Source organism: Paroedura picta, chromosome 8 (genome assembly GCF_049243985.1).
Source record: "Paroedura picta isolate Pp20150507F chromosome 8, Ppicta_v3.0, whole genome shotgun sequence".
Lineage (NCBI taxonomy): Eukaryota > Metazoa > Chordata > Lepidosauria > Squamata > Gekkonidae > Paroedura > Paroedura picta.
Window position 1 is genome coordinate 51250366 of NC_135376.1, and position 144179 is coordinate 51394544.

Genomic DNA, 144179 nt, shown 5'->3' on the forward strand with positions numbered 1-144179 from the left:
TTAAGGCATTAGTTGATGGTCCAGGGTCACTTAGGAACTAATTCACAACATCTTAGATCTTTTGTACAATACAAACCACCTTTAAAAAAATACTTTTAGTATTTACTGATTTTGATGGATTTTATAATATTCAATTTCCAATGTTAGCAGACTTAGTGCTGCGAGGTAAGATACACATTTTGAAAATAATTAACAAAATATTCAACAAACCTCCATGACTACTATGTCCCTGAAGTTTTCAGTGCAAAAATCCCCATTTTGGTTTGCCTAATGGAAATCAGAGCTGTGATGTTTTGTTTTCTGCAATTTTCTTTCCTAACACTGAATTGTGCCCTTAAATATACACATTTCCCAATATTTGTGTATTAATATATCAGCATAAGACCAGGTGGATGAGAGGTTCTGCTCCCCAATGTGTTAGGACTAGGAGACGCGTGCTGGTAATTGGGGATTCCCTACTGAGAGGAGTAGAAGCCAAAGTATGTCAACAGGACTTGTTATCTCAAGAGGTATGCTGTCTACCTGGCATGAAAATCAAGGATGTCCCAAAAAAAGTTGGAAAGACTTGTAAAGCCCAAGGAGACATATCCCTTCCTACTCATTCATGTGGGAACAAATGATATTTCCCACTGCAGTGCGGAGCATATGAAGTGTGAATGCATGGCATGGGGGGGGGGCGTGTATTTTCATTAGTTCTTCCTGTTAATGGCTGAAGCTTAGGAAGGGAAAGACAAATAATGCAGATAAATGACTGGCTACATCATTGGTGTCATCAGTAATGTTTTTGGGTTTTACTACTGTGAGGAGGCTCTTCTATTAGAAGATGGTTTGCACCTCACAAAGGTGGGGGGAAATGTCCTTGTGAAGAAGCTTGCAGACCTGGCCAGGAAGGCTTTAAACTAAGTCCAATGGGGGAGCGAGACATACACTCAAAGCCTAGTTCAATGAATATAACTATAGATGGAAACACTGCAGGTTTAAAGGGCATGTGACATATGCAGGAACTATTACCTTACAGGAAAGTTCAAAAACTAAAAGCCTGGGGTAATCATATTAAGGATTACGATGTCTCTACACTAATGTAAGAAGAACTAGAAGTTCTAATAAGGGAAATGGACTATGATCTAATACCCATTACAGAAACTTGGTGGGATAATTCTGACAACTGGAATAATAGAATTGAAGGGTACAACTTATTTAAAGGGACAAATAGAGAAGGTGGAAGAGTTGACTGCAGAGGAAAGGATGCAGAGTAATGGGTTTAAACTACAAGTCAACAATATAGGCTAGATATCAGGAAAACAAATTTTCACTGTCAGAGTAGTTCAGCAGTGGAATAGGCTGCCTAAGGAGGTGGTGAGCTCCCCCTCACTGGCAATCTTCAAGCAAAGGTTGGATACACGCTTTTCTTGGATGTTTTAGGATGCTTTGGGCTGATCCTGCGTTGAGCAGAGGGTTGGACTAGATGGCCTGTATGGCCCCTTCCAACTCTATGATTCTATGATTCTATGAGTAGCACTTTGTTGTTGTTAGATGTGACGTCGTGTCCAGCCCATTGCGACCACATGGACAATGATCCTCCAGGCCTTCCTGTCCTCTACCATTCCCCGGAGTCCATTTAAGTTTGCACCTACTGCTTCAGTGACTCCATCCAGCCACCTCATTCTCTGTCGTCCCCTTCTTCTTTTGCCCTCAATTGCTCCCAGCATTAGGCTCTTCTCCAGGGAGTCCTTCCTTCTCATGAAGTGGCCAAAGTATTTGAGTCAGGCCGCCGGCCAAGGGAGCCCCCGCCAGCCGCCTGTGGGGAAAGGCTAGTGCCCATTGTATTTCCGCATACAATGGGCTTTGCCTCTAGTTGAATAATAAAAAGACTCATTTAGGAAATGGAGAGAGGACCTTTATACCAAGGAGGAATTTAAACAAATAACCAATGCTTGTAGGTTGTTTCCTATATTGTTTCCTATATTAGTATAGGACTATGACTTTGTTCCTAGGCATATATTTGGTTCTATCCACTACATTATTCTCATTCTGATTTTGCCATCTAATTAATCAGTAACCAAAGAAGCTGGCAGCAATAATAAATGCTACCAGTCACAGGACAAATAGTACGGTACAGTATACATGATGTATTCTATGCATGATATAATGTCTTTAATCATCAAGTGCAGGCTTTCTGCTGAGGCCATAATTTACAATCTGAATTAATGAAGGATGACCATGGTTTCAGATATTAAGACAGCAGATGCTGTGAATGTATTACAAATGTTATCTATACCTCCTGTGAAAGTATTACAAGTGTATCTCTATCATCTCTTTGATTGCTCTAATAATTCAGTAGCATTCCTTGCTTATTTGTGGCCGAATTAATGACACTGCTTTTCTGAAGCTATAGCTTTGGCTATGTTGTGTTACACAGATATCCTTAACTTCAGTGTCTTTAACATGAAAGAAATACCACTATGCTGATTTATTTATTGCCTTGCAGGGGGATATTGACCGCCTAATGAGGACACTGACAACCATAATTTGGCATAAAATATTTGGCCACAGCCTTTATTCAACATTGAGCGTGACAAGCATGGGAAGAGAAACTTGCCCTCTTGTGGTCCATGACCACAAGGCAGCCCATCACAGCCTGCCCCTCAACAGGTTGCATTGGCTATCCAGCCCAGAATCCTGGACATAATGGCAGGCTGAAAAAGGGGGGGAGGCAACATGGAGTGACCCCTCCGGGCGTCAGCCTCTGTTGGGTTCTCCTGCCTCCCGGAAATGCAAGCCTTCAACCAGGCTCTGCATCCACACAGCCCCTTAAGGGACCCCCCAAATCTAGGGGAGGCCAGCGCGCAAGCTTGGCCGCCCCAAAATTGATCCTTCCCATGCTACACTTCCGCCACTGAGCCTGAATAGGGATATACCACCAAAATGAGCCCACAAAAACCTGATCCTGTCCTGCCCCAATTGTAGAACTGCAGCCAGGATCCACCACACCCCCAAATGATGGGCCCGAAGGTTGCAGAGTAAAATCACCCCCCTGCATAATTGTTGGAACCTGCACAGGGTGTGTGTGTGTCAGGGGGGTAGAAGCCTCATCTTCCTCATGTATACACCCCTTCCTCTATCAAGGTGGAGGATCCCACTGCCATGCATCTTAATGCCCCCAGAATCCCATAAATCGCAGAGGAACCTGCTGCTGCTGCATCATTAAATGTGCCTGTCCCATTCCATGCTCCAAAGGCCCTGGAACCAAAAGCTGCCACCAGCGCTGCACAGTTCATGGGCAGTTGGGGCTTCACTGCCACAGCCTGCCCTAACCCATCACTTTTCCCCCACTGGCATCCTTTTTGGCGCCATGGTCGCTTGTTTCCCCCCCCCTCTCTCTCCTGCCAAAATGGCCTGTGAGAGGCTTAGTTTTTTTTTTAACAAACAATGCCCTCGCAGCGTGTCTAGCATCCCTTTTCCCTCAAAAAGGAAAATAAAATAAAATTGCTGGGCTTTCCTGACGTCGTGAGGTGGTTGTGCCAGAAAAAACGTCTCCTCCCACCGAGCGACGTGTCTTTGGGCGCCCTGATGGGGAAAAGAGGCCGAGCAATGTCAGGCCATCCGTTTAACTGATGCCTAGCTCAGCCACGCCCCCTGTTGCCATGCCAACACACACCCTGCCCAGAGAATGCCAGAGCTGGGAGTTCTCTCCCACCAGCCAGGTCCCTGTCGGCATTCCTCCCCCACAGCGGCAATGGCCCCCTTTAGATGAGTCTTGGGGGCTTTTTATTGTATGGTGTGTGTCATGTAGCCAGGAGATCCAAGGATTGTCTGGCAGCCAGGAGGTGGTTTGCCATATCCTGCCTCTGCGTCATGACTCCTAGTGGAAGATCTACCACCCAAATCCTTTGAGGACAGCTCTGCTTAGCTTACGAGATATGACGGGACTGTGCTTGCCTACACTATCCAGGTCAGGACCCCAGTATGCAGAATGTAATTTTAAAGGTGTGCTTAAGACTTTATTCTAAGAATTTGCAAGACTCCATTGACTTAACCTGAACTGAATTTAACTGCTACAGAAAAACAATACCAGTCTGGCATGATCCACTCTATATGCCTTTTTATTTTATAGAATTATTCTCTTCAGATAAAACCCAAAGTATGAAGTCTCCATGTTTAGAGGCAGTGTACCCTTGATTACCTGATAATGGGGAATAAGCAATAAGAAAATGTCTACCTCAGTCTGTGGCACATTATTGTCTACTGTGAGTTCTGTGGGTTGATTTGTGTTATAGCACCATGACACCAGGAATGTTGCCTAACTGTAGAAATAGTATAATAGCGCAATAGCACCAATTCCTTTTTTTTTTTCTTTAATGGTGATTGTGGTAAACTGTGACAGCAGTAGATCAGGTCAACAATGAACAAGCATAACATATTGGGAGAGTAGAAGGTATTTCTCTCCAATGAAGTTTTTTTTCCAGTTACCACTATCATCACTACCACCATACACACAGTTGTAGTTTTCACACTGCACGTCAAATATCACAGACTTTGTGCTAAGCTGAACATCAAGAGGAAACCACACTTCTTGTGTGCCTTGTAAGGTAGTGTTACTAAAAATACAGATCTGTAAACAAAACCATTGTGGCCATGCTGTTCCTGCAGACTGCTAGAGGGCACTAATGTTCTCCAGCAAAATCAAATCCATATATTCAATGTGTAACATTCAAACCTAGTTCTTAAGGATATAGTTGAGTCACCTCTGTTTCACTTTAATCAGAGATCTTTGACTTTCTCCTATTTTGTTGCTAGGAAACCAGCAAATGGTAATAGGGCAGAAAGAGAATAAGCTATAAAGTTAAAGATTGGCAGTAGTTCTTACTTATTATATAAGCCATTTTCAAATTGCTTTTGTATTCCATTTTAGTAACTGGTTGCATATGGATTTCTTGGTCATCTCAGACAGACTTGTTTTAGTAACCAGCTGCTAGCAAAATTTGACTGTTCATACAAACCTGCATGTGTCAAGTTAGCAAAGTGTGGTCGAGCGACTTTTTGAGGGAAACTGCTGTTTCCCATTTTCTACCTTTATTGTGCTTCTGAATCACTGTGGTGTGCTGTTTAAAATGTCAACAGTGCTTCTTACAATGCTAATTTTGCTCTGCCCTTTTTTGGAATGTTCTAAGTAAAACACTACAGTGCTAAACTAATACAGCACCTCAATGCTACAGTGGTCCTATTGAGACACCTTGACTCCATTGATTCCATGGAATAAAGGCATCTCAATGATGCCACTATAGTGTGCTATATTGATTTAGTGCTTAGAATGTGAAAAAAGTGAAAGAAGAGGGGGGAAGTGGCACAGTTTGAAATGACATTAGTGCTTCAGAGATTATTCATTAATGGAAGGAAATCACTGTGTGAAACCCCTATCCCTGTATTGCTTTACTCAGAATTGGGCCAACAATGAATAACATCTGGGTTAGAATGAGAAAATCTTCTGTAATCTATAGTTAAAAGCTGATTTGGTCACAGAGTTCTTATAATATAGACAATTTAAATAAGAACAATTTGACCCTAATTGAAATATCTGGAGACTGCTTTTTAAAAGGGGCTTGTTATTAGAAAGACTTTCAGATCTGAGTATTTTGAATGGTGAGCAAAATTTTAGACACTGCACATAAGTCACACTCACTAGTAGTTATGCCTATTCTATGCAGGATAAAATTTCATTTTTTAAGGTTTAAAATAGCCCATTGCCCAATGTTGACCAAGGAAGGCGTATGTCTGGATGAGACCAAGGCTAAGCGCATGTTTCCTTCATCTTACAATTCTTAAACCTGAGTACAATTACTGGAGCAAGCCAATGGGCAGGACTGTGAATCTTTGGCTAGAAGTGGGCTAGTTCTACTTTACAAACCCAGCACTTTAACTATTCCCATATCCAGCTTGGTGGATAAGTAGACAGCTTGGTTAGGAGCATGGATTTCTAATCTGGCAAGCCAAGTTTGATTTCATGCTCCCCCACATGCAGCCAGATGGGTGACCTTGGGCTCACCAAAGCAATGATAAAGTTGTTCTGACAGAGCAGTAAAATCAGGGCTCTCTCAGCCTCACCTACCTCACAGGGTGTCTCTTGTGGGGAGAGGAAAGGGAAGGAGATTGTTAGCCACTTTGAGACTCCTTCAGATAGAGAATAGTGGCATATAAGAACCAATTCTTCTTCTTTTTCCATAGATATTTCTTTGCTAGCCTGAAAAAGTAGATGCCATTGACTAATCTATTTGTTAGATTTTTCCTTTTAAGAGAGGCAATTTATAAACCTATTTCCATATGTTAATACATATCTCTACTTCTTATCAAATCAATATCTTTTTGCCATCTTTAACCCTCCCCCCACTCTAGAGAAGCGGGAGGAATAAAGGAGTAAGGCCAAGTGGGGAGGAGTTAGGGCGGGCCCTGTCCGGGATAAAAACTCGGAGGGCCCAATCAGGAGCCGCTTCGCGGCTCCTGATTGGGCCCTCCGAGTGTCACTCGAGGGCCAAGCAGCCAATGGGGAGCCGCGCAAAGCGCGGCTCCCCATTGGCTGGTTGGCCCAGCCTCGCCTGGGCCCGCCGGGGAGTTGCCGCTCAGAGGAAGAAGCCTTCCCCAGCGGTAAGTCCTCCAGCCGGCTTCCCCTCGCCCAGGGAGCCTTCTGCCGGGCCCTAGGGCAGGCCCACCAGAAGGCCACAAAGCCCACTCCACAAAGCCCACTCACGAGCCTGCTCCTAGGCCTGGCAGTAGACTGCGGAGCCCACCGCACCCGTCCCGAGCCTTCTGTCAGGCCCTGGAGCAGCCAAGACTGCTCCTAGGCCTGGCAGTAGGCCGCGGAGCCCACCGCCCCCGTCCCGAGCCTTCTGCCAGGCCCTGGAGCAGCCGAGCCTGCTCCTAGGCCTGGCAGTAGGCCGTGGAGCCCACTGCCCCCGTCCCGAGCCTTCTGCCAGGCCCTGGAGCAGCCGAGACTGCTCCTCGGCCCGGCAGTAGGCCTCAAAGCCTGCCGCCGCCTTCCTGAACCTTCTGCCGGCCCCTGGAGCAGCCAAGTCCCAAGGCGACCTACCTTCCTCTGTTCCTCCCTTCCTCCCAGCATTCCCTTTGCCCTTTCCTTCCTCCCAGCATTCCCTTTGCCCTTTCCTTCCCTTCCTCCCAGCATTCACTTTGTTTTTCCCTTTCTCCCTTCCTCCCTCTCTTCCATCTGCCTCTTTCTGGCTACCTGTTTCTCTCCCTCTTCTTCTGTCTCTATCTTCCTCCCTTTCTTTCTGTCTTTCTCTCTCTCTTTCTCCTTTTCCTCCTTCCTTTGCCCCATCCCTCCACCCACCCATCATGCTAGGGCCCGCTGTATTTTGCCCACAGCGGGCTTAATATCTAGTCTTATAATAAAACTATTATCAAGTTTAAATAATGTGTCCAATAAAATTGTGAGCAGATTTTCTATAAAGGTGCATTTTACATATAGTTATCATTTTCTCAAGTTTTGACATGTCATAATATATAGCACATAACCTTTGACTTGCAGATATTCAACAACCATAATATTTGAATTACTGCGATCTTTAATGCTGGTTTATATAACCTGGTATATTATAAGTCTCGAATGTTAGAGCCAGTTTGGTGTAGTGGTTAGGAGTGCGGACTTCTATTCTGGCATGCTGGGTTCAGTTCTGCACTCCCCCACATGCAGCCAGCTGGGTGACCTTGGGCTCACCACAGGACTGATAAAACTGTTCTGACCAAGCAGCAATATCAGGGCTCTGTCAGCCTCACCCACCTCACAGGGTGTGTGTTGTGGGGAGAGGAAAGGGAAGGCAACTGTAAACCACTTTGAGACTCCTTCAGGTAGAGAAAAATGGCATATAAGAACCAACTCTTCTTCTTCTTCTTCTTCTTCTTCTTCTTCTTCTTCTTCTTCTTAGTTGCAGTCAATTTCCACTTGCTTAAATGAGAGAAACCTAAACTATGATTATTTATGACTATGACAGTTCCAATTATTATAGAAGATAAATGGGAAATTTCAGATGATAACATACTTCTTATTTTGGTCTCTTGTGCTGAAGCAGGCTGCAGAAACAAGGTAAGGTGGCAAAGATCCCTTTATTGCGGTCTGCTCTATTCATAATTGTTTGAAGTTTAATTTATACATTAAAGCACATATGGCATTAAAATGTCCAGAAACTTTGAATGACTTTGGGATAAATGCTATAAAGTTCAGAAGCTTCTTTTAGCCAGTCAGAGGGCTCAGGCCAGAGAAAACAGAATTTAACGCTGCACCTACTAAGTTAATAACCAGCTAAAGATTCAGCATTCTGCTATTCATGAAGAACCCCATTTCATTTCACTTCCCCTTTCCAGCTGAATGTGCCAAAACACATTATGAGCATCAAGCCTGCTGTGTCTAAGTTGTGCATATGTGGTCTTTTTGTACAAGACTGGAAAAAGAAGGGTAAGGAAAACATGGGTATTAGAGAGGTGGAGGACAAAATTATCCCAATATATAGACACACATTTTTTTAAGTATTCTTACCAGCATTGCACTGAACAACAACAAAAGCTGTTCAAAATAATATTGGCATTTGTGGCAAAAAAGAGTTGAAGCAAAACTCTTTGAAAGCACACCAGAAAAGGTGCTCTGGATCTCCTCTGAATACTTGTGGTGCTGTCTTCCTGCCCACTTTCTCATCACTTTGATCTTTCACCCCTTCACAAATAAAAAAGTAATCCCACACAATCACTTACAAATAATCTGTCACTCTCACCATACTGGCTAAATCTAATAAAGAGGCAGAGAGATGCTAGGAAATGAAGGAAGGAATGGTTTCATTTTACTGTTGTGGAGTAAAAAATTCCCAGAAGAAATATGCTGCTGTCATTCTTCCGGAGAACAGCATTTCTTTGGCTCTTCAACCTTGGACCATCTTGGCTGTATTATGGCAGGGCAGAACCTGCATGGTTAACAGTTGCAACTATTTCCATTTGGCTGTTGCTTGTTTCAGGAATGGAGTGAGTGCCAGAAATTAATTCTGCCCATAGCTGCAGCTGCTGCTATTATCCAGTCCAGCTCAGAGGACTAATACCTTGACACCATGCTATTACTGGTACTGTTTTTCTGATGCAGACGGAAATGCTTTAACAAGTCCCTTCTGTCACCATAAAATATCTGCGAATTTCACAATATATCATCAGCCAGCCTTGTTCTGAAGTCCCTGTGAATGATTTTGTAGCTGCTGTTCAGTTAGTGTTCTCATCACTTTGCAGCTGACTGGCTTATTTTATTCAGTGGACCAGTTAAATGACTCCCTTTGATAATGTCCATTAAGGCTGGCCACCTGCTTTTTCCCCCTGCTCAAGTATTTAGACCCAAAACTGCATCACTGGCAGAAATTCAATGGGTGCTTCTTTTCCCAGCACAGAAGCATAGAACAGGAAAGCTGTTTTTCTTAAGGACACAAAGCTTATATTGGGGGGCAAAAAATACTTTTGCAAGCTTATACCCCTTTTATTGGTCTATAAGGTTTTGGATCTGTGTTACTGCAAACCAGCAAAGCTATCCTCTGTAACAATCTTATTTAATGTCCAGTACATTGTGTGGAAACAGCACACAACTCTTAACTGTTCTAATAAATTACAAATGCAGGAAGCAGTAATAAAAATCTTAGCTGAAGTAAGTGAAGACTGACAAGTCAATGTGTGCTACTTTGAGTAGTAAAGTTCTCCCTTGAAATTCTCTCCCCACCCAATTATTAACATTTAAAAGATAAAAGATCCCAAGAACTGAAGATATAGCAAAAAGGGAAAACACAGTATAATAATACAGAAAGATATCAGTTATATTTAGTATTTGTTCAACCACCTTGATTTCTATTTGGTCACTGCTTGCTTATTCTTATGTTTGTAAACAACTATTATAAGTTTATGATAAATTTCTTTACTCTCATTCCACAAATCCACAAGTTATCAACTCATTGAGCCTCTTGTGGCGCAGAGTGGTAAGGCAGCAGACATGCAGTCTGAAAGCTCTGCCCATGAGGCTGGAAGTTAAATCCCAGCAGCCGGCTCAAGGTTGACTCAGCCTTCCATCCTTCCGCGGTCAGTAAAATGAGTACCCAGCTTGCTGGGGGGTAAACGGTAATGACTGGGGAAGGCACTGGCAAACTACCTCGTATTGAGTCTGCCATGAAAACGCTAGAGGGCGTCACCCCAAGGGTCAGATATGACCCAGTGCTTGCACAGGGGATACCTTTACCTTTACCTTTTATCAACACATTATTTTTGCTTTTCTGCAAGAAGTCCATAAAGGCTTTCCAATTTGCAATAGAAGAGGTTACATTCTTTTCCCAAGGCAAAGATGTAAGCTTGACCATTTCTGCAAATTCCAGCATTTTCATTGTCCAGTCCTGCACTGTAGGTATCTTTGAAGTTTTCCAGTTTTGTGCATTGTCATTATCATCATTATCATTAATATATATAAAAACAAAGTTCCAGTTATTTTCAATTTGTTTGTCTATCAAGCCCAACAGAAACACCTCTGGCCTCATCCGTATCTGAATCTTCAGATTCTTCTGCATTAAAGAATGAATTTGTATCTATTTGGAAGGACTTTTTTACAAGTCCACCACATACGGTTAAAAAATTTCCTTTGTGTCACTCACACTTCCAAAATTTATTTCAATTATCTTTACACCGCTCCAGCGGAGCAGTATAAATAAAAGGCTAAGGGCTAAAGGGGAGGAGAGGGGGTGGGCACTGTCCATGATAAAAACTTGGAGGAGCGAATCAGGAGCTGCTTTGCGGCTCCTGATTCGCTCATCCAAGTGGCACTCCAGGCCAAGTGACCAATACGCGCAGCTCCCCATTGGCTACTTGGCCCATCCTCAGAACAGCACTCCGCCGAGGTGCTCGTCCTCCCAGGCACCTGTCCTCGCCTCTGCAGTCCCAACAGTGAGTCCTCTCCACCGCTGCCTATCTAGGGACTTCGGCCAGGAATGGGGGTGGCTGCCAGGGAGGAGGGTTGCGCCGTGGTGCCGCGCCGCGGGAAAGCAGCACTTATCCAGCAAATCACTCTCCATTTATTCTATAGCTCTCCTGCATGTCCTCTGATCTGTGCTAGGAAATGTTTTGAAAGCTTTGTGGAATGGTTTAAGGTTCCACAGGTCTCTGATCTCACCAGGTAGACTGTGCACCAGGCCAGGATCAGGACCAAAAAGGCCCTGGTCCTGGTTGATGCCAGTTTTATGTCTTTAGGTCTGGGGGCCCTAAGCAGATTTAATGTTAGATGTTAATGTTCTCAGGGGCACATAGTAGGAAACACAGGCCCATAGACATTTTCGTTCCAGACTGCTTAGAGCTTCAAAGATGATAACCAGAACATTGAACCTGACCTGGTCTCCAATCTTGAGCCAATGCAGCTGGTATGGCACTGATTGTATATGTGCCCTCCACTGGGTCCCAATTAGGACCTGTGCTGCTGCATTATGGATCAGTTGAAATCTATAGAGCAGTTTAAAGGGCAGCCATGCATAGAGCAAGTTACACTAAATCTAGCCAGGAGGTGGCCATTGCATCAATCACTGCGGCTATGTCAACTTACACCCAGTAAGGTGCTAGTTGTCATACCTGGTTGATTGTAAAATTCCTAGCAAGCAACATTTGTGATCTGGGTCTCCTTGGATAGAGAGGCATCCAGAATCACACCCAGAATATGATTCACATTTGGCTCTTGTTTCCTGACTGGTAAATATTTGTTCCAGGGACTGCTACAATCAGTTTAATCTTGTATCAATGCATTGTTCAAATTGGTTAAATTTTTGAAAATATTCTGCAGTAATAGTACATTCCGCTACGGTGGTGGGACTCCGCCTCTTAGAAGTTGCCATGATTTAATCAATGTCTTTCTCAGTCAATAGATGTTGCTATAATACCACAAATGAAGAAGTAATGTCTATTTTTATCCAGTAGATGGCAATTTCTTTTAATAAGATCAAAAATAACCAAACTAGTTCAAACATAAGAAAATAAATAGATTCCATAGCTGACACAATTTAACTAGCAAATTCAGTCATTATGATGGTAACAACTCCCCTGGCAACAAATCCAGGAAAGGTCTCATATAGGGGAAAACACATGGTAAGAAGGGAGACCCAAGTATTTCTCGACTGGCCTTTCTTTAATCATGATGAGAGAGAAAAAGAGAAGACAAGAGAATCTTTTTTCCCACCATAAGAAACAATGGCTCAGATGGGAGCACTCTCTTTGGGTGCCAGTAAAATAGGCACCCCTGGTCCAATATTTTTTTAAACTTGGGGATTCTTTGGAGGAGCAACTCTTGCAGCTACACGGCAAACTTGGTGCCTCTAATTCAAACCCCTGCTCCCCTAGACCACAGAATAAATGAAAAGGCAAAATTTTCAATTTACTTTAATGGCACCTTTATTTATTATATTTCTATACCGCCCTCCCCGGAGGCTCAGGGCGGTTTACATCAAACATATAAATAATACATGGAACAGTCTTCATTAATATAACCTTAAGTTATAATGGTGTCAGATCAATTTGGATTCAGCCTAATCTGAACCACTGAATGATAATTTGGGTGATTCAGATTTGGCCCAAATTGATTTGGGCTGAATCCAGAAAGTAAAAAATGCCTACCTACAACAGAGTGATTTCATGTTAGACAGGTGATGTTTTCATTATATTCCAGATGTATTCAGCATTCCAAGGCTGATTCTGCACTTACTTTGTTTATTCCATTGTGGATCCTTCTGAATTCAGATTGATTTGAACTCAGGTCTTCCTCTATCCCCCCCACTGAAACAGAAAAGTGTTCTGCACATGATTAGGGATGGGGGGGGGAACCAAGCACAGCAGGAGCCTCTTTCTTTCTTTTCTTGAAGGAGGGGGGAGTGGATCGGAGACAGCAGAGGAGGGGGAATAAATCCAAGAGTCAAATCTCTGCCAAGAGAAGTTAGGGCTTCTGGAGCTTCTTCTGAGAGAAGTTAGGGCTTCCCCTTTATGGGAAGCCTTGCAACCTGGGAATGAGGAAGCCTTTGAAGGGAATTCCTGGCCAATCAGGGCTTTTCTACAGTGTTGGCTTGGCAGCAAGTTATTTAAGGAAAAGCAGACAGCTGCACACTTATTCATGCTGATTTTTCAAATATCGAGGGTTATATCCACTTCAGGATATCTCGGGGGAAAGGTAAGGTCACTCCAGATCAATCATGCTTGTTGCAGAGGGAAAATTTAAATCTCTCAAAATCAAAATGGAAATCACATTAACTGTAGATGGCAAGAATTTAATCGACCTGGGATTGGAATAAAAGCTCATTGCAGATTCAGCCCCACATAGGTCTTATGTTTGTCCATCCACCAATTTTCTCCTATTATATTGAATTCAAATATAAGATCAAGCCAAACTAAAAAAAATAGAATAAAAATGAGCAATATTTTATTTTTCATTTACAAAACCTAGAAGACATCTTTTTATTAAAATAATATTCAAGGCAGTATAATTAACCATATACTACATAATATAATGCAATAAAGACACACATTAAAATCACACCCCAGAAATAAAAAAAATGTCTTCTGGAACTTCTGAGATTTAAAGCGATGCTACTTGGTTCATTGTTCTCAAATTTTGTAATTCCAATCCTATCTGATTGTTCATTGCATAGTTTATGCTATATGGTTGCATTATTTTTTTAAAAAATTCTTAATCCATCTTGAGTCGTCGTGAGATAAGCAGGCTATACATGAAGTATGTAACTTAAAATATTCATAATAATAAGTGGGAATCCACAAGGACTTCCAGGAGGCATCTCATTTCCCCCTCCGTATTTCATTTTTCTCTCTCCAGAAAGCCCCATAGAGTTTCCCCATTTCTTGCTTCCTTATCTCCTTCTAGGCTTGCGTACAGGTAGGACCTGGAGATATCCTAGAACAACCATGGGGCTCCAATTATAGAGATCAGTTCTCCCCCCCCCCTTTTTTTTTGATGGTTCCAACTCCAGGTTGAAAAACTCCTGGATATTTGGAGGTGGAACATTGGGATGATGAGATTTGTGGAGGTAAACAATCTCAGCAGGGTATAATACTTTTGAGCCCACCCTCCAGAGCAGCCAAGGGAACTGACCTGTGTCATCTGGAGAGCAGTTGTAATTCTGAGTGATCTCCAGCATCACCTGGAGGCTTGCAATCCCATGGAGAAAACTATCCCCTGTACAGAAACAATATTTCTGTTTTCTCTCCAGCAGGTAGCCCCCATATAACTTTGCTATTAGAATATATGAATTGGAGGAGAGTGGGTGGAAGCACTAGTCTGTTGTCGCCAAAATAACAGAATCTTGTGGTACCCACATCCTGGCAAACTGAGCCATTTGACCTCACTTTCTAACAGTTCCACACACCCACACATACAATCTGCTATTTATATTTTAGGTATATATCTCTCTAAGGAAGGAATGTAACTCTTTGCATCTGACAAAATGGGCTATGGGGTTCCATTCCTTGTGTTATAATAAATGTGTAAGTCTTCAAGGTGCCACAAGAATTATTTGTTGTAGGATATGGATTTTCTGTGTAAACCCTGATAAGATATCACTCCTACCTTATTATTCAATCACTGCCATATACTAAACTAGCATGACCTGAAGAGAGATAAGAGATGCTGCCAGCAACTTCATAGAATTTGTTATGGCAGAGAGCAGAGGAAGTAAACCTTGGGAAAACCTCAGAGCGTGTAAGGATATATCTTGTCTATGATGAATTCAGCAAGACATTTTACCTTGACTTTGCTTTAAAGGTCATGAGCTGTACAGTGGATTTTGACTGTGGGACATCCATTCCAATAAACCAGGATCAATATGTAGATAAATTAAAAAATCACCCTCATAAGTTATTGGTGTCTACTGCCTACCATCTGCACATTGTATCTATGATCACTACGCTCTTTTCCCTTGGAAAATGTAATGTAAATGTTTAGTGTCAGGGTAACAAAAAAAATTAAAAATTAAACCTACTACTGACTAGGGATGGGCAATTCACATTGGACACGCTAAAAACTACCCAAATCAATGCTGATTAATGTATTTTAACTAATTTAACCCTAAACTGACTCAGAGGAGTAGCTGGTCTCTTATTTTCAGATCCTGATCCCAAAACTCAAATGCTCATATTCAAAAGACCAAATTTCTCCATCAAAAACCTAGTTTAATAATTGACCAAGTTTTCAGGGGGGAGGGGTTGTGAAATTTTGCTTCGACTGTCAGTCCAAACCCTTATTTGATTTCAGAGGAATATTATCAAACCACATCTGAATAAGTGCTCTCCTCTGTAGAGAAATTGAACCCACTAGAAAAACAGATTACCTCCAGCTTGCAACCACCAAAATTATTTAGCACATTTTAACTATACATGCTGTTAATCTTCCTGTTTTCTCTTCTAAAACTCTGAAAAAGATTATGATTTTCATGTTTAAATAATTAGCAACTGTTAATATTTGTTCTTTTTTAGGCTAGAACTCAGGAAGCCGAGGCTGCAAAGAAATGGGAGGCATAGAAATCTAAATAAATAAATAATTGTTTATAATTCAGCATAAATTCTCTCTTGATATGCTTATGAAACTCTGCATGCCATCAAAGGGGGGGGGGCAATTATCAGACTGCTGAGGAGTATTTTGAAGGCTTAATCTTTTAAGAACTCCAGACTTTAATATTAATCAAAGAAGTTAGAAACTGTAGCCTTGATTCCAAAGCACATTTGGAAACAAAAGCAAGTGTGGAAGCTGCTTAATCAAGTGAGAGGAGGGAATCCTCAAAAGTGCTTTAGAAAAGAGTGGTGTGAAACCATCCTTCATCACATATCTGTGGGTCCCATAATCAAATCTCAGAGGCATTGGACTTTAAATGGTCACATGGACCTTTTCAAAGTTTTACGCTATAAATAAAGAACATTTATCGGTTATCAACTGAATCAGAAAATATCATCTGTCAGCTGTCTGTTAAAAAGCACTATTTTCTGGAGGAAGAGACCTCCACTAACCCATTCTTATACATTGTTCGTGTTTTTCAGGCCTGCTCATGAAGTAGCAAGGTGTGAACTGTGTGGTTCCATCATATTCTAGTACATTGGCTGAATAGAAAGCATTTAACTATTGTTTGTTAACATATTTGTTATTTTTATTTTGGTTATTATGGCATAAGGTTGTGACAATAATAAACCTACTTACAATCAAAAGCACGAATGGAGGACCTCCTTACCTTCAGATTCTTGACAGAGAATCTCCCTTGACAGCCATTCTACAGAAATACCGTGTAGTGCCAGTTGCCAGGCAAGTTGCACAGTGCCGAGTTGTGTGATCTCAGTTGAATGGCGCTAGCTTCTGCCACCTCACCCAACCGCTAGGCCCAACCGCGTGGAGGGGAATGTGTTAGGACTTTAAGGGGACACCTCCTTTTTCTTTGAATTCCCTTCCATCCATTATTTCCTCTTTTCTTCCTCCTGTCAGCTACCATATCTTTACAAATTCCTTGCACAAGTGAACATCGCTGTGGGCAATGGGTCAGCACTTGGGTTCCCCCTGATATCGGATGATAGCTAGTGCTATGGGATTCAGAATTGTCACTGCCATAGGGATTTATTTTGTTTTTAAACGGGTATTTTAATGGGATAGTATTGTATGTTTTTATTGGGGTTTTATTGTGACTCACTGTGAGGCAGCTTGCTGGAAGCAGAGGGACAGAAATTGAAAAATAAATAAATGAATAAATAAATAACATTTTCATACTTTTAAAAACTAAGAAGAGTTCATACATTCACATAAAAGGTGTTGATGGAAGTAAAAGGTAAAGGTATCCCCTGTGCAAGCACCAAGTCATGTCTGACCCTTGGGGTGACGCCCTCTAGTGTTTTCATGGCAGACTCAATACGGGGTGTTTTGCCAGTGCCTTCCCCAGTCATTACCGTTTACCCCCCAGCAAGCTGATGGAAGCAGAGAGGATTCAACTGCTTCCCCTGAAGAGTCAGGAACTGCAAACAGGCCAGGATATTGATTTAATTGTGCACTTTAAAAAGCATATCCTCCATTTTCATAATTTATGATCAGATGAATTAAATTAAAACACAATGTGTGTATACACACAGTTTCACATATCTATAAGACACAAAATCATGAAACAATGACTGTCAAATGGAAAAAAGCCCAGCAAACTTACCCAACTGAATTACTTTAGCATACAGCCCTGCAAAACTGCTCCATTGTACATGTCTTGTACTATCATAAAGAGAAGGCCTTGACTCCTCAGGCAATCTGTTTCACAGAACGGGAAATATTTACACTCTCCAAGTTGTCAAGCAAGCCTGGGAGGTAGAGAGCACTACTGGCTGGGTTTGTTAGAGATCTCTTACAGGTATCTTTGTGAACTGTTGGTCTTTGAGATATATGAATTTCAGGTACCTTGAATTACTCTGTAGTCTGCTATTTCACTACAAATACCACACTCCATGATTCAGTGGCTGTTTCATTTATGTGATTAAAGAAGTTCCACAATGTCTTTCCAGAGCTGGTGGCAGATTAATTAGCTTTTTTCACTTTTGCCTCCTGCATTTTCTGGGTTTAACAGCCAAGTACTTTTGTGAAATGATCTGAGTAGAACATGCTTGGGGTTATGTTGTGCTTCACTAAGTATGAGTTTGGCCAATACCTGGATTGAAATGTGTTGAGTTCCTTAGATGAAAGGAGAGATACACATGTTTTAATCAGAGAAATATATCTTGATCTCCTAAATAATGATAGGCTTGAGTGGAATCATAAAATTGGAAGGAGCCATACAGGCCATCTAGCCCAAACCCCTGCTCAGTGCACCATCAGCCTAAAGCACCCTTGATAAATATCTGTCCAACCACTGTTTAAAGACCACCAGTTGAGGAGAACTCACCCCCTCCTTAGGCAGCCAATTTCACTGCTGAACCACTCTAACTGAATTTTTTGAAGTAGAAACACATCTACTGGCGCACTTCCTATAACAGAAATGATAATGGACATGACATCCATTGTCCCGCCCCAGGGAGCATGCCAGTAGATGGTGGCTGTCAAGGCCCAGCACTGAGCCCCACTTGTTGTGCCACTATCTTCCATGGCCAGTTCTGCCATCAGAAGTGCAGGGATAGATTTATAAGATGGGCAGCGGAGGCAGTGGCAGTGGTGGCCCAGCAAATGGGGCTCAGTGCCAAGCCTCATCAGCTGCCACCACCCACATTCCATGGTTGGCCCTGCCCTCAGGATGGTGGAGCTGACTGCAGGAAATGGGTGGCAGAGGCAGCGCAATGGCTGGTCCTTAGTGCTGGACTCATCTGCCCCCTCATTCAAGTCAGTTGGTTTGTAGTTTCCAGGATCTTCACTCTTCCCTTTTTTGAAGATTGGGATAACATTTAGAAGAAGAAGAAGAGTTGGTTATTATATGCCGCTTTTCTCTACCCGAAAAAGGCTCAAAGCGGCTTACAGTCGCTTTCCCTTTCCTCTCCCCACAACAGCCACCCTGTGAGGTGGGTGAGGCTGAGAGCCCTAATATGACTGCTCAGTCAGAACAGTTTTATCAGTGCTATGGCGAGCCCAAGGTCACCCAGCTGGCTGCATGTGGGGGAGTACAGAATCGAACCTGGCATGCCAGATTAGAAGTCTGCACTCCTAACCACTACACCAAACTGGCTCTCCTCCAATCTTCTGGCACATCTCCAGTCATCTAAGAGGTCCTGAAGATGATGGGTAAAGGTTCAACAAACTCCCCAGAAAGTTCTTTGAAAACTCTAAGGACCATCTGTCCCATGGGATTTGAACTCAACCAGTGCTGCCAGGTGCCTCTCAGTCACCTCCCTGTTCATGTCAACTAGACACCATACCTTGTCTACTACCATTCCATATTCTTCAAGGAAAAAACAGAGGCAAATACTAGGCCTTTCTGCTTTCTCACTTCTTCTGTCAGAATCTCCCCATCAGTGGGCCTATTGCCTCATTTACCTTAGGTTTGTGCCTTACATTATTAAAGAAGCTTTTCTTGTTATACTGGACTTCCCTGACCAGCCTCAGCTCACTCCCAGCTTTGGCTTCTCTGATAGCTGACCTACTGTGCTTAGTAACCTTAAGATATTATTTTTCAGAGGATTGTCCTTCCCTCCATTTCTTGAACATTTTATTTTTCTTCCTTAGCATCTCCTGAAGTTCTATGTTCATCCAAATAGGCTTCTTGGATCATCTACCATGTTTCCATCTTGCTGGAATAATCGTGACTTGAGCATGCAGTAGCTCTTTTTTAAGAAGAGTCTGCCTGCCACTTGGTCCTTTCTCTTCCAGCATTCATGTCCATGGGATGACTCTAATCATATCTCTGAGTTTATTGAAGTCTGCCCTATTAAAGTCTAACACCATTTGACATATGAAATGTCTGCCAGGCAGGTCACAAAGTTGCATGACTAGAAGCTTAGCAGAGTTTGTTTGCCAGCACACATTAGGGATATCTTAGTTACCCATAAATCCACCAAGAATAAAAGATATTTAACTCCTCGACAGAATTAAAGCAACTTTCCTCTTTAAACAGAAAACAGAGTATTCTGTATGTTGATTTGAGCTTCTTTGGTCTTATGCTGAAACTAGTTGTGTCCTAGAATTCTTTCTTTTCTTAGCTACAGTTAAGTACAGTACATATATAGGTACATTTTTAAAAAACACACATTTTAACATTTGCTTCCACCCCTTTATGAAGGAAATGACATTGAAGTATAAGTAGTGATGCTATAAACAATGGAATGGTGGGAAAATTGAACAATTTATCGTAGTAGCATAAATTTTTTGTTCCCACAATATGGTTAGGAAACCAATTTTCTCTGTAGCAGGCCACAAGAGGTAAACAAATTCCCAGTGCAAAAAGTCTTTCAGATTGAAATTGCAACAAATGAGAGATACTTATTCATGACCATGGGACATCAAGGCAAAAAATTAATTTTGAAACTTTGTCTGCTCCTTCCCCGCCCAACTAGACATTTGATTTCAAAATAAATTATGAACAGATATCTCTAGCCAAACTGAAGAGCTTGTACAACTTCATACAGGTAATTATTTATAGTGATTGGATGTGGAATTGATGCAGCAAGGGACAGTGTAACTTCAGTGTTCTCTTCCTGCCCTTTATACCCAAGCGACATCAGTAAAACCAAGTGCCATCCTAAGCATAATTCCAGCCATCTAAACCCATTGACTTCAATGGAAACAGAATAGTGTAACTCTGCTTAGGATGCCTCTGTAAATAGTTAAATTTCCAAAGGAGAGGAAAAATCTACTCCTTCATAGCAGAACATCTTATGAGACTTGTATCATATTATGGTCAAGGTGGAATTGTAATGAACCTGTCTCCTTTACATAAGTTGCAGAATCCACATCTCTTCTGCCAGGAGTTCAGGAAAAGATATGAAACTATTTTCATGTTCACTCTTTTCCAAAATTATAATACTAGGATTTAGTGTTTATTTGCCATTCAGTCCATCACAAAAATGTAGATTCACTAAGTTTTATACTAGGGAGTTCTTTATTCGAAGTAAATCTGCAGCTGGATGCCCTAGGTTAAGGTGACCAGATTTTAACATTAGTAAAACAGGACACCATTGACCAGGGGGGATTCTTGATTAAAAATTTGGTCTATATGGAACAACAAACATTTTCATAGAACACATAGAACACAAAAATAGTATTGTAATATATATATATTTACTTGCAACATAAGTACAATTTGCCATATGCCCCCAGATGTCCCTCCAAAAGTGGGACAATCTGTCACCTTACCCTAGGTGCAAAGTGGTCCCCTGAGGAACACGCAATGGTCTTCTAACTGCCAAAATCAGGAAGGGAAAGGCATAAACAAGAAGTGGTAGACAAGGGAAACAAGGACTGTAGCCAGTCCACCTTAGGGCTTGGGACAATTTTTGTCCACAGGTTCACCAGGCTCTCTTCAACATAGGTAAAGGTAGAGGTATCCCCTGTACAAGCACTGAGTCATGTCTTACCCTTGGGGTAACACCCTCTAGTATTTTCTTGGCAGACTCAATACGGGGTGGTTTGCCAGTGCCTTCCCCAGTCATTACCGTTTACCCCCCAGCAAGCTGGGTACTCATTTTACCGACCTCGGAAGGATGGAAGGCTGAGTCAACCTTGAACCGGCTGCTGGGATTGAACTCCCAGCCTCATGGGCAAAGCTTTCAGACGGCTGCCTTACCACTCTGCGCCACCAGAGGCTCTTATCTCTTCAACATAGGCCTCCGTTAAACTGTTCCCCAGGACTTACAGTTAACATTGCAACAGACAGGAATGTGGGGAGACATTAGAGACAAAGAATCAGAGAGCATCATGTTGGATTGGAGAATAAATAAAATGACAAATAGTTCAGGAAAGGCTTTTTGACCTGATCTAGTTTAAATCTCATCAGAACCTGTCAAAGAATGCAGTCTAAGAAAGGTGCCGTTGTTTTCCTTTCATGTCAGATAGAAGCCTATGCTAGAAACCTAATATTCTGTGAATTTTTATTATTATTCAGGGCATTTTTTTTACATGGATATTCATTCATGTGATATCTGATATAGGCATTTGCATTAGAAAAAGGCTTCATTTCAGATTCGGCCTAATGCCCCCCCCCTCCTCGCGTCTCCACTGCCTGAGAAACAATTGAGCCACCACACTCCTTTACGTGGATGTGTGTTGCCTCACCCCTCCAGGTTATGCCAACATATCTCTGGGATGTACTGGCTTAGTGACTGGTCAGTTCCCTAAGCCCTCCCCACCCCAAGTGTTTTCTTTAAATCGAGACTATTCTTCAAAGGATGTTACAAATCAGTTCAGCTTTCCTTAACCATGTGTCTGAACACTAAAGAGAATTTAGTTTTTTTATCTAAAATTAAATAAATTAAATTAAATTAATTACATGAAATGAAATTAAAAACTAGTGGCTTTGCTGAGGGAAAACACAATGATGAGTTCAGTCCCTTAAGTTAAATACCTAAAGCAAAACTATGTGCCACTAGAGATCCCTATTCATGCCTTATCTCTTTTCTTAATATGCAGTCTTCTGTGCTCAGGTGGGAAAGCACTGGGGGAAGGAACCAATCTACACATAAGTAAACATTCTTGTGGTGTTTACTATAAAGGAATGAATAAATAAATATTTATGTTGCTTAAATATTCAGTTTGGAAGCTGTTGTTGTATGGTGTTTTTACATTTTTATCCTACAGCATTTATGTTTAATATCCACTATACAGAAATTGCCTTAATTTTTTTCACTTGTCTAAGTATGTCACCTACTCCAAGCTCTGATGTTATTGCATGAGACTTACCCACTGATAAAGATTATTAATCCTTTCATTTTGAACTTTGCTGCCCCTGTTACCATGTGGAAGCACAAATCTGGGGCAGATGAGGGGCACCAAGCCAAATTGGACACCCAGCTTGGTGTAGTGGTTAGGAGTGTGGACTTCTAATCTGGCAAGCCGGGTTTGAATCTGCGCTCCCCCACCTGCAAGCAGCTGGGTGACCTTGGGCTCACCACAGCACTGAGAAAACTGCTCTGACCAAGCAGGAATATCAGGGCTCTCTCAGCCTCACCCACCTCACAGGGTGTCTGTTGTGAGGAGAGGAAAGGGAAGGCAACTGCAAGCCACTTTGACTCCTTTGGGTAGAGAAAAGTGGCATATAAGAACCAACTCTTCTTCTTCTTCAAATACTCCCTTGTTTGGAAGCAAGAAGAGGTGGGGCAATCTGCTCTGACTCAAACTCCACCCTGCAGCCCAGCATGAAGCTTCCAGTGTGGAAATGGTCCTTGTATCTTTCACTTTAGGCCAAATCCACCTAGTCAAAGTATTGGACAGCGATTCCACTATACCATATTTCAACATGGACTTTATTGGTTATAAAGAAGAATGGTGGGGTTTTTTTATATTTCACTTCAGGTAGCTGTGGGCAGAGAAATATAACACATAGTGTTCATATAACATAATCTTGAAGACCTGATTTCTTGGAACTCATACTAATATGCACACATTTCAATTTTCACAAGTTCAGCTTTTAACAAGTCAGTATGAATAATCTTATTAAAAATCATGCTGGTTCATTCAGTGATGCACAAAATACACTTGAAAATATAATGTTCAAAGTGATAAAGCAGTGTGAAATGCAGCCTTAGCAATTTGTCCTTTTTATATATTTCCTACCATTCAGTTATGTTTCCTAGAACTGGAATGGGTAAGGGGAGAATCCATGGAGAAATTCTGTAATAATGCAGATTCTTTTCACTGTCTTTTGTTAAATAATACTTTCTAAGTAGCATTATGATAAGAGCTTTATATTCTGACAATGTTCCTCACCAGCTGTCCCTTCTCTGCTGCTTTCCTATGTTCCCTGCCCCCAGGATCATTTGGCCCTGACAAGACTTGGTAATCAGAGTAGATAGTAGTTCTTTGCAATACACACCCAGAACAGAGACTTGTGGAAGAAGATGCTTTCAGACACCAGAATCAGAAAAACAGCGGCTCACAGCTAAACTAGAAATTGACCTTACCCAGCATACAGTAGTCACTCCCTCCTGTATGGGTGATGTGGTCCTTATAATGCAGATTTATTCAGCATTCCCCACAAAGGTCATCTTGTTTAACACGCTTGCCCTTCCACCAATTTCCTACTAATATATTGAATAAAAATGAGCAATATTTTATTTCTTCATATTTCTATTAAATATTTCTATTAAAATAATATTAAGACAGCATAATCAAGAATGTAGTATATAATGTAGCATATAATTTAATACACTAATTAAAACCACTCTTTTACCACCCCACACCCACTTGTTTATAACTCTGGCTATATGTATGTGTATATGTATATATTTAACTCTTTGTGTGTGTGTGTCTGTGTAAGGAATTTAACTCTTTGCATCTGACAAAATGGGCTGTGGTATTCCATTCCTTCTGCTATAATAAATGTGTTAGTCTTCAACGTTCCACAAGAATTATTTGTTGTAGGATATGGATGTTTTATGTAACTCCTGATAAGACATTACTCCTACCTTGTTATTTAATGACTGCCATGTTCTAAACTAGCATGACCTGAAGAGTGATAAGAGATTCTGCCAGCACTTACATAGGAGGCCACTTGATAGAATTTGTTATGGCAGAGAGCAGAGGAAGCAAACCTTGGAAAAACCTCAGAGCGTGTAAGGACAAATTTTATTTGTCTATGTTGTATTCAGCAAGACATTTTACCTTGACTTTGCTTTAAAGGTCATAAGTTGTACAGTGGATATCGACTGTGGGACATCCTTTCCAATAAACCCAGATTAGTATGTGCATAAAGAAAAAAAAACACATTCATAACAGTGGAAGGTGCTGACATAATGATATGTGTCATTAAAATTGAATTAGGAGATTCTAATAATCAGGATTGGTGGCCAAAATCAAAAATTTGGAAGCTAGACAACAAAAAACAGAATGAGTCAGTAGGTTCAAGTACCTGGGAGTTGTACTACAATCTTCATGAGCTAGGAATGCTCACTTTCAATAGGCTGCTGAGCAAGCATAAAGATCGGTGAACAACATTGTCAAATTCTATCGTACCAAGGGTAAACACTGTGTCAGCTTCCCTAGAGCTTTACAAAGCCAAGACATTTTCTCAATCATTATACAGCTCCTTTTTAGGAGCACTCACGTCTAGTATTATGTTACTGGAAAGGGTTCAGTCAAAAATTTTAAGTATGATTCTCCAAGTGTGTTTCAAATGCTCGAGTGAGATTGGAAACAGGTATGCAACATGTGGAGGATAAGATCTGCATGTTATCGATCCTCTATTGGCTGAAGTTAACCTATTACCCTGCTTGGCTGTTTGGGTCTTAAGAGACAACTTTCAGTCAGTCTGGTTAACAACTGTGAAGCATAAACTATTACAGCTTGGCTCCATGGATCAATGGTTAACCGATTTAAATCAAGATAAAACTAAATCAATGATCAAGCAAAGGGCCAAGGATATTAGTCAGCAAAGGGATTTAGCCAATACACCAGATTTTCTGTGTCCAGATAAGATCAGATATAAACTTTCTCCAGACCCTTATTTGTCAAACTTATTTGTCAAACATAGAAGGGTCTTTGCCCAAGCGAGATGTTCAGCTCTACCCACAACTGTGCTGGAGGGGCATTACAGGAAAAAAAAAAACCTTGCTCAGAGATATTGTCCCTGTGCCAGTAGATTGACAGAGACAAATGAACATGTTCTTTTGTTCTGTCCCATTTATAATGCCATCAGATATAATTTTATCCAGCCAATTTTGAACAACTACCCAAGAACTTCCCCAAAGGAGAAAATCAAGATACTGCCTCAAGATGAAAACATGCAAATAACTCTTTGCACAGCTAAATTTTGCACTGCTTCCATGAAATTGTGTACTATGTATGTGGATCAGAAAGTTTGTTTGATTTAAGATGAGTTAAATACTATTAAGATCCAATTGTCATTGGTATTTTAAAATATTTATTTTAACATTCTAAAGTTTTTGTGATGTCAAACTTTTAAATCTCTCATACTGTTACTTTTTATTTATTGCTTCTGTTTTTAATTACAAATGTATCTGAATTTCGGTCTGAATGACTGTAAAATAAAGATTGATGGACTGATAATCAGGATTATGTTGTAACCCTCCACACAACTGCCACAGCCCAGATCTCCCACTGTCATAAGCCTTTGTCCTTACCAAGGTATTGCCATCATCACCAAACCTTATCAACATATGGTCACAGAAGGAAGAACCAGACAAAATGATTTAAAAATACATCCAGATGTCTATGTCTATATAGAAATATTTTAATGTTGACTCAGCCAGGGAACTGCAGGGAGAGATGAAAGCATCTTCTTATATTCTGCTTTTGAAAGTTCAAAATAAACGAAAGTTATTGAACTTGGAGGAGAAAAGGTCAGTGGAATCAGTGTAGGATGTTTCAGTTGAACAGATAATAAGACTGGGATAACTTTTTATTGATGCAATACCAGTTAATTTATTGCCAACAAGTATTTCTTCTATTCAACCAGCTCTTCAAAACTTTGAGAGTGGTTTTCTTTTTATTTTCTGTAATCACTGACACATGTTCACCCCACCTAACACCACCCCATCCCCACCCAACTTGTACCTGAGACAGCCACCATTTTCAATATAATATTGATTATGCTACAATGTAATTTTCCAAATAATATAGAGCAATATTCAATGATCACCAGCCATTTCTTAGGGTCATTCTGCACATATAAGAAAAAGCAGCATTAGGCCAGCGCAGTGGTGTAACACTAAAAAAACCCCGCGCCTCCCGGAATTCCTCACATGCTTGCTCCTCTGCTGCCATTTTTCACTTTCTGGCATTTTGCACGCCTGCTTGAAATGGGGGAAGAGGGGAACGTGCTATTCATATTCCTCTCTTATCCCTGTCAATCAAGATAGGCAGCCAATCACTTTCTCCCTCTTTAAAAGGGTCTGCAGCTAATATTTTTAATGACTTCTGCATTTAAATGCATATGCATCTATTCATAGATATTCTATAGACTGCAAGCCCTCTTGCAATCCAGAGCCTTGGGGCTTTAAAAAAAATGGGAGGGGAGGGTCAGATCTGAATTAAAGTAAAGATTCTCTGAATTAAATGCCCTTTTGCAGAAGTGTTGCAGCAAAGTCAGAACATCAGCTGGGGATTCAACTCACCACAAAACAGTGGCAGCACTGATGTCAGAAAAGATCCTATTGGGGAAATCAAAACTAGTAAGTCTTCAAGTCCGGATGGCATACATCTGAGAGTTCTTAAAGAACTCAGGTGTAAAATGATTAATCTCCTAATCTGTATATGTAACCTATCACCAAATTTGGCCACTTTATCAGAATAGTACAAAATGTGACATCAATTTTTAAAAAGGGATCCAGGGCAGAATCAGGAAAATATGGGCAGTCAGCCTAGTGTCTGTCCCAGGCAATTGAGTAGAAATTATAATCAAAGAGAATTTTTAGGCATATACAGGGACAAAGCCTACTGAAGGGAAATCAGCATGACTTCTGTAAAGGGAAGTCCTGCCTCACTAACCTTTGGAGATGTTTGAGAAAGTAAATGAGCAGGTAGACAATGGTGTCCCAGTAGACATTATATACCTAGACATTCAAAAGGCTTTTGATAAAGTAACTCACCAAAGACTCCTGAGTAAATTTAGCATCATGAGATGACAAAGTAGGTTTTCTTAAGAATCAAAAGCAGGAAGCAAAGAGCAGGAAACAATGGACCTCACAATGGAGGGAAGTAAGCTGTGGAGACCCACGAGGATTGGCATGGGTGCTGGTACTATTTTGATTTATAACTGATCTGAAACTAGGGCCTATTCTGCACACAGTAGATAATGCACTTTCAATGCGCTTTAGAAATAGATTTTTCTGTTCCACACAGGAAAATCCAGCTGCCAAAGCACATTGTGTGCAGAATGGGCCTAGGGGTGAGGCCAAGCTAGCAGGTGACACAAAATTATCCAGGATGGTGAAGATTAAGATTTGTTTTTTCTTTTTTGCCCTCCCCAGGATTTTCTTAAGGCTCACTATTGTGTGATCAATCTATTTCCTCCTGGTATAGAATGTCCAGCACACTTGCTTCATGAGGGCTGAGGTAGATGGGGACCACCAGTCAGTGAGAATATCTCTGGGCAATCCCACATAGGCAAAGAACCACACCAAAGCCTTGACTACACTTGAACTCATCATATTCCCAATGCGAATGGCCTTTGGTTACTGCATGGTATAGCCCATCAAGACTAGAAATTAGTGGGCCCCATGTAGTGTTCATGGCAGTAGTCCCACAAAGTCCATGGCCACACTTTCAAACAGGTCTGGAATGACAGGTTGGGTGACAAAGGAGATTGTGGTGGGCCTTGGTTGTTGGTCCTCTGGCACAGCTTGCCCATCCAGCAAAATGGTTTAATATCTTTTTTGATCAATGGCCAGAAGATCTGTGACAGGACTCATGACTCAGGTCCAGTATTCTTTGGAGACCAACAGTTGCTGGTTCTTGCCTAGTCCACCCAGGGTGACCCTGTTCTACACTGCCCCTTCAAAGACTACTTTGCAGAAGTGCCTGACCAGCCTCTTATCCACCACTTAACCCTATCATGCTGCCACTCTTCCCTTCAAGCCCTCCAAGGACACATACACCTGTTGGTTTGTTCTTTCAAGCTTTGCTCATCTCTGCCAACAGTCCCAATTGGGCAGGCTCCCTCGAGTTGACTTCTTGAGTTGATGACTCTTCCTTTGCTGTAGCATAGTAACTCCAGAATAGTAACTCCACAAACCCTGGGGCATCTCAATCCAGCAGCATGAAGTACAACAAGCATGTTACAAGGGCAAAATTCACCTTTTGCTTCTGCCCTAGGTATTCATGTTTGGTGGTCATGATTGGGTAATTCTCAATGTTTCCATGAAAGCTTCTATCACAACTGGCAACCAACTGGGCAGTAGCCTTGCTGAGACAAAACAACCTGAGCAGTATCCATGCCACCCACATCCCCTCCTGAGAAAAAGTAGTTACAAAGAAAACACATTGCAAGTCTTCATGGCTAGGCTACAGGCCAGACTATGTGATCCTGACTCATCAGTAGATGAAGAGCTGAGAGCTTAATGCTTGCTTCTTGCAAGCACTTTGTCCTTCTCTTCCTGGAGACTGGAAGTGGGTGGGAGCCCAACTTAAACAAAGAGATCTCCCAAACATGTGCTGGGAAATTTCCATTCCTCGTGGTTATGATCTCACTGATGACCACTTCTGTCACTAATTAGAACACAGATGCAATTTAGCCATTTAACAGCTTCAGGGTTGCTTTCACCAAATTACTTGCTTATTGCAATTCCAACACTCTCAAACCCATACCAACTGGTTTGGTTTGTGAACCAGCCTATCATTTCATGGTTCAGTTCATCGTTCAAACACAAATCAAACTACAAAAGCATGATTCATGTCCATCCCATCGCTGCACAGAGCCCATTACTCCATTCCTAAACCAAAGAGATCTCTTAAATGTTTTCAACATGATAATTTGAGAGAGGTATTACCAGTTACATTTCTTCCTGTGATTCAAAACAATTGTGAATAATGTTTTGTTATTCAACAGAAATGGTCTTAGTCACTTTTTGTTACATTGTTAGAACAAAGAACAAATGAAAAAAATACTTTCCCTAGCAACTTTAAACCACTGATGCAAGTTATACTACAGGGACCCATAGGAATAATGTAAATATTCCGTCTTGCTCTTCTCCAAAATATGATACAATGCCACAGTAGGCTACCATATTGCTCATCTTATGCAGCAGGTGCAAACCACCCACTGGATTTCTCAGTTTGGTTGCAGGGGGAAATCGTCACTCTTCAAAGGCATCTTCTAAAGACTTGCAGTTGGAATTTACACAGAAGGGGGAAAGAATACTGGAAAGAAAAAACTCCCATTCTTCCAGAAAAGTTTTTTTTTAACTAATGTTTGTAGAATTAGGACATCACCATTAAGAAGTAATGTCCCAAGAACCAAGGAGTTTTGTGCCGATCATTTGTACAGCATGTTTATGTGTATGAGAAAGAACCACTGAAAGTAGCAAGTGATTCTGTAATGATTGTACTGAAGCACTTTCAATTCTCAACCAATACCAGAATAAGCCACAGCAGTGCACATATAATCAGTTATGAAAACATTCTGACTCATCCAATTGAAACACTAGAACTGTAATAAGACCACTGTAGATGGTTCTCTTCTTCTTCTTCTTCTTCTTTGCATTAGTCTGAACTCATTTGCAATGTGAGCCTATATATTCTTTGGGGGAAATGTACAAATCTTGTTCAGTTGGCTACATGGTTAACATTGTTAACCCACTGAATTATACTTCTATGATGATGATGTGTTATAAATAATTAACAATAATCAAAATAATTTCATTATTTCTTCCCAAAAATGATAGGTACAGAGAAAGGTCTTTTTTAGACCTTTGAATTTTATCCCATCTAATCTTAATTCAAAGGAAGAGAACAAATACACCTTTCATGTGGTAGTCTATGACGTTAATAGACACGGGGAGTTAAAAGAACTGCATTACTTTTTACCTTGCATCAAAGGATTATTTATGTCTGTCAGAGACTTATCAAAATCTTCCCAGAGATGAACCATATTATAGCTTGTCACACACTGCAAATGCAACATATATATATATATATATATATATATATATATATATATATGTGTGTGTGTGTGTGTGTGTGTGTGTGTGTGTGTGTGTGTGTGTGTGATATTTTTATGAATCCATGCATATCACACATCTATAAGTGGTCACAGATTATATATATATATATATATATATATATATATATATATATATATATATATATATATATATATATATATATATATATATATATATATATATATATATATATATATATATATATATATATATATATATATATATATATATATATATATATCTGTGACCACTTATAGATGTGTGATATGCATGGATTCATAAAAATATCACATTCATAAACTGGATATCATCCAGAGAAAATGAAAAACCATTTTAATGCCTGCTTACTTACCCAAGTATGTATGTGTACATTTGACAGCTAAATCCTAGACACCCATACTTGGAAGCAATTTCAACCCTCTATATGAAATGGGCAAAAGCTCCTTTTAGAGCATACTCAGTGGTGATGGCAGCAACACCACCTGCTTTCTGCCATCATTGTGTCGGCACAGCGTAGAGCAGTGGAGCTCTTCTGCATGGCCAAAGGCCTATTGGTATCTGGCCTACAAAAGGAGGCAAACTTCTTGGTGACCCACTGTGACAGCATTGCTTAACACTTCTCAGTTAAAATACCTTGCATGTGTTCCCACTTGGACTGTGACAGGAGCAGGTGGCGGCAGAGGACCAACTTGTTCAGATCCTTTGAATACTTTTCAGATTAATCAATCTAATTATGTGGACAGGGCCCTCAGATATCTGAGGCCTGCTACCTGCTTGTGTGCAGCATAGTAACTGCACTATGCAGATCCTGCGTATTTAAATCTGCTTGGAGTTTTGGCTAGGTCTGAGAAGTAGTTAATGACTCGCAAGGTGGTGATCACCCCATCATTGATATAGGTTGTGGCATAGAATCATAGAATCATAGAATCGGAAGGGGCCATACAGGCCATCTAGTCCAACCCCCTGCTCAACGCAGGATCGGCCCAAAGCATCCTAAAGCATCCAAGAAAAGTGTGTATCCAACCTTTGCTTGAAGACTGCCAGTGAGGGGGAGTTCACCACCTCCTTAGGCAGCCTATTCCACTGCTGAACTACTCTGACTGTGAAATTTTTTTCCTGATATCTAGCCTATATCGTTGTACTTATAGTTTAAACCCATTACTGCGTGTCCTCTCCTCTGCAGCCAACAGAAACAGCATCCTGCCCTCCTTCAAGTGACAACCTTTCAAATACTTAAAGAGGGCTATCATGTCCCATCTCAACCTCCTTTTCTCCAGGCTGAACATTCCCAAGTCCCTCCACCTATCTTCATAGGACTTGGTCCCTTGGCCCCAGATCATCTTCGTCACTCTCCTTTGTACCTTTTCAATTTTATCTACGCCCTTCTTGAGTAAGTCCACTTCCAAAGAAACTTGCCCTGGCCAGAAGATCTCAATAATAGCAACCAGTCTCAAATGTTCCATTCTTGGATGAAATAATTAAAATTACAGTGGCTGGGAAATTTGAATCTTCTTGGATAAAGTGGATTGCTTGGATCCACTCCAATTTGCATCCAGGCCTGATTATGGAATTGAAACAACATCAATCACCTTGGTACATGATGAGCTCCAGGAGGAGAGAGGGAGTTTAATAGTTGATTCTTCAGGACCTCTCAGCAGTTTTTGATACCATCTATTATGATATCATTTTGTACAGCCTTTCTGGGTTGGGATGGGAGGTAACTTTTTGCAGTGGTTCTGGTCCTAACTGAAAGGCCTGATGCTGGGGAACTGCTTCTCAACTCTTTGGAATTTTGGCCAATGGGTTCCTGCAATGTTCCGTCTTGTCCCCTCTGCTATTTAACCTGGGTTAAAAATTCCTGGAGCCTGGGAAGGACAGAATCTGAGAAGGAAAAGGAGTTCAGCAGAAATAAGATTTCATCCAGCCCACCTTATGAAGCTGTTGTTTTCTTCAGGGTGCTAAGAAGGGTTGTCCCTGGTCAGTACTAGGATGGGAAATGACCAAGCGAGTCCATGATCACTACTACCCAGAAGCAGGCAATGGCAAGTCATCTTGGGAGATCTCTTGCTATAAAAATGTAGCTGCTGCAGGAAGAGTCAAATTGCTGCTCTCCGCCTCTTCAAGAACCAGTCATTATTCTTCCACTGACCCGCTTTCCCAGAATATATTCAGTTCCCCTCTGATTTTTCATCTCTGATAGCCTGTTACTGTGTCTGATATATGCTTGTTTACATCTATTATATTTATTTTCTGCTGAATAAAGACTGCTTATTATTTTATTTTACTATCTGTTGTCTGCTTCGAGTTCCTAAGGGGTCAGTTACCTTATAAAACATAGGCAATTTGATCCTATGCTAAGTTACCTGACCTCTCTCAAGTAATTCCACACTTAACATATGTCTCCTGACATGCCTTTTCAGGTAAGTTGTTTCTGAATATCCAATCAAGTGCAAGTACTAAGTATCCACTTTTGCTTAGAAACATACATTGGGATTCAGAAGATCCTAATAAAGCTCTATATTAAAGACAAGCCAATGTGTCAAATTGCTCATTCCTAGATGACTGTGAGGAGCCTCTTCTGGTGCAGAGTGGTAAGGCAGCAGACATGCAGTCTGAAAGCTCTGCCCATGAGGCTGGGAGTTCAATCCCAGCAACCGGCTCAAGGTTGACTCAGCCTTCCATCATTCCGAGGTCGGTAAAATGAGTACCCAGCTTGTTGGGGGGTAAACGATAATGACTGGGGAAGGCACTGGCAAACCACCCCGTATTGAGTCTGCCATGAAAACGCTAGAGGGCGTCACCCCAAGGGTCAGACATGACTCGGTGCTTGCACAGAGGATACCTTTACCTTTACCTTTAGATGACTGTGAAATGGGCACATAATGGCCAAAATAAATAAATCTGACCAATAAAATCTTGCTGAAACGATTTATTATATACTAGCCACTTTGCCCTGCTCTCTCTCTTATTTGATCTTTATTTCTACTTCGTTTTCTACTACTTCTGCTCCCACTAAGCTAAGTGCCTCTTTCTGTTTTGTAAAGAACAATTGCCAACATGGATGAAAGCACCAGATCATAAGAAAGCATAAAGGGAAACGTTACCTAATGTGCAACCTTCTTTTAAACCATACTAAGAATGATATAACTGATCTTTCTTATTCCATGCTGGAGATATCTAAATGGCATTTGGTATCACAGAGAACAATAGTGTACGGCCTCTCACAGAGAAAAAGAGCTAGGGATTAGGTGTAAATTGAAGGAAAAAGTTAATTCAGAAAGAAACTTGCAGTCTCTTTGAAGTGTCTGTTATAGGTATAACGTAAAATTCTGGTCCAAATGATATCCAACAACCGATTTTATAATCTTCTTATGAGTCACTGAATAAGTTAGTAGGTAAACACTTGCACACAGATAACAAAATGAAGCTTGAATATAAAGATCTGGAATATGATTTGTTTCAAAGTGTCCATTTCCTATGTAAAAATTGTTGTGTGTATTACAAGTGTGAAAAGTAATTCCCAGTGCACAGAAATGAAAAGCTAAATACAAGCTAAATACAAGCTAAATACAAGTTAAATTACTGCATGTGGTTAACTAGTATCTGTACTTAGGGATAAAACTTAGGGTAAAATTGGGGGGGACAGTATCATGGTTCATGTAGAGTCTCTATGGTGAATACTTCTCTATAAACTTTCCCACACTGAGGTAAATTTCCCCTCCAAATGCAGGCCCATCCTGCAGGCAAGGTTATTAAAAGGCCAACCATCCAGCTGTGCCCAGGCCTGGGAGCCACCTGCACAGCATGTGTTTCTCTGGATCCACACTCTCTTAGCAGGTGAGGGGATTACAGGCAGGGCCAAACTTTCCATCCTGCCTGGGCCCAGGAGCCAGTTGCACAGCAGGTCAATGCCTCCTCAGGTCAACTCTCCCACCACAAGCAAGGTGATTACAAGGCAGGGCCAACCTTCCTGCCATGCCTGGGCCCAGGAGCCACCCACACAACAGGTGACTCCCTTGCTGAACCCTTACTGTCAGGTGAGGTGAGTAAAGGACAGTGTTATACAGAATAGGAATAAAAAAAGGAATTTAAAAGTATATTCCCCCTGACAAAACTGATGAAACACAAAACGTGAAACACATAGGGGTTATTCCACACCAACATCCACCATGCCTGATTTGTGCCTGGTCTCCCTCTGTATTTTCCCTACCTGTTTGCTTGGATCTTTTCAGCTTTGACTTGACTCCCATGACCACATTCTTGCTTTGCCCAGCTCAGCTAGGATTTCTAGCAGGCAATTGCCTTCCATCCGTTACTACACTTCATCCTGCCAGAGGCCACAACACACAACACTCCCACAGTGAGTCCCCTGTATTCTATGTGTCCTGCCTCCCACCCAAGCTCCAGCTTGTGGTTGGCATAAGGACATGGCACCCAGTAACACTCTGGAAGGATTGCACTGTGTCCACGGCCAGTGATCACCTTGCTTGCAGGGTGAGTGAAAGGGGATAGCCGGACTGGAGCCCATTACCAACCTGAAGAACAAGATGCATTGCATTATACCTAGAATTAAACTTTGTTGGTCTTAAAGGGGACACTGAACTCAAAATTGTTTCAGACACAGCTGCAAGTCATTGCAGGTAGCATCTTTGGAGGGAACTGGCAATTAAAAGATGGAAACCAGTTTAGAATCATAGAATCATAGAGTTGGAAGGGGCCATACAGGCCATCTAGTCCAACCCCCTGCTCAACACAGGTTCAGCCCTAAGCATCCTAAAGCATCCAAGAAAAGTGTGTACAACCTTTGCTTGAAGACTGCCAGTGGGGGGGAGCTCACCACCTCCTTAGGCAGCCTATTCTACTGCTGAACTACTCCAACTGTGAAAAAACATTTCCTGATATCTAGCCTATATCGTTGTACTTGTAGTTTAAACCGATTACTGTGCATCCTTTCCTCTGCAGCTTGATGTAGTGGTTAGGAGTGTGAATTTCTAATCTGGCAAGTCAGGTTTTATTCCCCACTCCTCCACATGCAGCCAGTTGAGTGACCTTGGGCTCACCATAGCACTGATAAAGCTGTTCTGACCAAGCAGTGATATCAAGGCTCTCTCAGCCTCACCCACCTCACAGGTGTCTGTTGTGGGGAGAGGAAAGGGAAGAGAATTGTAAGCCACTTTGAGACTCCTTCTGGTAGAAAAAAGTAGCATATAAGAACCAATGTTTCTTATTCTTTTAGCCCATCATCAGTTACTTCAAGGAGATGTGTTTTTCCAAACTGAGGACTGAGCCAGTAGAAGATGCCTATTTAAGCACAGCTGGGAGTTCAAGCAAATGTAGAAGCACAATACCTGGCCCAATTTATGCAATTTATGCAATGTCATATAATTACTTTAGCTAACAAAGACAACTATTTTAAGTTATATATACTCTTAAATGGGTTTAAAACTCATACAATCTGTTCCACTGAATATTTCTGCTAAGGCCTAAGAAGAGGAGCTTGATTTATGGCTTAAGTGCCACTCAGCCCTTAACACCCACTCAGGGTGGCTGCCCCACCCTGAGCGCCTCCTCCTCTAACATCTGTCCAGCAGCCAGGCAATTGCCTTCCATCCGTCCGTCCCCCCTCCCGACCACCCCCTCCTCCTTCCTCTTCCCTCTGAGGCTAATAGATTGCAGATGCCTGCTGCATGAGAGCTGCTCCTGCCAGTGAGTTCCCTGCCTAGGGGCTTCCAGCCTGCAGCCTTTCCAGGTCCTGGGGGGAGGGGGGCAACTGCAGAGTTCTCCCCCCCAACAATCTATTGCCTGTTGCATTCTTGAATGCAACAGGTTTTGTCCTTAGTTAGGTTATAAAATCCAGTAGGTAACTGCCATAGTTCAACAGGTTTTCATGGGGCAAGATAAAATTGCCATCTTTCAATAGCAATGCAACAAGACAACATTATAAAATCTCCCCAGTTGGGGGAAGGATTTAAAGGGAGTGGGCAAGGAACCTGCTGGAGAAGGTGTGGGGACATACTTTCTCCCCTGTTAGGCACATACGTCCTCCCCATACCTTCTCGGGCATTGCCTGAGGAAGCACATGGGAAGTATTGAAATGGCTGAATAGTGGCCGAATCTCAAATTGCGATTCAATCATCCTGATTCGAACTGTTTGAATGTGGGGAATGGGCAGTTTGGCTCAGATGAGCTGAAAATGCTGATTTGGGTACTTTTCTACTTCTCTGAGCTGAACCGCCCGTTCCTATCAAGTGGCATTGCTTAGTTTTACTGTTAAAATGAACATGCATTGGTCTTTCTTATAAATGTATGTATGTGTATTCACTGTAATGGGAGTGTAGGGCTTTGGTGACTGGCAGCTTCATGTATAAACTGAAATGAAAACTGTCTGTGGTCCTGTGTCTGTGATGCAAATTCACTCATGCATTTACCAAATGTTGAATATGCATATGTGGATTCAAGTGTTTGGAGGAAACTACTAATAGTACTTGTGTTCACTGGATTATCAGCCTTTACCTAGTGTATTAGAATGTCCTGGCTGTTGCTTAGATCCATGTTGAAAGATTGGAACTGTGCATATAATTGATGCATAGAAACTCATTTGTGGATGTAGCACCAACAAACAATCCTTCATTAAAGAGAAGAATAACAGATTCTGGATCATAAATGAAACCCTATCATGTTCCAAATCATATTTTCAAAGGTCAATATCTATCTGTGTCTGTAACCCTTTATTAGCAGGTTGCTAATGGAACACAGTTAAATCTTCTGTTTCTCTACATATAAAATAAGCCTACTCCATTTCAATTTGCAGTCCATATCTTTATGCAATTTTTATCATGCAACCCTGAATGTCAAGGACCACTCCCACAATTCCTGTGTTCCTAAAATCTTTACTTCCCTAGATAATAGAGGCACGTTAAAATTGGTTTAAAGCAATGCATTTATTTACATAAATGTCCTCTTTACATTACTGGTACAAAACAAATGCAACTAAATTGGCATATAAATGCTGCTAACTTAAATAGTCACAAGCCCTATACACTTATTTCTCCAGAAATCTGATTTTCAGTAAACATCCTGTTTGAAGAATAAAAGTTTGTAACAGGCTCAGAGTAATTTTATAGCCGTTTAATTCTTTGTTCAACTAAGCACTGAATAAACTGTAGAGATCCTATGAATATAATTCCTTTAGAATCAGGGTTTGAAGTGTAATTATGTCTGTGCAGTTGCTGGCATCACTGAGCAGTTTTATAATGCACACTACCATTGATCTATCAAGACCAATATCCAGTAAATTAGTTTCCCATCCCAAAAGGTTCCTTTAGAAGCTTTCAGCAGTTGTAGTATAATCCTAAATTCACTGAATTTGCCCCCCAAAAAGAAGAAATCTAAACACCATTAAATACTGATTTACCTTATCAATTGTTTTCCAGATAAGGAAGATAATGCAGGTGAGGCACTTTGATAATATAGGAAATGCTATTCTACCACGAGGCTTGCAAGAACATTTTAAAATGGCAACATTTAAAGACCAGTGGGGAAATTTTTCATCTTATAGAACACAAAGTAGCCTAATTTATTATTCTCCTGCCAAAGAACTGTAAAGGAAGTGTGAATTAGAATTTATAAGGGCTTTGGTACCTTCTACCAAGATTTTAAAAGGGACCACAAATTCCTCAGCCATTAAATATACCAACGAAATGTGGCCAAGACCCACAGCAGCCACTTGTTGACACTGTGGAGGGCGAGGCAGATGCAACCACCTCAACTGCTTGTTCGGTGTGCACGCTGCTTACATGCAGTGCACTTGGCATCAAGGGGTAATGTGGGATCAGCAGTGCCTATAAAGGCACCATGTGCTTGGGTCCCAGCCTCTTGGCCAGGATGCTGTGCTCTCCATGGCAGCTAGGACCAGCAAGAGGAGCCAGGGAGGCAAACCCAGTCAGTAGCTGCCGTTTGAGACCAGCAAACTAACCATTTATGCACTGGGAACTTCACTACCCCAGCTCCCATGCAGAAGCACAAATCAGGGGTATATGAGGCGCACCAGGCCAAATGCTCCCCCATGTGGGTGCAGGAAAAGGTGGAGCAGCCTGCCATGACTAAAACTCCAGCCTGCAGCCCGGCATGAAACCTCCAATGCATAAACTGTCACTGTGTTGGAGTCCTATTCCAGCCGCAAAAGTCAATGCTTAGTATAATTGGAGAAGCGGTTTTACTGCCAATTATTTGGGATATTGCTCTTTTCTTTGATTATGTTTGAATTTTCCCTAGACAGACTCAGTCTGTTCTTCTTGCATTTCATGGTTCTAATATAATCCTGTTTATTTTACTTTCTATACCAGGGGTAGTCAAACTGCGGCCCTCCAGATGTCCATGGACTACAATTCCCAGAAGCCCCTGCCAGCATTTGCTGGCAGGGGCTTCTGGGAATTGTAGTTCATGGACATCTGGAGGGCCGCAGTTCGACTACCCCTGTTCTATACATACATACATACATACATACATACATACATACATACATACATACATACATACATACATACATACATACATACATACATACATACATACATACATCAAACTAACTGGATTTCAGTCAACAAAAGTTTGCTAGTATCACACGACTCCTGTTTATTTTTATGGATTGTGAGAGAATCTCTTATTCAGCTGTACTGTAAGCATAAGTTTGAATGATGCCCAACACATGATGGTTGGTAAAGGCATATTTCTTGCATCTGTCCACAAAGGGTTTTCTGTAGATTGATTGAATAGGAAGTGCTTCCCAACCCAACTGCTTGCTATAAGCTGCCAGGAAGTACTTGCAACTTATTCCCATTGGTGCCATTATACATTGGACAAGAAGATAATAAAATTATAAGTAATTACTTGATGCAATTTTCATTGAGGCCCCATATCCCTCTTTAAAGGCTTCCAATTCCAAAGAAAAGGATGAAAAGAATTGCTAGCACAAAAACGCCTCAGGTTTTCTGCTTCAAACACACAGTTATACAGCACGTCAACAGTCGCATACTGTGTTTCTTTGTGCCCAACAAACTCATGTCTCTCAGGGTTTCTTCTTAATAGCTGTAGAAAAACAAATAGATATATTGATCTGCCAACATTCTCTGCACAGGCTTTTTGTAGATGTTGGGAGTCAGCAAATGGCATTCATGGTTTCCTTAGACATTAAATTAAAACACATAACTGGTCATTTGGCCTGCATAACCTGCTCATTAAGATCTGAGGTCTGATAATAATAATTTTCAACAGCAACTAAAAAAAAATTTTCAACAGCAACTTTAAAAGCTAAATGTCAGAGTGGAAATCATGGTACAAGGTGAGGAAAGAACTACTGTGTTACAGAGCTGGATTTTGATCAGGGAGAAATGAGTTGAAATCTTCCTTTAGCATTTGTCTTCTTACCCAAACTGGACCCTGAGAGGACATGATTTGCTGTTTAAAGGGTTTGTCTATGGCAGCCTTTCTCAACCTTTGTCTGTGGATTAACCCCTGAAATATTCTTCAGTCTTTGAGTAACCCCAAAAGTTATGCTAGCTGGTCATGCTTCCCTTCCAAATCCCCAGAAGTCACATGTTTACAGTGTTTGGGGCATCACTAATAAAATATAAAATGATTGTTAAATAAGTTAGTTTCATTCTGTGTGTACAGTACCTTGCCTGAGCAAAACAAGGAAGCAATAATCTCATCCTAATCCATGGTTCCTCTATATCAGGGGTAGTCAAACTGCGGCCCCCCAGATGTCCATGGACTACAATTCCCAGGAGCCCCTGCCAGCATTCGCTGGCAGGGGGCTCCTGGGAATTGTAGTCCATGGACATCTGGAGGGCCGCAGTTTGACTACCCCTGCTCTATATATTTGTGAAACAGCCTTGGGGGTGGAACGTGTCCCCTCTCCAAGTTGGAATAAGGCCAATCAGGGTGCAGCCAGCATTGCTGCTCCTGCCCTCCCTCCCTGGATGCTAGCCACGTTCCTCTCAGACACACCAGAGACAGAGACACACAGAGCCCTGCCAGAATGAACATGAGCCCTCATTCCCTCCTATCACTCCTGTTGCGAGGGAGGCAGAGAGAAACACAGAGAGAGCTGCCCCAAGCTGCTGACAGAGGCACAGAGAAAGCCACCCCTACTGCGACGGAGGCAGAGACAGACAGACAGAGAGCTACCCCGAACTGCACACCAGCCCTGCTTCCCTCCTAAGAACGAGACGCAGCAGCGAAAGGGAGAGAGACACACATAGAGAGATCTGCACCTCCCTGTGTCCCCTGGGTCCTAGCGCTCATTGCATTCCTGCTTGCAATGGGCTTTCCTGCTAGTCTGTTATAAAGTCCACCATGCAAAACAATTCTCCTCAGGAGGAATGATCTGTATGATTTGAAGATCACTTGAAACTTTGGGAAGTTGGCAATTCTAGCAAGATCTGGCTGCCAAGACCAAGGGAAACCTGGGAAGAAATGAATTCTAGCCCAGGCTGTGTACAGTACTTGCACTGGATCCAGGTGTAGTAGCTTTGAGCTAGGGATGCCAGTCTCCAGGTGGGATGTGGGGATCCCTTGGAATTATAGGTCATCTCCAAACTACAGAGATCAGTTTCACTGGTGAAAATGGCTGCTTTAGACACAGTCCTCTCCTGAATGAATACCTAAACCCTTTTGCTTGCAACAGCCTTCCTTTAGCCATTTTATGCCAGAGCCAGCAGGGCTCTGAGAAGACATTCCAAGAGGAGTAAATTGGAAGACTTGGGGGGGCAGGCAGCAGATTGATCTCTTCCCTTCCCTTCTTCTTCTGTTGTGTGTGCATTCAACAAGTCCACTGTAGACCACACAGATTAACAGAAAGCCACTCTGTCTTAAATGTGCTACTAAACTCTGATTTTATTAACTCCTCCCCAGGTTAGTTAAGGAAAGATCAACTTGACTCCAGCTATTATTTCTAAGACAAAACAGTTATGATAGGACAGGTACAATCAAAGCCTGAAGTTACATACCAGTTGCTCCATTAGTTTCTGCCTTTCTAAGGACTACCTGATAGACACATAAATGCACTTCTAGCTAAGAATTGCAGAAGCTTTCATTAAAGAGGTGCTAAAAAGCACTTAACAGGTGATTCTCTGTTATAAATTATACTTTTTGTGTGATATTTAGATGTCATGAACTTATAGAATCATCTCATATGTCAACTATTAGTAATATAAAAATAGTTGTTGATTGGAATTTTAACATCTATACTATAAACATTTAAAATAAAATATAAATGTGGAATACATATGACCATTAGCAGGCATTCCTAATTGAGAGGAGATATTACATATCTAATAGCCATTTTAACCTACAACAAAATATTCTTAGTATTCCCAACCCAAAAAAGTTCCATATTTTTATAATTATCTCCAAGTTTGGGAAACATAAATAAAATGGTCAACTTGGTTCTTAGGCAGTGAACAAATCTGTGCCACAGCCTTCATAGCCAGCTTGGTGACCTCTAATCTGGAGAACTGAGTTTGATTCCCCCATCCTCCACATGTAGCCATTTGGGTGACCTTGAGCCAGTCACAATTCTCTCTCAGCCCTACCTACTTCCCATAGTATCTGCTGTAGGGAGAGGAATGGTAGGTGATTGTAAGCCACTTTGAGACATCTTTGGGTAGTAAAAGTCAGGGTACAAAAAATGACTCTTTCCTCACATGTTGGATAATGCACTTCTGAAGCAGATTTTCCTGTTTTGTAGAGGAAAACCCATCAGCAAAAGCCCATTGAAAGTGCATTATTAAATGTGTGCAGAATGAACCCAGCTCTTCTTATTATACTAAGTCTAACCATCTGTTCTGGTAACTCCACATTGCCTTCTGTGGCTGGCAGTGATTCTTGAGCCAGCCCTTCTACATGAGATTCTTATCGTGTAAAAATATACCTGAACACTAAATTTGGAATCTTTTATAGGCAAAGAATTTGCTCCATGACTGGGCTATGCATGTACCCATCATCTTCCATGTCTCATGGAAAGCACACCATGCATTAGCTGCATGGATTTTGCTAATCAACTGTGAGCAACCAAAAAAGAAAGAATCTTAGTTATTACTAAGCCTATATTAGTTATTACTAAACCTATATTATTATTCTAAAATTGGATTACAATTGGATTAGAACAGTGCTTGATTCTCTCATCAAAGGATTTTATACTTATTACAATACAAAGCCAGTTGGAGAACAATTTAAAAAATAACACTTCCCAATTTCAAAGCACTCCTGAACACTAATTAGATACCTTGTCTTCTGTTTCAATTTGATTTAATGCTCAAATGCTGCACTTTTTCTATATAAAGAGTTTCAGTTAAATTATGAGCTATGCTACAACATTTAAATTGGTGAAATTGTTAATCATTATTTAATTTGATTGAAGAAATTTCCTAGAGGAGGAACAATTCTTCAAGCTTCAAACAAGAAAATGATAATAGGTCTTCTGTACAAGTATTTTCTGTGACAAATAGAAATGTCACAGCAATAAATAAAGTCATAACATATTTGTAATTTGTCAAATGAGTAAAAACACCTCTAACAAAATTAATCACTCATCTATCCACAGATGTTCTTTCTGCAGAAGGCTGTGATGGGTAAACACTCGATTTGCTCTAATTGTCATTTGATCACAATGTGTAAGTGGCATCTTTGTAGACATATGCACACACACACAAACACAAAGTCTTTGGGGGTTTTTTGAACCAAGCAGTTTGCCTTGTTATAAATTGTATTGCCTTGCACAGGGACATGAAGGACATGTACACAGCTATTTTGGCATAAAGATTGGCCACAGCCTTTATTTTTGAGCTAGGCGTAAATGGGGCTGGATCCACTGTCTTGTGGCTAGCCTTGTGGCTGTCTTGTGGCCTAACCCTCACTGGGCAGCCAGGCTATCCAGCCAATTTGCCCAGGACATCCTGGCCTGATGACCCAAGGGAGGTGGCTACTAGATATGATCTCCCTGGGCATCCGCCTCTGTTGGGATCTATCTGCCACCTGGAAAATCCTAGCTTCCCTCAAACTTAGCAACCACACAGCCCCTTCTGGGAGCCCCCGCATAGGGAAGGCCAGCCCTCAAAGATCCGCCCCATTTTTCACCACAGGCTGTGACAGTATAGAACCCAAAACAATTAACAAACATATAATTACAATGTACCTTAACATCAAAATCTGACTGTATCAGTCTTTCATTCAACCATTTCTGTCTACTACAGGATTTCTCAACCAGGGTTTCATGAAACCCTGGGATTTCTTGATGGCCCTGGAAGGATTTGTTTTTCAGCAGTAGATTTTTTAATATGTAATCACTGGACATTGGGGGGGGGGGGTTAGATCAAGGAGACTTATGAATGAACAGCCAACATTTTCTTCATTGTCAAATGACTGACAAAACTAATAATAGGGAAATCAGCTATCATCAAATACATGAAACCAAACCATTAGGACCTTTTCTGTACATTCAAGTTACTTCTGATTTTCTTAGGAGTTGATCCACAAGCATTGAACTAGTTCTCCCACATATCTGTCATCCCTGTGCATTTTTACAGTTGTGGCGCAGGTTTATTTTTTCCCACACATGGTTCTCTGAAATCCTACCTTTCACTGTTTAAACTGGACTGCAGAAGAAGACAGCACTAGGAGCTGCTGTGCCACATGTTGCACATTGCTCGGTGTGGCACTGCTGATCCTGACTGGGACTGCTTCTCCTGGAGTCTAGTTTAAATTGGACTATAGGAGAACACAACCCTAGGAGCTGCTGTGCTGTGCAGAGCACATTTCTAAATATGACCCCAGAGATCCTGGAGGGGCTCGCCTCTCCTGCAGTCCAGTTTAAGATGGACTGATAGAAAAGCAAGCTCCAGGAACTCCTGTGCCACAAGGAATACATTGCTCCATGTGGCACAGTCTATCCTAGCTGGGCTTGCCTGTCCTGCAGTTCAGTTTAAACTATTCTGCCACACAGTTTAAACTTGGCTGCAGGAGAAGGCAGCACAATTTGCTTCCGCTGGCACGGCAGATCCTGGGGTTGGGTTCTCCTTCAGCCTGGTTTAAACTGGGCTGTATGATCAGCCAACCCCAAGCTGAGCTGATGGGAACTGTCTGCTCCCTATCTGCACAGCTGATCCTCCAGTTGTCTTCTGTAGTCCTTTTAGATTTAAAAAGGACTGCAGTAGAAGCTCAACAAACAACTGAAATATGGGAACAATCTGCTCCTTTCTCTCTGCTGGCTTTAGACCTACCTGGTCAATCCTGAATGAATCCAAGATTTTTTTCAGGATTTTTTTTCCTGAGAAAAGTCAGATGTATTTGGGATGTCAAAATCTACCTTGAAAAATAATGGTAAGATATTTGGGGGTAGAATTCCTGCATGGGTAAATCTGAATGCACACCCCTACTAGCTAATATAGAATTTACAGACATGGTTTCTTGGATATGGTTACAAATGCCCTTCCCTGATGATAATTCTAAAATAAATAATTCAGATGCTGTGTGCCTTTGATGATGTACAAAAAGTCCCTCTGTAAGGTTCTGTTTTCTTTTTAACATGTTTTATATAAATAAAGACCTAAGAATGAACCTATGCCAAATACTTTTTTTTAAACTGACATTCCGATCTTCTTCCTGGTAAATGGCCAGGAAAACGAACTTCTGCTTGGGCCAGTAAGTGGCTAGTTGACAAACCTACTCTCAGTTCTTCCTGTACGAACTGTTGAGTAGCAAAACACAGAAATACTGCTGATATCTTATCATAAAATCTCATTCCATTCTGACTGTGGTAATAATGATACACAGCAGTTGGTAACTTTTAAAATTGCTTTTATGTGAACAGCATTTTTAATTATGTCACTTAAAGCCCACAATTTGGCTTCTTTGATGCTGATATCCCTTCTTTCCAAAAGCAAAATGACATATGCTTACTACTACTGCAATGATACAAGCTGAAATGCATGTTCTGCCATCAGCACTGGTTCAGTCTGCTAAGCGATGAGCAATCTGGAAATAAAGTTTTAACTGCAATTATAATTTAATGGCATAATTGTTGCAAAGTGTAAACACTGGCAATAAGATGCTTAAAGAGTTGGTTTTATTAATATTTGAACAACATTGCTATGCTGAAGCTATGTGTGGGAGGTCAGTCAGAAAAGAATTATCTGCAAGACTACAAGCCAAGGGTATTGTATCTGGGAGGGAAAATTGCCAGTCATTTTCAAATTCCGGATACAGTTACATTCTGATTTTTGAGGGGATTATTCAGTGAGCAGTGCCACTGGTTCACAGTGGTCTGGTTCACAGTGCCATCCTAAGAACACTTTCCTGAACAGAAGACCTGTCCTTAAAAAGTTTTGTTTTCAATTTTTCCTTCTCACTTTGGCTGTTAAAGCAACATGAGATCTAGAGGCCACCATGACAGACTACGTATAGTAGCCCTCATAAACAGTGATCAAACGTGCTGTGGGATTATAGAAGAGGGGAGAGAGGAGAGACCACCATTGCAACAGAGAAGAGGGAAGGAACAAGAAAGAAATAGAGTGACTGCAAAGGGGAAGATGGTAGTGGGAGGACTGCAGAACAGGTTTGCCAAATGCCAGGTTCAGTAGGTCAACCTCCCACAGAAAGGATACCTGCATTTGGTGTCAGCAGAGAAACTCTGGGGATAAAATGACATCTGGCTTCATACCAATGCGATTCAACAGTCTAGAAACATGATGGTAATACTATAGAGTAGGAGTGGTCAAATGCCATTCTCCAGGTGTCCATGGACTACAATTACCATGATCTACTGCCAGAATGTCCTATTAACCCACATTCTTGTTGGAATGAACCCTACAATTCTCACAGGTCTCCACGTTTTATATCTGTTAATAATACTGTGATAAAGAAGGGGAAAGAAGTTGAACACCACTTTATATAGGAACTGATTTCCCTTTACCACATCCATCTGATAATAAGCCATAAACTTTGGAAAACCTTGGTTTGACTTCAGTGAGGTGTTTGCTTTAACAGTATTCCATAGCTGCCCAGGGATGATTTCTATTTGTGTAAGTGATTCATAGCCAAACAGGTTTCACTAAAAAAAAAAATTTAATCACAAGCCTGCTCTTATATGAGCAACAAATCTTTTATAGGTCAAACTCTGGCCAAGCTTGTTATGAGAATTTTATTTCAGTACAACACACTCTAATTTGTCTTTAATATTCCACCCAAGGAGTGGTTCTTCAGATCTATGTCTAGCTCTGTTCAGAAATTCTTTTTTATCTATTAGTTATAAACTGAATGCTTTTAACTCCAGTTGTATTAAAGAAATTTAGTGTATGAAATAGCTTTCAAATAAGCACTAAATTTTTGCTGTTAATCAGAATGGACATTTCACAAATTAAAACAGAGACCCAGGTTCCTTTATAACAAATGTGTTGATTAGATAGAAACTAAAGAAGGCTCCTAAGGAGCCTACCATTTGGGGGAAATAACAACTGCCCTCGGAGGTGTGTATTATGTATTTAAGCATTTCAGTTTGCAAATATGAATAGACATATTTGTTAGATTACATTTTCCCCAAGTGTATCCTGCTGATCAACTTTGTTGTGCTTATTTTGATTTCCTCTGTGAAAATTATCAGCTTGGGATCTTCTAAGGACCCCATCCCTTCATCCAGCTAATACCCTTTGATCTGTGGGGTCCCAATCTTATTTTATACTTAGTTGTTTTATGAGGCACCTCCTTTTACAGTCTATGTGCCAAGGGCCTGAAACTAGAAAGTCTCAAAATGGTACCTGGGTTCTGCCATGACACTGAAAATTTCAGGGACAGGAGATGAAGGGTGTGCAGGCATCATGAACTGATTAAGTGCAATCTCCCCTAGCTTAGGGTTCTCACACATACACCAGCATACTTTTTGGCAGCTAATTAGACCACAGCTTTATTAACCCATAGCAAGGAGTGTTGGTACAACATGGGTAGATCCTGCCATCTTGCTGTCAGCTGACCACAAGGAAGCCTGATTCCAGTGGTGTAATGTGGAGCTGCCAAGCCACTCGACTTGGAAACTCACTCCTCCCCACCCACCAGAACCTCCGGTTTTGGAAGGCAGTAAGGGGAACCCTGGCCACCTCTACATGGTTCCCCCCTGGCACCTGGAAATGTGAGCATGCCGGGCCTCCCCTGCCAGAGTGTTGCCATAGTACATTATCCACTTAGCCTCTTATGGTGGGCTTCAGGATGGGGAACAGCGGACAGAGTCAGACTCCCAAAAGTATAAAAGCCAACTCTCATTATTCTGAAACCAAGTCTGTGTGTGTATTGATTTCACCTCAGATTGATCTATATTGAGTACCTCAAAAATGTTTACCATGATTTCACCTGACCTTCCCCCTCTATACTGAATAAATTATTTGCTAGTGTTGAATACTAAAACATCTTGAGTGCCATTTAAGTTAAAAGGGGCTCCCAATCCTTCCCTCAGGTTCCTAGGCTGATCAAACAGACAAAATATCATACTGACATGGTCAGAATTCTTTGGGAAATAGGAAAACAGACAACTAGGGTGGTGCAGTCACAAAAGGGAAAGAAAAACAGAGGGGAAAACTTGCCTCTAAGGAAGGGAAATGGATGGGGAGGAGTAATAAGGAGTAATTTTCCATAGATATGAATACTGAATTTAGATGGTGATAGTATTCCCCCAGTTAAGTGACTCTTAGGGCCTAGAATTCCCACCCATATGACCTCTCAGAAACTACACCATTTCAGGCAAACAGGCACACTTTTCCCCTTAAATTATTCAATCAAGTAAAGTCTAATCAGTTACCTCAGCTTCAGATTAAAAACAGGAATAATGACCGCCTATAATCCACATGAATACTGAAAATACCATCTCACTTTGGGTCCAAGGAGCACCCTCATCTGTGTTGTGAGTTCCCAAAACCTACTTTTGGTATCTTCCCTCAGTTGCCTTTAAAAAATCTTTGATTTTTTTTAGTTACTTATTTTATGAAAAAATTAATTGTTCTAATTTCTGCATAGATTTCCCCTTCTTGCCAGTTTAAGAAAAAGGAAAGTGTATGGCTAAGTTTATTGATCTTTCTAGTTAAATAGCTTTCTGAGTTCTGTATATTATTTTGCAAGGGAAAAAAGGCTAGCTTCATAACTATAAAACAAATTAAAATGTCCTTTAAAAAACCAAGTGCTTGGTGCCTTGTATTAAAAATCAACCTTTAAGATAATGGTCTCTGTACCAACAGCCTATGTGTTTTCCCTTCTTTTGCCACTGTTGTGTTTTCTTACTACCTACTTTGCCATATAGTCTCTGGGTCATGTTTTCATTCATTCTGTATTCTGTATACTCTCTGGGGCTTTCCACACAAGGACCAATGTTGTTAAATGTTTTCAGAATGCAGAAATGCTATATTAAATAGTGGAATTTCGTCATTGTGCATACCTTTATATTTAGTGGAATATAGAAGTCCCAATAGCGTTGTATTGATTCCCCACAGGTTTCCAATCTCGCTGGAATCGCAACAAAGGAAGCTAAATTTGTCTGTGCTTATTCCTGCGCCTGGGCGTCAATCAAATGGAACAGCCAATGGGCTGTTATGTTCATGCTCCCAAAAAGCCCCTTTCCCCTTAAGAATGTTATTAAAAACGCAAACACACCCGTTGCAACGAATATGTGTTCAATCATTGATTCAGAAAGAACTTTTTTGCTGGCGTATGAGCTGGCGCTTAATTGTTTACACGCTCAAGTAAAAAAAAAAATCTCCCCCCCCCCATGGGCACGATTTGTGGCCAAAATTACGGGCAGTGTCAAACAGGGGGGCTGTATTGTCCTTGGAAACTTTAAAGACACTTGCAGTAGGGAGCTTTGTTTTACTGTGTTAATCACTTCTGTGGAGAAGCCTCGCTTGTTTGTTGCTTTCGCTGGTCTAAGGGGGAAAAAATGGCAAGTGACAACAAGCGCGCTAACTGGGAAAGATCCCCTTGCAAACTGTGGGCTGCTGGCATGCTGAAAAGTGAGGGGGGGGGTTCTGGACTTGCTGCAGAGCTCTTATTCTCCTCTGAGACCTGCCCGAGAGTTGTGCCACTTTCCTGTTATTTGGAAGGGCGCTTTTGCAGCTGCCTTGGCCCTCCTTGGCCAGCCGCGTTAGGGCGGGAGATTTGCTTGCCAAATGCCCGCACCTGTTCCGCAGCAGCAGCCATCAAGCAGCAGCTAGCAGCCATTCAACATGGGCTTTCTCCCAGGGCAAGCGGGAGAATTGACTTTGTTTTACAAATGAAACAGATCAGCAATTGTCACTCCAGTAGTTGGGGGGCTGCAAAGGGGGTGGGAGCACCCGTCTTATTCCTCTGGAGCTGCTGCTGTCTTCAGGGACCCCCCCCCACTCCTGCCACCACAGCCACTGCTGCCCAGACCTGCTCTAGGGCTCCTTCTTACCTGCCACCTTGCCTGCCGGGCAGCGCCGCTCCACATGAGCTTAGCCAGACCCGTTCTGACCACAGGTCTTTCTGCTGTTGAGATTCTCGGGCGATCGCTTCTCCGGAAGTTCGCTTCACTTCTGTGGAGGGACTTTAGCCAGAGAAGCCTCTGAGAAGCCTTGCTCGTTCGTTGCTTTCCCCAGTCTAAGGGGGGGGGGGGGAATGGCGATCGCTTCTCCTGAAGTTCAGGGGCGAGAGCGGGGGAGGGACTTTCTTTCTACCGCTACATTGAGAATGCACATGCCTTTTGCTGATGTGTTGCAGTTTGTGCTCAGAAGTGTTTTTTTCAGGAGAAATCCACTTTTCCCGATTTCCTGAAAAGTGCTACAATGAAGTGATTTTTGCGGGAGTGTTGCGGATTGTGTGCGATGTCATGCGCAACGTTGAATTAGTAGCGTTTACCAAAGGTAAGACTTCTGTTCCATTTAAGTCGTGCGGAATGGCCCTCTATATACATTCTGTATGCATTTTACATTTTAAATACTATGCTATCATTTCTGAATAAATTTTTTTCATTGCTGTCACTTCATCCAATTCAAGACAAATGTGAAGATCATGGATCTTAACACAAGCTATTTTACATACATACTAAAATGGGAGAAATATTTTACAATCTGCCCGTACAATTACAACATCTACAGTCATAATATCTTGTTGGCTGTCACTATACATCCATGGCTGGGTGCAGAATTGCACCCATTAATTCTGTAGTATGTCATGAGGTGGCTCCTTGTTTTTGCCTATATAGTCCTTTTCTTGCTGTGATGTCATGCTGCTTCCCAAAGTGTTGACCCCATTGCTTCACAGGCAACTAATACAATCATGAAGTTCAAATGTTTTCCTTATATGAAAATGCCTGAAAGTGTGGGGCACATATTTAGAAAAAAGATGGCAAGAGGGTGGACATAAATCTGCAGTTTATAAAACTGCATGGAGTGGGAAAAGTGGGGGAGATTTTTTCTTCTTCTTCTTTCAGAATATTAGAACTCATGGGAAACCAATGAATTGGTGAGCAGTAGCTTCAAAGAAAAACAAAACTTTCCATGCGAGGATAAGAAACAATCTCATGGTGGCAGACGATCTTCCTCTCCATGTGTTAATTTGATGCATGCATTCAGCCTCACACAATACAACTGTTCTTACTAGGCTGTGTATATACTATTGATGATCCTGCCTTTTGCAAAGAGCTTGTGTGAAGAAAACAGAGTAATGATAAAGAGAAGCACAGCATGTCACCAAGAAAAACTTCTAATTTATACACAGCCTAAGTTTTCAGCAGGCCAGTTTCACAGGTTTTGCCCAGGTTGACAATTTAGCTAGTTATAGCCAACTTGACCTCTTCCAGGGTAGATAAAATCAAGTTTCCCTTATTGAAAAGCAAAATTTTCCTTCACAGAGCTGCCTAAGACTCTGTGAGCATGGAACTAAAGGCGACATTGTAGTGGAAATACAGAAAATTAACTATAGCAATTGAAGTGTATCTTATCTCTGAGTCCCTTTTCAATCTATCCAGAAGAGAAGTACAGAAATCAGTTTCGCAGCTCATCAACATGAAGACAACCAAGACCATCGTTCAACCTACAAGGCCTCTGTCTGTACATTTAATTATTAAGAGATTCATCCACAGGACCAAACACTAGAAATCACACTTAATGCAGAGCTGGCACTCCCTGCTGGAGCCTTGATGAGTGATAGAATCAAATCCATTACAATGTGAATAGTGGGCAGTTTCCTAAACTAGCCAATATCTTACTGCTCAGACATGTTTTCTAGGCAGAAGATAAATCTGAGGTGTAAATTACTATGCCCCAGAATAAGTTAATCTCTAATTCACAGAGCATGCTAATTGGTGTAGAAACAATTTTACACTTTGTTACAAATGAAGCAAAGCGTTAGTTTAGAAAGAATAAATGTTGGTGGTTGAGTGGCAGGATTTTTGAGAAAGTATGAGCAATTAATTACAAAATGGGACAAATCCATCCTTTCTGTGAGTGTAAATGGCATAAATTAATTTGAAATTAAATTGCTGAATTTGTTGTAATTATATTTGAAATTAATTTGCCTGAGCAGTCCATTTGAAATATTATGTGACTTGCTCCTTGTAAATTATTGTCGTTATTTTTCAGTAATAAAGACCAAAGATTATATCTCCCCCATCCTTTTTAACTATAACATTTGACCTAGTAAGACAGAGCTGTTGCACACACTATAGTTGAATTACATGTAAGTACAGATTTTTGCTGATATTCATGTAAAGTATAAAAGTGATCTGTATCTCACAATTCCACTTTGATCAGGGCAGGTAACAGCATTAAAACAACATACAAAATGTAAAAGTTAAAACATTTACAATATAATTAATACCCTGAACTAGATTATCGGACAGAGTTTTTTTTTTTTTTTTTTTTGCAAGGGGCTGATCTTCCATGCTTTGTCTTCTGTCTCCCACCCACCCCAGCCTCATCCCTGAAGCCAGCTTCTCTTGATGGATGTTATTTTTGGCCTCAACTATAAGCCTTGACCTCTGGAAGCTATAAAGAATAAATGGCTGCTTTTGTGGGTCAGTGGCCAATTCCACATGGGTAGAAAAGGCTGAGAGAGTGGTCACAGGGAAGCATGGCAAATCCCCTCTTCAACATGATGTAGAAACTGGGCACACCACTTTCCAGGCCTGCTTCAGATTAGGCCCTCAGTTGGCCTAGACCAAAGGGGACGCAGGAGAATCCACAATCCCTTAGCTGCTACAGGGGCCAACAGGACCTGTTCCGCAGCAGGCCCATGTGAACAGGGAAAAGCTGGCCTTCCAGGCCCAGAGGGGGCAAAGAATGCCCCGGTCAGCTTCACGGCACTTTGCTGCACCATGGGGCAGACTGGGGCATTCTTCTTTATTTTGCAGGGAGGTGGGATTGCATGGAATGCAATCCCATCTTCTTAGAAAATTTAAAAAACCCATGGTTTGTTTCCCAGGGGGACAGATTTCAGCGGGACAATAGGGCCAATTCCACATGGAGGGCATCACGGTGGACTGCCTCACAGCATTTTAGCTGGGAGGAGTTGGTCTAGAGTTTCTTACCACCACATGCAGTACCGTCCCTCCAAAATTTCGTCATGCAGCCCAAAGCTCTGAAGCCTCATGAGGGTGCTGGGTGGCAGCAAGTCAGGAGGGCCCATCACGGTTACTTACACGGAACTCAGATTGTTTGACGACACATGGCCATGCTTTGGCAGAGAGCTCATTGGCACCCTGGCTGCCTACCAGAACTCCAAAGGTATCCCCTGCCCCATGGCTTTTGGGTGCCTGGGTCTGGCCAGCACCAGGGCAGCCCCTGGCCAGTGTCAACATCATGAGATGTCGGGGTTTCTCTCCACCTCTGCGCCTCATGGGGTCACAGTAAACTGCAGAGCTTTTTGCTCTGTAACACTGCACTGCCAGCAGCCCAGCATAGCTGCTGCCATTAGGAATGGGTCCAAGTGGAACAAAACCTGCCTGTAGAAGCAACCAATAATTTGGAAGACTAAGGTTCCCATCCTGACTATGATCCATGAATACTACTCAGAATCCATTAGAGAGAGATGAAATGTAAGTGACTGTGAACTAAGGTTTACTTTAGATTTGTTCAGTGCTCATTACAATGGCACTAGCGTGAATAATAGTCCATCTTCCACAGCAGTCATTTTCTTCAGGCAACTGGTCTCTGTATTCTGGAGATCAGCTGAAATCCTGGAAGCTCTCCAGGCTTCACGTGGATCTTAGCAACCCAACCCTGTGAGTAAGAATACCCCACAAGAAGGTATAAGGAGCAGTGGAAGTCTGTATGGGGTGGGAAAGAGAAATGAACAAAAACTGTCCTCTCTCTTGCAAGCAGAAAACCAAGGCATATTCTTCTACCAATCCAGCTTTATATGACAATGAAATACACTGTGCAGTGAATCTGTTCCTCAAAAAGTTCCTCAAACTATTGTCTGTGTACTTCAGACCAGTCCAATTACTTTCATAGGTCAATACTGAGGCGTACATAAAATGTTGTAAGAAAAAGAAGAAAAAGAAAAAGAAAGAGAAGAGGAAGGGGAAGAGGAAGAAGGAGAAGAATAAGGAGGAGGAGAAGAAGGAGAAGGAGGAGGAGGAGGAGGAAGAGGAGAAGGAGGAGGAGAGTTGGTTCTTATATGCTGCTTTTCTCTAGCTGAAGGAATCTCAAAGCAGCTTACATTCACCTTTCCTTTCCTCTCCCCACAACAGACACCCTGTGAGGCACCCTGATATCACTGCTCGGTCAGAACAGCTTTCTCAGTGCTGTGGCGAGTCCAAGGTCACCCAGCTGGTTGCATGTGGGAGAGGAGTGGGGAATCAAACCCAGCTCACCAGATTTAAAAGTCCGCACTTCTAACCACTACACCAAGCTGATACACCAATAGACAATGTTAATACAACAAATCTTAGATTCCTAAATGGGAATGAACATAAATCAAATGCAAGCCTAGAAATGTAACAATTAATGCCATGAGGATCAACCTGGTCTCTCCAAGAAATATAAGCATACAGTTCTGCTCATTGTGCTTTTTGTTTGTTTCAAAAGAATAGCCAGACCTAATTTGTATAATAGCTTGTATTGGTTGGGAGTCTCTATTTGAATGGATTAGATCTTACAGTGTAATTGTTAGATATTCAAAACCATTTGTGTTAATGAAAATACAGCAAAATTCTTTTGTTATCTTCCCATGTAGAGGATTTGCCTGCACATGTTCTTCCTTCTGCTGGAAAACTGAAACAAATAACCATCACACACAACCCATTCAAAGAAGTAAGGAGTCCCAAGTGCACTTAAAGGCAAAACAGCAAAAACAGCCCACTGAGATCGATGTGACCCCTACAGAGTTGACTGCTTCAGGGAGATGAATCATGCTCCGAGTGTACAAATGCTAAACAAATGTGAATCTGGGAGCATGATGCTAGAGTCCTTCTATTGTTATCTGAACTGCTTAATATATTATTTCAGAAGGAAAGAGAATGACTTTTCATAGGATAATTGTAATCAATGTCCTTGCACAAGCACACAAAAGAAGGAGGGTGAAAAAGCCCAATAATATGAAATTATTATGTTAGTATTGCCAGAGGGAGCATTGCAGTATGAATGTTGATTACATTTTAGCTTGAGTCCAATATTTAAATTTTTTGTCTGGGCTGGAATGTCAGCACTGATTGCATTGTACTTATATTTTATTTACTATGAGCAGATCAAGACTGGAAGTCTTTGTGCTGGATATTTACATGCAATAGGTGGAGCAATATAGGGGAGAAGAACTATTCCTACCTACCTGTGCAAATCCAACAAAGGTGTGATTTTTAGTGGGGGACCCAAGCATCCTGATAGCAAGTAATCCAATGTAATCCAGAAATGTATCGAATGTATATGTGCTTCAGCAGCTATACAAATCTCCAGCAAGCTTTCTCAAGTAAAATACATTTTGGGGTATTAGTCTATTCCCAAATATAACTGCAGAAACTTAAGCCAAGAACAAAGTGTACTTTTCTTTCCAAGTGTGCAAAGAGGAGAGAGGGCTAGGAAGTCAACAAGTATATCACTGAAGATCAAGAGGGAAGTAAAGGAACCTGGATATATTTCCAAATAAGGACTGGAAAGGATATATGCAGGCAAGCAGGAGATGCCTTTAAAGGCATCTTGGTTGCCTCTTTGAAGTGGGATTTTCAGAGGGAAATTCAAACCAGTCCAAATCAGATCAATCTGAATAAATAACCTTTTAATAGAAGACTGTGGGCTGTGGATATAATTCTTTCTAAGACAAACTACTAATGCTCCATAAGTCTGCCATGGATATGTGCCCGGATTGCTGATAGGTCTTGCTTAATGGTTCACCAGCATGGTACAAATCAAAGTCTATTTGGAGCTGCTGTTGTCCTTGGAAAGTGTGATGAGATCCAGAGGAGACTCTTACTATCTTTTAAAGTGATAAATTGATTTCTAGAGAAGAAAGACATCACTTTTGGGTTTTCCCTGAAAATGACATGTCATTAGCCTGACACAATTAAAAAAAAAAAAAAAAGCTGCTCTGAACAACCAGGGGAAGAGTACTGTGCTCTTGCCCTATTCCCTCCCACATGCACAGTGGAAAATCCCTTTGATTTTTCTTGCTTGCTTGCTGGGCAGCCCCTATATCCATTTTATTCTTATTTGTTTGTCTATGGCTGTCCGACCTAGCAGCTTTATTATACAGAGAGATGCTGGCCCAGCCCTGGGAACTGAGAAAATAGACAAAATCACCTTCTTATATTCAGCTACTGAAATGACACACAAGAAGCTTTGGAAAGTTCAACATAAACGAGAAAAGGTCAGGTAGAATCAGGGGTAGGATGTATGAGGTGAACCGATAATAAAATGGATACAACTTTGTAATCACACTAAATCTAGATTATATGTCACCAACAAATGATTTTTCTTTTCAACAATGACTTTGAAACTTGGAGAAGAGAGGCTTTCTTTTCATCATCTGCTTAAACACTCAAGCACAGGTTCTTGAGTTTTACTGACCTCTAAGATTTAGAAGACAAGTAGAAATAACCAAAGCCCCACAATCCTTCTTCGTACACAGACCAGTATCACTCTTGTTTCAAGAGCTAACTCCCTTTTCATTGGGCAAGGATTACTTCTCTTAATTAGAAATTCTTTCCCTTTTCAGCTTGAATGCGGATCTTCTGTGATCCTCTCGTGCCTCTTTGCCTCTCTTCTCCAACTATCAGTTCCTAACTGGCATTTATTAACTAACTCCCCAAGATTCCAATTGAACTCCCTGTCAATCAAAGGTTTTTGGACTCTGTGAGGTATTATCCATCACAAGATGGTTGCCAGTATGCAGTCTCCTGTCCAGAGGCATATCTATGGAAAATAGTATCTATGGCACGCACTGAAAGTATGCCCCTGTCTATCTGACACCCATCTTTTAGATAACTACCACAATACCAGTTCAAAAATAAAAAGGTCATTAATATTTTAATTAACTATGGCACTAAATAAAAATTATAACTGCGTTTTCCTTGTTTTCACTGATGCTAATTGGTCTATGATAGGATCAAAGTTTATTATCAGTTTCCCTTTTTTCTCAGCAAAGCAAGCTCACAGAATCTACCATGCGATATCCAAAACTGGATATAAGCCTTAATATTTCAAAATTGTAATACTGGAATGTAATAGAGGATGGATATTGACTATTCAGGAAAAACAGAATAGATCAAAGAAGTGGAGGAGTGGCACTGTATGTGAGGAAGGGAAATTCTAGTGAAGGAGAGTATATCTACAGTGGAAAGCATCTGGGTGAAAATAAGCGAGGGGAAAACAAACAGTGTGGTGGTTGGTGTCTGCTACCAACTGCCTGACCAATGAGAGGGTGTGGATGCTGCACTTTGTGAGCAGCTTGAGAAAATATCCAAGCGTCAGGACCTTGTCATCATGGGTGACTTCAATTTCCCAGATGTGTGCTGGGAAAAAAACTCTGCAAAGCATCCTCAGTCATGCAACTTTCTAACCTGCATGGCTGACAATTTCATTTATCAAATGGTAGATGAACCCACAAGAGGTTCAGCCATACTGGACTTAATACTGACCAACAGGCAAGAGTTGGTGGATGAGGTGAAGGAGGTGGGGACCCTAGGGGGGAGTGACCATGTCCTCATCGAATTCCTTTTGAGATGGGGAGCCAAGGAAGCTTGTAGCCAGACGCGGATGTTGGATTTTCGTAGGGCAAATTTTTATAAACTCAGAGACATGATGAGTGTCATACCATGGATGAGAATGCTGGAAGGGAAGGGAGCATGTGAAGGGTGGACGCTACTCAAACAAGAGCTATTGCATGCTCAATCAATGACTATCCCAGAAAGACAAAAACACTGCAGGAGCTCTAAGAAGCCTATTTGGATCAACAGAGAACTTAAAGAGGAACTAAGAAAGAAAAGGGAGATGTTCAGGAAATGGAGGGAAGGACAGAGCTCTAAAGAAGAGTACCTACAGGTCACCAGGCACTGTACATCAATCATCAGAAAGGCCAAAGCTGAGAGTGCGCTAAGATGGGCCAGGGAAGCCCACTGTAAAAAGAAAAGATTTTTCAGTTATGTCAGGAGCAAACGTAAAGTAAAGGAGGCAATAGGCCCACGGTTGGGTGTGGATGGACAAACTCTAACGAAGCAGAAAGCAGAAAGGCTCAGCACCTATTTTACATCTGTTTTTTTCCCACAGGTCAAAGGGTTTAGGCACATCTAGAGATGGCAGTAGCCAAGAGATAGTGAATGGGTGGCAGGTTGACATGGACAGAGAGGTTGTTGAGAGGCATTTAGCTGCACTGGATGAGTTCAAATCCCCTGGGCCGGATGAAATGCACCCGAGAGTGCTCAAAGAACTTTCCGGAGAACTTACAGAACCCTTGTCCATCATCTTCGGAACCACTTTAAGGACTGGAGATGTCCCAGAGGACTGGATGAGAGCAAAAGTTATTCCGATCTTCAAAAAAGAGAGGAAGGATGACCTGGGAAACTATAGACCAGTGAGGCTGACCTCTGTTGTGGGTCAGATAATGGAGCAGATATTAAAGGGAGCGATCTGCAAACATCTGGAGGGCAATTTGGTGATCCAAGCATGGATTTGTCTCCAACAGGTCCTGTCAGACCAACCTGGTTTCCTTTTTTGACCAAGTGACAGGTTTTCTGGATCGTGGAAATTCAGTTGATATCATTTACTTGGATTTTAGTAAAGCTTTTGATAAGGTTCCCCATGATGTTCTGATGGATAAATTGAAGGACTGCAATCTGGATTTTCAGATAGTTAGGTGGATAGGAAATTGGTTAGAGAACCACACTCAAAGAGTTGTTGTCAATGGTGTTTCATCAGACTGGAGGGAGGTGAGTAGCGGGGTACCTCAGGGCTTGGTGCTCGGTCCGGTACTTTTTAACATATTTATTAATGATCTAGATGAGGGGGTGGAGGGACTACTCATCAAGTTTGCAGATGACACCAAATTGGGAGGACTGGCAAATACTCCAGAAGATAGAGACAGAGTTCAACGAGATCTGAACACAATGGAAAAATGGGCAAATGAGAACAAGATGCAATTTAATAAAGATAAGTGTAAAGTTCTGCATCTGGGTCAGAAAAATGAAAAGCATGCCTACTGGATGGGGGATACACTTCTAGGTAACACTGTGTGTGAACGAGACCTTGGGGTACTTGTGGATTGTAAACTAAACATACGACACCTGGAGTATTGTGTGCAGTTCTGGAGGCCTCACTTCAAGAAGGACGTAGATAAAATTGAAAGGGTACAGAGGAGAGCGACGAGGATGATTTGGGGCCAAGGGGCCAAGCCCTATGAAGATAGATTGAGGGACTTGGGAATGTTCAGCCTGGAGAAAAGGAGGTTGAGAGGGGACATGATAGCCCTCTTTAAGTATGTGAAAGGTTGTCATTTGGAAGAGGGCAGGATGCTGTTCCCATTGGCTGCAGAGGAAAGGACACACAGTAATGGGTTTAAACTACAAGTACAACAATATAGGCTAGATATCAGGAAAAAAATTTCACAGTCAGAGTAGTTCAGCAGTGGAATAGGCTGCCTAAGGAGGTGGTGAGCTCCCCCTCACTGGCAGTCTTCATGCAAATGTTGGATACACACTTTTCTTGGATGCTTTGGGCTGATCCTGTGTTGAGCAGGGGGTTGGACTAGATGGCCTGTATGGCCCCTTCCAACTCTATGATTCTATGATTCTAAAAATCAGCATCAGTATATATGCAGATCTCTGCTTTTTGCAAATTAAGTTCCTGCCTCATATCTCCAATGCTATAGCAAAGCAGTCTTCCCAAGACTTTCTGGTTCCTGGTTGCAAGGCTTGTCTTAAAGGGACTGCACTCCAGAAGCCCTAACTTCTCTCAGCAGAGATTTGCCTCTTGGATTTATTCCCCTTCCTCTGCTGTCTCCAATCTTCTCCCTACCCCCCCTTCCCACCCCAGTTCATGAAAGGGACTCCTGCTGCGCTTGACTCTCCTCTCCCACTCAGAGCTTTCCCAATGGAGTGCAGAACACTTTCTGTTTAAGTGGGGGGGGGGGAGAGGAAGACCAGAGTTTAAATTGATCTGAATTCAGCAGGATCCACAACGGAAAAAACGAAGTGCAGAATCAGCTTGTGTTGCATATTCTATTTGAAAAGTAAAATAGTGCAAGCTTGAAGTTAATCCCAGGTTTAAAAAAATTGATTGGATCTCAGGCAGGACTGGAAGAAACTAAATTTGCAAATACTCCTTATTGGAAGGGCCAAAAATAGGTTTGGGCCTGAAATGAAAGAGTGGGGGAGAGAAACAGAATGGACAGCTGGTGTTGGAAAGTGCTGTCAAGTCATAGCTAATGTACAGTGACCCCATAGAGTTTTCAAGGCAAGGAAGAACAAGGGCTACCTTTGGCTACCTTTGTGTAGCAATCCTGGAATTCCTTGGTGGTCTCTTATCCAACTATTAACTAGGGCTGACTCTTCTGAGAGCTGTTAAGATTGCAATATTTAGGTCAGAAGGATGGCTAGGACCACACATTTAAAAATCACATCCTAAGTGTTCTATCACAGGTGAAACATATCAGCTGAGGCTATCATGTCTGCAATGAGGTGGGGGTCTTTAGCCTGATACTGCAGTATTTGCTGCTCCAGGATATCTTCAGTGCTAATTTGCTGCTTCAGCACATTCTTCCCCAATTTGCTTCTACTCGCAGACATTCCATCTGGCTGCATCAGTGTGACTGCGAGGGTCCCCCAGTGAGCTTTCCTGAGACCAACCGTTATTTGGCTCCTCTCTGTCCAGATCTGTCCCCTGCAGTGGTCATTCCACCTGGTCACCATGGGACAATTGTAAAAATTATCTCAAAATTTATATATGTTTGCTTGTTTTAGAGTTCCTTTCCTGTTCCTTTTTTCCTTTTGTGTTATGCTTATTCTGTTGAACTGAGCTACGTCAGGAGGGTAAACAAATCAGCACCATGACAAGAAATGTATCTTCGGCCTTCAATATTTCTTCCAGCTACACAACAATAGAATTTATTTTTACCATAATATAATTTAAAAAAATAACTTCCATGCTAATGAAAGTTGCATTCTTTTACTAGATTTTTCTTAGGTTTTCAAAAAATGTTTGATCTATTTATTTAAATTTTGAACAAGCAATAAGTCTTTCAAAGTCTGTATCAGTGATGAAGTAAAAATGCAGCAACAGATCCTAGAAGTTATTTAGAGGTTACTACTGTGTTCGTTTATTGAGACTGTGGTACTATTGTGAAGAAGAGTGAATGAAAAAATGTAAAATAATCCATGTATCAGTGTTATCATATAGGGAAGTATGGTAAGAAAGATATTGTAATTACTGTAATGATACTATTGTAATATTATTGTTTATCTATGACCGTTTATGCACTGGAGGTTTCACGCCGGGCTAAAACAATTCAAAGTTGTCATCTGCAAGTATAAACCTCTTGTTTTACAGCCTGATGATAAAACTTGGAAACCAGAAGTTTCTGATACAAACATAAATATATTTATAGCTTCAGGAGACATGGCAGAGACTGAAAGCAGTTTTTTTAATAACTAAAGGGGAAACATTTTCTGCTATTTGTGATGAAATAAAGTTCTTTTCTAGGAATGGGATATATGGTTAAAGTCATTATGTCAAGTGTACCTCATTTAGACTGTTTCTGCACAGCAGCAGCCATGCTGGGCTGTTGCCAGGTGTTGGTGACGGGGCCATTTGCCTCGCTGCTTCCTGTGTCCCCACGGGAGGCCATTTTCAGTGGTGGACCTCGTAAGCCCCAGATTTCTGGCTGCATATGAGGCAGCCGAGGCAGAAAGTTTCCGCCACATGGGGGAGGGGCATTTTCATGATGGTGGGATTGCGTAACAATGCAGTCCCACCTTTTGTGAAAATAAAGTCTGTTTCCCCACAGGATAGACTGAGGGTGCAATACACATTGCATTTTTCTTGCCACAAATCAGGAGTTAATTATGAAACAAACCACTGAAGTGTTGAAAACCACTGACAGTCATTTTGTCCCATTCTGTGTTCTGAAGTATAACTCTCTAATAAAAGCAGAGAATCTGGAACAAGACGTCATGTCTGTGATACATGGGTATGTGGATTTAAAAAAATAAAATCCAGATGGTTGACACAACAGTGTGAGGGAATGGGAGAAATGTTTGTTGACCACTTTGAACTGGGGTGAGTGAGCACCGAAGAAGGCCTTCCAGAATCAAAGGAAAGCCATTCAAGGAACCTACTTCGCAACTCAGTTTTATAACTAAGCTTTTAGTAACAGGGCACAAGCAATTACTTAGCACTACTCAGGCAACTCATATCACAGGTAAGAACAGAAATACTTCTGAACATGAATGGGCTTTCTTGGTCATGAAACCAAACCTTTGGAATACCCTCCCCAGAGAGACAAATCTGTCTGCCTCTGTAGGTTTCTTCCTCCAGTGCCTGAAGGGTTTTTGTTTGTTTGTTTCATTTAGTATATCCCCAAAAAACAGCTCTTGACCTGCCTCTCTGATTTTAGTGTTGTTTTATGTGTTTTTATTGAATTATTCTATTATAAACATTTTAATTGCTCAGAACTTCCATAGCCCCGCTATTCTACTCCACCTTACACTGTTTTTAAATTGGGTTAAAGCAGTGACCAACAATGTTGTTTGTATGCATGTTTTTATGACTAGAAGTTTAAACTGTTCCTCTTTGAGATGTTCCTAGTGGATTTACGCTCTCTAATTCAGAAAGTTCCTTAATCATTTTGATTCCTCTCCTGCCCTCCACCCATCAGCCTATGAGTGAGAAATTCAGTGAGGTCCTTGTGGCTTCATAAAGAACAATGAGACGTTTCCTCTGTAATCTTATGGAGGATGTTAGGGTACTCAAAATATGAATAATTTTGAGAGGCTCCCTAGTGTTGGTCCTGGCTCACATAGAAATATTTTATACAATGATTCAGATACATTAGCACGTTGCTCTGGTTGAATCTCTTATGTAAAAGAAACAAGAAAAATATTACAAATTGAGGAAAAGAGAAAATAATCCAGAGCATAGCAATGACTAATGCAGGACAATTTAAAAGCATATGGTATAATTCAACCATCAGCCTGAGGCATCCTCCAAGCACAAGATGGATGATAATGCCTCAGTGTCACATCTCCTTAGTATTCTCTGAGGCAGGTTTGTCAAGTGTGAGGCCAAGCTTCCCAGAGCAGCTGACCTCCTGCTGTGTTGCTGTAATGAGTAGAGCAGAGAGTGTGAAACAGCTGCCTGCAAAAGTAGAGCTCATCACTCTCCCTTCTCATTCCTATAAAGGGCATTAAAACAGTGTGTTTTTGAAAGACAATACCGTTTGATGCACAAACTGTTCTTTAACAGTTCACTGAAGGCAGGTACCCAGTTACTTCTGTACCAAAGTCCTCAAGGTTAGTCTACTAGACTTTCCCTTTTCTGTGCAGGAGAACTTTTCCACAGGCAATGCTCCATGACCTCACTGTACCATATGGCACAGTTTGTCAAACCAGGGTGAGGTGCTGTACATCAGGGACAGATAAGATCATTCTAGGAACATCTGGCGCTAGCATGGAGACTCTTCATGTGACTAGCAGGATCCACATGGCAATTTGCATTAGGTGTTAGGTGGGGATGGAGAATAGCCACAGCCAGGTAAGATTTTAGAGCTGAATGAGTTTAATTTGAACTAAAGCTTATCAGATCTTGGCCCCAAAGGCCTGTTTTCAAGGTCTAGCAAGATCCTATTCTCATGCCAACAAAATAGTTATATTTTTCAAAGTAGTGCTAAATGGGAATAACAAAGTCATGTCCATCAGTCTCAAGTAAAAATTTAGAGGAGAAAGTATATTTGTAATAACAAAATCAGACTTACAAGGACTAAGCAATGGTCATTTGGTTCAGTGTTCCATATTTTTCAGGTAGAACTACTGGAAAGTAAATTTCCAATAGCTCAGGGTACCAGCTGTAGCCGTGAATGTTCATCTTCCCTGTTGTTGGCATTAGTCCATCTCTTTTAGTCTGTGACCAGTCTATCTGTTATTCAAAACTGAAGAGGGTTTGATACACAGAATCAAATAAGGGTAGGTATTGGAGTCTGCTTTTCTACCTTCTTTCTTTCCCTCCCTCTCCAAACTTCTCCCTTGGCACAAAAGTATATGCATATAGGAATATCTGGCATCTCATCTGGGAATATGACAATTAGAGCTCTGTGCCTGCTTGATATAATTACGAAAACATTATCTCACTAAATAAACTCTGCGGAATTCTAGTCTCCAATTAGAATTTCTTACCTCTAGGGTTAGAACTCATTGGCAGACTGTGGAGATCAGTTTCCCTGAAGTAAATGGCTGTGTTGGAGGATGGACACTATGAATTCATATGCTACTGAGGTCCCTCCTTCTCATAAACTCTCCCTTTCCAGGCCTCCCTACCAAATCTGGAGATGCCAGCCATACTTCTTTGTTTTAAATTTTTTTGCTGAAATATGTATCATTTCCAATACACCATGTGCTAAAACCTAAACTTGCCGTTCTTTTAGAACAGAAGTACATAATCACAGAAAAAAAAGATTTCTCTTCTCCCCCTCTCTCATATGCTTGGCTTTCCTATGGTGAATTTGGACCAAAGTAAGAATCAGGCCTCATCCACAGACTCAGAGATCACTTGTAATTCTGGAAAAACTCCAACCCTCACCTAGAGTTTGGCAATCCAACACTCCAATTAAATTGTGGTGCAATTATATAATCAATCTTTCCAGAGGACACCAACAATCTGCAACTTCCCCATTCTTTTCCATTCTTTCTGTTCCAATTTTTCAGGAGATGATTTGATATAACTGTGTAAAATAGATATGTAATGTCTGATGTATGGATAGAATGATGTATGGTTTGATATGGCTCTGGAGCATGCCATTAAGCAAACCCTCCCATGTTCTGGCAAATTCTTCTCTTCATATCTGTTCATTTCAGCTTTCTGCCATGTTAATTCTGAGTAGTGCAGCAAGTTCAGTTCAGTTAGTTTTATTACGGTCATAGACCAGCATAAGATGATACAGAAGCACCCAAGAGCTGCCATAGTTGGTTCATTCTCTGTATATTCTCCAGGTTCTCAAATTTAAACATTGGCACTATATAACCTATTAGGTATCAACACTGTGTCAATGTGAGGCTTCCAAGCGTAATCTCTAAGAACCAGAGCTTTGGAGGGGATAGTGTTGTTGTTGTTCATAATAGCGGGGAAAATATATGACCTGATTGGGGGACTGTGTAATCTGCTTCCTAGGAATTGTACGTGGAATGATCTTAGGGATGTGTACCAAAAGAATGACTGGAAGGGCTGTATGGCATCAGGGAAAGGGGAAAAGATCCAATAAATATCAGCTGTATTTGTGAGGAGGAAGAAACATTGCAAACAGCCTGTTCTGTTGAGGCAGAATTTCAACCACATGAAATGTGTGTGATAGGAACAAATGCTGAACATTTACAGAAAAACTCAGATCCAGAACCAATTATTTCATGTGCACATGCATACAATTCAACATGGAAATAAAGATGGTCCTCTCTTCCCCCTGTACCATATCTTAAAAGCTGGAACACTATTTTATGCATTGTCACAATTAAGCTTTAAGGGAAGTATTTTGATCCTCACTTGCTGTTGCCAAATCCAATTTCCTATTTCCCATGCTTCCCACAGATATTACCACCACTGCTGTCTATCTGCTGCCAGAGTTTTTGACAAATCAGCAACATGCAGATGGCTGGCTTTAGCTGTGGCCATGAAACAGCACAATCTGATGATGATGCCAATATTTTGAATTATACATGGGCTCAGTGTAATTCTCTGTGCCACTGCTTTGGTGGGCGGACTCTAGTAAGTATACAGAAAGTCAGCTAAGCTAAGTGCAGGTTGGCATGTCATGTCATGCTCAAATGATCAGGGAATCCACAGGGGCAAGTATGTCTTTATGTGCACAGTGCCAACCTTAGGGAAACAGGGTTCAAACTATGCCTCACACTCATACCACTTTAAAACATTGCTTCTCAAATTTTGTGATGTATCACCCATAGTCTATCTTTTGGACCCCACTACCCATAGCACCACAGGTGGGCTCTTGGTTAAGACATGGCTGGAAAGGACACAAAGCAGGTAACAGTTATGAGAATAGGGAGTCTTGGGGGGCAGGACATAGTGGGAAGGGGGTATAGAATCATAGAGTTGGAAGGGGCCATACAGGCCATGTAGTCCAACTCCCTGCTCAACGCAGGATCAGCCCTAAGCATCCTAAAGCATCCAAGAAAAGTGTGTTTCCAACCTTTGCTTGAAGACTGCTAGTGAGGGGGAGTTCACCACCCAAATTTTACCCAAAATTCAATGGTGATTTTTTAAAAACTTGGTCTCCAACCAGCCACTGAAGCATAAATGGCCAACAGAAGCTGGAAGTGGAACATCTGGCAACCAGGTGTTCCACTAAAATGTGTCTCTTGCGTGGACACAGATCATTGTGGAGCATGCTGCTCCGCAGTGATCCACCACTGGGGGGCTGGTGCAGCTGCTGCCATGAGGAGTCAGCCCTAGTGATAAAAGCTTCTGGCAGCTGCTGTGAATCTCTCCCAGACACAAGCACTTTCTGGACTCTGGTGCCCAGAGTAAGAAAAGGAACCTTTCCCCTAGCATAACATCCTAAAATAACCAACAGTTCAGGTATGTAGGTCTCTTTGATTTTAAGAAGAATTATGGTTGTTTCTCAAGTAACCTTAGTGGTGTACTCATTGCTTCTGCATGGTTATTTCCCACATCATTCCAATTCTGTATGTAATAAAAGAACCATGTGCTAATGGGTGCACACCATACCAGAAAGGAATAGTGCTAGAATGGGGGTATAACTTACTATATGCACCTCCTACCAGTATCCTTGTCCTTGTAATATATATTACCACAACGGAAGCAGCAACCCATAGGAGACTGACCATTAATTTCAGGATAGCAGGAAGCCTTAATAATGCACACTAAAGCGCAGATTCAAGAACCTGGTACTAGCTACACATGCAAGGCACCCATATTTCAACTCTCTGCCAATGGCAAGCAGGTTTTCTGTATTCATTGGTTAACAGTACCAGCTTAACATATTATCCTGCTTACACAGGTTGGAACCCTAATAGTCTAATGAAAAACAGATATGCCCTTAAAAAAATAACAACTAAAATAGTCTGGTGAGACAAGTGACCATTTTGTCAAGTTGGCAGCCAAGGCAGTCTCTAAACTCTGGCTCTGCCTAGGCAATAAATAACATCTAAAACTGGGTGTTTGACATCAGTTCTCAGTTTCTGTTAATGATGAATAAGTCACCTGTTCCCTTGCCAGATCTGTGACACAATGCTTTCTGCTGCCAAAATCAAACAATGGCAAGTCTAATACGGAGAAATCGTTGATGCTTTCTACATGGTATTTTGTTTCAGGCATAGCATACTGCAAAATATATTCTGACATGTTGAGGGCTACAGGATAATATCTTGAACCATTAATTTCAGAAAGTAAAAGGTATTCGTTATCATGGATGATCCCAGCACTGTCTCAGGAAATGGTGAGTAAACAACCTGACTCTTACAGAGTTAGGTAGCTGGTTGTTCCCTAAAAGTGTCTCCCAATAAATTATGTGAAGGGAAATTGCTTTCTAATTATCAGCCCCACTCCATACCACAATATCTAGCTGGCTTCTACCTTGTGTCAGTCAGTGGTGGATTATTCTACCAAGAAGTAGGGAAGGTACAAGAACTTCTTGTCACCTACCATAACTTTCCTCTGCTCCAAATCTCCTAAACTTCTATTTGACCTGAGCTCTGCCCACAGTAATCTTCCTTCTCAGACAAGACATCAAAATAGAAATCACATCTTGCTTGTAAACTTTTCAGAAGTATCTAGCCAACTATTGCTGGGCAGGGAGGGGGGAACACCATACTAAGTATAAGGCAGAGGGCATCTAAACACCAAACTCCAGCAATCAATTCTTCCCCAGTTAATCCACCTTAAAATCTTAAATCCATACCTCTCAACATTAACTCCCTACCCAGAGACCCCCAACACAATTCCCTTTTATTCATTGAATTTATATATCCTGCCTTTTTCCACAATGGGGACTCAAAGCAGCTTATATTATTTTCTTCTGTTCCATATTATTCCTATGCCATTATCCCCACAACAGCCCTGTGAGGTGGGTTAGGCTGAAACACTATGACTGGCCCAAGCTCATCCAGTAAGCTTCCAAGACGAAGTAATTTGAACTTGGATCTTTTCAGTCTTAATCTGAAACTGTAAGTACTGCGCTGACTTTTGTGGGGTGGCAGGTGTTGAACCACTGTAAACAGCAGGAAATGGATAAGTCATGGAACTCACATGATAGCCAATCACCCAGAAGTTGCTGCCAGGTCTGGCTCAAATAAGTCCTCCCTCAAAGACCAAGCAGTACTAGAAAGAACTCTTCCTTTCCTCCTGCCTTTTACTTATGGAAGCCAGGGCATGAAGGATTGGTAATACTGTTATGATTGCCCATCAAACCCCACAATGGCCACTGAGGTCTTTTTTCATAAAGGTACAGGCTCAGCTTATACACATACATTTCAAATTTTTCAGCAAACATGAAGTTTACCTCAGTCATGCAGAATGATCTGTCTTGCGGGTTCATGAGCTCACTCTGCAGATTTAAGAATCCACAATAGGGGACATGTTGAGAATTAGATATTTTGATGGTAGCACACAACATTCCCAGCTGTCTCATTAGAAGCAGGAAAAGAATGTCTCCAAGCTTATGAAGCAGCCTTTTCCTACATGGTAAATTTTAAAATCTGCACATGCAATGAAAGGCAATATTGAGTAACTTTAAATGCATAATCATTGTTTTCTTTCATCTAGTCTCTAACATATCATGACAAATTTTCCTGAAGTACATTCTCATGTCAATACAACCTCAGCTCTATAATATTTGGATAACAGTGAGCCATGTTGAATAGCCTAAATCTCAACCAATGGTATAGGTCCCCTCACCTTGGCCTTATTGGAAAAGATTGAAAAAGCAAATCACCACCACACAGAGATGGACATCTCAAACACACCCCTCAAATTTTGTAGATAATTTCTGTACAGCTAGTCTGCTGCCATAAAGATTGCCCTGAGGAAGAAGGAAATTGCTTACCTTAGAGTTGCAAAGAAAAAGGGATCATCTGGTCCTCCCTTCTCACAGTTAACCAAAGCCAAACCAATCACACCTGTATTTAAAAATAATTCTGCTCCAGTACCCATTAAGTAGGCAGAGGAAATGAATGTCACCATTTCTTTTGCATCCAAAATGAGAAGCTGTCTGAGATCGTTTGACCTGTGGTAAATGCAGAGTTTGGGGGAGAGAGCAGGGATCAGAAATCAGAAATTTATGGCACCTGCAGGAGTATGTGGATAAGTAAGACAACAAGAGAGAAATGAAAGAAGTGTATGGAACACTCAGTTTAGGGCTCCTTTGACCACGTAAGATTTTTCTTTGTGACTGCACCATCTTTTCTAACTTTCTTGGTTCCAGATTGCTTGGGTACTCCCAGAGACTACCATTTTATTCTATCTGTAAGGTAAGACTGTCTTAAGACCCCTGCTTTTGTCTACTGTTCACACTACTAGTCAGTGGACAGAGATGCTGGCAACAAAAGGCCTGCAGCTGTGGAGAATAGCAAGACTTTTCACTGCAAAATTCAAGTGTGGATCCCAATATATTCTGATTAGGACATAAACTGATTTAAGAAGATAGAGGGGTTGAAGAATGCAAGTGACTATAAGGCGCAGAGATAAGAGTTTAGAAACTTGACATTGTTCCCTTCTCCTCTTAGGAAACAGCTTTTGTGTCACTTTCCATTTTCACACTTTAAGGGGGGTCCTGTCTTTCCATAAATAAATATTAATAATGCCGGAGAGTCATTCTTTGTTTAGTTTCCATTGGATGTCTGTATGTGATACTGCTAATAGCTGCAAACAACAAACAAGCAAACATGAATGCACACACATATATACACACACATAAAATCAGGAGACACAAACACTGCCTTTATTCTGTCAGTTCCTGTCCATCTGGTATTACTTATTGGGTTGTTGTATATGAAGCTGCAATGCCATCTAGTGGACACAATTAAGTGAATATTGTACAATACAGGTGTTAATTATTATAACTCCACTAGACCATCTAAGTTTATAATATGTTATTGCAAAGGCCTGAATATAAGATACAAAACAAATCTAAATAAGTTCTTTTTAAAAAGAAACTCATCAGAATACTGATGGATACTGAAGAAATCCAACAAGTAAAGCAGTTTTCAAATTAGGGTATTCTTTTAAAATCCAGTTTAAAATCCATTTTCTGATCAGAAATAAAGCAACATTTGTGATAGCGGCAGACTATGTGCTTGGGGACTTAGGAGAGCTTTAAAGCACTTCTGTGGAGGGACTGTAGCCAGAGAAGCCTCACTGGGTGAATCAAGCCTCGCTGGTTCGTTGCTTTCCCCGCTCGCTCCAAGGGGGGAAAAATGGCGATCGTTTAGCCAGAAGTTCGGAGGAGAGAGCCAGGGGGAGGGACTTTGTTGGAACCGCAACAATGTGAATGCACAGGTCTTTTTCACTAGTGTTGCAGATTGTTCGCAAGAGTGTAGCGCTTTTCGGAGGGTGAATCCACTTTTCCTGATTTCCCTAGAAGCACTACAACGAATCGCTTTTCGCGGAACTGTTGCAGATAGTGTGCGACGTCTTGCGGAACTGCAAATTAGTAGCGTTTACAATATGAAAGTCTTATACTACATTAAACTTGTGCAGAATGGCCCTTATAGTCTACCTGTTTTAAGACTATTAATGAGAAACTTTTGGCTGTTGATGTTACTCTGGACACTATTCAGGAGTTAGGTTTTAATGCAACATCTACTTTAATAAAAAGTCATATAAAATTAATTGACTACCATAACTCTGCACTTGCTTGTCTCAGTTTCTCAGCATTCCTCCTCCAAAATCTAGTAGTCCCCAGTACAGGCCCTGACCTGGTGGAATGAGTTCCTGGAAGAGCTAAAGGACCTGACGGAGCTATCAGGATTCCACGGGGGCTTCAAGATGGAGCTCTTCCATCAAGCTTTTGGCTGAGGCCGGGCTAAAGAAGATCTGGGTCCCTCTGCTAGAGGCCCCTAGAGGTTCTCCATAAGTCATACCATCTAGGCACAGGAGGCCTCTCCCAAGGTTGGCAGGCAGTTGTGTACTGGGTTTGGACTGGTGAGGTTGGAGGGAACAGAAGGGATTAGGCTGCCTATTATTGTATGTCATTGTTTTATGAGGTTTAATGTAAACCACCATGAGCCAGCTTGGTCTGGGAGTAGCAGTTAAAAATCTAAATATACAGATAAATAAATAAACCAGATTAAATGTCCACTCATCAGTAGTTATGAGGGATAGGTTTTTGCACTTACTGAGAATGAATTTGGTCATGTTGTATAGTCAAGACTGATGTTACACACATTCTCCTGGACTGTTCATTGTATATCATAGAATACACTAAATTTAATCATGTCTGTCAGTCTGCTCTGAGAGGGTTATACCTCTAGTTGTTGATCACCCCCACAAAAAAAAACCCCTTGCGGTTGCAAAAAAATGTAATTCTTTTGTCAATTTGGTAATAAATGATTTATACTAACTATTTATTGCTTAAGATCTAAGCATGATAGAGCTTTTACAGGAGGAAAGTAAAGGAACCAATTGTACTTATAACAAGAGATGTAATGATTACAGGTGTCAACAAGGGCACAATATAGTGATACTTCACTTTCCTGAGGATATGAGAGATTAGAATACCGAAACAGGAATTTACCAGGCATGAAAATATCACTGGAGTGCCTCAGAATACTTTAATTCTGCTTAGATTATAACTTCTAAGGAGTGGTGCAGAATCAAGGAGCTCTTGAGCCACTGAGAATAAGCAGGAAGCTGTCAATTCAGGGATACAGAACACCATCACCCCATTGCCTTTGTAACCTGGTGTCAAGATGTCCCCCCAAGCACCCCCTCGCAGAGCCTTCTCCCAGGTGGGACAAGCTCTCTCCTAGGTGGGTTGGAAACGTGGGGGCTTGGCCAAGGAAAGGAGGACAGCCCTGTGGCACTCATAGGCCCATCCTGACTCCATGGCAGCCTGCAGGGCAGACGGGCAATACTCTAAACAGACCCACAGGCAGTTTATCTGAGATTGAGAACAAAGAGGGCGGGGCCAGGTTCAGAACATGCAAAGGCAGGAGAAACCCCAGAGAGCAGACAGAGGGGGAAAGAGATAAATGCCAGAAGGGAAGACACTGGAAGAAGCCAACAAGGAAGCAGTAGGAGCCAGGAATGGATTCAAGCCTGGAAAAGAAGCAGTTAGGAGGGGTGGGGTTAAAGTAACTTCAGGTGATTGAGGAAGGAGAAGGAGTTAGGATGGGAATGGATATAAAAAGGAAGCAGTAAAGAAATAAAACAACAGAAACCTGAGAGAAGAGTCTTCTAGGTATCTGCCAATCCAGAACAGCCAGTGTTGTGGAGGGCAGAAGAGTCAACAGCTGGGAAAGGAAAGATTCCCAGAAGATATCCAGTGACTCTGATAGCTCAGACTCAGGATCTTTAAAGGGGTCAACTAGGAGTGTGATAGAAAACCCTGACTTAGCTATTTTTGCACTGCCTGTCGTATTTGCGCAAGCTCTATTAAAGCTCCAGCATGATGCCAAACCTTTGTGGGGGTCTTCTGGTAGGAGTGAGGTTGGTGGGCCAGGACTGGCTACTCTGGGATACCCTGAAAAACCTCACAAACTTTGGGGGTGGGGAGTTAAGATTACTTTCTAGAATGGCTGTAATACATGTGATGCATCTGGCTCTTTTCTAATGCTGAATACCATTATTATCTGTAGAACTCTATAGAAAATTTAAGAGAGCCAGTGTAATGGTTAGAGTGTCACAATAACCCAAAATCCAAGACTATGGATGGTTTCAAATCTCCATTTTGCCATGAATCCAATTGTATAAACTTGGGCTAGTTATTCTTTCTCAAACTAACCTACTTGATGGTGGGCTTAGATCTGTGTACAATCTCTGTGAACTAAGGGAGTTTTCATCAGTGTAATGGGATTTCTCCTTCCTGCTACAGCCCTAAATACTTCTCCTGACCTAGGGGATACAGCCCACTCTCACCTGCAACAGCTTGAAAGGGGGATCAAAGGTCTGCCATGGGAAGAGACAATCTCCCTTCATCAGTAGAAATTTTCTGCTGGATTGCAAGGATAATTTGATTGAGGGGAGATCAAAATCATTTTCACCTGTTTGGAAAACGGGGATGGCTAAAACTCAAATAAATTTAAGAATAAATGAAATTTATGAAGAACATAGAAGACACGTGTAAGGTTGATGAAACATCCACCAGGATATTTCAGGTACCAGCGTATTTTAAAGAGAACACCAGAGCCTGGGTAGCTTCTCCATGTAGTGCCCCTGCTAGGTATATAAACTAGGATGGCACCCATTTATATTCTACCACAGTAGTAAATGGGAGCCATGCATTTAGCTGTGAGAAAGGAAAGAGGCTATAATTGGGGGTACAGCTGGGAGGTGTAATAGCCATTGCTTTAAACACTGGGGATACCAAGACAGATGCATATCGAGCCTTCATTTCAATGGCTTTCTTGAGTACTGTTTATATACTTCATGCTGTGGAGGTCAATTGAATTTCCTGGCATCAACAGAAAAAAATTAAATGGCATTTAGTCCCCATATTGTAATTGTCCTATGTTTTTAGTGTCCAAGTGCCCTCTAGAGGACAAAGCATTCACTGTACTCAGACAGGCAGTGTGATCAAATCAGAAATAGAAATTATTATGTTGGTAGTCATATCTCTGTGAAGCAAAGCTTTCTTTTTTTTCTTTTTTAAATATTTTATTTATTTTTATTGTATATGAAGTGCTTACAGGAAGATGAAAAGAAAAAGAAACAACCAGCTAGCAAAATAATTGTTGATACATGTGAGAGTATAGTCTGTTATTATCTTTAAAAGTACATATTCAGTTCCCCTTGCATATTAGTCCTAACCTAAAAGTTACTGCTGTCTTTCTTAGCAAAGTTATTGTTGATACATATGAGAATATAATCTGTTATTATCTTAAGTAATATATAGTCAGTTCCCATCATATGTTGGCCCTAGCCTAAAAGTTGCTGCTGTCTTTCCTAAGAAAGACCAGGTAATTGTTCCACTGTTCGTCACATTCTTCAGGTGGTCACAAAAGATGGAATTGTGCTCTTTTCCATGATGTATCTGCTGGTAGGTCTTGAAATATTTGTGCTTCTTGATCCACCAAACTCAGTGGCGTCGCCTGATGCTTTTTAAGTAGAATATTTCTTGCAGACTTACTGTCAGAGCCCACAAAGATGTCTCTTGGTTGCTTCTTGTGTACAGTTGCTGTGAATATACTCTGTATACTTTGTCAATCCGAATCTCTTCCTCCTCTATGTAGTCTTCCAGGCTTTCGGTGATTTCTTTCCTTAGGTCTGTTTTCCCAAATTCTTCCGAGACGCCTTTGATTTTTACGTTCCTAGCTTTAGATTCTACTTCCAGGGCTTCGTATTTGTCTTCTGCCACTCTCTCCCGCTCCTGTTGATTAACTTCCAGACATTGGATTCTCGTATGGTGTGTTGCCAGCTGAGTTGTGTTTTCATCGGCTATTTTTTTCAAACCATCAATTCTGTCTGAGAGCTCTTTCTTGGTATCTTGAATTTCCTTTTCAACCTTTTTGACTACTTTCAGTATCTCTAAGTTGCCTTTGCATAACAAACGAAACATCTGTGCATTAGTTATGTTTTCCATTGCTGTAAAAAGTCACAGATCACAGACAGGACATCTCGCGAGAGTTCGGGCGATCAGGAATTATCAGTTGGTCAATCTCCGTATTCTGTCAACATCTTTCGCTGAGTTCTCCTAAACAAATTCTTAAGCTCTTTCTTTTGTTTGTTTTAATGAGTGTATTTAGCTGGCTTGCTTCCCGTCCAAAGAAAGAATTCCCTTGTAAATTGGTTAGGGGGAAGAACCCCCTTCTTCCTAGTGCCTGGCTTTAAAGAAGAGGAAAGCAAACAGAGAACTTACAGTCTTTCCATTGTTCGGTTGCTCTTGTCAAGCTGGAAAGGGATAATCTGGGGAAAATGTAGGATTTTATGCGGCTGGTCGTTTCAAGCTTAGAAAGTTATTTACGACAAGGACGCCATTATGGCCCCAAGCACAGGCAGCGATGATCCGGAGAACTTAGTCTCCACAGATCTGTAGGACCCTCAGGATGCCGTTCCCAGTTTCTGGGGCAACCAGCAAGCGAGATTTGCGTATCCCACTCAGGTCTGCCAGGTGCTTCTGCTCCTGGACCTCTGCTTGGCTCAGGAGCTCATTACAAAACGGGCTAGCACAACGCCATTTTCAGTCGTCTCCCCTGAATCAAAGCTTTCTGATACTGTTTTGGTGACTTGTGAGTGTATGTTAGTTTGTACAAGTGGGGACCCGCAACAAATTTGTGGGGAGTATGCACCCTTTCCCCTATTACTTCATGCCCCTTCCCTCTTTCTCTAATAAACTTCTCCTTTTCTTCACCTAATTATTCTCTGTCAACCTACCCCTTCCTGTTTTCTCCTTTTGCAGACCAACCCCCTTCTTTCTCCCCTCCCTTATCTGACAACCTATCCTCTCTCTCTTTGCTCCATCCTTTTTTGCCAACCTCTCTCTTACCTTGTATGTCAGGCAACCCTCTCAATCTTTCCTCCCTCTTTCTCCCCTTCCATTATCTGTCATAGAATCATAGAGAAGGAATGGGCCATAAAGGCCATCTGGTTGAATTTCCTGTTCAATGCAGAATCAGCCTAAAGCATCCATCTCACCTTACCCTCCCCCCCCCCCCACACACACACCCTTTGCCCCCTCCAGGTCTGGCTGCAGTAGTGATGGAATCTAAAAACTGCTCTGAGTCCTGAAAGCCTCCCACATGTCATCATTGCTGTGACCAGGCTCAGACAGCCTCCCAGTGTCAACTGTAGCTTGCTTAAAGAGATCCCCAGTGTCCTCTGTCTACACAGCCAGGCCCAGAAAATTTCCCAGCATCCTCCACTAGCATGGCCAGGTCTGGTGAGGCTCCCTGTTTCGTCCACAATCATGGCCAGGTCTGAAGCCTCTTCTGGAATCTGCCACCACTACAGCCATGCCTGAAGTTGTGTCTTGTGACAGCCATTACCAGATCTAAAGGTAAGTGCGCATTTGCAGATACTTTTGATTTAATTGGAGGGATTTAACCTGCCCCCTATGTAATTTTTGGGTGATTTCAGATTTTTCTGAGAAGGTCTCTCAAGTGCACATAAAAACTGTTTAGTATTTCTGTGTCCCCAATCTGCAGGTTTAGATATCTGCAGATGGGATACATATGGCTATTAGATATATGTTTAGTAATCCCTTGCTTTTTCATATAAACTATATTTATGTGATTTACTTTGAGTCTTATGAATCAGGGGAGGGAAACAGAATTTTGCAATTCTATCCAATTAATACACAAGATAATACACAATATATAAAGTATATAAGTATGTAATCATTAAAAATTCCCATAAGCTAATTATGATGTTACACAGCAATATAATGGCCAAAAATTTCATTGTACTTTCATTGTCCAGTAAATATCATGTAGGAGCCAACCTTCATCCAAACTATGCTGCAGGTGAAATGCTATTACTCTGAATCTTTTTTATATACCTCTCAAAGTTATCAGAATAATTCAATCTGGCATTGTTCCCAGTTAAGGGAGGAGGAAAATGTCAGTATACAGAGAGAACTGAGTATGGGGGGAGGGGGAGGAAAAATGTATCCAGAAAAAATAAAACACATGAACTAATACAATACAATGTCTTTATTGGCATTAAGACAAAGTAAAAACAAATATATTTGGATGGTTATGGTAAGAGTGAGTTCCTCAGATTCATTATAAACATAAAGTTAACTTTTAAAATGGTGTCTAAAAACACTGCAGTGTGGGAGGCTGTTGTGGGACAGGTATGTCAAGCAATCTCTTAACCATTGCTGATTAATCCAGATGAATCGTGTTTCTCCGAAACAACAACTGCTTCTCCTTTGTTGGCAGGTTTGAAAACAAGGTCCCCCCTGGCTACCAATGTTTTAAGGATTTGTCTTTCATTAATATTTAAATTATGACAGACAGACATAATTCAGCCAACCTAATTTTACTAAAAAGATGATGTATCTCCCCCGTGAATTTAAAAGAATCATATTTTGGTATAAGCACACACACTCACAAAAGCCTTTCTTAAGAACCAAAATTTCTATAACGGAAAGATTACTGGACAAATTAACTGCTTGTGGGTTCTCATGGTCTTGCTTTTCTGATTTGTCCTGAATTCTAGTGTTTTGTGCTTCTTGCCTCTCATGTCTAAAAAAGCATGCTAGAGTGGCAAAGAAACAGTGGAGTGTTTGGAATTGTTTTGGCTAGATTCTTCTAAGGAAGTATCCTCCCCTGAGTCATATTTAACAGTCTCCAAACTTGTGTTAAACATGGTGCTAAAAGGGACCAATTTCTTCTTAGGGGTAACTTTAGTATGTCTGAACCACTCATACACTTTATTCTCCTCATAATCCTTTAAATCTCTCTGAAATGACTTAAATTTCATCTTAAGTGCATGAAACTATTTTTCTCTACTCTTGTCTAGAGATGCCAATTGATCAGTTAAGGTTGGTTCTTTAAAAATTCTTTGCATCTTACTTTCCAACATTTTCATTTCTTGTTCTATTGATTTCTATTTTTGTTGTTTCAGTGAAGAGAGTAATAAAGTCAATAGAGCACTTGTTTAAGATAGTTTATCAGTTGTCTTTAAATTCAGTGTTTTGAGGGAACATGCCAGGTGTATTCCTAATTCTAAGTGCCCTAGGTATTATTTTATTTCTTAAATAATCTCCTAAGGCACCCGCATGGATGTTGTTTCATCTCTTTCAGATTCAGTGCATTATCACAGTTAATCTTTTAATCATGTAAAGTGATGGATAAATTACTCTAACTCCTCCACAAGTATTTATCTTTTGCTCTGAAATATTCACAACCAATTTCTACTTAATTCATTTACTACACTAGACGAACTATCTATGCCAACACAGTTGCATTGGCATCAAGAATTTAGCAACATCAGGGACCACTATACATCTCCTGCTTACTGCCACTCAAGACATCCACATTGACACTGCTTATGGAAGCAAAATGAGATGTATATTTTTCTTCTGAAGGTCAGTCTCAAGGAGGACTGAAAAATTATCCTGCCACACTGGCCAAAGAAGCAATGGAAAAATCACTTCTGTGTTGGTATCACCGTTTAGGTATGGTGATGTTTCTCTTAAACTTGCAGTACTGGTTGTATAGTAATCTACCATCTTTTCCCAGAGAAGCTCAGAGGTGGTGTCTTGTCACGCTATTTACATAGGAATCTCTTTCCGATGTTTCTGTGACTACTGGATCTCAGACCACACTGAAGTGATTTTTTTCAATTTACAGTAATCAGCCATGCAGCTGAAATCAGCTTTGAATTGACTCAGAAAATAAAGTTACTTTAGTCAGAGGGTTTTGTGCCAAAGGCCTGAACATGCATTTCTTTGTCACCTCCTATGAAATAATTCCGAGTAACACTTTAATTTTTTAAGCTAGAGGGACATGATGCTCAGGATGGGAGCCAAGGTTCTTCATTTGGTTGAGGCCAGGACAAGCAGAAAAGCAACAGAATACCCTAGAATAGCAATCCCCAACCTGTGGGTTGCGGACCACATGTGGTCCGTTGACTAATTGGAGGTGGGCCCCGAAGGACGCCTTCTCCCCCCCACCCCTGGCCCTTTACTTCATCCCCCCCCCAGCCCTTTACAACACACTTCGGGTGTCATTGTCTCCCATCACTCCCAGGTGGGACTATCTCGTTGCAGAGAAACAAGCTCAGGGTTCCCATTGATTTGTCATTGTCATGAGTTAAAATTTCCATGAAAATAAAATGTTCCTTATGTTCATTGTTGTGGCGTGTCTGTATCTTATTTTGAAGGGATGTTTAAACATTACGATAGCGATCAGAGAGCGTTAGAGCAGTGGTTGAGAGTAGAGGAGTAAACTACCCCCCCACACTGGGCCTCAGTAGAATTATCAAGCATTGAGTGGTGATAAAAAGGTTGGGGACAACTGCCCCAGAAGCTGGATTTGGTCACCTTATTAAGTTTTGGAGCCAGTCAAGAGCCTTGGCAGCCATTTGAAGCTCCAACCTGTTTGATTTTTATAAATGAATGTCTTTAAAAAGTTGTGAAGCAACAAAAGAGGGAACACAAGCAGGGAACCTAAAAGATTGAGCAGCAGAATAAGTATTAATATTAACATTCAAATATTCATTTTAACATATGTACACATATAAAACTCAAAAATACCTACACCATCATACACTAAATGAAAACACTAGAGGGCGTCCCCCCAAGGGTCAGACATGACTCAGTGCTTGCACAGGGGATACCTTTACCTTTACCTTTATCATACACTATTGCATAAATCCAAAACCTGTGGGCAAAAAATTGCTTTTTAAACAAATTATTAAATTTCATGTATTTTCTAGCCATTTTGGTTGTTCATAAGAAAAAATTTTATTGTGTATTGTGTATTGATTAATAAGGTTGTTTGAAAGAAGGAAAAATATTAATTTTTGTTATGGCTAATCAGTACATGCTTACAAAGTAACTTCTGTTTATACTTTGATATTTCTTAGTAGGGCTTTAAAAGTGTAATTGGAAAATAAATGATTTCCTCATAAGGAAAACAGACTTCCAGAGCCTTGCCAATATATCTATACATTTAAGTGTCTCTGGATTACAGCATAACACAGAATCTAAATAAGAAGTGATCATTTTAAAGGTCAAAAACTTTTATCTGTTTATAATTAATACTTTTATTATTTCAATAAGGACTTCCTTAATAACAGGCCCAATTTTTTGAAGAAAAAAAGGTATTATGTTTTCACACATTAATAATACCATCCTAAGCAGAGACTGCAATGTCAGATTCAGTTTGATCTTCAATGTCTTTAAATTTTGTATCTAAATGTGCATTTTCAAATGATTCTATTTCCAGCTATCTGTTCCCTCTTAATAAAACAGTAAGAGATGTTGGGGTGGGCTGTGTCCATGATCAAAACTCCCGGATTGGCCCCGGACTGACAAGCGGAGTGGCCAATCGGAAGGCACAAAGCGCCTTCTGATTGGGCCCTCACCAGGCCAGACCAGAGTTCCAGGGCAATCTGGAGACATGGCTGCCAGAACAGAGGCTGTGCCAGCCCTTTTTACCCCAAGGCTGTCCTAACTGTCATGTCCAACTGCAAATTGCCTCAGAACACTGACAGAGCTGGCAGGAAGCTGCAGAGTGCTCCCCCTCCCCCCCTTCAGGACTCCTGCGAAGGAACCTCTGACAGGCCCTGACTAAGGGGAGGGAGGCGTTTCCAAGAGAAATGCAGGGGAGCCCGAGGGCCTTCCTTTTGAGGGGGGGGAACTTTCTCCTTCTGCCAAACAGTTGGCTGACAGGGAGGCCACAGAAAAGCCACTTGTCACTTAAAATACTGCTTTTGTTAGACACAGCCAAACCATGTTTCTTTCTTCTTTGCAACTCTCTGCAGATTTGAGGCCTACTACACAGCATTATTCTGCAGACTAAACTGGTTCTTTTCTCTCCTGTTTCATCTACACAACAACCCTGTGCAGTAGGCCTCAAGTCTTTCAATTCAACAACAACCTGTGTGGGAGGCCTTAAATGTTTCTTCTCTACTACAACTCTGTCCCAAGTAGCCCTTTCTGCCTGGGGAGCTGATCTTTATACTCTGCAGGTGAGCTGTAATTCCAGGAGCTCTCCAGACTACACCTGGAGGTTGGCTACCCCTGGTTTGGAAATATTCCTGGAGGTTTGGAGGTGGGACTTCAAAATCGTACAATGCCTCAGTCCAGCCTTCAAAGAAGCTTGCTGGGTCACTGCGGCCCATTCCCAGTTCTCTCAGACCTCTCACAGCCCCACATACCTCACAGGTTGACTATTGTGGGGAGACGAATGGAAAAGGTGTTTGTAAACTGCTTTGAGACTCCTTTGGGTAGTAAACAACAGGGTACAAAAACTGTTCTTCTAAGGAGCAACCATGAAAGAAGCATGTGGGCACATAACATTTTATCAACAGTGAAAAAATGGAAAAGAAGGAACAGGGTGGACACCTGTGTACTGTGACTACCCCATGTGTATTAGGGCAGAGGGGCATTTCAGTGTCTGTGGCCTAATTCACACAAGAAGGGAAATAACACAGAACTGGGGGGAATTGGTTGCCATGTAATCTTCCCTTAAGAGTCTCCAGTCTGATTTTCCCTTCACATATCTGAGGACATGGCTCGGGAAAGCTCACCTGTAACCACTATGCCAAAATTCCCAAGGGTCAGTCCTCTCCCACACTCAACGAACATTCCAAACCACAGGTTCATGACACAGGTTCCATACCCATGCCCTCATATGCCACCATGCCACCACAACCTCCCACACAATACACACATTCAACCCCATGCCCTTACAGACTGGACACCTCCTCCCCTTCCTCTTCCCACTGCCAAGCTCTAGTGCCCGTTGTATTCTTGGATACAACAGGTTTTGCCCCTAGTCTGTAAACCGCTCCCTGGTTATAAATAAAAGCCTAAGGGCAAGTTGAGAGGAGTTAGGGCGGGTGCAGTCCGTGATAAAAACTCGGAAGGGCGAATCAGGAGCCGCAAAGCGGCTCCTGATTCGTCCCTCCGACTGTCACTCCTGGCCCAAGCAGGCAATGGCGAGGCGATGCGGGGAAAGTAGCAGGGATGCTGCGTCAAAGACGCAGCGGCCCTGTTCTTTCCAGCCGCATGCCCTCCCAACTGGCACGGGAAGCAGGAAAGGAATCCCATGCATCCCATGTGCCCTTCCCCCGAACAGCGTGCCACCGCCGCCGGCCTCCCGAACCCCACCGCCACCCCCGCGCGACCCAGGTAACACCCCACCCGCCGCTACACCCCCCGCGAGTATGACTCCCCCCAGCCCCATGCCCCACACCACCTCCATCGCCGCCCACGCGAACACCCAACCCCCAGCAACCAGCGCCGACTGCGCGCTTCCAACACTAAACCCTACACCCCCACACGAGCCTTTCCCCCCAACACACCCACCCAACCTCTGACGCGCCCCTACTTGCTGCCTCGCTGACCGCCGCCTTCCTCCCCGGCCCGCTCCACCCGGCTCCGATGCCACAGCCAGCCAGCGATGGCTACAGACTGAGCCACGCATGCACGGCCATCCGCGCATGCGTCGCTCGCTTCCCCCACGCTAACCCCTCCCACCCCCGCCCACCAGACCATGCATGTGCCGACTTCCGCACATGCGTGGTTCCCCTCTGCTCGACTCCTCCGAACGCCACCTCCACTCCCGCTGGCCGAAGCCAGCCCAGCCCGTCACCACACTCTGCCCTCCACCCACCCCTACCTACCACCACTGCGTCACCTCCCCAAGCCTATCCTTATCGCTCATTTTTATAAATGGCTTTGTTTCTAGTGATTCTATAAAACCCATGGTCTGTGTTTACTATTTTCAATATCAAAGCATACTTTTTCATAACTCAGGAATAACTACAGCCTTGTTTTTCCTCTCTGCCTGTTAACTCCCCTAGTCTCATCTGTTTGTAGGTGGCAAGTTCCTTTAGGGAAATGATAATCGTTCAGATTGTTAGGAAAGACAGGGTTGTCATTAAGCTTAATGAGAAGCACAAAATCAAATCCCTCCCTAATGGCTTTGAAAAATGTCAGCTGTTGTATTTCCAGATGTTTTGCAAAACCCTGAGCACACTTGGGGGTACCATTCATACAGTAAGACAACTTCTTTCTGTAAAAGTCTTTTATCATATGCTTTATAGGGGGGGGAAGTGTATATACCATTAGAAGCACTTGGAGGGTTTAAAATGCTGTTTTCCCCCCTTTCATATCTAATCTAGGTGTTTTTTCACTGGCCAACAACATAACATTGAGAATAATGTCGTGTTGGAGATGGAGTCATTAATTCTGCTATCCGTTTTACTACATGGGCGTAGTGTCTTCCTTGAATATCCGTTACCAGAATGGCAGAATTTTATTTTTGCCAAGTGCTTTTTAAAAAACAGACTTGCTGAAGCTTGCCAACTCGGTAAAAAGGGGTCAGCAGACCAATAATAAATTTGTAGCATAAGTGAAGATATTTGCTTCATTTACAACCACCTACCATAACTACACAGAGCCTCTTGTGACGCAGAGTGGTAAGGCAGCTGTCTGAAAGCTTTGCCCATGAGGCTGGAAGTTCAATCCCAGCAGCCGGCTCAAGGTTGACTCAGCCTCTCATCCTTCCGAGGTCGGTAAAATGAGTACCCAGCTTGCTGGGGGGTAAACGATAATGACTGGGGAAGGCACTGGCAAACCACCCCATATTGAGTCTGCCATGAAAACGCTGGAGGGCATCACCCCAAGGGTCAGACATGACTCAGTGCTTGCACAGGGGATACCTTTACCTTTACCTTTTACCATAACTACAACAGGTATTGTGTATTTATAATTGACAGTTAACAATTACAAAAAGGCTGAATTGTGATTTTTTTATGTTAATATCAATAGTAACTGCATCAGGAAACCATGTTGGTCTGCAGCAAAACTGTTAGATTTCAGTCCAGTAGCATCTAAAAAAACTGACAAGAGTTTCAGGATATAGGTTTTCAAGAGTCAAACAAAGGGAGGTTGGCTATCAAAAGCTTATACCCTGAAATTCTTGTTAGTCTCTAAGCTTAGTCTCTGGACTTGAACCTAACATATCTGTAACATAAATAAAACATGACTGATATTTTGGGAGGAGTTGGGATTTATCACCCATCTGATTGGCTATATGTCCAACAAATGGACACATAGCAAGAAGAAGCACCAGCCCACTGTACTGACCTGACTGTAAGTAAGCAAGTCAGCAAGCTGGAGTTGGGAGTAAAGGAGGTCCTGGGATTCCGGTCGGTCCCTGCTATGGTGCAGCCCCACCATGGAGCTGGCCCAGGTCAGGGGGGGCAAGAATGCCACACCAGCGCTACTCCAGCCCCAAGCATCCCCACTACAACCTTGCAAGGCCTCAGAGAAGCTGGCCCAAATCAGGGAGGAAGTGGGGAGTCTCCGTCAGTATGCCCCCCCCCCCAGCCCCAAGTAAGAAAAGTCCCACTTTTCTTACAATGGGATTTTCTGCTAGTCAGGAAATAAATTCAGTAATCATTTCCATGGATTTCACTGGTGCACAAATGAACTTTTCTCTCTATTCCTGGGATCCTCAAATTGGAGTTAAGGAGATAACTTGATTTTTAAATAAAGACACATCTTATGACAAAGAGGATCTAGCCCTGCCTAATTGCACAAATGAAAATGAAGTGAAAGAAAAATGTTGTGGGGTGGGAATGGAGCATAATGAGATTAGTTGTAAGAAGGGGCAGGCTTTAGTCCTCCTTACCCACATGGCTACAGTTCATTAAAAATAGATACCTTGCAACAGTTTTTTTACTTGGAAACAGCTGTATTTTTGGTGTATTGGGCCCAATAGCAACAAAGGGGAAAGAGTGCCATCTCTCACACACACATACCATATGAGAGGGGAATTCAGGAAGCATCAGATTACAGGTCTGCATAAGGAGAGCTGCTGATTCATGTCAGAGATCTCTTCTTCTGCAATTTCATGTAAAAGGAACATGCAACTTATTTTAAAGTTGTAACCAGTACCCAGTCTGCAGCAGTGCCCAGACCTATTCCTTTATTTCCCCTCCATCTTAGTAGCCCTGCCTATTGTAAGGGAGGTAGGGTGCCCTGTGCTGTCCTACTGCGACAGTGGGAACCTATAGCCCTGCTTTTGCAACTACCAGTCATGGTGGGCATAGCTATTACCCTTCCCCCCATTGCTTTGCATGGAATGAAAACAAAGCTTATTCAATGAGGACTCCACAAGGGCAAAGGCTTCCTCTATGAACAGATTGTTAGAGTTTTCTCAGCACCACAGCTTTTTAACTAAGGCTGGGGGTTAACTCTAGAGGCTTAAAGGCTAGTAATGCTTCATTGGATGTATACTTTAACACCCCCTCACACACACTTCACACATCCTTGTCCCAAACTCTTCAGGAGAAAGGAGAAGCTGACTCCCCTGCAAGTCCTTCCACCCCAGGAGTCTTTTGTTTTATAATAATCTCATGCATCTAAGAGCTTCCCATTTAACTGCAATGGTACTCTCAGGTGATATTTGGTTTCAGATTTCCTACAGGTATGTGGTTTAGGTTTCCAGACTTCATATCTGAGATAGATGAGAACACCAATTAAATTTCACTCCATTACTAGATTAAAACAAAAGGTAATGCTATACATCACCATATTCTGGGCCACAGCACTTTTTTAATCTATTGCTCTCACTGTTTTCTCTGCCACAAATCCTGAGAAGTTGAAACGTAACAGAAACTCATTGTGGTTTTCTGTCTCCTGCCCCTCAAAATATGCTGCAGTCTCAGTTTGGCAGGTAAAATATTCAAAACCATTCACCTTATGCTCTTGCTAATTGCTACAGTTTCTCTGGCATTCTCTTCCCCCCAAGTTTTGATAGCTATGCCTCTACAACTCATGGATTTATGAGTGCCTCCATCCTCATTTCTGCAACACACAGAGGATCTGCTGCTGCTATTCATTTTATTTAGTAAATGATCAATTAGTATATAGCTCATTAGACTACCACTATACTTTTCATATAATAACATAGCATCCACAGCACCTCCAAAATAAAAGATCTGCAATGGTGCCACATAACAGTTCCTCCTCTACTAGAAACTGAAGTCAGCTTAATAAAATACTGTGAGCAAAACTGAATTATACAAATGCTGAACAATTAAAAGGTATTTAACTTGACATCATGAGTTTAAGTAGAATTGGAAGGCACAAGACATTTACAAAGAACACAACCTAGCACTGTAGCAATCTGTCAATAAAAATTTGGCTTGACGCAAGCTATTGGCAGTAACAGTATTTTCCTTTCCTAAGCATCCATTCCCTGATTAATGTGATGCATATCTGTTAGGTGCTGATGTAGCCAAAGGCTTCCAAAACAAAGTTGATAAAAGTTGATTTTTTTTCCATTTAGAAAAAGAAAAATCATAGTTAGCCCTTATTTGTGATCACTATATATATATATATATATATATATATATATATAGGTGCTAGGTTTCCCGTAACCTTCAAAGGGTATCTCACTTCTTTCATCTGAACTTGATACATAGTAATGTAATGCAAGAATCTTCCTAAAATAGCTTGGAGGAAAGATCTATATGTCAGTCACAAGGGACATTTTGAGTCCACAGAATTTCTGGCTGAGCTTGTGATGTGTTTTGCCGTCTTGTCACACCGAGATGCAAATCTTACAATTTCCCTAAGGCATTTTTTAAAATATCTAATGTAGCCCATGGAAACTGCTAACATCTCACCTGCTCCTTTACCCCTGGTCAAGGGATGTTAAGTTTTTTTTAATGTATTGTTTGTGTTTAAACGCATTCAGTATTGGATTCATGTGACCAAATCTCTCTTCAGTATGCTTTTCGTACAATGGCCAATACAAAAATTTCCTGGAATTTAGAATGGAATCAGCAGATATTCAGCAACATCATCACCCAATTGTCAGCCATTGTAGCAAGCAGAGGATCCAACATGTTGCAATCTATTTATCCAAGATTTGTTTTGCATATCATAATGCAATAAAAGTTCTGATATGGGGGTAATAATTTGAGCTTATCTCTATTGATCATTTCTGCTTGCACTTAGAGCTCTGGCAAAAGCAAAAACACTAGAGTAAGAACCATAATACTCACTTCTGCCAAGTAAACCTTATTCTATCCTCAATTGTGTGTCTATGTACCCAAGATATTGTGTGACATATTTCTGGACACTATAACAGAGGGAAGAAATTCTAAGCTCTTGTGCAAGTAGAACTGCACTAATTCCATTTGTTTCTGTTAGTACGTTGTGAAATCTAAGCCACAATCTACATTTATCTGCCTTTCTCCTATGTAAACACACTTTTAAAAAACTTGAATGTCATCTGGACTTTTTAGTAATTCTCTCGGGTCAGTACAGCATGGCAGATTTTCTCCAGATCCAGACTGCAAAGCAAAATCCATTTCTCTTGCTGGTTGATACCTACCTCAGCACTTTAATTACTATAGAAGCAATATCCAATGCTGCAGGCCAGTCTTATATGGTTATGCAAATATCAAGTAAAAGTTTATCCTTACATTCTCTTTCAAGTTTTCAACTATGCGGGGGGAAGGCTTATGGTTCCATGGTGCATTTTTTAACAGATGTTTTATTTATATTTTATCAACAATTTTATGCATTTGAAAAGTTAACAAAGCTACAAAACAGCAGTCCCAGACTGACAATGTGTTATGGGAATAGCAAGTCAAATGCAGACCACTGACTACTATACTATATTAATAACTTTGTTTCAGAGATTTCCCCCCTGGAAATGTTGCCTTGCCTTCTAAGTCATGCCAATTCCCTTTCTGTGTGAAAAATCATTCTTAGCATAACATCTTTTATTTAATAGTGAGAGGCTGAGAATGACTCAGAAAAAGAAGCCATCTTTTTTTTTGTCTTCCACTTGGGAACCAACAAATACCTGAACAAAATTTGAGACCAGTGGCACCTTCATGACCAGGTTTTATTCAAGGTATAAGCTTTCAAGCTTATACTTTGAATAAAACTTTGCTTTAAAAGGGCCTCTGAACTTGAACGTTGTTCTGCTGCTGGAGATGGCTACTCACCTGAGTCTATCAACGAATATCCATGAGTCATCCTGCAATGGTCAGTGATCTGAAACTGCCTAACTGTTATGGAAGGAGTTCATTATCTGAATTTGGCAAATATGAATCAGCTGCTCATCAGAAAAGGATACAGAATCTACAGTTATAGAAACGATAGAACAGGGTCTGTCCATGAATAAGGATGAGTTAATTTTTCACTTTAGCAGAGAACCACTATAGTTGTATTCAATAAAGTTCTGCAAGAATGAGTGCACTTCAGATTTTAAAAAACAGGCAGTGATGCAGAAATCATCTTCATACTATAAGCTCTAAAGACGGTCATACTAAAAAAAAGCATTTCAAATTGTTTATTAAAATAAAATTACTGTGCAGCTCTGTGCTTACAAGAGATACAGAAGATGCTAAATAAAGAAATGTGTTAACATTTTTCAAGACAGTGCCTTAGTTCACAGGTAAAGATATAGAGCAGCTACAGTATTTGCAGTTCTTTCCAAACCTTCCATGGTCAAAAATGTCATGCTAATACTTTTTTAAAGGAACAGGCAAATCGGTTAATTTCTGAAGCAATAGAAACACCAGAATAAACAATTACTGTGGCAGGATATCTGTGTTTCCTTAAGAAGTCACTGGTATGGGGATTGATAAGTAAAGCTATCAGTTCCCAGAAGATGAAGGGAGCAAGAGAATTCCACAAAGTAGCCAAGAAATATAGTTCACAGCCATATAAGTGGAATGTTCATCATTATGCTATTTGGATAAGTAAATCAGAGTTAGATATTTAGTTGCTGAGCCGTATCTTTTGGAAAACTGAAAGCTACAACTTTGCCTTGCATTGATCAGGAAAAAATGCTGACAGTTTAATAACAAACACAGAAAGGCAAAAATCTATTTAGGAGCAGAGTGCTGTGCTTTGCCTTAATGGAAAAGCAAAAGCAGCTCACATGCAACTAGATACATATGCAGTGCCATGCCACAGACGGGTACCTCTTCCTGTCCCCTGCACAACATTCTGAGCTTGACATTTCTGCACATGCAAAGGCTCTCCATTTACATAAATGTACATTTAAAAACATCCTCTCAAATTCAAAAGTTACAATATACTGCACATGTCAACATCAACTCAGTACTGCTACACACTGCGACACAGAACATTCTAACCCAGTAATAAATTATTTTCATTAGTGACAAACTAGCAATTATTTGCTGGTCTCCCAATTATGTCTCAGCCCTCTATTTCTTTAAAAGTAGACAGAATGCTTCCATTAAAATTAGCCAAGCTTCACCTGTAATATATTGCTTGTTCAATTTTTTTAAAATATACATTCTTCATTCTAACATTCATTAAATGCTTACCAATATCTGGAAACATTAAGGGAAGCTACTGATTTGCAAGCACCTACTCATTTGACCTAAATGAAAACCATCAGCAACCTTTACACATTGTTATTAAGAGAATACATTCAAATTTAACAAATAGTACACATTAAGCAAGGATGAGATATAGTTATTTTAAGTAGCTACCAGGCTTTATTGGAAGAGTTCACATCAGCTGCTATGCTGTTGTAAATTATAAAACAACAAACTAATTAATTCAGATTCACTTCCAGCTTCTGTCACTGATATGAATCAACTTTGGTTCAGAAATTCATCTTAAAATGTTTCAAAGCACCTATTTAGTGAAGGGAAACATGCACTGCAGTTTCTCTTATAGGGAGCTATGTAGGAATACTGACAAACACTGCAAACCATTAGTTACTTTTATCCAGAAACAGAGTTATAAAAATATTATTTCAATAAGTATGGAATAAAACACACAGTTGTGAATTAAACACACAGACTAAAACTGTGTACATGAATTCTGTGCTGGAGTGAATACACAATGCATTTTCAATTTGGACTACTTAAAAAACAAAAGTGAATTTTCATATGATTTTTTTTTTTTTTTGCCGACTTCCAACTGAAAGGAAAGGAGAAGACTGAGAGTTTAAACTGCAGCAGTTTAAAAGTTTCTTAGACTGGTAAGGCAGGAAAGGAAAAATATCCCATTTTTCTTAAGAACTAATGCCATGCTTATTGCTTCAGCTAACATCAAATGTGCGAACTTGCAAATTTCACAGTATAATCGACACATCATATCCTCTGGAATAATGATAGATTTCCATGGGATTGCCCACGTATTAGTGGTTTGAAAACAATCCTAAATATTTATCATATTTAGTCGTAAATGTATCATGTGCTTGCAAGATTTTATGATAAAGAAAGACCCTTCACCTAACATTAATCAAAATGAACATGGTTTATTCATGTATGAACCTGTTCAACACTCCAGCTTAAATATAAAGAGCTTCATTATCATTAGTTTCAGAAAATTAAAGGCCGAGAAGCAGCAAACTAACTGATTTACATCTGAAAACAGGTTGACTTCAAGTATCTTGATTAAAATGTTAGTGGTAAAGGAGTTTAATATACTAATGTATTACTTCTCTGTTTCAAGTTGGGGAGATGACCTCAATATAATACTTTCACATTTTGCCACATTAGTAAGACTATGCATGGTCATTTGTTATTATTTAATTGTTCCTTAATCAGATACAAAGCAGTTACTCTATTTTTATTTTAGATTTTGCCATAGTAATCAGCATAATAAAATACTAAGATTTTTGCTCATCACGTTAAGTTCTCTTTCACATTGCTTTTTGCAATAATTAATAGAAGGTGGTGTTTCTGATGACAAGACTTTTGCAAACTTCCCACAATATGCTGCTCTTTTTCATGATACTCAGAACCACAGTATTAATGACAGATTGCTGGTAAATATTTGTGCATTTGTCACAGTCATTAGTCCTAATGTATTACTTCGTAGTGTAAAAATGTAACGTTTTGATACAGGTACATGTAAAAACTAGCAATTTCTCTTTTTTGCAAACATGGCTTATCATTTGCATTCAAAATCTGTAATTAATTGTGTTACCAAATTGTATAGGTCCAGGCATGCATATGTACGAAGGCACTTGTCTTCCAGTGACTTGGGTCAGATAAGGCCTTACTAAAAATGGCACTGTATACACTATGGAAGCAGCAAAAGCTCTGAAGTTTTGGGTCACATTCTCCAAGTCTGCCAATCTTCTGAATGGCAGAATTCTTGACAACATGTGTTCTACAGAATAACAAAACCCAGAATGAATTCCAGTAGTTTTTGCCGATGACAGTGAGGTAGGAAAGTGCTGCTTAGTTCCAAAATAGAGTCTTGCTTTTGTTTTGTCTCCTTAAACACCTAAAGGGAAAATGAGAGAATTTTCAGTCAGCTCCAGCAACAATATTTATTTGCAAAGTCAGCCAGAAACTTGAATGCCATTCTTATTCTCAAGGTCTAGTCCTGTGCTATCTTGGGCTGCTCTTTCCAGTCATAAACATCATCCACTTTTGAATGCAGTTTAGGGGCTGACCAATCCAGACCACAGCAACTTTTTATTACTCCTAAGGATTCTGTAATATAGACTAATTACTTGACTTTATATTGGATCAGCCATTTTCCTTCGACAATATTTTTTCTAGTTAATATTTATTGATTATATATATACACACATAAGATTGTCATTGATTAATTGGTTCTCTTGAGAGATTCATCCCCCCTCCCTCACCTCCATTCAATCATTGGTTAGTTTGATAGTCCACGAAGAGCTTCCATTGCTTCTGGAATTCATTTTCCGGTCAGCTATTGACTAATAGTGTCAGTCCCGCCAATTTAGCAAAGTCAGATAGCTTTTCTAACCAAAGTTCTGTCGTGGGTATCGTCCTCACTTTCCAATTTTTGCCAACAGTATTCTGGCTGCCGCTGTAGCATAAAAAAATAATACTCTTGCCTGTACTGGCAGATTGTCCGGAAAGAAACTTAGTAACCAATATTCAGGTTTCATTACAAACTTGATTTTTAGCATCTTTTCTAGCTCCAAGTGAACCTTGGACCAATATTTATACACCCTATCACACCTCCACCACATGTGAAAAAATGATCCCACCTTCTCCTGACACTTCCAATGTTTGTTATTACCCCTATTGGACTTCCTTGCTAAAGCTTTTGGTGTTAGATACCAATGATAAAACATTTTATACCAATTCTCCCTAACAGCCTGACTCCTAGTTAGCTTTGGTATCTTATTCCATATCCCTTCCCAAGTTTCTAAAAATATTTGAGTTTTGAGGTTCACCATCCATTTAATCATCATCATCATTATTATTATTATTATTAATTTCCCGCCTCTCCTGACAGGCTCGAGGCGGGTCACAACAACTAATCCCATTAAAATTCCCATTAAAACATCAATCTAATAACATGACGGCTAAAAATCCCATCCCTCCCCCATGCAGTTCTTAATAGACTCTGTTTCAGTCTCATATTGCAAGAGTATTTTATAAATTTGTTTTTGTAAGTGGGGGTTTTCCTGTATAATGATTTGCTCAAACTCTGTTAGGGATATTTTAACACACTTTGAAGTTCCAAATACCGTTTTGAGTCTCGACTTCAGTTGGTTATATTCTATCCATTGCAATGGAATTCCTCCTTCAGAGTTTGAAGGTCTTTTAGTCTGCTTTCCTTCGACAATATTTAGACCTATGCTTTTCCATTAAAATTCCCAAAGACTAAATCACCATATAATGAAGTCCTTACCCCCATGTCCTTGAAGACTTTCACTGCATTCTTTGCAAGGCAATAGGTGGCACTTTCAGCTATAAACACAAAGGGAAAATGAAGGAAAAACACATCACTGGTCAGGTTTAGAAACTCTGGTAAGTCAACATTTAAAGATGAATAAGGTTTTCTACACAATGAGGCGGTCTGACATACCATATACTGCAACATTTTTTTCAGTTCTTGTTATTAAGTATTTGTGTAATTTTTGCAGATATTCAGATTCCCGGACAGGACTACTGAAATTATGGATAAAGATGGCTGCGGAACTATACGCTTCCAATAAAGGCCCCAGTAGCTTCTGCAGAAAGGTAATGTACTGCTGGTGTTCCTGTGATTGGCTCACCTATATAAAAATCAAGTGAGAAACCAAAAGCAGCAGTTAATCACTTCAAATAAAAGAACAAATATAAGGAAATACTATAGCAAAGAGACATATAGATTAGTACTTTTGCCTAATTTAAGATGACCAGATTTTTAACATCGGTAAAGCGGGACACCATTGACTGGGGGGGGGGGGGTCTTGATTAAAAAATTGGTCTATATGGAGCAACAAAAATTTTCATAGAACACAAAAATAGTATTGTAATATGTATATTTTACTTGCAACATAAGTACAATTTGTCAGGTGCCCCCCGATGTCCCTCCAAAAAGCCTAATCCAACCCAAACCAAGTATAATATTCATATTTTTACAGATCTTAGTAGGAGAAGACAAAAATGGGGTGAAGAAGCAGCTGAGACAGACATAGATGCTCCTTAAAAAGCCAACAAAGCAACACACCATTATGACCTCTGGACATGATCTCCGGCACTCACTGTCTGAGAAAAAAAACTACCCAGTCAATAAAAGATTTTGAAATAGATCTCCAAACACAGCCTTCATTCCCTAACTATGGAATAGAGCTGGCAGGAACCAGAAGTTATGCACAGCACAGATAGCTCAGCAAGTCATAGGAACAATCATCACCTGCTTTTAAAGCTGGACATGGAAAAGTAGGTATTCCTCACTCACATTGCTGAAAGGATGGCCTGAACCACAGACTGCAAAACAGATCCACCTGCCAATCTTCTTATAAAGCACTAAGACTCACTGCACTGTGAGCAACATTTGGGGTGGATCTGGAAAAGCAGAACCACTACCACCCCAGCTCCTTTGCATGCCTCTAGCTACCATCCTGAACATACCAAACAATCCATTGTATACAGCCAGGCCCTACGTTATGACCGCATCTGCACCAATCCCATGGACAGAGATTCCCACCTAAATGACCTATAACAAACCTTTTTGGAACTAAAATACCCAGCCAGTGAGGTCAAGGAACAGATTAACAAAGCCGGAAGGATACCAAGAGAAAACCTGTTAGAAGACAGACCCAAAGGAGAAAACAACAGAACACCACTAGTGGTTACATATAGCTCTCAGCTCAAGACAGTACAATGCATCATCAGTGACTTACAACCCCTACTGGATAACAACAGTTCTCTTTCCCAACTGGGGGGGTTAACCTTTTCTTTCACACAGACAGCCCCCCAATCTCAAACAACTCACCCACAACAATGCAGCATTGAATGGGAACATGGACACTGGTACTAGAGCTTGCAACAAACCCAGATGCCAACTTTGCTGCCATATACACTCCAATGCCACAATTACTGGACCTAACAACGTCACCTATACCATCAAAGGCTTATACACCTGCTCATCTTCAAACTTCGTATATTCCATCAAGTGCCAACAATGCCCCTCTGTTCTCTACATAGAGAAAACAGGTCAAACCCTCTGCCAAAGAATTAATGGACACAAGTCTGACATCAAAAGCCACAAGACTGAAAAACCTATAGGGGTACACTTCAACCTTCCAGGACATTCTATAAGGGACCTAAAAGTAGCTATTGTATTACAAAGAAACTTCAAGAACAGGACAGAAAGGGAGAGTGCAGAAATGCAAGTTATTACAACACTCAATACTTTGACATACCCTGGACTCAACAAGGACAAAGGTTTTTTATCTAACTATGCATGCTAACCTTATGTAACTTGTGTATCCACATTCCTCACAATTTATTTTAATTGGGATTATGTGACTGTTATTTCATCACTCAATACTATGACATACCCAGGACTCAATAGGGACAAAGGCTTTTTATCTCACTATTCATGCTAGCCTTGTTCAACTTGTGTATCCATATTCCTCACTATGTATTTTATTTGTGATAATATCACTTTAAGATATGGCATTGTAATGGAATTTTGAGTTTGACTCCCTGGCCTTGGGAAGTGACCAGCCATTCCCTGGGAGGAATTGTATGGAGCAAGCAACATATGGGGAGGTGATAGCCTTTGATCTCTGATAACAACATTTTGGTTTCTCTTTGTAAAGTACACTGAACTCTAGGGGAATGATTGGCTGTTTTGACAAAGGATTATCATTGGCTGTATTTGGTTGTGACACAGTCTACTGATGTAACAGAATTGATTTTTGCTATATCTTCCCTGTCATGTAAGAAGATCACAGTCTGACAAAGAGTGCTTGCCCTCGAAAACTCATGCCTTGAATAAATTTTTGTTGGTCTTAAATATCCAACTGCCCAAAGATTTACTAAAAGAAGTATATCGATATAAATTGAATGCTTGCACAAATATGAAATGTCTAGATGGACCCAGCTGCTCAAATACTTTTAAATATAACAGGTAAGCACAATGCAGCCTTCGGGGAGGGCGGTATATAAATCTAAATAAATAAAATAAATAAATAAAAACTCACTCTAAGAATCATATCTTGTTTGAGCCTCAATTTCTTGGTATCTTCTCTTTACACACATGAATATGAAACAGTTAAGAACCACAGCAGTTCCAACTATATATGCAATATATAGAGAGCCAGTTTGGTGTAGTGGTTAGGAGTGCGGACTTGTAATCTGGCATGCCAGGTTCGATTATGCGCTCCCCCACATGCAACCAGCTGGGTGACCTTGGGCTCGCCACGGCACTGATAAAACTGTTCTGACCGGGCAGTGATATCAGGGCTCTCTCAGCCTCACCCACCCCACAGGGTGTCTGTTGTGGGGGGAGGAATGGGAAGGCGACTGTAAGCCGCTTTGAGCCTCCTTCGGGTAGGGAAAAGCGGCATATAAGAACCAACTCTTCTTCTTCTTCTTCTTCAATACCTTCAAGTAACAGTCCCGCTGTTCTTCACCAAAGTCACTGTCCTCGTCTTCCTCATCACTCCTCCAAGATAATGGTCCTGGGAGTTTCTTCTCCCACTGCTGCTCTGCAAGACTGCAACTAATTTCCTCTTGGTCATCCTGCTTAAGAATGAAATACAAAACAGTAAGAATTAGACAACCAACTGGACTATGACCTTCCACATTTTCCTGATTCTGTACCACAATCAGTACACACTTGCAAAGCCACTCCAATCAAGAGTGTGATCAAGCCACACCTATCAAGAGAGATGCCCCTGCAAGCAACTTGCTTTGAAAACTAGGTCATGCTTATGATAACTGGACTATGCTAGTAATTGTGGCAAAATCTGATTATATACCAACATGCAAATGGAGATTTCATTTCTGATAGCTTGATTAAGATCCTGAGAAGCATCTGGAGAAGTGAGTGTGAGATTAATACATGCAATATACCATTGCTTATACCCTGATAAGCAAGTTCTGGAATAGGACCCCAGTCAGGGAAAGGAAGGGGGTTTAAGTTGCGATGACCTAAAAATATTCGACCAAATTAATTAAGCTAAGTGCAGTGTGCCTTTGCTGCATTGACACTGAACCCAAGATTTCTTTACTTTTGGTGTAACAGAATATTGAGCGTATGTTGACCCAAGGCAGCCGAAGCAACAGTGCTTTGTGTTCTGAAGCAAAGCATCAATGGGCATGCTATCCCAGAAGCAGGAGGAATGGTAAGAGATGGCGGAGTGGGGAGAGATTTCTCCTTTGGAATGGTGGGTAAAATTATTTATGGCAGTAAATATTATTTTATCTGCTATTTACTCCTTCCAAATGCTTTCTAGTAACAAATAAGTAATTTGTTTCTTAGTACTCCAGTTACTCTAGTAAAAATTAAGAATTTACAGCAGTAGGTTATTATTGTGCGGTCTATACATGAATTACATACTCCAAATCAAGAGATGAAAATAAAATGTGAAAGAACAATTTTTCAATCCATGCAGATTTTTCAGTCCTTTTATGTCTAAAAAGTTAAAAATAAAAGTTTTGAAACTGATTCTGATTATACAACAAAACTAAAGGTTGCACTATTTATTGCTTTTAAAAAACATGACAAAGGTTTAACATATTTTTATCCAGTTCTTACAAGACTAGCTTTGTGTGACAATAATACATTACTGAACAAATCAATGTAATTCTAAAGTTTAACTTGGTATTCAGTTTTACTGATAGCCTAATCCTAGTTTTACTAATACTCTAACATTCTGTTAGCATGAAAGAATATACTACTTATCGGAAAGCTTTAAACACTCTGAAAGTGAAAATGTTTAACAAGGTATATACACTATTGCAATTGTACTAAACAGATGTACAGGATTTTGTACTGTTTCTAGATACTGCTGAAGCCACCTTAAGCTGCCTGGCAAGGGGCCAGGGGATGGGACCCTTTCAGGGCCCATTCTTAGGAACGGGCTTTGAAGTTAGTGTTTGGTATATTTTTAATTATTACTTGAATAAAAGCAATACTTTTAAATTTTATATAAGCAATGAATAGTACTAAGTAACTTTTATTAACTAAATTATATACACAGAGTTAGATCCAGTGATACTACAGCAGAAAGTGTAGCTGTCATAAATTTTTCCTATTTTCTCATCCTCCAACAATTCTTTCAAACCCTGAGAAAACTAATTGCTGAAGTCATGAGACACACATAGATTAACAGCCCTTCCTGCCTCTTTAATAAGTATCAATGGAGTTGAGCTGATGGAAGGAATGAGTGATTTTGTTTTCTTCTCCCCCCCCCAAAAAAAATCCCCATTAATCCATGTGGTTCTCAGTAGTTCAACAAATAATCAACTTTACTAGGGTTAGAAGATACTTCTGGGATGAGGGAAAAGTGGGGAAGATCTTCAGTCCTCGTATGAATATTTTTTTTATTTATTTATTTGATTTCTATACCGCCCTTCCATATGGCTCAGGACGGTTTACATACAACATGGGGGGATACACAGAACAAATTAATATATAATATAAACCAATACAACAACAACAATCTAAATAACACAATTTCAGTGATCTTAAACAATATAACTGGAACAGGAACTTAGCTATAGGTTTCTGGTTAAAACTAAGAGCCTTAAATTCTCATAGCAAGGTAAAAATAAAGTCTTACATTAATTTTAGTTTCCTCCAGAATACCCATATTGCCTTCCCACCCTGATTCAGTTTCCAGAAATGTTATATATCTTCACCTACATTTCATACACGTACATAGACTTGCATGTAAGACCATATGGGCCTAAATACAAATTGTTAGCTGTGATTGAGTTCAACTAAAATAATGGGGCTTGAGACTGAATTGTAACATTACTTTCAATGGGACTTTGTCACATCTAATTTACCATGTACTTTCCCCAGCATTTTCTAATATCCAGTACTTTCACATCAGGCACATCTAGGTGCTGTCACATATGATAGGCTGTTCGAGCATAGATTTTTCTGTTCTGGTTCAGTACTGCTCTTTTGGATGTTCAGTAGGCAAAGATTCTACCCTCTCTTTTAAGAAAGTAGTAAAAATTTACCTTTCTATGTCTCCATTAATTAAGAGTAAGCATATGCTAATGCTTTTTTGATTATTCTGATCCTGTGCTTTTATTGCTCTTATAAATTCAAATAATAAATAAATAATAATGCTATTGCTGTTTTCCTAACCTAGGCCTATTCTGCACACAATAGATAATGCACTTCCAATGCATTTTAGAAGTAGATTATACTGCATTCTGTTGAATGGGAGCAAACTATTAGAATAGGGGGGTAAAAACCAATCTCTGTACCTTGTACTAAAATAAACAGTACCTTCTATGGATCAGTTCATATTTTATTGCTATTTGTATTGAAGATTGACAGGACTACTTAAAAAAAATAAGGACATTGCACATAAAGGCTATGCTACTGCTTAAGTGGAAAATAATAAAGGAGTTTGAGACATATTTGATGTCAGATCTGAATATTAAAAAAAACTTACCAGATAAAATCTTTGCTCTAGGTCTGAGAAAAATGCAAATTCAACACCACCCAGAGGGTTGGAGCCAGAATTTCTACTCCAATAACACTGGAACTCTGCTTCAACAGAACCAGCATTCTGCTGATGAAAGTACCATGCACTACCAGAACGTATGTCATTATAGCAGAATGAAAACACTGGGTACAGCCTGCACTAATATTCCAAATGTATTTATTGCTCAGAACATGACTCAAGACTGAGAATGGCATGTATTATTTTAACTGTGGACTTGTTACAGCACAAAGGCTAGGTGAAACCAAGTGATCTCTTTCCTAAGTAGTGGTTAGGTAAGTGATCAAAGACAAAAAGAAAGATATTATCAAAAGAAACATTCAAACATGGACCAACACCATCTTACCTCTGCCACCAAAAGAATACCATATTGTATGAACCGCTCAATTGCTTCATGGCACACCTGACATAGCAGCTGGCAGGGCTAAACAAAAGAACAAGTCAGATTAATCAGTTATAGTAGTTTCTTCTCTCTTGACTAACTCTTGGAACTCATCCCCCCCCCCCACAAACTTCTAAAAACATCCCCACAACTTGTAATTACAGTCTTGCTGTCTGGTTACCCATGTATAGCAAAAATTTCCTCCAGGCAGAGAAGACTTTGAGAATCAGAAAAGTTCAATGCCCTTCTTCAACCCAGAGATCAAAGAAAATTAATTACTTCTTTTTGTAAGTAAACTCACCTAATTTTATCTGCAAAGTTAGTTAGCAACTTGTTTTCTTTTATAGCTTTTTAATATTTTCACATTTCATAAAATGCATTATGCATTATGAAATTTAAAGGTTACTGTATAGATCTTTCAGCCAATCATAGCTACATATATTGTACCTAGGTAATTCACCTGAACACATCATTCCTACTTTTCTTGAAACAATTTCCAAACATACAGCCATATACAGCTGAAAATATATACAATCATGTATTCGTCAATATATCCAGTCCTCCATATAGCCAAATATGTGGATACTTAAATCCATTAGATTTTCTACGAACCTGAAAAAGCCATAGGTTTACAAAAAAAATCTAAATCAAAAATATATGCATACATAGGGCAATTGAAATCCTCCCAAATTCAAGCAACATTACCTGTAGCTTTAAGAAATTAACAGCCTCAGTGGCAGTGGCTAGCAACCACAATAGTAATGCCAACCTTCAAGGTTTAGTTTCTGTCAAGTAAAATACAGAGAGGAAGGGCTGGGAAGGGCCTGTCTAGTGATGTTTTGGCTGTTGGGAGAACTCATCAGGGCCACGTCCAGGAGCAGTCATGGATGACTTGCATGATTCAGCCAGGCTTAGCTCCTTGCTACTATTCAACAGCAGCCACCCCACAAAAGCCAATATCGCACAGTGGTTTGATTCGGGTTCCATAATATGACTTGAGAGTCCTGGGTTTGAATTCTGTTGCAGAAGCTCTCCGGATGACTTTGGACAAGTTATACATTCTCAGGCTAACCTACCTCACAGCATTGATGTGAAAATAAAATTAAGGACAGGAGAATGATGTAAACTGTTTTTGGTCACTACTTTGAATAATGACGGTATAAAAGATGCAGCTGAGAATAATAGGGCAGACAAAAGGTTGGTGACTGGGAAGAAAAAATGGTAGCATGAAAGTGGAGAGAATATGAGGACTTCCAGGAGAAGAAAGATTGAAATAGTGAGGAGAGTAGAACATTGGCCGGGGGGAGGGGGGGAGAAGGTGATGTTTCTTCCTCAAGTCCTTCTGTACAACTTGGCCAAAGTTTTCCCAAGGAGAGGATGCCAGAGTGGGAAGAAGGGAAAGCTGAAGACAAAGGGTCAGACAATGGTAGGCAGAAGGTAGGCAGTTTGCATTGCAAAGGGTATGTGTGTGTTTGATTCAAGTATGGGAGCTTTCATGGGAAAAAGAAGATAACATTCTGAACACACTTAAGAATAGTTTTGACATCTAAACACATCTAATTTTGTTTTTCAATTCTAATTCTAATCTAATTTTGTTTTTCAATGCTTTAATTCAATATCAACAGCACACAGTAGTAGCAAGTATAACATTTATATGATGTGACCCCTCCCAAAACCTACCAGTGAAATAGTGCCTTCATTAGAAAGCAAATAACATAAGCTTGCAGCTTTGCGGACCAATTGTTCCTGACTGAACATATTAGGGGAAATTCCACTGATACCATTTCTATGCCTTTTATTCTGTATTGCATGAAGACTACAAGCTAAAGGGAAAAGAACACAAAAATAGTTACTTCAAACAATCATTCTATTAGTTTAGTGAAAAGAATTAATACCTAACACTATATTCAAAGCCATACCACCTGCAAAATAACTGAAATAACCAAGTTAAAAATAAATTTTAAAAGGAAAATGCAGCTATTAAAAATGGAGGGGGGGGGACCTGCAAAGCAATAAAGAAACTTTGAAATGAGACTTAAATTGATATTTTTGTGGCCCCAGGCTCTAGAATACAATACATAATCTGTTGGTATCCCTTCCCCAGTTAACATACCGCTAATCATTTGTTTGCTTTCAGAACATACCGATTATAGCCTCTTTGAAGAAGACATGCAGTACCCCATTGCTGTAGAAGCTTAGTTCAAAGACAGCAGGAACAGATGTGCTGGGAGTGATGAAGAACTCATTATTCCGGCTGGTGTTTGTGATAGTAATGCAGTTCCCCAGCAGATGAATGGCATGCATGACCACATCTTCAGAATTCCCTGAAAATCCCAAATCATAGTCCCGAGCCAAGACTTCCTCCTTCATGGAGAAGAAATCTTCTACCAACTTGGAAAGATCAATTCCCTGAAGACAGTAAGATATAAGATAGTAAATACTATATTAAACATGTTAGTTATGGAAAATTCTATTTTCCAAAACCTAACTGAAACATTTTCAAGTATATCCCAAGCAAATATAATTCCATATAAACAACAGTTCCACATATGATATTTTGATGGTAATTCAAAATAATTTAGATCACAATGTTCAGAAACTGCTGCCTGAAAAAAGGAGGGGCATTTAAAGGGCTCACCAGTCAGCTGATCTGCCATGGTCAACTGCTTTGCACATCTTTTAAATGCCTCCCTCCGCTTTCTCAGGCAGCAGAGACCACTGCTTGAGAAAGCGAAGGGAGGCTTTTGAAGGGAGGGGAGGCATTTAAAAGGACACCAAGCAGGGATAAGGGACAGTGGGCTGACAGACAGCTCCTGAAGTCTACACTCCATATTGCCAATTGGCTGTTGGCCTTTAAAGGGCTGGGGATGACATGGGGTGGCTGTAGGGAGAAGGGGAAAATCCCATGCTAATGGGCTCTTTAAACCTCCCTGCACCACCTTCTGATACTGCAGGGAGAAGGCTCTCTGCAGCCTCAGAGAGCAGTGTGCAGGGAGGTATTTAAAGAGGCCTCCAACAGCTGAATCTGATCTGTCAGGTTCAGCTGTTTGACGGCTCTCCCTCTCCCTCCCCACCCATGCCAGGCAGTGGAGATGGAGTCCAATGCCTGGTAATGTTCTGGGAGGGTGAAAAAGGCGTTTAAAGATCTGCCAGTTTGTTGTCAGGATCAGCTGTTTTGTTTGTCCTTACTATCGCGAGAAACAGCCAAATGAAGCCTGAATCTTTTTGAGCTTCTGCGATTTGGCTGCTTTAAGCTTGGGATTTTTTATTCAGCTCAGATACCCGAATCTGTATTGTTTTAGGTACTTTTTGGCTTATCTGAGCCAAATCATGCATGCCTATACATTACACTCTTTCCCAGTTCATATTTTATATCAATAATTTATGATTTTCTAATGTTTTTTTCACTGCATGAGACTGCATTTTAAAATCCTACTTAGCACAGTTGTTTTGTTTTATTTAAAAACCCAAGTATCTCCCAGCTCAATAAATCCTACACCTTAGCCACTCACTGTAGTTCCCAGACGTAACCAACCCAAGTGCCTAAGGAGATCTCAACCACATCCAATTACATTTGTGAACCTATTTTTTAATTGTTTAAGAATCAATATGGCATGCTCTACCAAACAAGGCCATGACCAAGCCATTTATTTCAGTGGGGCATCCACTGATGCAGAATTTGTTTTTCTCTATATATCTGAGCCATAACGGCTACTCAGAAATCTGGCACATAAATAGTCTCAATGGGAAAATGAACAAATATCAGATTACAAGGACTACTGTACCATGTAACAAAGTGGAACAAGCAGTTTAGATTAACATCTGCTTAATTCCATAGCAACTACATTGATTTTTCAGAGGGCTTTTAGGTTTTTCCTTTCTTTAAAAAAGCCATCTATTTATAATATTTTTCATCTCTAATGTAAGAAATATTCGAGATTATACAGCATGGATGTGCATGGTATGGGTAAAATCCCAATTAACTTGATCTTTGTTAAATATTAAATGATGATGAAGTTACTTATGTTAAGATTTATTCCTAACAACCTAAGTGGTCAGTCAGTTTGCATCAGGTGTGAATTATATTTCATTCCTATAACCCAAGAAATAAGTACGAAACACTACAGACTGCATGAGCACGGAAACACAGTCTCCACATTGCTGGCATTTTGCAAGCTCACATCAAAGAGTTTCTGGTGAATGCAGCAGCATAGCAGCCTTACCTGCCTGTGTCGGTAGAGCAGTAAACAGGCAACAATATGTGTTGACATCACAGCACATGACTTGTTAGCAGCTAAAAGCAAACAAATAAAATAAAGCTATGCTGGCGATTTGTCATGCAACTGAAATGCTTAGAAAGCAACTGGAAATTAGTTACTCATAAATTATAGAATTATCTGCTATATTACTCCAAAAGAGCTTCATATTTTCAACAGAATAAGCATTTAAGTATTTAGTTATATTCAGAAAGAAACATTTTTACTGATGCAACTTGGAATATTTAACTATTTTAGAATCCATGTTCACAATGCTGGCAATGTTTATCTGAACACAATTTCTTAATCCTTTACACTATTTCGCTCTCTTATATTTGGGAAACAGCCTCCTGGGAGGAGACTGTCCGGGGCCCTGTCCGTCTAGGTCCACTCTGATTGGCCCTCCACCTCCAGCTCCCACCCTCCCTCCTTGCCTGTTGCGGCCTCCATTGTCACCCATGAGGAGAGAGGCAGCAACAGGGCTTTGTGGCCTGCAGGTACGCTCCTGCTGGGAGGGAGCCGGGGGGTGGGGCTGTCCACTCCTTTTAGCCTGCTTTGCAGGCCAAAGGGAGCTATGGCCACCCTCTCACGCCCTCCTGCCTGCTGCCCCTTTCAAAGCCTATTTTTAAAATGGGCTTTGATACTAGTATATGTTAAATGAAACCATATCACTGATTTAAAAAAACACACACACACCACTAATAACATTTGCAACAGATTCCCAGTCCTTACAAGGCATTTTCTTTTAAACTCTCAACGCTACAGCTATTGCTGCCACTGAATTATTAAAGCACAAAAAAAAATGATTAGATACAAGATACAGCATCTTCAATTTTGGTCCTTTAAGAATAGTAAGCCCATGAAGTTTTCAAGGCAAGAGATAAGTAGAGGTGATTTAACATTGCCCTCTTCTGCATAGTCTTCCTTAGTAGCCTTGGATGCCAACAGCAGTGGCTGTTCCTGCATACCTTCCAAGCTCTAACTAGATTAGGTTAATCTGGGCTATTTGGGCTGCTACCACCCTCTAACAGCAGGCTATTTTAATTTTAGTTTCTAAATAAATATATGCTAGCAATCTACAGCATGTTTGCAGAGCAGCTATGAAAGATAATACCACTACAAAAATCAAAACACTGTCCAAATATGTGCTCTGCCCCCCACCCCAGCATATGCAGGACTGGACTACTACAAAGGCAACATGTACATTTTTATAGTTTCAAACGTGAAGATTTAATGAACTGGCCAAAACGGAATTCCTCATATCGTAATTCTGTCTGATAGATACTTTTACATCATAAGCAAGCGGACAAAGGAGTACCATGTTGTTAATGGCTGACCAGGCTATGACATCATGCAGGCCCAAGGTTCTGCCTTTGCATAGTGCTGCAGCCCGGGGAAAACTATTGGAATACCAGAGTTCTAGTCAGACCAGTCTACCGCACCTTGAGAAACTCATCACTGCATGTGTTTTGTGTGTCTATCATTTCTGAGTTTTTGCTAGGTAGGACAGAGTAGGGGCACTAAGGATGAGTTTATGGAAGTAAGGGGTGGTGGCCTGAAAAAGGTCAGGAACCACTAATTCTGAAAATTTCAGTGAAACAATTCTATATATTTACAATTGACTACACCCTGACTCACATCTTGATGTTATACAGAAGACATTAAACCAAGTTATCGCTCACCTCAAAAGTATAAAGGACATAAAACAACTGCAGCTAAGAAGCTAGTTCTAGAATACACTTCCACATAAAAAATTATTTTGAGAAAAAAGGGGTGGTGTGTGGGAAGAGCAAATTCCTGCCACATAAAACTCAATGAGGCAGAGAAGATATTGTAACAACTCTACATCAAATACTTACTGAACATTATGTGCTCTGCCAAGTTAGCTATTAATTGTCTTCTCAAAGGCTCACAAGTCAAATCCCTGGAATCAGGAACAGCAGCTTCTGTATTTCCTTCTACTACATAATTAGGCCTAGAAAAATGCATAAACCACTTCTTAAACTTCTCAGATAAAACCTTATAGTTCTTACTTAATTTTAATTGCATCTTTTCCCTTCATATAGTGTTGACAGAAACCTCTGGAAAATTTATGTATTTATTAAAATATATATATCATTACACATTATATGATGCATCACAAATACAGAATTTAGCAAGGTCTAGTACTGTAAGGAAGGGGGACTGCCTAGGAACTATATTTGAATTGAACTGAGTTTTCTAGTGCAAGTGCCGAATAAATAAATACCACATGATACTACAGAGCTGATCTAGAGCACTCAGGAATAACAGAAGTCAGACACCCAGGGTCCATGATTCAGGATTCACTATGGTGAGAACGGAGAAATGTGTTTGGAACCAGATCTAGGAACAGGAGACTACCATGAGCAAAAGCAGGGAAAGTCTACTACCATGAGCAAAAGCAGGGAAAGTCAGTCAGTTGCTAGGTAACCTTTGGTTCTGGGATAGAACACATGCTTTGAATGTGGAAGTCCCAGGTTTTATCTGCAGCATCTCTGATTAAAGAATTTCAGATCTTGCAAAAGATAGTCTTGATCAGAATAGATAATATGGAGCTAAATGGACCAATTTTCTTCCTTGTGAAGCATTTCAACAGAATTTTAAATTGGTTAAGTTCATGAAAAATGACTGTGAAATTTGATTTGATTCAATATGTTAAAGCAATTTAGCACAGGTATCAAATATTTAACAAAATATATATTTAACAAAATATTTAATAAAAATATCACTTGTTAGTACTGCTATAAATCCCCAAATTCTATACCTACCGTGAAGGTAGTACAGCTGGTAAGAGAGTTTGTTCCAAAGAAAGGGGGACAGGCACAGGTTTCTGGCTTTGACCATCTAAATACTCCTGTAAATATACACAATTATTCATATACTCCTTGTGGAATGCTAAATGCAGGTGGACGTGTTAAAGATGGTAGTGGCAATTGGCAGGGATGAGTGGTAAGTGCAACATAGTGCAGTTTGCTGGGATTTATACATATATTTTTAAATGTATCAAAAACCCAGGGGGACAGGGAAGAGAAGTACTTCCCTTAGAAAATACAGGTCAGCATGTCACTATAAGTAGTGTTTCTTATAAAGGTAGCTAAGGAAAGGAGTACACGGAATGTAACAAGTGAGCAAATGAATCTGAGCAGGCTCAATAAACAATTTACTGAAAGAACCTCCTGGAGAATACCAAAGTTCAACACAATTTTCACAATACAATATTCAAGAAATATGTCCCGATGAGTTGTGCTTGTTTCGATAAACTTTGTCAGTGTATAGTACAATCTCACAAATGGACAAAATGAAGTAAAATTGGCAAATGCTCTAGTTCTCTTAGTCTCTAGGAACGGCACATTCTGTACTGCCTTCTAAGAGCTCATTAATGAATACAGACAAATAATGAATCCACAAAGTAAACTGAATTACAAGGAAGCAAGCCAAAATATTCAGGATTTGAATAAAAGGAATTGATCAGGATTAATGCAAATGGTGCCAAAACAGATATGGAGAAATGAGCTAAATGGCTTAACCCACACAGATGGTCAACACTGTCACTTCTGACAGTAGTTACCTGTTCAAATAAAACAGGCCTAATCTAAGGCACCTCTTTATTCTCTCATACGCATGAATGCCACTAACAAAAACCACGCATAGATAAGCACTGAAGGCTGCTTGGAACAGCTTCTACTGTTCAGATATAGGTACTGCTTGAGGAAAGGATTATGGGATCACCAGACAACTAACCCATCCACCAGAGTACTGTTATTTAAAAAAAAACACAATTGTGACCTTAGCAGCACAGACTTTTAGAGAAGATAACCTACTTTTAAGGAAAATGGCTGGGCAAAGTCTACTCGAACACACCCATAATTCTTCCGTAGCATTCGGAAGACTCCTCTGGCTACACTCCACAAGCTTTCATTCTTCTTGGGCTTTCCCTACAAAACATTGAAAAGAAAAAGTCCCAGTGATAAAGCCAATATTTAATATTAAAATGATATAAGAATCATCAACCAACACAGTATAAAATTCTACCACCATATTATTATAGGTCATGACTATTTTGACATAGTGGTGGAAAATGCTGTTAAGTCACATCTGGTGACTCCTCAGGGGGAGGTTCCAAGGCAAGATATGTTCAGAAGTGGTTTACCACTGACTTCTTCTGCAAAGCACTTCCATACAAGTGCTAAGTAGAGGTAACCCTGCTTAACTTCCAAAATCTGATGACATTAGGCTAACCTGGATGATTTAGGTCAGAACATTTTATCCGATTAGAAATTTATTTGGATTTTTAGAATAAAGGTAAAGGTAAAGGTATCCCCTGTGCAAGCACCGAGTCATGTCTGACCCTTGGGGTGACGCCCTCTAGCGTTTTCATAGCAGACTCAATATGGGGTGGTTTGCCAGTGCCTTCCCCAGTCATTACCATTTACCCCCCAGCAAGCTGGGTACTCATTTTGCCAACCTCGGAAGGATGGAAGGCTGAGTCAACCTTGAGTCAGCTGCTGGGATTGAACTCCCAACCACATGGACAGATAGCTTCAAACAGCATGTTGCTGCCTTACCACTCTGCGCCACAAGAGGCTCTTGTATTTTTAGAATACTATTTCTTAATAATAATTTAGATGTCATTTTTCCTCACATTCTTATTACAAATGAAATTCAGATTTATATTTCAAAAACAAGTTATCACCCAAACTGTTATCACTGAAAGCACTCAAAGATCAAAGCAAACAACAACATTCCAAACTCTCTTACCAGTTGTTCGCTATTATAATGTCCTTCAATTATTCTATCATAGGATATCCCCACTGGTATAATTAGTATATCAGGAGCGGCATTCGTATAAAGAGCATCCACCACCACAGATAACAGGCCTGCCCTCGCATAAGATGTCTTTCCACTCCGAGATCGTGTGCCTTCCAGGAATATTTCTAAAAACTGTTGCTGTCGAAGCAACTCTTGGACATGCTAGAAGAGTGAACAACAAAAATGGACATAAGTTCCTTTTTTTATTTATAAAATGTCTATCCATTCTTTGCTTCAGAGTGGTTTACACAATAAATGAAAGCAACAAGATAATTAAAATTAAACAGTTAAATCAGCCCACATGACTACAGTGTCTAACATAGAAACTCAGATTGACTTTTACACAAAAAAGTGTTACGTCCTGTTAAAAAAGGGGTGTCTGCCAAATAGTTTCCAAAAAATTAATATGTAAGTTGAGTGTTAGAAAGGAAAAATACAGGCCACAGATGTGACTTCTGGCTTTTTATTAAAGCTGTAAGCCTCCCCCCCTCCCATAAACACACTAAAGGCATCTTAGATAATTTCAGAGATAACTTCAAATTAAAAGGGAGAGTACATACCACATGTAATAAGGCTCTGTACAGAACATCTTTACGGCCATCAGGCCTTTCATCTAACCTTCGCCGAATAAAAAATCCTCCAAGTTTACGGATCAAGGTGCTACAGATAAAAGAAATATTTCTTAACTGGTCATTTCAGTAAGTGAAGATTAACATTTAACAGTAAATGTAAATCCATAAATGATATTGATTCAAAAATCATAACTTGCTCACCATTTGCCTTATACAAGAAAGCTGTAGATTAATTCTAGTTCTGATACCACACACAAACATTAGTTGATGATATGAAACTTATATGTACAGAACCAAGGCATGACAATATTCACCAAAAATTCATGACAATATGTACCACCTTAATTATCTTGCTTGTTTCAAACATATATTTGTGCTTTTTGATAAACTAGCAAGTGTCATAATAATCCAAGTGTTACAACCATTTTCTAATTAACAGTGCCTTGAATATGTACTGATTCAACCACACAGGCATATTTTTGCCCATTAAATATTGTGCAACTGGTGATCTCAAGATTGAGCAGCATAAATTTGGAAACCATCCTGTGCCTAGCAACAGATAGTTTACTGAACTCCCATTTAGTAGTCAAACATTATTACTCACTTAACATACCTCCTAGTGTGTTCCTTAATTAATGAAATAACTGTCTTAATAAACATGCAAATAATGATCAAAAGTTTTAACATTTGTAGAAATTCTAAAATATATCAATTTGGAAAAAGTAACTAATCTATACTATGCTTTAAAACACTTTGTGAGAACAGTAAGAATTAACATGAAAAAATTGTGCAATATGTACACTCTCCCCAACTGAGCTATGTAATTGATAGTATTACAGTGTCTGCTTACTTTGTCATTCACTGATGAGCACTTGACTGTTACAGGTTACACAATAACATTTTCTTATATAATAAAGGATTAACCAAGCACTGATACTGAGTGCATGGCACTGGAACAAAAGCTCTACTATACTTGACAAGGGTACCATTCACAGATGTACCTACAGAAATACAGGAGGTTCTCAAACATGGTATGATTCTACTTAGCAGGACTGCACAGATATAATTATGGAAAGTATACACCAGAGTATTACCAAATGAATAGTTTTCTCCTTCCTCCTTAAAGAGTGTCAATCCCATGGGAAGACCTCCTGACAATTGCTCTGTCCATGTGATCATATTATTTACATTTGCACCACTGTAACATGGGACTACACCATGATGAAATGGCTCCCATTCTCCTGGGTATAAGGAGGATACCCCCAACCCATCTTCCTTGGTATATATTTCTTTGCCAACAGCCAGACTGAAGATGACTAAGGGCAAGGAGGCTTCATTAGTTTTTATGATGTTTTAATTGTTTTATCAATTGTTTTACCTCTACTGATGTAAACCACCCCAAGATCACTAGGCGGAGGAGTGATATATAACCCAAATAATAAATAAAAGAACTAGTAGGATATGTTTTTATTTGATGGAAACATGGATTCTCAATATGGTACTATTGGTTGTTACAAACTGCTGGGCTGCAGAGAAAATGTTTATCAGCTTTGATACACTTTTTTTTAGAAATTCAATACTGATATTAGATTTTTTAAAATATGAACGTCAAAGTAATAATATAACTCTATCTTGATGGTACCCACTTGACAACATGATGCAACAACTGCATGCCATATCTTTGATGTGGAACATCTACTGGCATGGTGCCCCAAACTGAAGTCTACGGACGTCTGTAGTCCCACCCCCAGGGATCGTGCCAGTGGATGAACTGCGGCAGCAGCACCAGATCACTGAGGCACGCTCAATGCTCTGGCGGCAGTGTCGCTGCCAGTCTTCCAAGGCTGCTCCCGCCCTCCGGAGAGCGGAGGCAGCCTTGGGAAACTTCCAGGGGCAGGGCCAGTGCAGCGATGTACAGTACTGTGCATTGCTGGGCTGGCCCCGCCTCCACTATGCCTCTGAGGCTGCTCCCACCCTCTGGAGAGTAGAGCCAGCCTAGGGAGACTGGCGGTGGCAGGGCCAGCCCAGCCAGCAGGTAAGGAGAACGGGGGGGAAGGAGGATTCTCGCCCCTTATGTGAATGTTCTACATAAGGGGTGCGAGAATTTTTGTCAGTAGATTTTTTAATGGGCTGGCCCTACAGACTACATTAACAGCCCCATGATCCTAAAAGTTCTTTGCAGCTTTTTGCTTAAGGGAAGCGCACCTTGCACCAGAGGAAGATGCTATTGTTAGTAGAACAAATTTACTAATTTAGGATTATAGATATTAGTTTGCTTCAGATTTTTGTTAGGTATTAACAAGGCTATCAGGAAACAGAAGGCATTCACAACATTACCTGAAAATAGGGATGTTCAAGTTATTCCCTGCTGCAATGTAGGGTGCTTTGATGTTGTGGCAGAAAAGAACAAATGTAAGAAGCAGGTAGTCGATATGAGATTTGTGAACAGGTAGGAAGATAAGTGGCAAATTTAGCTGCATGAAGAAAAAAAATTACACAAATAAATACCTAAGTATTCCAGACTTGTAATTTTTAACTTTAGTTTTTGACAAATATACAGCAGTTATACTACAAATAACAGTAAATATGCTGTTGTTTTACTGAACTATTGTTAGATATCTCAAATCCAGTAAGATTTTTCATTTCATACAAATTATTTTATATTCATTAAAAATATATAAAAACATTGTGTAATATTGCTTGAAGCAATCTTTTAAAATTATACCTTTCTTGTACTGCACAGCAATTATTTGATTATTATGTCTAATAGTAAAATGGGCAGCTTCTGCAAAGATAGCAGTCAGGGGGGAACTTTGCATATGAACCAAACAGGGGGGAGGGGAGAAGCAAACTAAAACAGAGCATAAAAGCAGCTGAAAATCAGTGAACGGGGGGATGGGAGAGAGCAGGACAATTTAAAGTATCTTGTAGAGGAGAATTTCAGGCTTCATAGTAACAATCGGTAGGACAGAAAACAGGGTTATAGATATTTAAGGAACTCCCCAGGTATGAGAATATTGTTACTTTGTAAATTGAAAGAGGGTAAACCCACTAGAAAGAGTTTGATAAGCAATATACATACACACTCCACATCAGGAACAAAACCCCCACAGGATGCTGAAGGCACTGAATTCTCAGGGGTAGGAGGAGAAAATTTGGACTGGCTGAGGTCCTACTGCAGCCTTTGGATTCAATTTTTGATCTGAGCAGGGCATTCAAGTTTTTACAGTAATTTAAATTTTGAACACTAACAAAGCCTCTAAAGGTAAAGGTATCCCCTGTGCAAGAACCGAGTCATGTCTGACCCTTGGGGTGACGCCCTCTAGCGTTTTCATGGCAGACTCAATACAGGGTGGTTTGCCAGTGCCTTCCCCAGTCATTACCGTTTACCCCCCAGCAAGCTGGGTACTCATTTTACCGACCTCGGAAGGATGTAAGGCTGAGTCAACCTTGAGCCGGCTGGGATCGAACTCCCAGCCTCATGGGCAGACAGCTTCAGACTGCATTTCTGCTGCCTTACCACTCTGCGCCACAAGAGGCTTCTAACAAAGCCTCTAGAAGAGACCAAAACTTATGTATAATAGGGGCCAAGCCTGTTGCATTCAGGAACACAACAAGTACTAGAAATGGGGGGGGAGGTGGAAGAACTCTGTGGATGGCTCCCCTTCCTCCTAGGAAGTGGAAAGGCTACAGGCAGCTGTTAAGGAACTCACAGGCAGGGACAGCCCTCACACAGCAGGGATTTGCAGCCTCTGAGCCTTGAAGGGGTGGGGGACAGAAGGCGACTGTCTGGCTGCTGGACAGGCAGGCAAGCTGGGTGGAGGAGGAGGCACTCAAGGGTGGGACAGCCACCCTGAGTGGGTGCGCTGAGTGGCACTTAAGCCATGAGACATACTCCTCCTCCAAGCCCTTACCAGAAATATATTATGTGGAACAGATCAGTCAGTCATTCCAAACACCACAGAAACTATTTAGTTGATATGCAGCAAATCATAGAGGCTTTGATGGAATCTTCCTTTCTTAACAAGTTCTATTTCTAAGCCTACACGAACTGGTCAGTGGGCACAGCAAATGGACTTGCCTATTCAGACTTTTCAGCTACCAGCTGTAGCTACAGGATGTGCAACACGCTATGACAAATCTGGTTTTATAATGCATTCTGTGTTTGTATATTGCGTTCTATCGCAGCTATTTTGTTACCTCAGTTGCTGCTTTCACCATCTCCAGTTGCCCTTTGTGAATTTGGATATTCCAAAAAAAGCTGTTGAATAATTTCAGCAATACCCATCCTGTTAACCTAAAGGGGCAATAATAGTTGAAGCATGTAATAGAATTAATGTTTCATATGCAGATTTTATCTTCTGTTATAATCAGAAACAATTCTTACCTAGCAGAAGTATACATATGGTATGTACTGACTTCAAAATGTACACTACTATATAAACAAAACAATACCAGACAATGAACAGTAGAAGAGAAAAAATATTGAACCAACCACAAAAAGTCTACATATTCACATATTATGATACCCAACTGTAAAAATCATACTTGAACAGTTTACAGTAGAAGTTCCCAGAGAGGGCACTATGCTCCCACCAGGAGCAGTGGAAAGATCTAGGGGGCAATGATGTGTTTGGGGGCAGTAGGGAGGAAGTACTTTGACCCTGCTGAGGCTGCATTCTCCTAGTGAGAGATGTTCCAAGGAGGCTTGCCATTGGCTGCCTCTGGATAGTGGCAACCCTGAACTTCCTTGATCATCTCCCATCCCAGCAATGACCGGTCCAACCCTGCTTAGCTTCCTGAAGAAAATAACATCTTCAGAAGGTGGATTGGATGAGATCATACTGCTGCTGAGCTCCTTCACCTCTCGCCGCATCAGGCCGCCGGCCAGGGAGCCCATAGCCTAGTGCCCACTGTATTTTGATTACAGCGGGCTTGATTACTAGTAAATAAATAATCTAGTTTTGTTGTTGTTGTTAGGTGCCAAGTCGTGTCCGACCCATCACGACCCCATGGACAATGATCCTCCAGGCCTTCCTGTCCTCTACCATTCCCCGGAGTCCATTTAAGTTTGCACCTACTGCTTCAGTGACTCCATCCAGCCACTCATTCTCTGTCGTCCCCTTCTTCTTTTGCCCTCGATTGCTTCCAGCATTAGGCTCTTCTACAGGGAGTCCTTCCTTCTCATGAGGTGGCCAAAGTATTTGAGTTTCATCTTCAGGATCTGGCCTTCTAAGGAGCAGTCAGGGTTGATCTCCTCTAAGACTGACCAGTTTGTTCGCCTTGCAGTCCAAGGGACTCGCAAGAGTCTTCTCCAGCACCAGAGTTCAAAAGCCTCAATTCTTTGACGCTTGACCTTCCTTATGGTCCAACTTTCGCAGCCATACATTGCAACTGGGAATACCATAGCCTTGACTAAACGCACTTTTGTTGGCAGGGTGATGTCTCTGCTTTTTAGTATGCTGTCTAGATTTGCCATAGCTTTCCTCCCCAGGAGAAAGCGTCTTTTAGACATGAACAACAGAAGATACTGTTGTGCCAATATAACTTGAATCTTAAAAAGAACATTTTGTCATGATTTGTCATGATTTGTCCATTAAAAAGGTTCACATTAGAATATGTATATTATTTGAGTTCAGCTTGCACTACAGATAATAAATACAAAATTCTGGGAAAGTAAGCAAAATTCAGCATCTATGAATACAGAGCCTATTTCCTCAAACCCAAACTAGCTCTTATTACCTGATCAAATAAGGTGAGACATTTGCTACCATTTCCTGAAGAATTCTTCTTGTCTTTTTTTTTACTTTACTGAGGATTCTGGGATCCAGTTGACCAGAGCCATCAGTAGCAGACATTTCTAAAGCTTCTTCTTCAATGGCATTCTGCACTCTGGAAGTTACAAACCGAAAAATATTCTTTTTAAAAATATATACTGTAAGAAGGCTGTAGGCATATTATAACACAGACTTTGAAGAAGTAACCAGCTGTACATCTCACTAGATTTTATTTACTGTGCTCATAAGAAAATAATATCCCAATATAAAAACAGGCACTTCCCTGCTCAGTATGCCACTTAGTTCTTTTTTTAAGCAATAGAATTGTGAAATAAAAGTGTATTTCATTAAGATCCACACTCTAAATTCACTGATCACTAATACAAGCACCTAATGCCCTAACTAGTTCATCTGAAGGTACTAAGGTAACCAATGTTGCAAAAGTAGATTTACTGATCAAAAGTAGGGTTTTTGCAAAGGGCATTTATTAAGATTAATTCCAAAGAAACCCAACAACTGCTATTCATGAATTAGAAATCTGAAATCACATTTTGTATTTTCACCTCATACCTGCTATTGTTCAGCACATTGTCCGTCACATTATTTGCAAACATGCACTTACGAACATCCCGTTCTTGTACAAAAAGAACATAAGAGAGCCGCCTGGCAAGCCATCCTCTGTGCCTGTAACATTACATTTGTATGTATTAAAGTATACCACCAGAAAGTATATTCAAAACACCATCCTGCAACCTGAACTATTTTAACTAGTTTAACATAGTGCTTGTAAATGCTGAGAAGGCAACTCTTAAATGATAAATCACGCAACTAAAACGATTAATTAACTGGTAGAGGACAAAATGCATGGTTAGATTTTAGTTTAGTAAAGATGAGAGTTAAGGAGACGACTTTTTAAAAGCTATTTTTGTAAGAAGTACAAAAGCATGAAGAAGAAAATATTACCAGTATCTTCCTAATAACAACCTATAGCTTTTATTTGTTTACATTAAATTCCTTCAAACGTCCTTTAACAACTAGAAACGATACCCATTCTGGGGCACTGGAAATGCACAAATAATTAAAGACCAGAGCTTAACATTTGACAACTCTAAATACTTACAAATTTAGAAATGGTGTTAATCACCCAGTGAAGACCAAAGCAGCCTAACTATAGGTCCAAAGCACTAACATGCCTTGCCTTTGCCCCAATTATGTATTGGTATACATGAATGTTTCATCTGATGACAAATATGAAACGTAATGAATGATGCAACTATGACTGTGCCATGAGGAGTGAAACAAATTTCAAAATGGGCAGGTAATATCTGTGGCTGCTTTAAAAACCTGAAAAGACCTCTACAAAATCTAAGAATTAAGAAACTTCAACAACATTCTCGTTATCATGACTTTCACAACACTCCCTAAATCAGTGGTCCGTAACCTTCCGTTTGCCGCGGACCGCTGCTCCGGAGTGGCGGGAGAGGGCGGCCTGGGGCCCCGCACACGTGCGGCAGCCCCAGCGCAAACGCGCCTGCGCGGACTGCCGCGCACGTGCGTTTGCGCCCGACAGGGGCACAAACGCGCATGTGCGGCAGTCCGCGCCTGAGCGTTTGCGCCGCCGCTATGCCGGCGGCCGCGGCTCCCATGCTGGCGGCCGCGGCCAAAGCGGCCAATTAGCTTGCGGCTCGGCAAGCTTCTCTTCCCCCCCCCTCCCGAAACAAGAAGCTTGCCAGGCCGTGAGCTAATCGGCTGCTTCGGCAGCCAATTTGCTCGCGGCCTGGCGAGCTTCTCGCTTTGGGGGGGGCGGGAAGAGGGAGCTGCGGCCCGGCACCAAGGCCTTCGCGGCCCGGCACCGGGCCACGGCCCGCGGGTTGGGGACCACTGCCCTAAACTACTCAAGAATCCTGAATAGATGTTCGCAACCCTTCAAGTTCAAATGCAACCAACAGACATAAAATTTAAATGCAGCTAATAATAAATCAGATTTTAGAAGTAACATTAAACTGTGGAACAACTTTTTGACAAATGACAATCCTTAGCATTCTCAATTTTATCAATCAGAATTCAAAGAACAATGTAACAATTTCCATCTTGCCTAAATATGTTTGAATTCTACTTTTAAAACTGTCCTTTTGCCAGAAGGCAAATTGCTTTTGAAACTGAAGGTGGTTTCCTGCGGGAGTTTGTGATTCAGAATGCAACAGTTATCAAAAGAAAAAATTAAGGCACTTTGGCTCTTGATCATAGTCTCTTAAGTGTCAGCTTCTTGTAACAACCATTTGCAAAGATTTTTGAGCACTAATTCACTTCTGGCACTTAGCAGCTACCTACTAAAGGTATAAATAAGATGCTAAGTTCTACTACATCATCATACAATCACAGTAATCTGAAAAGCCATCTAATGTACTCTAAAATATTGTTAAACATATTCTCAGAAACATAACACAATATAACAAAAGTCTGAAAACCAGAAGGCTGTCTTGTTGACAGAATATATGTTCCACTACTGCCCAAGCAGGACTATCCATGGCATGTTGATTTTAAATGGCTATTACAAAGGGAGTATACAAGTATTCTTTTGTTTCTTGCAGTTTTAAACCAAATACAAAGTAAGAATTTTCAAAGCAGTTTGAATCATATGTTCTGCACCCCCAAGAATTCAATAAGATCAATCTTAAAAAAAACCCTCAAAACGATTTAATTTAAATGTGATTATTTTTCTTTCTAATAAAGTACACAATGCTATAGAGATTACTGAGTTGATTGTATATATAACTATACAATTTCTTGAGGAAATCCATTTTGCTACATGCCTAAGTTTCAAGCAATTGCCAAAGTTATAGTAAGGAGAGCTTTACTTACACACAAATTAGAGATTTTGTCTTTCTTCAATGTACTGGCTTGTCTATTTGTCTTAATGACTAAGAAGGCTGATTAATACATCCACTGTATCAAGATACTTCTGACATGGAAATCAATATTTGTGCCCATTTGGTGTACTTAGATCTAGTGGAATTATCTAGGACAGTGGCTGGGGACCGGCGGCAGCAGGGAGGGCGATTGCCCGGCTGCGAATGCCATGTACACGCGGCCAAAAACGTGCATGTGTGGCACTTTCGCGCATGCGCAAAAGTGCAGTGTATGTGCATTTTTGGCCGCACATTGCGCATGCATGTGTGCACGGCCCTGCTTCCCTCTCCCCCCTCCCACAGTAAGAAGCTTGCCGGGCTTGCGGCCTGGGAGGTTTCTTACTGCAGGGGGGGGAGGACGGGGAGAGCGAGCCACGGCCCAGTGCCAGGGCCTTCGCGGACTGGCACCAGGACACAGCCTGGTAGTTGGGGACCACCGATCTAGGATGCTGCCATTAGGCCTCATATGCATCAACCATTTTCATTTGAAGTTCATCTTATCTAATTAATGTTAGTACAGGGTGATGCTTACTACAATTCTTAAAATTAAAGAGATTGAAAATTTCAACCAATCTGTGCTTCTTCACAGTTTCTCACAAGTTCTCATTACTGTAAACCACTCTCAAATAATTACATATTTTATCTACTGTGAATGTCAAGAAATATTATCAACTAAATTTGTCATAACAAACACTTTAATAGCTTAGTTAGTAAAATTTAGGCACAGTTATCTATTGTATTATTAATTATTTTAAAAATCCAACTCACCGGGTATGTGTTTCATTAATATAGATTACATTACGAAGGCCCAAAGAAGGGATACTCGGATTAAAAAGCTTATCCTGAAAAGAACACAGAGTTTTATTAGATGAAAATTACAATATTTATATGTCCTACATATTGAGGACCAATGTGATACCTCGGTTAGTGTCCCACACAGGCAAGAGGTGATTTCAATGGCTTTAGAATGGTGTGACTGTTTAGGACTGAGCTGAGAGTGACCTTGGGTCAGTCACCCTTTCTCAGCTTATTTGCCAGGATTGTTTTGATAAAATGAGTATATTAATTTATGCCTTCCTAAACTCCTTGGACAACATGTGAGATACATATGGATTAGCTATAAATACAAACCCTGTTTTCAGTTTAGGGTCAATTAATATCCTGGTGGGATTTGAGATTATGCTGTTAGAACATGCAGTAGGATGAGAGCATACAATGACCTTAGCCCTGAAATTTAGCAAAATGTTCAAATACCATTACATTGAAATACTGTTTCCATTTGTTATCAACATAACATAGTTTACCCGGCTTTGAGGAGTGCATACATAACAACAACGTCCCACAAATGGTCTTTTCCTGCCCAGTAGAGTTTCTTTCCATTTTAAAGTAGCTGATCGAAAAACAGTAGGCCTAGAATTGCATTCTCCCTAAAAAAAAAGAAAAAAGAATTAAGGCAGTATATAAAGAAAGCATATTACAAAACTGTAACTCCTTACTACATATGTCCCAACCAAATTACGTACTTGTACAAATTATTGATCCAAACAGAGATATTCAAGAATATGTCTAACTTTCCCACTGAAGTAGATAGGACTTAACTTTAACTAGATCACACTCTTGGAGATGAACAAAACTGTCCAATTAAATTTGATCAAAAAATTAATCTTTTAAGAATTAACTATTTATCAAACTGATATTAAAGCTCTATATCAAGCACACATATATACACCAATCTATTTACAAGGAGGTTTAAAAAGACACTTATTCAGAACACAATACTCTTTAGTAAAATAAGTGATTAACTACAAATAGGTACATAATTTGACTAACATTCATCCTGCATTTTGAAAGAAAAAATGTGAAATTATTGATGCGTAATTATTATAGTCTTTCCCTGGCTGTCTTATATTACTAATAATAACTAATCATTACCTATCTGAGGGACTGCTTGTCTCCTTATGCTCTCCACAGAGCTCTTTGCTCTGCGGGTACTAATCTGTTGAATATTCCTGGCCCTACATCTGATCCTGGTGACATCTGTTGGATGTCGCTTGGCTTCAACTAAGACCAGGGCTTTTTCAATCCTGGCCTCAACCTTGTGGAATGAGCTCCTGGGAGAGCCGAGGGCACCTGCCCTCAGGGTCTGAAAAATGGAGTTCTACCACCAGGTCCTGGGTTGAGGCCAGAGACAAGAACATTGTGGCCCCTCCTCAGGCTGGGCATTTACATCTCTGCACCCCACCCCTAGGTTAGTCTGCTCGGGAGGTATGGGGTATTTTTGCTGCCAGTCTTGGAGGTTTTGTTGGGGTTTTTATTGATTTATGAAATTTTATAATTGTAAGCCATCACGAGCCTCTTGAGAGTGGCGGGATATAAATCTGAAAATAAATAAGAACCATACTATGATTCTCCCACAGGCAATTTTACAGCCTTGAAGGGACTTCCAACTTTTTCTTTTTACACTTCCTCAAATTCTTTGATTTGATATAATTTTATTCAGTGAGTTCTAAAAGCCAAATCACTCACCCACAGCCACTGTTGTTAATTATGGCAACTTGTTCCCATCTAGAAATAGTTATCCTGAAAGACAGTTACCAAACTAATCCTATTTTCCTTCAACTTTGACCATGTTGCCACTCATGTGTTTCAAGTTCAGGCTGCTGCTTAGCCTTGAGCACTACATAATCCTATTTCCCCTACTCTGCTAACCTCATCTTCTCCTCCATTTCATGACTATACTTGTGCTCAACCCATTCATTGTCCCTTATTCTTACTCCAGAATAAGTGTGCTATTTTATGTACAATATATCTCCTAGAAATAGTTCCCAAGTTGTCTTTCTGTCTCTCATTCAGATCTTTTGTATTGTGAAATAACTATTTTGTCATATTGATGAGTACCCAGCTTGCTGGGAGGTAAACAGTAATGACTGGGGAAGGCACTGGCAAACCACCCCGTATTGAGTCCGCCATGAAAACGCTGGAGGGCGTCACCCCAAGGGTCAGACATGACTCGGTGCTTGCATAGGGGATACCTTTACCTTTAAATATAAAAATAAATTCTTACTTGTACTTGATCTTTTTCTGCTTAATAGTATTGCAAGTAGAGTACAATTTACATTCTAGAAATCATGGATGTAATGACTATCACAAGAAACTCTAGATAAGTGAACAGGTATTTTTCTTATCACATCTTTCATCTTTTCTTCATCATACATGCATGGTAACTACTAATTTTCTGATGGCAATATGGGTCTATTATTCCATTCACATTTGTGACAGGAAAATAACTGTACAGTTAAGTAAACTAATCTCTGCTTAAATAATTTTGCTTACCCATTCTTCACTGGAGTGTTTACATCTAGATACAGTGCATTCTGCTGATGATGATGAGTAAGAAACATCTATCGCTCCAAGTGACAAAGCAGCATCATCCATGACAACAATTTAATTCAATAACATGAGCTTCAAAAGACAATAAACTCAATGTTAAGGAATAGTTGTATAACTGTCAAAGCAAGAACTACCTTAGAAACACATGGTAATATTTTACTATAAGCAGCAAAGTTAACAAGTTTATTAAGATAGCATATATAGGGGGAAACCTCATAATCTGCATTTTAAAATTATGTCCCTTAGTATTCTTTATTTGTTCTTAACTTACTCTAGCTGTCCCTCAGTAGCTATGCAAATAAAGAAGATTAGATTGTATTTATTACAAGCATAATGTTGCCTTCCCTATGTAGCAAGTAACTGATTCCATTCAAGATCTCCCATTTCATGAAGTCATTACCTGTGTTTACACTATCAAATTATGTACTTTCCATGGCCAGTGCATAACAGGAAAAAGTCATTATTTGTGTTCACGTGCCTGCTATATCTACGAATAAAGCAGGGAAAGGGGGGCTAATTTTCAAAACAAAAAGTATGTGCTGTGAGAGAAACTGAATCTTTTTTCTTTGCTGCCTTATACCCTGTAGTCCTTCAGTACGAAGTTTTCTCCAAGTCCTGTTCTGATGCTGAAAAGCAAGAGAGCTTAGAAGAAAGTGCCTAAAGTGATAGAGTGCAAGGAGGTAAAAAGACTAACAAAACCCAAAGCAATCCAGCATTCAACATCCCTCAACTGCACGTATCATCTGCTGCAATAAATAAGACACCTATTCATTCCTGTTTTATCCACAGAACATGAACCTACTTTGATTTTTTCTGAACAATATATTGCAAATATTCACAATACGCTAATAGCCCACCAAACACACACAGTTATAGGACTATTATACTTTTGAGGATTGTGACAGTCTGAATAATGTTAAACAGTCAATCCTACTGGCATAATGGTACAAAGATCAAGTTTATAGAAATTTGAACAAGCAACAAATTTCTTCTGTCAACCTTCCAAAGCATAACTGAATTATAATGCAAACCTATGCCTACTTAGCCAGGTTAAAGCCTCAGAGCCCACAAGGACTCACATTCACATCAATATACATAGGATCAAGGCACAAATTAGAGCAGAATGTCCAATTCACAGTGACATGGAGATGTTAAACAATCCTCAAAATTGGTTCTCTGAAAAGATTGTAACTAATTAAAACAAATATGATAACCTAACATGAATCAGTGTGGATTAAAAATATACAGCGGGCTCAAAAAGAGCTGCCAGACATTAATATCAGGTGTTGAATGTCCCTGTCCAGCAGCAAGCTATTGCCAAGAGGATTTCACTCATGCTCCTCTGTTTATCACCAGGGGAACGGCACAGATTTAAGCCAAGTTGGCAGGATGATGCAAAGGGCTTTCTCACAGGGTTAGTTAAGTACACCAGTGGCGTACAGTTGGAGGGTCAAAAGAAAAGAGGATCTAACAAGAGGCCTACATTTTAAAAGAAACTGGATTTCCTTCCAGCATCTACTCTGAATCTTAATTCAATTACAGCCTGGTTCTCACATTCAGAAAAATAAATTACCAACTTATATCAGCCATCCTTACAAAAAAAAAACTTAAGAACAAAACTAAATAAAAGCAAGCAGACATGCACAATCCTTGGATCACACCCCCCCCCCCCCATTGAAACTGAATTCAGGTACAATTCTCATAATGTTATTATGGTACTTTATACACTCTGCTGTGAATGAGGGGAAATTATTTTGCAATAACTCCACAAGACGTTACTCGTACTCCTGTGGCTGCTAATGTCCATGTTCATAAAAAAACTACTGCAAAATGCAATCTTATAGAAACTTTGCACTCCCTCTGTGAATTCACCCTTTCGGTTGAATCACCAACTTCGTTCACTTTCGCGCATAGGGCCGTTCGTCTTCCTTAAAAACTCCTTCGGGGGTCAGTCACCCAAACCCTCAAATGAATCCCCCTCCCCATAATGCTCTCGCATTCTCAGGAACCCGTTTCCTTCAAGCCACGCCAACTACTCCCCACACAGCCTGTGTCAGCAGAGCCTCCACGCCAAAGTCCCCCCGCACCCATAGGCGCCCTCTTCCCTCCCTCTGTCCCCCCTTCAGCATCCTCCCGACATACAGCCAGAGGGGGGGAAGCTCCATCCCTTGCTTGAGCCGCCCTTCAACGCGTCCTCCAACCGCCGTCCCGCCTCGCTACTTTCCAGGAGTCAGCGGCGGCCAGGCAGGCTGCACAAACTCGCACCTGCCGCCGGCCCCCCGCACTGGGAAGACGACGGAGGAGGCAGTGCAGCCGGGCGAGGGGACTGACTGACTCGCGCTGCACCAACAAGAGCAGGCGGATGCCGGCCCTGACGCGATTTCCTGAGCGCCCGTCGCCATGGAGCGCAGCACACGCCGACCCGGCACAAGCAGCGCCCGGCCGGCTCGAAAGAGCCTCCTCGTCCACCCTGGCAGCTACACACACACACACACACCCCGACACTCACACGGCGACGTGACCCTGGGTCGCTCAAGCGTCTTCAACCTCGCGGCGCAGCTCCACGCACTAGTGGGGTTCAGGCTGCTCCCATTCAAATAACCTTTCCTCACATCGATGTCAGAATCCTCCTGGATTGCAGAAGATCCTGGGGCGGGTTCCACGTGCACAGTCCGCGCACGAGATTGCTCGGGAGCCACGCCTCACCGTGGTCCCACGTGACGCAGCATGCTGTTTCTCTACTCGCGACCCGCTCCTTGTGGTGGTGCGCTGCGGAGTGTACTGCGCAATTTGCATTAATGTTTCCAAACTTGTCCCGTGCTGCCAACGCGAAAAACGTCAGGCCTCGGTTCAGCAGCTGTGTGTGCAGATCCCAGATAAACATTTGATTTTATCCCCCCCCCCCCTTTCTTCAAGAAGTTCAGACTTTACCCTCTGGTTTTCAGGAGATCATGACTGGCCTAGAGGCCACTTTCTTTCTGAGCCGGCAGAAATTTGGCGTCTCTCCGGAATTAGTTCAACCCCTTTTCCATGCTGTGTTTCAAATTATAGGGTTGCCAACCTCCAAGTGGTGGTTGGAGACCTCCCATGATTACAGTTGATCTTCAGGAGAGAAGATCACCGGGGTGGGGGGCTGCGTTGGTATTCTACCCCATTGAGATCCCTTCCAAATCTTGCCCTTCTCAGAGTCCAAACCCAAAATTATCAGATATTTCTCAACCTGAAGCTGGCAATCCTACTCAAATACCACTGGAAAAGTTTTGTGTGAAGTGCTGTAAAGGTGCAGCCTGCTCTACAACCCCAGTCATTTTGAGGAAAACAATATCTGAATGGCAGATTTGCTGCCTAGTGCTAGCTAACACAAAAATGTCCTGTTCTGTGCAAGATGTGGAATGGTTTAGTGTAGCCCAATTTTCTCAGAACTCAAAAGCTAAGCAGGGTTGGTTCTTGTCTGAGGAAGTGCGCATGCACATGAAAGCTCACATCTTGAATAAATCTTTGTTGGTCTTAAAGGTGTTATTGGACTAATTTTTTGTTTTGCAGAGGAAAGCAATGACAAACCACCTCTGCTTAATCATTGATTTGCCTTGAAAACTGTATTAGGTCACCAATCACTATAAATCAGCAATCTGGTAGTACTTTACAGAGAGAGAGAGAGAGAGAGCTTATTCAGGACAGTTCTCAAAAGAATATGTGGATATAATTTTTTTCACTCTCTTTCTGGTTGACATTCTGTTTTCCTGCCTTTTAGGGAGGCATACGAGAAGCCTTTTTCGTGAGAGAATTGATTTCCTTTGAAGATAATGATTGTGGGAAATGGTTACTTAAAAAGATGAAATATAATAAAAGCTTTGGACAAGCAGCCACTGTGTGCTGAATTCATTTTTTTAATTCAGAGCTCTGTTTCTCTGAGTTGTTGCTATGGAATTAGGGGAATAAAAACAGCTTTAGAGTTTCCCCTAATGCTTGGTTTTGAAGGACTGCATGATTTCTTTTTGTTTTAATCAGCCAACATTGTTTTTATGCCATTAAACAAAAGCAGTATTCTGCTTCTGTTAGAAGTAAATGGGATTCTTGCCATTTCTTTCAATAGAAGCAAGTTTCCTCTTCATCTGTGTTTTAAATGGAGTGTATTTTCAGTGTACAAAAGAGGTACTTCAGTTTTGGAGCAAGCTGCCAATCATTTAGGAATGAGGGAATTTTTTTTTCAAGACGGATGATTTCTAAGATAATTAAAGGAATCATTTTATTATTTTCTATTACAAAAGTCTCACAAAGAAGCTTGTAAAAGCTGCTAAAGTGTTCTAAATTATGAAGTTACCACAGAGATTTATGTTTTTTTAAACTAAAATTTATTGGAGTTGCAATCTCTCCCATGCTCATATACACATTCTCCTCCGTATTATTTTTAAAACATTTTCTATCATAGTCCATAAGATTACAAACTATTTTCTCAAAACGTTTCTCATAATTCCCACTAAATTTGCTTTTACAGGAAGGAACAAACAAATGTTTGCGAAACAGTACAATGTAATTTTTCAGGGAATTGTAACAGAAGTTCAGAAACATCAATCCCTACAGCAAGGGCAAGTGAATGGAGTCATTCAACAAAGGCCTTTTTGTTTCCTGTGACCAAGTTTGACCTTAAATAATACAAACAATTCAGCCTATGCAATTTGGCATTGGAAAGCTCCAACATCAATGTTATTGCTTCTTTGTATATAATATGTTGGGGACATTTTGCAATGAACCACTATGTGGACTGATAAGGCCATAAAGTAGTAATAGTTCTGCAACATGCCTTTTCCCCTTAGAGAAATTGTTTCCTAAAAATAAATACAGCATTTGTTAAACCCACACTCATTTTTTTTGTTTTTTTAGAAAAGAACATTGTGTATTTAGAGGTAGACCTTCAGGTATTATAATTTCTTCTATAATCACATAGAAATAGGGGTCATTTGGACTATTCTAGATGCTTTTATGAATTTCTTATTTGAATGAGATCTGTACTAACAGAAGATATTACTGAAGGACAGCCCGATCCTAAGGACCAAGGTGGTGGCCAGCTGTCAATGTCTTAGCTCAGGTTTATGCAGTATGGGGAAGCTGTGATTTGAAGGGGGGCTGGCTGCCACTGGGGATTAGTGTGACTGGCTGCAGCTATAGTCAGCATTCTGTGCTACTTCAAGGCATGTGGCAGGACTGTATTTGTGCATGTGTATGTGGGAAGGGATCTTTCTGTTGCAGGGGCACCTATGAGGTAGGTTTTGACGGTGTGACTTTACAGCAGTTCTGCAGGACATTCCCAGGCTTGAACAGTTTAGGGAGCCAGTTAACTACACAGTACCCTTCGGCCTGCCCCTGCTCCCAAAGACACAAAGCAGTGTTCTGGTGGGAGACCACAGAAATACTGTGAATGATAGCAGCACCAGGGTGCTGCACCAGCATATCACTAAGGTAGTTGGTGTTGTGGCTCAGTGGAAGTGGCTATACATGCAGAAGGTCTCAGGTTCAATCCCTAGCATCTTTGATTTCACAAAGTAAAACAAGACAAAATCCTAAAATATTAATAAACTATTTAAAATGCCAAACAAAACCAGTATAAAATGTTTATCAGCCTAAAGTGGTTCCTGTAAGAGTTCTCAGTCTAGAAGGAATAAAAACAATTAAACATTAGTTAGTATGCTGGTTAAAAATAAATGTTTAGGGATGGCAGCTAAAAGAGAGCAAGTGAAGCATGAGTATTCCACAGGTAAAGTGCCACCACAGGAAATGCTACACCTCACTTCTGCAGGTGGTGGCTCAGAGCAGAGTTTGTGAGGGAGATCTCCACAGGCTGCTGCTATGGGTGCTAACTGGATAGGATTTCTTCTTTACTCTTCAGCATATCAATGGCCAATCCTAACCATACTACTGCAGAAGTAAGTCCAATCAAGCCTACTTCCAGGTAAGCAAATGGAAGGCTGCTCAGGGGAGATTTTAAACTGATCCTGCAAGGTTTCTCTAATAGTGTATGGCTCAGTGGTAGATCATCTGTTTAGAATGCAGAAGGTTGCAGGTTCAATCCCCTAATGGATGACCTCTGGTGGCATTGGATCAAGATGGGTCAGCACTGCTGGTACTGCTCAGTCTCTTGGCAGAGTATGGCATGGTAGATCATGAGTTTCTTGCTTGCCACCTGTTGACACCAGTATCCAAGGAACTGCCCTTCAATAGATAGCCTCTTTCCTCCATGGTCAAGGCCAGGGCATCACAACTGGTGTTTGTTGGTGGAGCGCGTCGGCGGCGGTCGCGAAGCTTTGGCGGCCACTGTTGGCTGGCTGGGCCGGGGGGCAATGTGTTCTGGCTGGCGGCAGCGAGCAGCGCTCTTGGAAGTGTGGTAGGTAATGGCGGCGGTCGGCCGTCTGCGTGGGAACTCGGAGGGAGGCGGAACGGGAGGCGCCTCCCAATTAGTCAGTCCGGCAGCAAGGGACCAATTGCGATCCGCACACAGTGCGGCTCGCAATTGGTCCCTTGCCACCGGACCTACAATTGGAGGGCCCAAGATTATAATAAAAATAATAAAAAAATTAAAAGAGGGCTTTTTGTATAGGTTAGGGATGCATTATAATAATATAGCTCAGAAAAGACTGGTTGGGGACTGTGGACTACTAAGGAATGTGAGAGAATCTGCATTCCCTTAGCCTGCAGAAGGGCCAACAGGGCCTGTCCTGTGGCACACCAGTGTGCACAGGAAAGAGCCTGGCTCCTCTCTGTCCTATTGCGGCCGGGGGGGGGGGAGCTAAAAAATGCTTCAGTTGGCTTCATGGCATTTTGCTACGCCATAAGGCGGACCAGAGCATTTTTAAAATTTTGCAGTAAGGTGGGATTGCTGCCCCCCCCCCCGCGCAGCTGAACCTATCCAACCACCACTGTGTTTCCGGGGGGGGGGGGGGGCAACACATATTTCAATGCCAGAGCAGATCTGGTGCTGAAATGTGTCTCCTATGGGGACACAGAAAGATGCATAGCATAAAGCACTACACTGGCAGCGGTCTGATGTTGCTCCTGCCATGCAGAATTGGGTTGTATATAGTTGGTTTTGTCTGTTGCTGTAAGTAGGATCCTACCATGTAATTTTTGCCTTTGTGTCTCACCTCTGGTTTTCCAGATATCTACATATTACATGGGTGTGGGAGGTTGGATGTCCCACTTAGTTGATTGTATTGACTTTTTCTATGAAATTCACCTGGAGTTTCAATGAGAAAAGCATACTGTAAGTAATGTAAATCGATAAAATTGAAAGGGTACAGAGGAGAGCGACGAAGATGATCTGGGGCCAAGGGACCAAGCCCTATGAAGATAGGTTGAGGGACTTGGGAATGTTCAGCCTGGAGAAAAGGAGGTTGAGAGGGGACATGATAGCCCTCTTTAAGTATTTGAAAGGTTGTCACTTGGAGGAGGACAGGATGCTGTTTCTGCTGGCTGCAGAGGAGAGGACATGCAGTAATGGGTTTAAACTTCAAGTACAACAATATAGGCTAGATATCAGGAAAACGTTTTTCACAATCAGAGTAGTTCAGCAGTGGAATAGGCTGCCTAAGGAGGTGGTGAGCTCCCCCTCACTGGAAGTCTTCAAGCAAAGGTTGGATACACACTTTTCTTGGATGCTTTAGGATGCTTAGGGCTAATCCTGCGTTGAGCAGGGGGTTGGACTAGATGGCCTGTATGGCCCCTTCCAACTCTATGATTCTATGATTAAATAAAATTAAATCAGCAAGCGAGTACACAACATAATATTTCCAGAAGACATTCTTATCGTAACTCCCCCCCCCCCGCCCACACACACACATACCCTGTAAGTTCACTGGGGGAAATGCACTTGTGATAAACTAATGTGAAGGAGGTGAAATCCCATGGAGTGTGGAGCTGTGAATAAATCCACTTTTGGCTAGCAGCAAAACAGGAAGAGAAAGCAGGACTGAAACCCACTCCTTACATACTGCAGGCCTTTCTGCAGTACTTTATCTGCAGCTTTTGTTTGTACCATTTGACTACGCTTTTCTTGTGCAAGGCGCAAGGTTATGAGTATTTGATCAACAGCTATAATGGTTAGAGTAATTAGAAATATAGTTCAGCTCCGTATCTGCCTTGCTTGGATGTGAGGTTATAGTATCCTAATGTTACAAAACATCATGATGATGTGCTAACAGCATTTCTTCAAAGGGGTTCACTTTTTGCGCTGTCCATAATTATCTGGTGCCCCATTGTGGCAGACATTGTTAGTAACTGTTGAGGAAAAAAGGATTGTTAACAAACACAAAATAGTTGCATGTTCAAGGAGTAGAGAAGATATTTAGAAATTCTTCTCATATACTTACCACTGTGTATGGTACATTGCCCTTGCAACTCCAGTTGGAGGAACAGAGGTTCCTCTTTGGTGTTCATATCCTGAAGTGGATTATTTGTAAAGGTTCTGAGTAGAGCAATGTTAGCTGTATGTTGTAATAATGCTAGTCGTATATCTGTGCAAAGTACCCTTTTAGGTTTTGTGTGCCAAGAAACCATTATAAGTAGCTCTACCCTCTCATCTATCTGGAGTTTGCGTAAGAGAAATGTAATTGGCATCAGGCTTAACCAATATCCTAAGTTGTTGAAGTGAAGAGGAAACAGGTTAGAAAAATGCTCCCATTTTTATTCCAGCAGGCTGTTGATGTTTCTCATTTCTAATCTGTATATTGATACAAGTACACTGGTGCTGGCTTGCGCACCAGTGGAGCACCAGTGGGGTGTACACTAGCAGATATCCAAGCTATATTAACTTTATCTCCACATTATACAGATTGACTTTAGGATTGTGCTAGCAATGAACTATAAACCGGGGGATGGGGGATTCTGTCTGCATTTTTTATATTTGCCATTTTAATGCAAACAAATGTAAGCCGCTCCTTATCAAGAAGTGTATATGCACACAAAATCCTATACCCAGAATAAACTTTTCTTCATCTTAAAGGTATCATTGGACTGAAGCTTTGGCCCAGAAGACTTTATTTCATTTAAAGAAACTAGGTATTTGTGGGCTGCCCCAACAGTGATCCTAGGCCACCATTCCCATCTCCCCTGTTGTGTTACATTTTTTCCACATTTAGCACTATTTTCCTCACAAGTGAAGACTGAGGAGAAATAGGAGTTAAACAGTTCAGCCCTCTCTTCATCATCTGTTATAACTTCACATTCTTGTCCTCACAGTGGTCCTACTATGTTCCCTACTCTTTTTCTTACTTGAAATATAACTAAAGAAGCGTTGTTTGCTATATTTTGCATTTCTTTCTAGCCTAAACCTAAGCTCATATTAAGCTTTAGCTTTCATAACACTGTCCCTACAATTATTGGTTATTTGTTTATACTCATCCTTGGTAATTAGGCCTTCCTTCCATCTCTTAAATGCCTCTTTTTTATTCCTCAAATCATTTGACAGCTGTTTATGGAGCCACCTGGCTCCATAAACAGAAGGGAGAATATTAATCAAGGCTTGTCGATCTTCCAGAGATCTTACACCCATGACCCTAAGCAATGCCCCAAGTGGACAATAACTATTGCTCCTAAAATTGCTCTGGTGACTTCCCTGTTGATTGACTAATAACCCTAGGAAAGGCGATCAGTCAGTCCCTGGGCACTGTCAGCAGATATTAGTCACACCTTCACCCATCCAAAATCAGTCATCTGCAACCAGGCCCATCTCCTGTACATCTTCAGGAATTCCCTTTAACCATAGTAAGTCTGAACTGTCCTATGTCAGGTCAGATTGAGACCTCCCCATCAAATTTCTGGATTATAAATTTGTACCAGTCTGAATATAGCCAATATCCACAAATGAGCTATGTCTTGCACTTTGGGTCATGGATCATAATTCAGTACTAAATTTGGCACATAACCAGGCTCCCATAAGACCATAAGAAGAGCATTGAAAGTCCTATAGATTTTTGTAGTTTGTTTCCCACCAGAATCTTTTTTCAGCACCCAAGTATGAGGTCACTGGACTCCAAGACAGGCAGGGCATGTTTTTCTTTTGCCCGTCTTGCTATCCTTCTTGAATTCAACCATCCTTGTCTTTCTACCCACTTGCACTTCCATAGCTCTTCCAACTCCCATTCTTTTCTGGACTACCCTGCTGCCAGAGAATTCTTCTCCATCATATCCATCTCCCTGACTTCTTCCTTGCTACCCTAAAACTTTCCCATTCATTCTACCAAATCCTTTTTGGCAACCCCTCTATTTGTTCTGTCTTGGTTGGTTTGCTTTGGATTAGTCATGTGGGAGGAACATAATTTGGAATAATTAAGCATGAGGCTAGAAGCCATGTAACCACACTAGGTTTGTACAAATATGAATGGTGCATTAGACTGTCATATGTAAATTCCTATTACACTATCACAGTTGAATAGTTCATTGTCTCTGTCTTGTTGCTTTATTTTGATTTGCTGGTTTTTGTTCTGTATCTCATTGGCATATTAAAAGTTACTTGCTGGTGAAGTACTTCTCTTTCTTCTGTCTTTCACCTTGTCAAGGATTTATGTTTTGCCCTAAAACTTGTGTTCAAGTTCTTCATGTGAAGAGTGCTGTATGATCAACAGCTTGACATGGGAACTAATTTGGGTAACAAGACCTGTAGGTAGCAGTGTTGCCACCTCTTCCACTTGTTTGCCCTTTCTCCTTTCCCTACATGGTTTAGAGGGGGTAAAGATTGCTCAAAGGGAGGAAATAGACAAGAAGTGCTGTTCATCATTGTTGCAGGCAGCCATGTCCATGCCAGTCAATGGAATATATAGAGCATCGTGGGCTTCTAAACTGGCTATCACTATGTTTCTGGGCACCTTGGAACCTTATTCAGGAGATGCCATCATATCAAATTTATATTTTTAACATGTGATGGTAAAGGCAAAAAAACCCATAGAGAAGAATGCGAATTACCTTTGATGTTTTGTGTCTGTGCCTAGGGGAGGACTGATGCATAAGCAATCACTTTGTTATGGCTAGTGTCTATCGGTAACTCCAACTTCTTTGTTATGGCTAGTGTCTATGGGTAACTCCAAGAACTCAGTCATTAAAGATCGTGATTCTAATGCATATTTTGCAAGATAAGATGCATAGAAAAGCTCTGAAAGATATGTTTTTTTAAAAAAAAATTTAAATTGAAAGTTTTGCACAACCACAAAAAAGACACAAAACCTGTGAAACATTACAAACAACACCCCTTAAAATAACCCCCAATAATAAATATTAATAAAGACACCTCCCCCAGTAACCAAAAACATCCAATGACAAAAAAACAAAGAACACAAGGAAAAACAACAACATACATTTAGAAAAGGCCTCCGACCATCTACAAATCAGGTTCTTTAGTTTTCTAATACTACATGCATAAAGATATTATTAGAGATCAAAATTTCATAATTAAATCTTTCATTAACCATTCATAATTATAATATATATTCTTAATTAAAATTAATATGTTAATGAAATACATATTTACATCTAATGTCTTTAGAATACATTTTATTATCTTCTTTTTGATAAAGATACATTCCTTCCTTGTCTTAACTAATTTATTCCACATAACCAATAGTAATACTCTCATTTACTTTATAAACAGATACCTTATAAACCTTATTTACCTTATAAACAGATACCTTATAAACCTTATTTACCTTATAAACAGATATTTATATTTTAGATACTCCTTTGAGTGCCATTTTTCCCTACCATATAATTCCTCATGTGGCCACACCCAGTATGGATTTTTTGGCCACAACTGGTTCTTATATTTAGACCAAAATCTCAACAGTGCCTGCCTTATACAACAATTTTTAAATGTTTGGTGTGTTCCTGCTTTCCCAAACTAAAGGTATGCATGCCAACCAAATTTTAAATCATGACCTAACTTCAAAATATAATTATTTCTTAATGTTAACCAGTCCTTGATCCAAACAAAACTTGCAGCATGATAATACAATTCTAAATTTGACAAGTTCAATTCCCCTCTTTCTTAGCTATCAAACAAATTTATTACTTTATCCTTGGTTTTCTTCTCTGCGATATAAAATTTGACAGTTCCTTTTGCTAATCTCTAAATGGTTTCTCAGAGGATCCTTCTTTTGCATATTAAGTGCCAAAATTTTAGATTTCTGATTATTTATCTTAAGCCCTGATACTTAGCTAAACTTCTGAAATATTGACAAAACTTTCTGAGAGGATGATATTGGATCTTTTAATAACAGAACTATATCATCTGTAAACGCCCTAATCTGAAATTCTTCTCCCTTAATTTTTATCCCCTTAACCTCATTATCTTCACTTATTTTATTCCTTAATATTTCCAAAACCAAATTAAATAGTAATGGTGAAAGAGGGCATCCCTGACGTGTACCTTTTTGTACATGACACATCTGTGAAAACTGTCCATTGATCTTAATATTTGTTACTTGTTCCGAATATATTATTCTTATACCTTTCATAAATTTCTCTCCTAATCCCATCTTTTCTAAGTATTTTTGCATGAACTTCCAATTAACATTGTCAAACACCTTTTCTATATCTAAGAAGATTAAGGCTGCAGGTTTGTCTATATGTAAGTTCAAATATTCTATTACATTTATTACAATTCTTATATTATCTTTAATTTGTCTTTTTAGGAAGAAACCTGATTGTTCTTTTTTAATATAGTCTTTTAAAACATTTTTCAGCCTTTGTGCCAATATATCTGAGAAGATTTTATAATAATTATTTAGCAAAGCAATAGGTCTGTAGCTTTTAACATCCAATACATCCTATTCCTCTTTGGGAATTAGAGTTATATATGACTGTTTCCATGAAGCAGGAACTTCAATTCCTCCCAATATGTCATTCATAGTGATATGCAAGGGCAGTAGTAATTCATCTATGCATGTTTTATAAAAGATGTATTTGAGATCCCATCAGTTCCAGGAACTTTATTCAGTTTACTTCTTCTTACACACTCTATAATCTCATCTACTGTAATAGATCCATTTAAAAGTCTTCTTTGCTCATCTGTAATGGACATTACATTGTGTTGACTTGAATAACCTTCATTATTTTTTTCATCTATCTTTTGATCCCTATACAAATTTTAAAATAATTGTACAAATCTTTCTTGAATATTGTTCCCTCATGCTAATACTGCTTGTCCATCTTTTAGTTTTATTATTATTCTTTTTGCTTTTCTTGTCCCAGTTTAATAGCTAGCCATCTACTTGTGAGGTAGAAGAGATTTTAAAAAGGTGGCACAATTATACAGAAGAACTATACAAGAGGGAGCTTAACATCCCTGATAACCACAATGGGGTAGTTACTGACCTGGAGCCAGACATCCTGGAATGTGAAGTCAAATGGGCCTTAGGAAGTCTGAGAAACAATAAAGCTGCTGGTGGTAAAAGCATTCCAGTTGAACTATTCAAAATCTTAAAAGACGCAGTAAAAGTGCTACACTCAATATGCCAGCAAATTTGGAAAACTCATCGATGGCCACAGGATTTGAAAAGGTCAGTTTACATTCCAATCCCAAAGAAGGGCAATGCCAAAGAATGTTCAAACTACCGCACCATTGCACTCATTTCTCATGCTAGCAAAGTTATGCTCAAAAATTTACAAGCTAGGCTCCAACAATATGTGCACCAAGAACTTCCAAAAGTACAGGCAGGATTTCAAGGAGGCAGAGGAACTAGAGATCAAATTGCCAACATATGCTGGATCATGGAGAAAACTAGGGAGTTCCAGAAGAACATCTACTTCTGCTTCATTGACTATGCTAAAGCCTTTGATTGTGTGGAGCACAACAAACTGTGGCAAGTTCTTAAAGAGATGGGAATACCAGAGAATCTTATTTGTCTCTTGAAAAACTTGTATGCAGGTCAAGAATCAACAATGAGAATTGAACATGGAATCACTGATTAGTTCAAAATTGAGAAAGGAGTTCGGCAAGGCTGTATACTGTCGCCTTGCCTATTTAACTTGTATGCGGAGCATATCATGAGAAAGGCGGGATTAGAGGAGTCACAAATTGGGATCAAGATTGCAGGGAGAAATATCAACCTCGGATATGCAGATGATACCACTCTAATGGCAGAAAGTGAAGAGGAACTAAAGAGCCTGTTGATGCGGGTGAAGGAGGAGAGTGCCAAAGTTGGCTTGAAACTCAACATCAAGAAAACAAAGATCATGGCATCCGGCCCTCTCAATTCCTGGCAAATAGAAGGGGAAGAAATGGAGATAGTGACAGATTTTATTTTCCTGGGCTCCAAGATCACTGCAGATGGGGACTGCAGCAAAGAAATTAAAAGACGCTTGCTCCTGGGGAGGAAAGCTATGGCAAATCTAGACAGCATCCTAAAAAGCAGAGACATCACCCTGCCAACAAAAGTGCGTTTAGTCAAGGCTATGGTCTTCCCAGTTGCAATGTATGGCTGCGAAAGTTGGACCATAAGGAAGGCCGAGCGTCAAAGAATTGAGGCTTTTGAACTCTGATGCTGGAGAAGACTCTTGCAAGTCCCTTGGACTGCAAGGTGAACAAACCAGTCAGCCCTAGAGGAGATCATCCCTGACTGCTCCTTAGAAGGCCAGATCCTGAAGATGAAACTCAAATACTTTGGCCACCTCATGAGACGGAAGGACTCCCTGGAGAAGAGCCTAATGCTGGGAGCGATCGAGGGCAAAAGAAGAAGGGGACGACAGAGAATGAGGTGGCTGGATGGAGTCACTGAAGCAGTAGGTGCAAACTTAAATGGACTCCGGGGAATGGTAGAGGACAGGAAGGCCTGGAGGATCATTGTCCATGGGGTCGCGATGGGTCGGACACGACTTCGCACCTAACAACAACAACAAATCTACTTGGTTTGTTAGCGGATTCAACGTTTCTTTTAATAAATTTCATTTTTTTCTTCATATCAGAAGCCATTAACATAGAGAATTGCCTTTGAAGATCTTTCTGAATTTGCCTTAACTCATCATTAAAGGGATCTGCTTTAATTTCTTTTTCAATTTTTCTCATTTCACCTAATAATTTTTTCTCCTTTTCTCGCTGTTTCCTTTTTAATCTTGCACTCAACTGCATAAAAATACCATAACCCTAACGCATACAATGTAATTCCTAGTTTAAATTAAATTTGAAAAATTATTTTATTTGCTTTTTACATTGTTCTACCATACCTTTGTTTTAAAATATTGCTTCATTTACTCTCCACATCGTCCTTCACTGTTTGTATCCATGAGTACCATTGATACAGCATTATGATCTGAGATTACTTTAGGTTCAATATCTACTTTTAATGTTTTCGAAACTAAATCTCCTGAGACCCAGATCATATCAATTCTGGAGAATGACTTATGTCTGTCAGAATAAAAGGTATAACCTTTCGAATTCCCATTTTTCAATCTCCATATATCCAATATCTGATTGGGGCTCCCCCCTCACCCCACTCCCTTTATTAGCTGTTTTACTCAGGGGATGGGAGATTGAGTAATACTGCCATGTTTGTTCGGGTTTTTTGTTGTACGTCCTTGGATTTTGTTCTTATGTTCTTGTATTGTTTTAATGGGGTTTTATTGGGGTTTCATTTAGACAACTTGTAAGCCGCCCTGAGCCAGTCTTTGGAGTGGCGGGAAATAAATTTAAATAATAATAATATTCCAGTTGTACAGTAGCATCAAGGGAGCACCTTTCATTTCAATCCTCACAGTTCAGTTCCTTGAATGAAAGGAAACACAATGGAAGGAAGGCAAAGTTTTAAAAACTGTCCAAAACTATTTTTGAAGCTGACTAGAGCAGCTGTGAATCTCCCTTTCTATATTGCTAGGTTGTAGTAGAATCTCTGTTGTGTTGTTGGCCACTATGAAAAATGAAAAAAAATCACCACCCTCTACCACCCCTCTTTCATTGTTGGTCTTTCCATCCCCTCTCCTTCCCCCTCTCAGAACTTCCAAAGAGACTTCTCAGAATGATGCCAGAGAAGCATGGGTTTCCCTGTCATTTTAAAGGAATCCAAGACTAATGATAGTCCCATATCATTGATATTTAAAAAAAATGATTTGTAATTTTTTTTAATGTAATTTTTTAAAATATAAAATAACAAGGGAAAAAGTAATCAATGGAGCACTGCATGGCAAAAGGTACAGAGCTGGCAGAACAATGTTGATGTGAGCAGGGAGTGATCCTTGAGGGGCAGCAAAGGGGCAGGGGAGAATCCATGGGAATCTGTACAATTTTTAATTTTCTTCAGCTCAGAAGTGAAACAAGGGGTAAATCCTCACAGAACCAGACTCAGAAAAACTATGAAAATCAACTAGAAAGAACTGAGCACTGAAGGGAAGAAAATCAATGCAGAATTAAAAAAAACTGATGGACATCCACAGTGAAAGAAAAGAAAAATGCAAAACAATAATGAAAACTTGACCAACATGCACAGTGAAAATGACAGAAAACACTTGTGCATAATAAGTCTGTGTAAAAGCTACATCTCTTCCTGGGGAGACATGATCTTACCATTGTAGTTATGTCTTGGTAATATCTAGATTAGATGGTTGCAATGCTTTTTGAGTGATGCTGTCCTTGAAATCTATTCAGAAGCTATTGTTAGCACAGAATGCCACAGGCAGAATGTTGACAGGAGTGTGTTATAGGGAACATATAATTCATATCTTGTTTCATCTGCATTTACCCAGTTTGCTCCTTAGGCCCCATTCAAGGTGCTGGTACTAATCTTTAAAGTCATATGTAGCTTGGAGTCAGCATATTTCTCCCAAATGGATCTACCCATCCTCTCTGGTCCTTTTTGGGAGGCCCTGCTACACTTGCCCCCTTTATCTTAGGCTAGAAGAATAGCAACTGAGAGATGGCTAAAACTTTGGAACTCCCTCACCAGGGAGAGAGTTTGGGAGGCAGTTGTGTAGAACTGTAGTAGAAGAGCTAGACTGAAGTCTAGGACACCATAGATGAGGCTTTCTCAACCAGGGTTTTGTGAAAGGGAAAGGGAGGAGCCCCAGCCATACAAATCCTTGCTGACCAAGTCTTGTCACATATGATAACAACTAGAATCCAGGGGGGGAATGGAGCAGCATAGGCCTGCTCCAGCCCTGTTTCTGCAGGTTTCCACTGCAAGCACCATTTTGTGAAGAAGAGCAAACTGGTGGCCAGCCCAGAGTGCAGGTATGATTCCATTCACAAGTCATCCAAAAATATTTCTATGTGGCCACTTCCTTTGCTATGGGAATGGCCTGGTAATGTCACATCCAGTGGGAGTGACTGGGGAATATCACTAGTGGTGACATGTGACTTGGGGGGGGGGGCATGGCAGGAAGGTGTAGCCTGCTGACATCACTTCTGGAGTTTCTTGAAGCCTTAATACTGTTTCAGGGGTTTCTCAATGATAAAAAGGTTGAAAAAGGCTACCTAAAAGGTTAACATGATTTTCAGAATGTAAGTTTTTGAGATACATTTTGTCTCTTGAATACTAATACTCTGAAAATCTTGTTAGTCTTCAAGACATCTGGACTGAAATCTAGCTCATTCCCAGGGAGATTTGATGGTCTATCATTGTATTCTACCAGGAATTGAAATTTTTGTTTGTTTGGATAGGCTTTTTTGCCACTAGATGTTATTGACCCTTCTCTCTTATTGCATATACATTGTGTTATATTGTTTATTTTATAATACTTTATTTTAAGTGGTTTTTTGCTTGCTGTTGAAGTGTTTTGGTGTTCACCCACTTGGGAACCATGTTTGGGTAGAACAGTGGCATAGAAATCTTTCAAATAAATAAATACTTTATTTGGATCGCAGCAGAGTTGACCTGGGTCAATTGGAGATCTATTATTACCTTAATATTGATGTGAATCTGTTGAGGTAGAAAGTGTCATCAAATCACAGCCAATTTATAGTTATTCTGTAGGATTCCCAAGGCAAGAAACAGAGGTGGTTTGCCATTGCCTGCCCCTGTATAGCAACCCTGGGCTTCTTTGGTGGCCCTCCCAAGGACTAACAAGGACTCGCCTTACATAGGTCCCAAAATGTGACAAAATCAGACTATCCTAGGCCATCTAGGTCAGCACTGTAAATCTGTAGATGAACAGTTAGAAATATTTTTAAAGCATTGGCCTTGTGTCCAATTATTTATATGCAAAGAAGTGCAAACAAGGGGGCTCATGAGTTTATACTTTGTACAGACCTGCCAATGTCAACATGAGCTCTAGTGCCATTTCCTGCTGTGACAAATTATTGTGATGGTGGTGTGTGTTACCAGTAATGGCCTGTCACAAATTATGATGTGGAATTAAATGCTAGAAGTGACAGGAGTGAGAGGCCAGTTACAGCAAAATTCTCCACCTGTGTATATCAGGGTCCAACCACAGGAACTCAGGCAAAGCGGTTTAATACTGAATGAAGAATAAATTTTATTTTAAAAGAAATCCTAAATAATTAATTCAGACAGAAATAGATTATAGCATCCAAGATAGAATAGAATAATAGAATCATAGAGTTGGAAGGGGCCATACAGGCCATCTAGTCCAACCCTCTGCTCAACGCAGGATCAGCCCAAAGCATCCTAAAGCATCCAAGAAAAGTGTGTATCCAACCTTTGCTTGAAGACTGCCAGTGAGGGGGAGCTCACCACCTCCTTAGGCAGCCTATTCCACTGCTGAACTACTCTGACTGTGAAATTTTTTTTCCTGATATCTTGGATGCTTTAGGATGCTTTGGGCTGATCCTGTGTCGAGCAGGGGGGTTGGACTAGATGGCCTGTATAGCCCCTTTCAACTCTATGATTCTACGATTCTATGATCACACTGCCTGCTCATGTTTAGTTTACAATCCACAAGTACCCCAAGGTCTCATTCACACACAGTGTTACCTAGAAGCGTATCCCCTATCCAGTAGGCATGCTTTTCATTTTTCTGACCCAGATGCAGAACTTTACAATTATCTTTATTAAATTGCATCTTTGTGTTCAGATCTCGTTGAACTCTGTCTCTATCTTCTGGAGTATTTGCCAGTCCTCCCAATTTGGTGTCATCTGCAAACCTGATGAGTAGTCCTTCCACCCCCTCATCTAGAACATTAATAAATATGTTAAAAAGTATCTTTTCTTGTTACAGTGGGATTCCCTGGCCATTCTTAGCTCACTCTCAGCTTTGGCCTTTCTGATGATTGATCTACAGTGCCTAGTAACCTGTAGGTACTCTTCTTTAGAGCTCTGACCTTCCCTTCATTTTCCTGAACATTTTCCTTTTCTTTCTTAGTTCCTCTTGAAGTTCTCTGTTCATCCAAATAGGCTTCTTAGAGCTCCTGCAGTGTTTTCGTCTTTCTGGGATAGTCATTGATTGAGCATGCAATAGCTCTTGTTTGAGTAGCGCCCACCCTTCACATGCTCCCTTCCCTTCCGGCATTCTCGTCCATGGTATGACACTCATCATGTCTCTGAGTTTATTAAAGTTTGCCCTATTAAAATCCAACATCCGCATCTGGCTACAAGCTTCCTTGGCTCCCCATCTCAAAAGGAATTCTATGAGGACATGGTCACTTCCCCCTAGGGTCCCCACCTCCTTCACCTCATCTACCAACTCTTGCCTGTTGGTCAGTATTAAGTCCAGTATGGCTGAACCTCTTGTGGGTTCATCTACCATTTGATAAATGAAATTGTCAGCCATGCAGGTCAGAAAGTTGCATGACTGAGGATGCTTTGCAGAGTTTGTTTCCCAGCACACATCTGGGAAATTGAAGTCACCCATGATGACAAGGTCCTGACGCTTGGATATTTTCTCAAGCTGCTCACAAAGTGCAGCATCCACACCCTCTCATTGGTCAGGCAGTTGGTAGCAGACACCAACCACCACACTGTTTGTTTTCCCCTCGCTTATTTTCACCCAGATGCTTTCCACTGTAGATATACTCTCCTTCACTAGAATTTCCTAACAGGTAAGCCCTTTCCTCACATACAGTGCCACCCCTCCACTTCTTCGATCTATTCTGTTTTTTCTGAACAGTTCATATCTATCCACTATTACATTCCAGTCATGAGAATCATTCCACCAAGTTTCTGTGATGCCTACTAGATCATACCTTTCCGTCAGCATGAGAAGTTCCAGCTCTTTCTTCTTATTGCCCATGCTTCGGGCGTTAGTATAAAGGCATCAAAATCCTTTTACTTTTGGTTCCCTATGAGCTGGCCTTCCTGGTTGGGCTGCCCCCGATCGGTCTCCTTCCTTACACTCCCTATGTTGAATGTCTCCTTCCCCTCGTGGCTTCAGTTTAAAGCTCTCCTGATGAATCTCCCCAGGTTACTGCCAAACACATTCTTCCCCAACTTCGATAAGTGCAGTCCATCAGGTGCTAGTAGGCCTTCCTCAAGAAAGCCTATCCCATGCTCCCAGAAACCAAATCTCTCCTGCCGGCACCAACTACGCAACCACTGATTCACCTCCATTATCTTCCTCTCCCGACACATTCCTCTTCCCTTGACAGGCAAGATTGAAGAGAATACCACTTGTGCCCCCATTTGCTTGAGCTTCCTCCCTAGATCTTGATAGTCTGTTTTAATAGGAGCGATGGTATTCACGGACATGTCATTCGTACCCAAATGCACCATCACAAATGGGTAGCGATCCGTAGATTTGAGGAGTTTGGGCAGCCGTTCTGAAACATCTTTAATTTTTGCCCCTGACAAGCAACACACCTCTCGGGTTAGGGGGTTGGGCCCAGCCACATGGCAATCCATTCCTCTTAGCAGGGAGTCTCCAATTACTAGTACTCTCTTTTTTTCTTCTTCTCAACACCATTTCCTTCTATCCCCGTGGCCTCTTCACTTTGTCTTAAACTTTGTTTTGGGACCTCTTCCCTCGTTGACACTTGCACCTCCTCTGCAAGGGCCTGAAATCTATTTTGGAGCTCCAAAGGTCCCGAGAACCATCTCGCTCTACGCCATTGAGTCTTTTTCCTAACTGTCTGCAGAAGTTTCGTAATGAGGTCAATCCCCTTATCCTCTTCCAAACTGGTTGTATCGTCTTTATACCGAGTTGCACAGCTCCGGTCGATGAACTCCTCCCCTTTCTTAATTTGGGTCAGAGTAATTTGGATCAGAAGAATTAATTGGGGGCCAGATAGACACACAAGCTATCCTGTAGAGCAGTGCTCCCGAACCTTTAATCACCGGGTACCGGTCAACGCTTGACCATTTTACTGAGGCCCGGGGGGGGGGTAGTCTTTTGCCGAGGGACGTCGTTGCCGCCTGAGCCTCTGCTTCACTTGCTTTCCTGCCAGCACCCCTGATTTCCCTCTGCCTGCTGGGGGGCACTGCCAGGAGCAGCTGCGCAGTGCCATGCTGAGGGGGATCCCCAGCCATGGCAGCCGCTGGAGAGCACCAAAGGTGAGCCAGCAGCAGAGTTGCAGGGCAGCCCCCGAGACAGCAGCCGGGGAGGAGGACAAGGAGGAGTCATGGCCTGGCACCGACTGATCCATGGACCAGTACCGGTCCCAGGCCCAGGGGTTGGGGACCACTGCTGTAGAACAGCAGCTCCTTTGAAAAGCAAAGGAAGAGGGATAGACACAAAACCAGTTTGAATCTGGGTGGTCTGTGTGGTACCAAGATGAACACACAATGAGGAAAGTTTGTGTCTTGCTTAAGTACTTCCAAAATGTACCGTGCAGCTTACCTGGCCTGGCCTGAGGTAATGTGGAGAGATGATTAATGTTGGTTCTTACCTTCAAGGCCATATACGCTCTAGGCCCAGTGTACCTGAGAGAATGTCTCTCCACCTATACCCCCAAAAGAGCATTATGCTCCACCACCCCTAACTGGCTGGTGATCCCTGCCCCCAAACAAGCACGTAGGTCCTCAACCAGAGCCAGAGCTTTCTCAATCCTGGCCTCCACCTGGTGGAACAAGCTCCCTAGCTAGAATAGATCAGGGCCCTGCCTGAATTCCCACAATTTCACAGGACCTGCAACAGGAAGCTTCTCCACCAGGAATTTGCCTGAGACCAACCAAACCCAACAACATCCATAGGTCCTCCCTTGGACATCCATGCCGTGCACCAGTCTGACCTCTCTGGGGACCTATTCTAAGTTACCATTCCTGTTATATTGTTGCTGATAATGATTCAGAACCACTGTTGGATTATTGTTGATGTTAGTTTTAACTGTTATATCTTTCTTTGTTCCATGTATTTCCTCTGTGACATTATATGTAAACTGCCCCTAGCCGTATGGAAGGGCGGTATAAAAATCAAATGAATGGATGAAAGAATGAATGAATGAATGAATGAATGAAGTGAAAAGGTTGCAACATGAGTGATTTCCGGGGCTGGCCTAAGACAAAGAACAGGGATATGAGAAAAGTGGTGCCCTTCTGAGTTTCCTGCCCAGGTGACCATGAGTCATGGCAGGCAGGTCAGGAAGACCTTGATGGCCCACAATATCAACATGGGAAACAGAAGTAGGACAAATTCCTGAAAAGAGGAAGATTACCTTCTGCTCCAGGTGGCGACATGCACCTGCAGGAATCTTGATTGGATTAAGGGAGTGTCTGTGTTCCATTGATTTGTTAATACGACTTCTCTCTGGCAGTGTGGAGGGGGAGGGGGAAGAGAAGAATGACCAGCTATGAGTTTAGTATTTCCCAACCTGCTCTTGCTGCAAACTCCGGGATTCCCCTAGAAGGGGTGTCATCAGATCATGAGATTGTAGGTTTTGGATGTATGTAACCATACCTGGACCAGTTTCCTGTGGTAAACACAGACATTCTGGGTACCTCCATAGCCTTGATGCAATTGTAAAGGGGAGCTGCGCTACATATGCTGGCTGGGAACTCTGGGAAGAAAAGCACCCCTAATATGACATGGAGGGGGGGGGGAGAAAGTGCTCACAGCACAACTTGCTAACATGGCAGTCTGGAAGAGGAGGAGAACTTATGGAGATTCCCCCCCCCCCCTTTAATTGTAGCTGGAGACTGTCTCCTGTCCTCTGTTGTGCTAACCTGCCCCTCAATGCCATATTATCTTTGGGTAAGCTGGGGGTGGAAAGGAAAAAGGCCTCCTGGTATTGCCAAAGAGTCACTTCAAACATAATTATTGAGATTGACCTTTTGAGATTATGTCTATGATGCAACTGGAACAACTCAAAGCTGGCCAAGAATGCCGTTCATAATGCCAAGTCCTGTTATTTCTTAAGAGAGGCTATTCACGTTGACCTAGAACTTAAATAAACACTTTGCATCAATATGCAAGCATC

General features: G+C 40.9%; 2 protein-coding genes and 2 long non-coding RNA genes across 10 annotated transcripts in view; 3 read left to right on the top strand and 1 right to left on the bottom strand.

The window, feature by feature from the left end:
• Positions 1 to 3604: 3604 nt before the first annotated feature.
• Positions 3605 to 60862, top strand: LOC143842637 (uncharacterized). Its single transcript, XR_013233245.1, has 3 exons — positions 3605 to 3952; positions 54553 to 54629; positions 60583 to 60862. It is a non-coding gene; the product is annotated as an uncharacterized LOC143842637 (long non-coding RNA).
• Positions 60863 to 88177: 27315 nt separating this feature from the next.
• Positions 88178 to 123731, bottom strand: GPAM (glycerol-3-phosphate acyltransferase, mitochondrial). Of its 6 annotated transcripts, none has more exons than XM_077349715.1 (21): positions 123417 to 123731; positions 120851 to 120979; positions 118822 to 118944; positions 118286 to 118359; positions 115179 to 115292; positions 114574 to 114723; positions 113032 to 113128; positions 111169 to 111305; positions 108820 to 108919; positions 108209 to 108421; positions 107272 to 107385; positions 106219 to 106304; positions 105289 to 105404; positions 103397 to 103467; positions 101318 to 101582; positions 100854 to 100996; positions 99138 to 99215; positions 95706 to 95843; positions 92692 to 92881; positions 92515 to 92573; positions 88178 to 91119 (listed from the first exon to the last, which is right to left on the bottom strand). In XM_077349715.1, the coding sequence occupies exons 2-21, from the start codon at positions 120950 to 120952 to the stop codon at positions 91003 to 91005; spliced, it is 2487 nt and encodes an 828-aa protein (XP_077205830.1). In that variant the 5' UTR covers positions 120953 to 120979; positions 123417 to 123731; the 3' UTR covers positions 88178 to 91002. The 6 variants fall into 6 exon arrangements, with proteins under 6 accessions (XP_077205830.1, XP_077205829.1, XP_077205826.1 ...); XM_077349714.1 differs by having other exon boundaries at positions 95706 to 95846; positions 123520 to 123729; XM_077349711.1 differs by having other exon boundaries at positions 95706 to 95846; positions 123417 to 123729.
• LOC143843531 (uncharacterized) lies at positions 96330 to 121666 on the top strand. The gene is made up of 3 exons (XR_013233589.1): positions 96330 to 96448; positions 98762 to 98889; positions 121495 to 121666. It is a non-coding gene; the product is annotated as an uncharacterized LOC143843531 (long non-coding RNA).
• Positions 123732 to 126708: 2977 nt separating the features above from the next.
• The window catches only part of TECTB (tectorin beta), a 53472-nt gene continuing 36001 nt past the window's right edge, over positions 126709 to 144179 (top strand). For both annotated transcript variants that reach the window (XM_077349735.1, XM_077349738.1), the window contains exon 1: positions 126709 to 126854. The gene's annotated coding sequence lies outside the window, so the exon portion shown is untranslated. The remainder of the gene's footprint in view (positions 126855 to 144179) is intronic.

Coding starts and splice junctions, on each gene's coding strand:
- GPAM (XM_077349714.1), bottom strand. CDS start 120,952: ATGGATGATGCTGCTTTGTCACTTGGAGCGATAGATGTTTCTTACTCA. Junction 103,468..105,288: donor GGCAGAGCACATAATGTTCA/GTAAGTATTTGA, acceptor GTTTGCTTTTAG/CTGCTAACAAGTCATGTGCT. Junction 95,847..99,137: donor GTATTCTTTTGGTGGCAGAG/GTAAGATGGTGT, acceptor TTCATTCTTAAG/CAGGATGACCAAGAGGAAAT.